The sequence below is a fragment of the Mirounga angustirostris genome, unplaced genomic scaffold (assembly GCF_029215605.1).
Source record: "Mirounga angustirostris isolate CCGP_5_RB_7025 unplaced genomic scaffold, mMirAng1.0.hap1 SCAF_1, whole genome shotgun sequence".
NCBI classification, from domain to species: domain Eukaryota; kingdom Metazoa; phylum Chordata; class Mammalia; order Carnivora; family Phocidae; genus Mirounga; species Mirounga angustirostris.
Window position 1 is genome coordinate 15,768,189 of NW_026991709.1, and position 144,179 is coordinate 15,912,367.

Consider the following 144,179-nt stretch of genomic DNA (forward strand, 5'->3'; position numbering starts at 1 on the left):
CGTGTATAAACAACACTAGATCATTCATTTAGGATGGATGGTATTTTCCACTCCTCCAGGGGGCACCATTTACATAGACTTCAATGTGAATGGCGTTCACAGAGATTATGCAGAGTGGTAGTCGTGAAAAATAGTCATACTTGCAAACCATCCTTCAGGTATCAGATACCTGGGAAAACAAAACAATCAAATAAGTTAATCAAAGTAGTGTTCATAAGGTTGATTGGTGTCCAGGGAATTAGAAGGAAAGGTAGAAACTGACCCTTTCGTCTCTTCTTCCTTCCAGATGGAAACTGTCAGATACATTTCCTACCCCATTATTTAATGTTCCTATTCTGACCATCCACCTGTGATGGACATATTCTCTTTAGAAAGTGTTAGTTTTATCATCAGGACTCATTCTCAACCTTCTCTCTATGGTGACTCTGCAGATCTCTGATTTCAGTCCCATTAATGTGGATTTTCACATCAAACTCAGCTCTCTGAATTCACCTGAATGCAGTGGAGGTTCTCCAGTGTGGTCCCCAGGTCCCAGCATCAGCATCACTTGGGAACTTGTTAAAAGAGCAAATTCTTGGGCCCCAGCCCAGACCTGAATCAGACCCTCTAGGTGTGGTGCCAGACATCTCTGTGCCTAACAAGACGTATAGGAGACTCTAATGCATGCAAAACTTTGAGTGCCAGAACCTAATGTACAGTTTCCAACCCAGATGGCACTAGAAACAACCATGGAGCTTTTTAGGTGCCCTGGATTCTCCCAGAGCCACTGCGAGAGTGGGAAGAACTTTGGAATCAAAAGGATCTGGGTTCAAATTTAGTTTTGTCACTTACCAGTTGTGTGCCTGGTTGTGACTCCATTTTCCCATCTCTACCATGAGGGTAGTAGGACCTCCCTGATAAGAAGGTGTTGGGGGTGAGATGCAGCAAATGCCTCATACACAGATTGATCCTAAATCTTCTTCCTTGGCCACCATAACAACTGGATTTGCCTCACCTGTGAGGGTGCCGTTCTCATCTTATTCCAGGATCACAAAACAAGTAAGAGTTGCTAGAAGCTGCTTTCCAAAGTTGCACAAATAGCCTAACATTTTCACAACAGTTATTGGGGTTTTGCCGTGAATCAGTGGGAACAACACAGCCCTGAGATCTCACAGAGCTATTTCAAACTCTAGATTGATGAGTAGTGGAGTTCCTGGGAAGCAATATTTACCAACTGAGAGCATTATAATTATCAAAGGAGCTCTCATGAGCCAGCTCACATTCCTGCTGACAACAGGGAGGCAAAGAATTAAAATGGTTGCCTAGAAAATTTAGTGGAAGTTCCCCAAGTTACCTGCCACACACAGGTTTATTTTTCCTTAATTATCTGGGTAACTGCTTTGGTTCCTCTATTTGCCCTCACCAAGAGATACCTGGGCAGAAGAGCGAGTGTTTATGGGGGTCGTCTGTTGAGTACGCTTCGGGCTGCTCATCCTGGGGCAGTAGCTCCTCAGCTGTAAGTGGGATGTTCCTATCAACTCTCCCTGCACTGGAACTAATGAGGCCTTTCTGATTAATCTAGGCCCCTGCTCTTCTGGAATTGCATAGATTGCTTTTAATGTATTTGAAATTATCAGCTTAAAATCAAATCAAATCATTTCATTTAAAACCTAATACTCAGGGGCGTCTGGGTGGCTCAGTCGGTTAAGTGTCTGCCTTGGACTCAGGTCATGATCCCGGAGTCCTGGGATGGAGCCCCGCATCAGGCTCCTTGCTCAGTAGGGAGTTTACTTCTCCCTCTCCTTCTGTCCCTTCCCCCTGCTTGTGTGCTCTCTCTCTCTCTCTCTCTCTCTCTCACTCACTCTTGTTCTGTCTCAAATAAATAAACAATATCTTTTTAAAAAACATAATACTCAGATTGACTTCCTAATACACAAATTTGGGGAATAGTTAAGACAGAAACCCTCAGGTTTTGTCCAGGGTACAATTGTTTTCTCAAATATAGTTCTCAATTCTGCACAAATCAAAGCAAAGTTCATCAGACAGTCTCTCTGAATTAGTTTGAGTACAGTGCTCACTAAACAGCTATCATTCGAGTCCACAGACATTATATGATGTGAAAAAATTAAGGGCAAAAGTTGAGATAGGGACTGGTGAGAAAGTTAACCAATACACCACTTAGGTAGGAGAGGAGACATTTTGGAGGAGTAAAAATATACTCCTTGGCCTGAACATGAAAGTCCAAGTACAAATCAAAGAATCAACCAAAAGGCTCATAGGTCTCCAGTCTGCAGATACCATATAATACAAATCAACACCCCCTACTGGATGGCAATAGGAGATACAGTGTTCCATATTCTACTTCCTTTGTGTTTATGAAAAATCCCAATGTGTGAGTCAGGACAGGACAAGTTTTGTTGCAGTAACAAATAATCCCAGAGTCTCACTGGCTGATAGCTACAAATGTTGACTTTTTGCCCACTATTAGTCAGGGTTCTCCAGGGAAACAGAATAACTTGTAGATAGATAGATAGATGATAAATAGATAGATGATAGATGATGATGATGATAGATAGATAGATAGATAGATAGATAGATAGATAGATAGATAGATAGATAGATAGATAGATGATAGATAGATTTGGATGAACTGGCTCAAGTGACTATGGAGTCTGAGAAGCCCCATAATCTACAAGTTAGAGACCCAGGAAAACTGGTGGTATAGTTCAGTCTGAGTCTGAAGACCTAAGTACCAGGACAGCTGATGGTATAAATCCCTGTCCAAGGAGAGGATAAGATGAGATGAGATGTCCCAACTGACACAAAAAAGAGGAGATCTTCATTCCTCTTCCTTTTGTCCCATCCAGGTCCTCAAAAGGTTGGGTGATTCCCACCCACAGTGAAGAGGGATATCTACTTTACAGAGTCCCCCAGTTCAAATGCTAATCTCATGTGGAAATACTCTCACAGACACACCCAGAAATACTGCTTAGTCAAATATCTGGGCACCTTGTGATCCACTCAAGTTGACACATAAAGTTAACCATCACACCCACACACGTCAAATGAAAGTTGGCTGTGACTTTCTTCACCTCACCTTCATTCCAGGATCCAGAGTGATGGAGCAGCGCAAGCTGGAATATTGTCAGGCCCAGGGCTGAGGGACAGGAGACGTAGAGAACCATGCACTGATTCTTAATGCTTCTGCCCAGAAATGGTCTTTCCTGAGCTCAGCAGAGTAGGAAAGTAAAATCCTTCCACAGCAAGAAGATGGAGGAAAAATAAATATTTGGCAAACAGAAACAGTCTACCATACCAATGGAATTCTTACATGGTCCACAAATTAACTCTCATTATAGACCATGCTCCAGGGACTTTTCCTCAGATCAGCACTGCCTTTCTTATCACTTTTCCATGCAAGCCAGGTTCTTCTTATATCCAAGGAGAGTTGTAAGCCCCTTCCTTAAAACCTAAAGGTATAGCAGATACCTGGATGAGCATTTAAGACAATTTCTTGAAGTCTTGAGAATAACAAGGAAATTGTAATGGAGAAAAAGAAAACAATAGTACTGGATAGGAAATTTATCACTGCTTCTTGATTTGAGTCCATTAGCCATACCAGCCCTCTAGCCTTCTTTCTTCTCAGTCTCCTCCAGCCCACCTATCACAGTGAGCCGATAGTCTCCAGAGTATACTCTCCACCCTCCCTTTCCTCACTGAAAGGACATAATCCACCACTCCTCACCCACAAGCAACACCCTCATAATCCCACAGAGATTCAATTCTGCTCACAATGATTTCAGCCTCTAATAATTTTATTGAGTTGTTTAGTATGTGTGGTTTAAGCTTTTTAATTCTAGGATAGGATCTTGATTTTGCATAAACAAAGGGCCCATTGAAGAGTAATTTTACTGAAAGATAATAAGTATCTACTATCTGAGCAAGAGAAAATTACAGGTAGATTCAAAATACAATTTGCTTCTATTGCACACCAAAAGAAAATGGGTGTGTGTGTGTGTGTGTGTGTGTGGTCTTGTGGGTGTGTGTGTGTATGTATAAAGTGGGTACTTCATGGGTGATCCGATACACATAGTGTAAATATTCATGTAAATACTATTTTACTCAATTGATAGTGATTATAAATAATTTTACCACAATATTAGGTAACATTTTAATTTGAAACTTGTGTAGTCCAGTTTAATCTGATAAACCAGTAATCTCCTGTGAAATACAGATATTAATGTTTACTTCTAACATGAAAAAAATTCATCCCCCTCCAAAAATAAACCTTAAAAACTTTGCATTGGAATAAAGAAAGCATCTTTTTTATATAAAGTCCCTCTGATACAGGAAAACAGCATATGTGGGTCATAACCCTTTGTCTGCAAGTAAGAGAAACCAAGTTTATACTAAGTTATGCAAGAAAGGGGAATTTGGGGAGCTATGGAGTAGCCCACATCACAATAAAAAAGGTTCAGACATCACCAGAGACCTTGGTAAGAACAAGAATATTATCAGGACTCTCCACCGTCCTTTCCCATCTGCTTCCATCTAGAATTTGGCTCTGTCTTCATCTACCCTAGACAGATGTCTGCACATGGAGCTCATTCCCAACCACTCCATGCCCAAAAAGGAAAGAAGTTGTGATATATTGGAGGGCCAGTCTCAATTCTTCATCCCTCCATGTATCCACACACTAGCCATGGTCCCCTAATGGGTGGTGTATACTTCTGTCCTGGCTTTGGGCTTGTCCATGGGACTTGCTTTGGCCAATAGCATATGGACAGAAGTGACAATGTGCCACTTCTAAGCCTTGGTCTATGAGATTTTGCATGTTCTAACTTGCTCTCTTATCAATCATTCCCCAGCTAGTCTGCTGGAAGGTAAGAGATATGCAACAGACATGCAAACCTGCAGTGTGGATGGAAGACACCCCAGCTGCCACAGCCTAAATCAGTCAACTCATTTCTGCCCTGAGATCAGCAGAGCCTGCCTAGCAGACCTGCAAATGTATGAGTTAATAAATGCTCACTGTTTTAAGCCACTTGGATTTTATGGTTCTCTGTTATGCAGCAATAGCTAACTGATACAGATGGCTTCTCTCTCCTGGCTCTAGTTTGAAAAGTCCCAAACAAGGATGCTCTGACCCTGCCTGTTTCGAAGGCCCACGTGTGTCACCACTGAGATACCTTAAGAACGGGGTATTGGTGTTGGTTGTCAGACAAAAATGATAACTTTCTATTCAGAGTCAAATTTCAAATATTCCAGTCATCCATCTTTTTAAACTAACATAAGAAGTGAATTTAGAGTGGATGCCTGGGTGGCTCAGTTGGTTAAGCTTCTGACTCTTGATTTCAGCTCAGGTCATGATCTCAGGGTTTGCAGGATCTAGCCCTGCATGGGGCTCCATGCTCAGCAGGGAGTCTGCTAGATTCTCTCTCTCCCTCTCTCTCTGCCCCTCCCCACTGCTCATGCTCTCATTCTCCTTCTAAATAAATAAATAAAATCTTTTTTTTAAAAAGTGAGTTTAGTTAATACAGAAAATAATAATACCATGTGTCATTTAAATCTCCATTATCACCAGAAACTAAAAAGAAAGAAAAAACAAGAATATTCAGCAAAACTCTGAGAAACAGCAATATTTCTTCAGATAAAGAATATTAAAAAGTGTATTTGCTAATAGATAAAATCTATTACTTACTTAATCTATTACTTAAAATCTAAGTAAGAGAAAAGCAGAATTTTTTAAAAAATATCATTTTACCCCAACTAAAAAATAAGAACTGTTTTTCCAGGGAAGTAGAGTATTGTCTCTCAATTCACAGGTTCAAAGGGCTGCTTTTAACATCTCCTTATTGCCATCTGGCTGCCAGCATCAGTTCCCAGCAAGAGATTAGTGCAAACTCCTGTTTGGTGCCAAATGCAGAGCCCTGGGAAGAACAGAACTAACGCGAGTAGATGGAGAAAAAAACTTTCCAGAAAAGTGAGGCAGAGGAGAAAGGAACAGGAGGCTCAGATCAGGGATTAAAACTCACAGCTAGAGAAAGTACAGAGAGGCCCCAACAGGCTAGGAACTACCACAGCAGGTAATCTTCGATGAGCAAGGCAGAATGCAACAGAGCAGAGAGCCCGAGGACACCAATGGCGGCTTCCAAGGGACTGCATCCAAAATCAGAGCAGGAAGAATGAGAGCAGGATCCATGGGAATGAAGTCTGCAGGACGGAAGGAGATGTCTGCTCCTGTCTAGGGAAAGGACACAATAGCACTTGAAACCCAAGCACGTAAGAGTCAGGCAGAAAGAAGCGAGGTCCACAGCCTCACCTCCCTGGGAAAGACCTTCTGAGGATCGATAGTTTTCATTTATGAAGCAGCCAAAAACTATTTCCAAATTTCATTATTTCCAAGGACAGTTCTATTGATATACTGCCCCAGTGGCCTTTCCTTGGACCCAGGATGAATTGAAAACAGTCGGCAGATAATTGAGCATTTAGTAGAAACAGCTGGGATGAGGCTAGAGCAACGCGAAGACTGGAGTTCAAGGGCCCTTTAGGATTCTGCTGCTGAAGACTCTAAAGATTATGTTACATCTTTATAACTATGGGCATATGTTGATCCAACTTTTGATATTTGAGAAGGAAACTGAGATAAGTGCTAGAGGTCTTCTCCCTTGCCTTACATCTTTTTAAGCATTTATGACATTTATAAAATATAAAGTTTCCCCTTGCCATGAATTAGTAAGAACAATAGGTTGTATTAGGGTTCTCCAGAGAAACAGAACCAATAGGAAGTGTGAGTGTGTGTGTGTGTGTGTGTGTAGACACACATTAGGGCCCATTTCTAGAGATGGGGTGGGATCGGTGTCACCCATAACACAGGGTTTGTGAGCACTGGCTAGAGAAGGATACCTTCCATGCTGGAAAGCTGACCCATAGAAGCCCACTATTGCCAGATGACAAAAGAAATGTCAGGGCCTTATCCACTTTCCTCATTCCCTTCTGTCAAGGTGGCAACCCCAGTTAATTACAGGGAGAAGAAATCAAAGTAATTTGGAAAACGCTTCATCCTATAACAGCATTCCATCCGGCTTTAAGGGTTAACTTGCTTCAAGCTTACGCACTCCTCGCTTGCTGACCTAAGTCTCTTGATCTGTAGCAGAACTAACTTACTTTCTTTGAGATCTGTGGACCGCTGGACTCGAAGAGTGAAGAACCGAACTCTCCCAGCAGATAAGGCCTGACTACATTTGAAAACAGCAGGTCTATTCAAGTTGATGGCCACTCGTGAAGAACCACCTGGCCACCTGCCTCTCCTCCCCCTCCCCTCTTCCCATGCTCTCCCCTCTGAAACCCTCCAGCTTTGCCTGGACAGGTAAGATGGTCTTTGAGACATTAGTCCACCATCTTCTCAGGTTGCTGGCTCCCTGAATAAAGCAACCTTTCTTTTTCTACATCACTTGTCTCTAGAGTGTTGATTTTCAAGCAGCGAGGACCAAACCTGAGCTTGGAACTGGCTTTGAGTGTTCACTATGTGCAAGTAAGATACACAAAATACTCATTCTCATCTCTGCAGTTAGTTGTGGCTTCCAAGCACTTTCTCGCTCAGCACTTGCCCACACAACAGCAGCTCCAGAGGACAGCACAGTGGACGCTGTTACCCCCACTGGGGGCCTGAAGCTAGTCAGCCTTCTCGCTCTTGTGCAGTGGAAATGCCCCACTGGCATGTAGGCCCTGGAGGAAGGTTCCAGGAGAGTCTGCTGAGAGCACCGAAGGAAGTGCAGGAAGAGGAGAAGAAAAAATTCAAGACAAGAAAGGAAAGCTACAGAGTTACGGAATAAAATCACGACTACCAAGGAAAGGAACTGGACTTATTTCCTCGAGGTGACGGTAACCAAGTACCACAAAGTGGGTGGCTTAAAACACCGAAACTAATTGCTTCACAATTCTGGAGGCTAGAAGTCCAAAATCAAGGGGACAGCAGGGTGAGTTCTTTCTGAGGGCTGTGAGGGAGAATCTGCTCCCGGCCTCTGCTCCAGCCCCTGACAGTCTCCGGCCTTCCCTGGCCTGTGAACGCATCACCCCTATCTTTGTCCTCCCTGTGTGTGTCTATCCCCACATTTTCTCCTTTGACAAGGATATCAGTTATATTGGATTGGGGTCCACCCTAATGACCTATTTTAACTTGGTTAAGACCCTATCTCCAGGTAAGGTCACATTCTGAGGTACTAGAGACTGGATCTTCAACATACCAATTTTGGAGAAATACACTTCAAACCATAGCAGATACTAAGACTTTATTTTTTTTTTTTTTTAAGATTTTGTCTATTTATTTGACAGAGAGCGAGAGCAGGAACACAAGCAGGGGGAGTGGGGGAGGGAGAAGCAGGCTTCCCGCTGAGCAGGGAGCCCGCTGAGCAGGGAGCCTGACGTGGGACTCGATCCCAGGACCCTGGGATCATGACCTGAGCCGAAGGCAGACGCTTAACGACTGAGCCACCCAGGTGCCCAGATACTAAGACTTTCTAAATGACCTGGACATTACAGTGACCACTGTCCACACACGGAAACTGAGCACTTGAAATGTGCCTAGTCTGCCCTGAGATGAGCTGTGGGTATAACATATACACCAAATTTCAAATACTTGGTGTAGAAGAAAGGAACGTACAATATCTCAGTAATCTTTATATTGATTACCTGCTAAGTATTTTTGTATGTTTTGGATTAAATAAAATATAATACAGAATTAAGAGTAATGTCACCTCTTTCTTTTCACTTTTTTCAATGTGGTTTTTAGGAAACCTAAAATGCACAATGTAATATCACAGGCAGCTCACACTTGTGCGATGCTTTGTATTTCTATTGTACAGAACTGATCTAGAACCAGAAGTTCCCCAGATCCCTGACACCTGGTCATGTCGTGAGAAGAGTTTCTGAACTTTTCACATAGTTCTCTGACAATGATGGCAAACTTAAGCATGTCACATGCAACATACCGTAGATGGTAAACATCAAACTTTGTACCTGTGCACCCTACTCTAAATGTTAAATAAGTTCTCTAATCTAAGTGGTAGACATATTTGATTGATAAGGATCACACTTCATTTTTATTACTAAAAACTCAATTGGAATAGGCCACCCAAATCATCTCGTATGAGTGGCTCCTATTTAAGGCAATCACCTTTTCATTTACCTTCTGTAAGAAAAATGAGGCTCTGGAGCAAAGGTGACTTTTATTAATGATTACATCAGAATATGGCACGGATCCTTATTAAAGATGGTTTCCACGTGAGATTCTGCGTATGCTTCCTGCAGATAAATCGTGGGTTCCATAGTGAACTTACATCAGTGTAGATGCATTTTGCTTTACGAAATGCATGAGATTATAAATACCCTGACCTTGTTTATAAAGGAAGCCAGTTAGTTCACTTAATGAAGACATTAATTTGCCATTCAGCTTGGACTGATTACTCATTAGCTGCTCTCTCCTGACCAACAGCTCTGACTTACAAACTCAGCCTGTTTATCTGATCTTAGGTTAGTGATGTGCTGCCATCTATGGCTAGGAAAAAAGAGAGAGAATGTGCAGTGAGTTCTGACAAAGCCAGAACAATCGAAAAGAGTTACAGTGGGGGCGGGCCCAGGTGGGGGGGAGGCTAGAACAAAATACATTCCAAAGTAGACACCGTGGACCTTTCCTCATGTTAAAGTCACTGTAAGACACTGATTGATTTACAAGCAAAGTAAAACCTAGATAAAGCAAACCATATAATATCACAACTGTGAAGCCTTAATCCAATTCTTTGGGGGCTGGGGGCGCAGCTGCAATAGGATCACCAATCCTGGTAAGTCAAAAGGCATAAGATTATAATCACTTCCCAAGGAAGCCACTGCTCACATTGCCCAGAGCTCATCTCAGGAATTTTTTTTTTTTTTTTTTTACTCCTCTTCCTTTCTCTCATCCAGGACACCACCACCAGTAACAGTCAACAGACATTTTGGAGATCCTCCTATGTCCCAGACATTGTCCTGGGTATTTGAGGTGCAGCGTGGATCACTCCAATCTCCTGCCCTTGAAAGCTTACATTCTGGTAGAGCGAGACAGATGATGAACCCTAGACAAAAGAAACAAGCCAAATCTCTAATATGTTAGAAGGTGACAGGTATTATGGAAAGAGAAAATTAAGAGCAGAATAGGGGCGTTGGAGGTAGGATGAGAGGATAAAGGTAGGATGCAGTCCCCTAGCTAGGGGATTCTCATCGAAAAGGCGACATTGAACAGATGTTGTCTGGAAGGGGGTTAGGGCTATCTGCAAGAAGAGCATTCCAGGATAAAGGACCACTTGAGCCAAAGCCCCATGGAGTAACAGCACCTAGCATGCTGAGAACGAAGAGTCTTATGGAACTGGGGAGCCAAGAGACGAAGAAGGCTAGGCGAGAGACCAGAGAGAAGGGGACAAAGCCCAACATGGCAAGCCTTGAAGGCCACCAACAGGATTTTGGCTTTCAGCTGAGTGCAACATAACTTCTTGCTTTTAGATTTCTGGCTGACATGCCCTTAAATTTTTCTCTTGCAGGTTTTTATTCTTTAAAATCATGTGTTGTTTTTTTTTTATATAGTTTTATTGCAGGGGTGGTTATTGTCTCTAGATTAAATGTGTACTGACAAAAGCCAATTTGAATAAATAAGAACAAATGTTCACCTTTGATGGACTTCTTTTCAATATTTTTTTTTATTTACAGGGAGAATTTAATATGCATGCTTATAGTAATACTGGACTGATGTGTCTTGCTTTTATACTTAGCATTTGCCAAGAGCATTTCTCATGTCATTCCATGTTTATCATAAACAGTTTATTGGCTGAACAAAACTCCTAAAGGAGGATAAAAATAGTATCTGCCTTTTGAGGCTATTGTGAGGATTAAGTGAAAAATGCATGAAAAGGGCTGAACATAGTGTCTGACACGAGATACGCCCTTAATAAATCTTAGCTTTGTGTCTATGTATAGGGATTTCCTTTTTTCCATTTCTAAAGGTTTATTCACAACTATTTACTAGACTTAATAACACTGTGATGAACATCTTGATACATAAAGGAATTTCTAGGATTATTCCTCAAAATAGATTCCTAGGAGTACCATTACTGGGTCAAAGGTTATGGCTAATTAAAGTGCTTTAAATAACAAATTGCTTTCCCAAAGCATGAAACGTATTTTATTTTTATTTAATTTTTTTTTATTTGGGTATAGTTGACACATAATGTTACATTAGTTTCCGGTGTACAACAGAGCGATTCAACTTCTCTCTGCTATGCTGTGCTCCCAAGTGTAGCTCCACACCACACTACCCCAATATGGTATTCCCTATGCTGTGCCTTTTATTCCCATGACTTACTCATTCCATCACTGGAAGCCGGTACCTCCCGCTTCCCTTCACCCATTTTACCCATCCCCCCTTGCCCTTCCCTCTGGCAACCATCAGGTTGTTCTCTGTATATATAGGTCTGACCTGCTTGTTGTTTGTTTATTCAATTCTTTTGTTTTTTAGATTCCACACGTGAGTGAAATCATACGGTATTTGGGTATTTGTCTTTCTCGGTGTGTTATTTCACTTAACATAATACCCTCTAGGTCCATCCATGTTGTTACAGATGGCAAGATCTCATCTTTTTTTATGGCTGTGTACTATTCCATTGTGAGTTTTATATGTGTGCATGTATAAATATAGATGTTAATTTATATATACATATATATATTCTCATGAAATCTGTTTTATTTTTTTTTAAGATTTTTTATTTATTTATTTGAGACAGAGAGAATGAGAGAGAGAGAGAGCACATGAGAGGGGGGAGGGTCAGAGGGAGAAGCAGACTCCCCGCCGAGCAGGGAGCCCGATGTGGGACTCGATCCCGGGACTCCAGGATCATGACCTGAGCCGAAGGCAGTCGCTTAACCAACTGAGCCACCCAGGCGCCCCATGAAATCTGTTTTAAATCCTCCCCCTGTGTGAGAGTGCCAATTTCACTACCCCTCATTGTTTCTATTTTTTCTAATTTAACAGACAATTTCTATCCATTGTTTTTCTACTTAACATTTTTTACATTTCAAATGAAATAACAATAATCATCATCATCTATATCACTTAAATAGTGTATGTGCCAGGGATAGTCTAAGAGCTTTACATTTATAAAATCATTTGGTACTTGAAACAACTATGTGAGGTAGATGTTATTATTAATATTGTTATTATTCGTGCCATCATCATCCCCCTTTTGCAGATGAGGAAATTGAGAAATAGAAAGATTAACTAACTTGCCCAAAGATACACAGGTAAGAAGAGGAGGTGGCAGAATTTTAACCCATGCTGCCCAGCCCCAAAGTCCTTGAATGTATGCTTGCTGAGTATCCATGTTTTCTTTTGTACCTTGCTTGTTCATGTCTATTGCCTGTTCATCTTTCAAAGTTTGGTGTTCTTTTTACTGAGTGTTGCCAAATGTTTATATAGAAAGGATATTATTAGCCCTTTGGCTTTTGCTTGGGAGACTGCTTTAAACTTGCTGCCAAACTAGTTTTCACTTTTACGCTTAATTGCCATCACCCTGCAGCTCCCTTCCTGCCCCCATCCATGAAGAAAAGGGCAGAAAAAGTGACATGACCTCAGCAGTGAGAGTCCTCCCTCTCCCCTGGGTCCAGGATAGAGCATCAGCTCATCTCCCAGGACCGGTCACTCCAGCAGGAAAGTGTAAGAAAAGAACCGAGGTGAGGCGGAGAAGTTCAAAGGGCTCACGGAGGCGGTGGGCGTGAGAAGATGGGACAGAAAAGAGTCCTAGCAACACCAACAGATGTCATAGGAGAAAACAGACCTGGTCTTTGTGAAGTGGGCTCACACCCCACCCAGGTCCTGATCTTCCGAGCCTGACACTCCACAATGTAGGTAAGACATGGTGGTCCTCAAAACAGTCTGGCAGGAGAAAATAATATATGTGATCATGCTGTTTAAAGAGCAAATTACACACACTCACACAGCCACCACGTACATATATGCAAAACACATACACACACATACCCTTGGATCCATATATATTTTACATAATCAGGAAGAAAGAGAGTCAGTAATCACATGGCATCTGGCCAATGCAAACGGAGTACCCTGACTATAAATCAAGATGTTTCCTCACATCCTGCCATGACATCTTTCATACAGGCAACAAAATTTTTGATTATTTTTTTATTTCTCCTTTTTAAATATACAGAAGTTTTGACTTTTACCTACTAAAATGTGTCTTCCATATACTTTTACTCCCATTACTTCTGAGTTTACAAAGTACTGGCATCGTCAAAGGTTGGATAAAGATTCACTTGCATTTTATCTTTCTATGATTTGATTTATTATTTAAGTATTATATATCTGGAATTTGTTTTTGATTATGATGTGAAGTAAGGAATTTTTCCTCAATTGCCATTTTTTCTAACATCATTTATCCCCCCCACACCACACACACAAATGAAAACTTCTTCTTTCCTGAGGATTTATGTGTATATTTTATACTATATAAACAGTGAAATATATATTTCATGTGTAGAGTATATGTTTATACATATGTTTATAAATATATAATATATACTTTATATATTATATTGTATTATATATAAATATTACAAACATAACATATAATTAATACACATTATATATAATATAATATATAATATATAAATATATTTATACATCTTTAAAAGTGGATATTCAGGGATAGCTATTCTGTTCTACCAAGATTCTGACCTCAGCCCATTTCTACATTTTTAATTCATGAAACTATAATATTTTCAATACATGGTGTGAATAATCTTCCCAACCTCATCCTACCCTCATTTATCTTTTTTATTCATTTGTGTTGAAGTATTTATCCTTTCAGTTGAAGGGAAGAGTAATTTTTTGAAGTTCTCCAACCCTGCCAAACACATAAAAATCTTATTAGTATTTTCATTGGAAATCCCCTGATTTGGCCAGAGTCAATATCTTCACGTTTTCCTTCTGCTTAGACTGAATTGTGTCCCCTCAAAATTCATATATTGAAACCCTAACCCCCAATGGGGCTATATTTGGACACCTGGCCTTTAGGGAGGTAATTAAGGTTAAATGAGATCCTAAGAGTGTGGCTCTAATCCCATAGGGCTGCTGTTGGCATCATATAAGAAGAAAAGACAAGAGAAATCCCATATGGGACATATGTTAGCTATACTATATGTGAACATATAGACGGAAGTCCATGCGAAGGCACAGCTAGAAGGTGGCTGTCTACAAGCCAAGGAGAGAGGCTTCCCCAGAAACCAACCCTATTGGCACCTTGGTCCAGCCCCTAGAACTTCAAGAAAATAAATTTCTGTTGTTTAAGCCATCCAGTCTGTGGTGTTTTGTTATGGAAGCCCAAGCTGACTAATACACCCTTGTCCCTGCTCAGAAATGTAATATAGTTCTCCATTTACTTAAATTTTCCATGACATCTCTCAAAAATAGCTTTTCAATGTATTTTAAGTAAGTTTCAGCAATTTCTCACCAGAATTATTTCTAGAAATGGTTATTTTGTTTTTATTGTTACATAAGGTAAACCTTTTATCTGAGCTAATTATTTCTAGCTAATTATTGCTGATAAATAGAAAAGCTGTTCATTTCACATATCTTATATCTATCTACTTTATTGAACTATTATATAAGATAAATTCACATAAAGTTACAGAGGCACTGGAAAATAAATAAATAATTTAACAGAAATCATGTTAAAAATACATTGCTTCTATAAAGTTCTATGTAGTCAGAAGTGGGCTTAGAATTTTCTGTCTTCCAAGCAGAAAAGGAAGCAAAAGAAGAGACACAATTGGTTCTAAGTTACTATAACTAGATATTATTCACTTTTCCTACTTTTAAAGTTTCCCCTACTACTGAAGAGCAATTTTCTTTTCATAGAGCCTCATAAAAAAGGACACAGCTTTCCCATAAAAGAAACTACTGTGTTTTTTTAACAGGCTATGCTTTAAACAGGTTAACCTCTCAAAAGAAAGGACTGCAGTATTTTTTAAATTTCTACTTATATTGGAATTCCAGGCAAAAAGCTAGATTCAGAATCTTATTTCAAAAGAAAGTCCCAGTATATGCACACACCACCCGGTTTTCCTGCAATAACTGGTTTTTCTGTGACTTGGACTCACAAATATTCAACTTACTCAGCTCCTACATAGGGAAGCTTCTAGAAATTTCAGCTAATTACTAAACCAGACCAAATAGTTCATTTTTCAGTTCTTTCTCCAGAGATGATGCAATTGGTAGTCATTCCATCAACTCCCCAAAACCACACCCACGTTCCCTCAATCCCCCAAAATGGAAAGTCCAATCCTATGTACATCATGGTCATTGCCTGGAACCATTCAGCAGTCTTCCTCTTCCCAATGTCATGATCTCATGATGAGGAGGTGTTTCCATGGAGACAGGGAAGCCCATCAGTGCAGCAATCTTCCTACAGAAACTTCTCCAGGTTTTCATCAGTTGTAGTGCCTAAAAGTAGACATTAATCCCTCTCTTGAAAGTATGCAGGAGTTAATAGATAAGAATACATAGTGATGAGAAACATGCATAACTTTTTCTCCTTATTTTAACTCAGTTACTCACCCTATACGGTCATTAAATTTAAGATATATTATATTATAAAACAGTATTTATATTATATAATATATATTATATATAATATATAATATATAAAAATATATATATTTAATATATATTCATTTAATTACATTCATCTGTATCCCACATTCCACTTCATAAAACCAAATTAATTTTTATTTTATGTATAATTCCCTATTAAAGACATACAAATGTTTTTGTTCTCTTTACTTGTAATGGTTAATACAATACTCTAATTTTTAAAGTAATTAATACTAGAACCACCATTATTTTAAAACCCCATTGAGAATATAGTCACTGATATTGTAATAGCCACATAATGGGACATATGTTAGCTATACTGTGGTGCACACACCATAATGTATAAACTTGTCAAATCCTAAGTTGTACACTTAAAACTAATGTAACATTGTGTGTCAGCTATACTCAAAACAAATAAACAAAATACATTGGAACAGATGAATGGATAAACAAAATGTAGAATATAGATACAGTGGAATATTATTCAGCCTTGAAGACGAAGTTCTGAGACATGCTACAATGTGGATGTCCCGTAAAAACATTATGCTAAGTGAAATAAACTACACACAAATGGATAAATATTATATGATACCCCTTATATGAGGTACTTAGAGTGGTTAAATCAGAGACAGAAAGTAAAATAGTGATTATGGTGGCTGGGAGGATGGGAGAATTGTTATTATTATTTAGTGGGTGGAAAGTTTCAGTTTGGATAATGAAAAAGTTCTGGAAATAGACAATGGTGATGGTTGCATAACATTAAATGCACTTAATGCCACCGAATTGTACACCTGAAAATGGTTAAAATTGTAAATTTTATATTATATATATTTTACCATAATAAAAAAAATAAACTGAGAAAAACAAACCCATTATATATACAGGGAGTCCCCTACCCTAAGCATTTGGCACCCTACCATTCAGTTCTAGCCACATTTCTCCAACTAAACTGTAAGATCTGGAACAATCTTGTGAATAAATCTTTGGATGTTGTCAAACCACCATTAGTTCGTTTGCACCAATTTACCTCTCAAATGATACTCATTCTTCACATACTTGTTGACATTAAGTTTTGATCATCTTTTAAATCTTTGACTGTAAAATCTTAGTTTTATTTCAGCTTCTTGTTACTGTACTTGTACTTGAAAAACTTCCCACGCATTTGCTTTTTGCTTTTCTGCCTCCCACTTATCAAGTTCCCCAGTCCCCCTAGACTTGGTCATGGCCAAGCTTAGTCTGAACACCTCATCACCATTGGAAGTGTTCAGTCCTTCCTAATACCACTTTTCTTCCTAACACCCCTCTTCCATGTTATTCTTGTCTACTGATACTCCCTCCCCTCTGGTGTTCCTTTGTAGGTTCTCAGTATTCCTTTGAGGGTCTGCCCTAGACCACCTTCTCTGCTCACTTAACACACTCCACACACATGGCTTCAAACGTGGACCATATGTTAATGGCATTAAGTGTGAAGCTTTGACACAGCTCTTACTGAGCTCAACTCCTATATGTCCACTAGCAAGTAGACATCCCGCACAAGCACACTTTGCCCTTCACGTGCTGTGCATTCATCATAAATATGCACCTGTTCCTCAAACCTCCTTTGATCTTGTATTCACCACCTTATGGAATATCATCATCTTCTACTCCATTATTCGAGAAAGAAATCTGGGACTCATTGTCCATGATTCTTCTTCTTTTACCAGTCCGTCTCCCCACCTCAAATCCATCACCTCTTTCCCAAATGTTTTTGTGAATCTGGCCATTCTTTTGCATTCCTGCTGGCACTGCCACCAAGTCCAGTCTCTCGTCTGTCACCACAGTCTATCACTGACCTCCCCAATTCCACTCTTTCATGCCGTAAGCCATTCTTCTCACTAGAACCAAAGCCAACTTCCTAAAACACAAGACTGATCAGATTGCATCTTTCAAAGTGCCCCACTGTCTTTAAGATGTATTCCAAACTTCACAGTATACTTAAGAAAATCTGGACCCTTCTGTCACTTCTCCCAGCTCATCTCATGCCACTCCTCCAACCTGGAGCTGTCATCACCCTGCCCCCCCACACCTAGCATCAACCTTACTAAACACCTTGCAGTTATACAAATAAGTCAGCAAATGAGCCCCCCTCTTGTCCCTCAGCTTTTGCACATGCAATTGCCTCTTCACACGAGAAGGCACAGAACGCTCTTCCCCAAGCCTCTTACCCTGCTTCCTGCTCATCCTTTCAATCTCCACAGGTTGGCTACTTGCAATTCCTCCTCAGCTTCTGTACCTGAGAGTCAATCTCAGCCTCTTTTCAAAGCTGCCTCGCTGCCCAGCAGAAGCCCTCTTGTAGAGGATCCCTTTGGAAATAAGCCCAGGCAAATCATCTTCCTTTGGGTTCCATACCTAGTGGCTGGACTCCTACAGCTCTGACCCACACCAGGCTCAATTCCACTTCCTTTCAAATGCAGCTCCCTATCCTGCTGCCAAAGGTGTTCCATCCACCTCTCGTCTTGTTTTCTATTTTCATGAGTTTGGCACCAGTCCTTTGTGTCCCCCAGACTCTAGGTGGCTCATGTCCAAGGCTTCCCTAGCGAGCTTCTTGTAGCACCTCTCCCTAAGCTTCAAGTTAGAGTCTCAGCCCCATGACCACTTCTGCCTAAAGTGATTATCTTTTCTAAAAAGCACCTCTCAGCCTTGTCAACCACTTTTGCAGGCTGGAGGTGAGTGGTCATCAAAGGATTCCAAACCAAGCTATTGGCCAGCTTCTTTTCAAGGGCTGCATAGAGGATGAAGGAAAACTTTGGCACATCAAAAGAATGGGGAGTACTTCTGACTGAAACAAAATAACAAGAGAGGGGAGTAATATGAAATGTAATGGGTGGGGTAGAAAGGATAGAAAGCCATCGAAAAGAGTTTCTATTTTATTTTTTTTAAAAAGGGAAACCATGAAGTGTTTTAAGCAGAAGAGAGACATGACCTGCTCCCGTGTCATAAAAGTCACTCTTTCCTTTGCATAGAACGGAATACAAAGGGGCAAGAGGAAAACCAGGAGAAGAGTTAGAAGGCATCTTAGCGGCTCAGTGGAGAGATGAGATCTTGGTTATCAGGCAAGGAGACCACTCAATGGGATTAAAGCTGTGTTTTGTGGTCAAACCAACAGGCATTGCTGGTGGATTGGATATAAAAAATAAAGTTAAGGGAGAAATGAGGGATGATTCCAAGGACTTTGCCTTGACCAAAGGTATAATGTACTGAGATGGAAATGACCAGGAGAGCAGGGTTTGGGTTAGGAAAGAATATTCGAAAGTCACCTTGGGCTATATTAAGTTTGCGGTGATGATTAGACATGCAGTTGGAGAGAAGGCAGTTGGCGTCTAGAGTCCAGATGTTCTAGGATCCCGGTTATCGATTACTACGTAACAAACCATCCTCAAAAATCAGTGGCATAACTATAATTTTTCTTTATACTCATGGATTCCATGAATCAGGGACAAGGATGGTTTATCTCTGTTCCATGATATCGGAGACCTCAGCTGGAGAGACTCAAACAGCTGGGCATGGCTTACATGACCAGGGGCTGGAATCATGTGGAGGCTTCTTTACTCACATATCTGGCACTGAGCCTGACATGACTGGAGGGCTGGGCTCAGCTGGTACTGTCAATGGGAGCGCCCACACATGGCCTTTCCCTGTGACTTGGGTTTTCTCACTGCCTGATGGCCTTGGAGTGCTTGGGCTTGTTCGTGGTGACTGAGGGGTCCAAGAGCAGGTGTTCTGGAAATTTTCTTTTTTCTAAGTGGAAACTGCAAGGCCTTTTGTGACCTAGGCCCAAAAGTCCCGTAAAACCACTTCTTTGGTGTTGTATCTATTGGTCAAAGCAGTGGCAACCAGATTCAAAGAGAGGAGAGAGAGATTCCACCTTTCAGTGGAAGGAGTGCCGAAAGAGTCTGCAGCCATACCTAGGATATGCCCAGATGCCCTGCTCGATGGTAAGCACCTAGAAGAAGAGCATAGAAGGGCACCTGACTGCAAAGTGATTTTTAGAAACCAGTTTCATGAAAGACAGGGAGAGAAAAGTCAGACCACAAGACCTTAAATAGGAAACAGAGAAGAAAATGTGCATGTTTTCCTAGCAAATGCCTCAGAGCCACAGTAGTAGATCCTGGAGCCTGAAAGAAAACTAAGCCTTGTAGTTAGAGCTGTTGCCGCCGTGTGAGATGGGCCCAACTCTGAAGACGATCCGGTAACAGTAAGGGTTTGATTTTTCTTCCACCATGTCTGGTACTCTGTCGATGTCTCTTCCCTACCCCCTGGTGGTGGCCGGCGCAAATCTCAGAACGTTACCATTGCTTTGAACTCTTAAGAACAGTTTTACTTTCAGGTACTCCAAAACCCGGGACAGAATCTGTTTGAAATGTGTATTATTTGTGAAAATCGGGTCCGTATCCCACAAAAACCCAGCAGGGTGGCTTCTTTTGAAAAGTCGCAGATCTGGGAACCCTTGGACCTGCACGCCCAGGAGCAATGTCACCGATGGAAAAGGTGAAAAGGTGAGCAGCCTGGGTCCCACAGCCCGGCTCCTCCTCTTCCGTGCACTGGCGGGTCTCAGGCTCTGGGACCCGCCCCAGGTGGACAGCACATTGCCTCTTCCTTCACGGCCAGGCTCTGCATCCCGCCTCCTCAGCTGCTCCTGTTTAGAGTTCTTGCTTTGCTGTTGACCCTTTCGTCAAGGCAGATGGCCAACCAGCGGACCTATCCGTGGGCTCCTCAGAGATCCTCCACAGGGACATGGGTGAGGCTCCTTCCAACTGTCGTCTGACAATGACCGCTCCGCCCAGTCACTTGCCCTGCACAGTATGTGGACTTTGTCCCTTGTCATAAAGGCTGTCCCTTATATGGCTGTAGCCTCCCCCCCCCCCCCCCCCGCCCCATGACACACACCTGGCCCCACTGTGGGCTCCTGTGCGGTGGCCACGGGTAACAGGACGGGCTATTCCCTAGCTGCTGTCTCTCCTTAGCCTGTTCCCACAGGCAGCTCAGCCACACTTCCCACCAGCAGACTTCTGCATTGAAAGGAGCGGGTGCTCTCCTCCCTTCACACAGACCCCCTCTCAAATTCCTAAGAACACACCTCAAATTCACCCAAGAACTCTCTCTTAGCTTGCTTCTGAGAGTAGCAGAGAGGGAACATAAAAGTTTCTGCAGACTAGATGCATCCAACCAGGAGTGAGAGGTCAGCCTCCCCTTCCAGCAGACAACCCCATCTCTATGTTAGGTGCTCTTGGTGCCCCTTCTCTTGACTTTAGAACAGAAGCTCCCCCTCTGCTCCCCACAGCACTCTCTACTCTCGTGAACTCACCTGAAAGAATCTAATCTCTCAATGAATCATAAATTTTCTCTTATCTAAGCTGGAAGCCAGAGGTGGTCTGGTTAAAGGGCAGATTTGGCAACCTTTAGTAAATCCTGTAGTAAATGTGTCCTTGCTGATGTCTCTCTAGTATGTGGGTGCATTTTTCTCCTATTGTCCTCAGTCTAGAGGTTTGAGCTGAAATTCTAAGACAACAAAGTCCCATTACACTCCTGTTATATTTTCTTTGATTTATTAACATTAGACATTCTATTTAACACTATCCAATAGAACTTTCTACAATGATGGAAATGTTCTATCTGCGCTGTGCAAAATGGCAGCCACTAGCCACATGCGGCTATTGAGAACTTGAAATGTGGTTAGTGAGACAGAGAAACTGAATTTTTAATATTATTTTATTTTATTTTATATTATTATTATGTTATGTTAATCACCATACATTACATCATTAGTTTTTGATGTAGTGTTCCATGATGCGTTGTTTGCGTATAACACCCAGTGCTCCATGCAGAATGTGCCCTCCTCAATACCCATCGCCAGGCTAACCCATCCTCCCACCCCCGCCCCTCTAGAACCCTCAGTTTGTTTTTCAGAGTCCACAGTCTCTCATGGTTCGTCTCCCCCTCCGATTTCCCCCCTTTCATCTTCCCTTCCTGCTATCTTCTTCTTCTTCTTCTTTTAACATATAATGTATTATTTGTTTCAGAGGTACAGATCTGTGATTCAACAGTCTTGCACAATTCACAGCGCTCACCATAGCACATACCCTCCCCAGTGTCTATCACCCAGCCACCCCAACCCTCCCACCCCCCATTAGTTTAAGTAATGTAAGTTAAAATCGCCTCCTGTGGCTAGAAGGCACTGTATTGAATGGCACCATTCTATATAATAAGAAGACTAAAACTTAACTACACACTAGCTATATACTAACTGGTCTTCTGATAGCAAATTTCCCATACATTGTTTCATTTGATCCTACAACCATACAAGACTGGTACTTTCTCCATTTCTGCTTATAGCTTAAGCCAGGAATAATTCACAACTTGCTTCACCTCCTTTAGTTCTTTATTCAAATATCCTTTTCCTCAGATGGCTTTCCATTGTCATCCTACTTAACACTTCCATCCCCTATCCTCCCATGCTTATTTCTCTTGTGTCTTTTTTCACCATCGAATATACTAGATGCTTTATAATTTTATTGTCCATTTACCCTAACTAGAACATAAACTCAGTGAGGGCAGAGATTTTGGTCCCTCTCTTTCTCTAATGGATCCCTGGAACCCAGAACAGTGTTTAGCGGTTACTCCTAGAGCTTAGTTTTGTTGAATGAAAGGATGAGTGGCCTTCTAGATGGGCCAGGTCCTTCTCCATGAATGCCCTCTGTTCTGCTGAGCCCTTGCATGAGTTTATAAGTGAAGACGGTCAAAAGCCATCCTCAGAGGCTGAGACTGGGGTCAACTGAACTGCTCCACAAGTTCGAGAGAGAAGAATGTGTGTCCCTCAGACAACTAAGGAGTAGAAGGGAAGAAAGGAGCCAGTGGGATGGCATGAGGCTGAGACACAACATGAGTTTGGGCAGCCTATGAAAATTCCCCAGCGGAGCAGGAGATGTTAAGACAGGGCTAATAGTGTTTTCTTTGCAGCCATTTGCATTGCTGTTATATAAATATAATATTTCCCAAATTTTAATTAAAGCCAACTCTATTCATAAAAGTCTAGAGCTGTAGGTATATTAATTAATTATTCACTTCGGTGTAACTAAAGGAAGTCATTGAGTTTAATGGCTCCATCAACAAGGTATCAAACCCAGCACACAACTGATAATCTGAACTAATTTGATAGAAGTAGGCACCTCAGACAGAGTGAACATGAGACTGACTCTAAGCCAGTCCTACCACTAATCCCCACACTCACACTCCAGAAATCCAGCTCCCTCCCCAACTTAAGGACAGCATTTAATAAGCGTGTGTTGGAGCGTTAATTTGGATTTCCACAGAGTGTGAATGGAAGTTCAGGTCAATCTTACTTTGATCTCAAGGGCCAGAAGACCCAATATGGAAGACATACAGATAAGAAACTATGTCCAGGAGAAATCAATTTCTATGGTTCTACAGTGATTAAGCATCAAAGCCAGGCTTCCAAACTAGATCTGTCTTAACTCCAGGTCTGTGCTCTTTCTATTCGTCCCCACAGCACTTTGTGAAAGGACCTGGATTTGTGCCCTGAGTCATTGCCTACATTTGTGCAATTCCTTTAGTCCTTAAGTACATACTTCATCTTTACCCTATTTAAAGTATGTTTGCAGCTGTCTGCTCTCCCAGACCCTAGTGAACACAAGGTCAATCTATTAAGTGCTTATATGAGCCAAATTCTCCTACCTTATCTTAGCAACTTGATCTCCGTAATTTATATGTGCTCCACTCCTCATTCTTATAAATTCCAAACCCCATCCTTGATTCCACATTAAGCTGCCCTCCCAGATGCTAACTCATTTATCTGTCCAGCTGAAACAGAGCTGTTTGAGCAGATACCCAAAGTTCTAGGAATGATATGGAAGACTTTTTGGAAGATTAGATTTTCCACAATGGACCCCTCAAATGTCAGATGCAGAACGCTGTAGGTGAGGTCTTCTAAAAACCAGATAAGAAGCTCAAAAAGGCCCAAACAGGGCATTTAAAAATATTTTCTTCAGAAAAAAATTTAAACGTACTGGTAGTGGTCCTGTTCATTAAGGTTATCATTTAAATCAAAGCAACCAAACATATGTATAGTTATTTTACAAAGGACAATTCTTGGTGATTAACAGTCCAAAGCAAAAAGACAGTAAGTTTCCAGAGTGGACCAAAGAGGTATTACTTTAGAAAGATTACATTACCGTGGATATTTCCATATTTACTAGTGCTCTGGGTATTAATGGGATCTCCTTGCAAGAGATTAATATCACATCAGAAACCTGCATATCGAGATGGTATCTAGAAAATTATTTAGGTGCAGTGTCCTGAAAGAAGGAAATTGGCTCTTTAGGAAACAGCTAGCTTTCAGGACAGTGATTAAGTGTGAACCCAGAGGGGAGGAGGAAGACCATGTCTGCTGAAAAGACAGCTGTGTTTAAAGGATAAAGGAATGTGCTGTGCTCAATTTTTAAAATCTTTTCCATTATCTTTTCATTTATACTTTAAGAGCAGGGTAGAAAACAGAGGTGAGGGAGAGGAACAAGAAGTGTTTGGGGTTAAGCACCAGGTCACACTTTGTTTGTAAACCTGAACCTAGGTCCCCACAGGGCCCGAATGGGAGGGTGGGATGACGGATGGCGGGTCCCAGACGTTCAGTGGGGCTGGCTTCTCTGTCTGGGTATCTTGCCACTTCTCTGCTTGTAAACTTTTCAAAGTCCCCAGCATCAGGTTTCCACACGATTCCCCTCCCCCACCCCCTTCCTTCCCTTAAGCACCGATTTCTGGGAGAAGATCGACCCTTAACCTTGTTTCGCATCCCCTCCCTGGAGAGGTGGTGACCTAAGCTGGTTGATAAATATGGGAAGAATAACTGGTTGTCCTCTGCTTGGCATGGTCATTCTTCTCAAAACCACAGTGGTTGCCTTCTGCCCCCCCCCCACACACACACACCTCTATGCTGATGAGTGAGGAAGTCTATCTGGGTGGTGCAGTGCTGCTCAGAGGAAAATCTGTTCCTGGGAACCAGGAGCGGGGGAAGGTTAATTCTTGCTAATAACAGGAGACAGACTGGCCTCATTCTGGACTTCCCATTAGGCTCACACTCTAAGCTGTTCCTTCAACTCTTCTTGATCATTACACTGAGGTTTTATTTTGGTTTTCCATCCACCATCCCTTCATTTTATCTCCCTAATTGTTCATAATTCAGGAAGAGAATAAGAAATGCTCCTCTGGAAGCCTGTGGGCCACGGCACTAGACACATGGAGAAATCAACATCAGAATAGAATTTTGTGATCCGAAATCATGTGGACCCCTGCTGTAACGTGGAGGCCAGGGAATTTTAACTTTGGTGGCCGGTGGAGGCTTATATTGGCCAGGTGGATGTTCACAGTAGACCAAGTGGCCTGGGTGAGAGGTTTTAGACCAGCCCATGAGCATTCTGGATCTGGAGGGTCATGGAACTTATGGTGCCTTATTCACCAAATGTGATTTTCTGTGGAGTCCCAACTGCCCTTCTTGGGCCTTTGAAAAGGCTGAGTGAGCCTTTAAGCAAAAAAAAAGTAGAGGTGTGGGTCACGCCTCACAGAAAGTGTCATTCCTTCAGGGACTCAGACGTTGTACTGGCCCAATGCCAAGAGTCTAAAGTGACTCAGAGTTAATAATGAGACACACAAGATTACCACAACATTTGCACCACCTGTTTTGAAAGTCAGCCAATCTCCAGCCATTAGAGCAGTTTCCCCAGGGAAAGTTCTATTCCCAGGACACGGTACGTAGCATGCCCAAAGGCTGGGGTCCACACTCAGTGGTTTCTGAGGTATGGAAAGCAGATGAAGAGATTCCTTGTTATCGGTGTCCCCCCCAGCGCTGGGCTGTCAATGCCCACTTTCTAAAATCTACTCCCTGTGAACTTAAATTCAATTGGCAGGAATATCCCCGCTAAGGGCCCCTTCGGTGGACTGAGAAGCCTTAGAAAGCGAGGGCAATGTGGCATCAATTAAATGAAGTTGCCGGCAGCAGGCCCGTGGATGCCCCAACACCAGCGGCAGCCTCCAAGCACCACTACTGCAGTTCCCAGGGGGAAAATACTCTTCCCGGGGCTTTCAGGCAAACCTGCTGCTTTCCAGATGTTTCAAAGCAGCTGGATTCCAACGCACCGGAGCGCTAGCAAGGTCCTGGCTCTTAACCAGTCCCGGCCGGCCAGTGTCCCCAGCACACACCCGCTGCCCCAGCGCCATTCGGTGTCCAGGCCCAAGGAGGGAACGGTGGAGGGACTAGTGTTGGGCGCAGAGGCTCGTCTAGTCGGCGCTGCATAGCTTAAGTCCACGTAAAGGAGAAACCATCCCTCAGAGGCAGCTCTCTCAGGCCTCAACATTGCGAGTTTGCTTTTAGCAAATTCACTGGGCAAATCAGCTATAAAGCTGTGTCTTACAGCCCGGCCTCCATCAGCAATGTGGACGTCACCTACCATCTTCTTATTTCGCAAATGGTCCAGACCACGCTCGGGACCGCCAAGAGCTCCGAGCAACTGCTCAAAGCTCGATTACAAGGCCTGATGAGAGGCTGAATGGAACCTAGTCAAGGTGACTCAGCAGATAAATCTTTAAAAATTAAGAGGAGGGGCACCTGGGTGCCTCGGTTGGTTAAGCATCTGACTCTTGGTCTCAGCTCGGGTCTCGAGCTCAGGTTCAGGAGTTCAAGCCCCACACTGGGACAGATGCTGGGCTTCCAAATAAATAATAATAATAAATAAATAAATAATAATAATAAATATAAATAAATAAAATTAAGGACTAATATAGTATCCCCTTAGAAGCCCTAACACCTCCTTAAAAAAACTCTACATCTCTATCTGAAGATGGAGATTAAGTAAATCAGCAGTTAGGCTAAAATCTGCGCCTCCTTAACTATCTGAGTGCTGGGAATATTTTTTTTTCAGGCATATATAAACAATGAAAGAATCTCTCATACAAATTCCAGGGGTAAGCCTAAAATTAGTAAATTCACATGAAAGGTGAGAAAATGGAAATGGAATGTACAACTCTATTCAATTAGAGGCAATTTTAGATAATTTTATTTATCTGTCAATTTACCACCAGTATCTAACATTAATGGTTTTGCTACATTTGGATAAGCACATGAGAAAGAATGTAAATTAAATACCATGAAAGTTGCCTTTTAATGAGTCATGATCTTAACAGGATATGGATATATAATTTTAGTGGTTTTATTGTATTAAAAAATTATATAAAAGATACAAAAAATCAATAGATGTTATTATTTCTGTTTATTTCACCACCAGTATGCCAACTTTTACCATTATGGCTTTAAATTTTCAAACTGCCCAATAGATTTCAAGGAATAGTTTATTACATGCCTACTAAAACACTTAAAATATTTACAGATTCAAAATAGATGTTCCAAAACTGAAAAAAGTTCACCTGAGAATTCATTATAGCATTGACATTTGTTTGATTTTTTTTCCCCAAGTTGTTAATGTGGCCAAGTGTCCACATGCAACCTGTATCGTCTACTGCATCAAATATATTTAACTCCTTATTTAAAATTGGTTAAGCAATAAGCTATAGGAAATTATGTTATTAAATTTACAGATGGAGAACCAAGATTTAATTTATAACCACATTTGTTCTGGATGTAACAATTTAACAACAGATTATTTGCTATAGCTGTAGAATTCAAACAACGAAAGCAATTTTAAGGTAACGTTACTTTACTGAGTTAGACATAACTGTCTTTCAAAAATCATCAAGCACTGAGGAGGACAATTAATAAAATAAGGAACAATGATCACGTAAATATGCCATATACAAACTGAAAACAACCTTTCCAAAATTCTGCATGAAGGAAAAGATATACACTGTATATACATAATCCTGTCATTTGTCCTCTTCGGCAGCCTTAAAAAAAAAAAAAATCAAAACAAACCTTCTTAGAAAAAACTTCTTTAGAAGTTAATGTTAAAATAGGCATAAATGTGTAATACTATGCAATATATAGAAAACTTCCCCACCTTATGGCCGAAAAACAAAGATAAAATCTTTTCTCTCTCTGTCCCTCTGTATTACAATTTGAAAATCATGTAGGTATGAGGTAGTGTAGTTACTTGTATTACATGCTGGCTATTAAAAGTAATGCTATGTTTTACAAAATATTACACTTGGCCAATAATCAGAATATCATTAAAATAAACCCTTAATGCTAAACTGTTTATATGTAGAGAGAAACTTAAACCAAGTGTCTTAAAAATCATATTTAAATTCTGGAGACAACTAGGTTGTATCATAAAATATTAAGTAACTTTCAAAGCAGTTATTTACAGTAGCAATTAAAGCAAAAGGTTATGTGACATTTGCACATACACAAACTGATATGACAAACAGCTGAGTGTACACTGAGGTAGGAAATCCAGGATTCCATTGGTTTGTATAAGATTTTACATTTTGTAAACCAGAGAAGTTTTTATATTATATTTTGAAGTTAAAATTTAAAATTACAAGTATCAAAGAAATAGCTACATGGTGATATTATATAGATAGGGTATACACACACACGTCTTTTGTAGTATGGGATGCATATCATAGAATTACTCTCCCTGACAAGTTCGTAAGTGTACTTATAAAAGCCTCTAGAAAATAAGCAAGCCAAACTAGTTTTCTCTTACAACTAAGTCGGTAATAGAGATAACATACAACCGCGGAAAATATACTAGCAGTACCTCCCCCAACCACCCGCCTCCCCATTGACAAGGGTAACATTTGACAAAATTACTCTGAAATATTAAGTCTGGTCCCCATATGCTGTCAGGGCAAAGGTCTACTTGCTTCAGACTCACTGCTGCAGGAGGGATGCTTGTCTCCCATGTTAGCTACCCATGTCCTTCACTAGACTCAGGATGTAAGCGATAAGTCTCTCAGGTATCTGATCTTGGTGAAATTCAGTACTTTCCAATCCAACATGATAAATTATTCCTGTGTACCCTTTAAATGAGGTAAACCTGCAAATGTTTCTGCCAATGTGAATATATGCAATTTTTAGAAAAAATTGTTGAGAAGGTTCATAATCTATAGGTTTGACTTTCAAACAAGGCTGTAACATCAGAATGGCTAAGAACCACTGCAAAACGTTATGGGTAGGTGCTGAGATTATAAAAGCTTTATTTTAAAACAGGACTGAATGAACACAGAGACCGATTACAAAATGCCCAAGTCAAAATGATTGGTGTGCCCTTATATACCAGATTTGGGGAAGAGAGAAAGATTAAATCTGGTTTCCAAATTCAAACCTACAATGGAACAAGATTGAATTTCATCCTATTTCACAAACCTGTATGGTTGTTTGTAGATATATTTTTATCTACAATAATGCTTTTTACAAGTAAACCACAGGACTTCAAAAATAGGTTGAAAAATGAACTGCCACTCCTGGTAAACGTAAGCAATTTTCTTTCCCCATGGTGGAAAGACGTCTGGTTTTCTTGCATGAAGTGACCTGCAGTGGGAAGGCCAACAGCCTTGGATTTTGGTAAGCTCTCCAGGAGTCTAGGGAGGCTACAACAAGGCTGCCAACGCGTCCCCTTCAGCCACTGTATCCCCGGTCCTATTTCTTCCAAAAGGATAAGAATGTCAGGAAACAGAGATCATGATGGACCCAGATGTGGTAGAGACTGCAGAGAAAAGAGGGAAAACGACACTTATCTATCGTTTACAGAGCCAGAATTTCTGAAGTCGACACTGAAGGGGAGCAGGAACCTCTGCCGTAGGCTGTCTCCTACCTACTCCCAACGAAGCTTAGGAGTCGTGCTGCAGGCCAACCAATCCTTGGTTTTAGTGGGAGAAGAGCAAAGCTCCAGGATTCAGGCAAGACACCGTCTTTCTCACACTGCCATTCTACCCGTTCTTCTCCCTCCGTTGACTTCAAGGCAGAACTGAGCCCCATCAGCATTACTTGGGGAGGCATCTTCGTTTAAACCAGTGCAGTGCAGAAAGGTCCGATGAGGAAACTTTTGCGGGCTACTTCTTCAGTAGGAACTCTGCAGATGTTTCAGGCGGTTACACTGTTGTTTGATATGCTGCTTGCATTCTCAAATTTATTTTGCATACTGGGAAGAGTTATTACCCACAGTCATTATTCTTTAAAACATGAGCTTTGAAAGCCTTACTGCATTTTTACAGGTGGCTTTTCGGGATCCAGGAGGCATGTAATTTCTGCATCTCGTGGAAATCAAGGAAAAATCAGGACTGACTGCAGAGGAATTCCCTTAACAGCAAACTACCAGGGGCAAAAAACAGTATCATTAAGAGATAGAAGCTATAATACACTTTTAAGACGTCGCAACTGCAGTAGAAAATGAATGGTGTGAAGGACACGAATGCAAGTTTACTCATCAGTAGTACATTTATCAGTCATCTGCTGGCAGAAATCAGAGATGCCTCCCCCCTGCCGGCCCGGTTCCCCAAGCCCGGCTTGCTCAGGCGAAGCACTGACAGCCGGCCGGGCCTCCTGGCCGGGCGCACAGCCCGCCGACCCGCCGCTCTGCGCACCGGGATGGCAAGAGCTTGGCTCGCAGGCGGGCGGCCCTGCTGGGGGCCCCTCGGGTAAACTCAAAAGGGACGGTAACACACGTTCACCATCAGGAGTACTTTTTTCTTTTTCAGAAATTAAAAATGAGAGTGGGCAATCTGAAGCTGAGTACTTGGCGAGTATCTGGATCTGCTCTTGACTTAGAGCTGCCTCTTTACAGACTTGCTGGCACAGTCCAGTGAGGTTCTGCTTCGTCTCACCCAGAGTTGACAAAATGTGATCTCTCTCTTTCAACAAGCTCTCCTTTTCATTTTGCTGGGAGGTGGGAAAGAGAATACAACGACTTGTGTTTAGTAGCTCAGTCAACATTTCTAAGGTAACCAAACATTCGTTATCTACTGTTGTCTTCTCACTAAATAAGAGCACATGGAATTTTTACTTTCAACTCAATTCAAAAATCTTTTAAGTACCTCAGAGGCCCATGATCCCTCAAAACTCTGAGGCCTAGATGTATCTCGGGATTCAGAATTTTTCAGATTTTAGGAAGACAATGCGGATGCACATTTAACCCCTCTAGCAGGGTTTGGGGCAGTACCCCACTGTCAAACATCTCCACATTTCTAAATAAAACACATTAAAATATCAAATTACGCACAAAGTGCGAGAAAGAAGGACATAGCCTGATGTCAGTCTATATCAGTTTTCTGGTCAAAATAGTTTATGACAAACTTGCCAAGTTTTCAGACCTTTCTGGATTTGCAGATTGTAAACAAATGTGAACCTGATATATGAGATGGAATACAACCAAAAAAATACAAGTGCACTCATCATAACTACTGCAACTCAAATCGTTGCAGGACCATTTGTTGAACATTTACTTCATGCCAGATATTGCGCTAAATGCTTTCAGATGTGCAGTCTCAACTATGTCATTCACACAATGACTCTGTTGATTTAAGTACTAATGAACCCATTTCATAGATGGGACTCAGAGTTTAACATGCCCAGAGTCAGAAAGGTAGTAAGAGAGTTACTAAAGTGTGAAGAATTTGGGGAGGAATTTTGTGTTTCTTAATTATTATTTTTGGTGCTGTTATTATTACTATTTTTTTATCCCTACAGGAAAGTCGACCACAGAATGTTGTCAAAAGTTTTCCTGGCTTCTGCCTTCCTGTCCACCATCACTTGTGGCTGCTACGTCTCTTTCCATCACTGTCCCACCTTGTCCTTCCTATTCTACCACTGTATTGCTTCCTACCTAGTGTGAGCTAGGAAACCAAATCAAAAAGCTATTTATAAATTAAGAGTAAATAAATGTTGATAGAAGGTCAAAGGTTTCTCCTGTGCAATTTATGACAACTCTCTTGGCTTTCTGCTCACTGGCAGGCTCTGGAGAGCAGAAGAGGTTGCAAGCTAACATTTAGATGGTTTATTTCAGAGTGATAATCCACAATGACCATCTTTTAAATAGATTCTTTTCTGGAATAAAAATAGCTAGAAGGGTAAAAAGATATTTACTTTACACAAAAGTACTGCTACTGTTTTACGTAAAAGTTTTTCTAAAAAAATTATACGTGAATCCCAATTACTGATAGTTTTTAAATATTTCAAGGCCATCTAATATTTTGAGAAAATGTGCAGTGAATATAAAGTACTAAATTTTTAATTTATTTTATTTACTTACTAGACAGCATGAGCACAGGCAGAGGGAGAGAGACAGCCGACTCCCCACTGAGCAGACAGCCTGATGTAGGGCTTGATCCCAGGACCCTGAGATCACGACCTAAGCCAAAGTCAGATGCTTAACCAACTAAGCCACCTGGTGGTGCCCCAAAGTACTGAATTTTATATTGTCAACTATTCTCCAATTTGTTCAGATTTTTATACAATTGTTCTATTCTGAAAAGATAGGTATAGGTCAAGAATATATATATTTTTATATATATAAATGAATAAATAAATAAAACCAAGATCAATGTTCAAAAGTATATTTTTGGTTACAGAAAGTTTGTCAGTTGTAGGTTTCTGATAAAATGATCCACAGGTGCCTAGAGGGCAAGAACAGAGCCTACCACTACCTGCCCAAAAAGGAACATATTTTTTTTTTAAGATTTTATTTATTTATTTGAGAGAGGGAGACAGAAAGCACAAGTGGGGTGAGGGGCAGAGGGAGAAGCAGGCTCTCCACTGAGCAGGGAGCCTGATGTGGGGCTTAATCCCAGGATCCCGGAATCATGACCTAAGCAGAAGGCAGATGCTTAACTGAGTGAGGCACTCAGGCGCCCCCAAGAGATGAAATGTTAACTGCTGACTGGTCTTTTAAATTAAACATGGCTAAGCAAATTAATGAATGTTCAAGCTTTCTCCCAGAAATCAGAACTGCTACTAAACCTACAGATACTACAAAGATGACAAATATTTTATAACTTCTGTATCTTTAGATAAACACCGATATGACCTTAAATATTCTCCCTACTCCTATCCCACTAAATAAAGGGTGACATGACTATACTCTTTGTGTGTCCCCAACAGGATGGCTTGCTTCTTTACAACTAATACCAACAGGTACAACCCTGGAATTCTACCATGATTAGTTCTATAAATTAAATGCTCCCAGCTGTTCCTCTGAACTTGAACTCCTACATGAATAAGTTTCCAGGCAGTTAGCTGATTTTTCCATTTCACTCTAATTTTAAAACACAAATATACTTTGATAATATTCATTAAATAAAAGTAATTCAACTTAATCACTTCATGATATCTTATTAAAGATACCTCCTAAACATACTCACTACCAGCATCTACAATATTTTTTGCCGATTCTACCTATTTCTACAATGTATTTTAATTTTCCTGTATACACCTGTTCTACAATATGTTTCTATTTGTACAATATACCTATTTCTAAAATATATTTTACCTAATTCTACTATATATTTTAATTTTTCTACCTATTTCTATTGTATATTTTAATTGTCCTATAATACAACCGTATAAAGCACAAATTTGAGGTACTGTGGCTTTAACCACAGATGTATAAGAAAAATAAAACTGGTGTTCTGGTGCCATTCTGCATTTTATGACAACAAATTTACATCCAAATCCACATTTTCAATAGCTAGTATGCAATATTCACTCAAACATAAGTTTAAAAAATACATTTTATTGTTTTAATTTTATTATGTTAGTCACCATACATCATTAGTTTTTGATGTAGTGACCCACGATTTTAAAAATAACTCATTCCTGGGGTGCCTGGGTGGCTCAGTCGGTTGAGCGACTGCCTTCGGCTCAGGTCATGATCCCGGAGTCCTGGGATCAAGCCCCGCATCGGGCTCCCGGCTCGGCGGGGAGCCTGCTTCTCCCTCTGACCCTCCCCCCTCTCATGCTGTTTCTCTCTCTCTCGCTCTCTAATAAATAAATAAATAAAATCTTTAAAGTTTAAAAAAAAAATAAAAATTAAAAAAAGATAACTCATCCAGTGAATGAAGGAATGAAAGAATCTGGCACCAAAAGGGCTAGCTGACAGTGACAATTTTTTAGTTTAAAGAGTACTCACTACTAGGAAATGGTGATTAATGGTTCCTTATGATGTAAACCGTCTAAATAGACAGTTCGGAGAATACACAAGTGGCCTTTAAAAGCATAAATACAAATGCTCAATTTCACTCATAAGAGAATCAAAAATAGAAGTCACCATGAGATACCAACTGTCACTATCAGACTGGGAAAAAACCCAAAGCTGACAACAAACTCCTCGCTGAGGCTGTGGGCAGACAGACACACAGATGCAGCTGTGGGAAGGCAAAATGCTACCACCTCTACTAAGCAGCATTTATTCGTATCTAACAAAATTACATATGCATTTACCCTTGATCCAACAATCCCACTTCTAGGAATCTATCCTAAAGACACATCTCCTTAAACACGAAAAAAAAAAATGTACAAAGCTATTCACTGCAGTGTCCCAAATGTCCACCAATAAGAAACTGGTATGGATACTGTGCTACAGTCACAGCTGAAAATATGGGGCTGTAAAACGAATGACAACCTCGGGGTGCCTGGGGGGCTCAGGTTGTTGGGTGTCCGACTCTTGACTTTGGCTCAGGCCATGATCTCAGGGTCATGGGATCGAGCCCCACAGCAGGCTCTGAGCTCAGTACAGAGTCTGCTTGAGATTCTCTCTCTCCCTCTCCCTCCACCCCTTCCCCATCACACTCTAAATGAATGAATGAATGCATGAATGAATGAATGACAACCTTTTTGAACTAGGGAAAATATTTCCTGGAAATCACTTCTCCTCCTCCCAGAAATCACTTCTTAAGTGAACAGAGTGAAATACAGAAAAGTATATATAGAATGTTTATGTAGCAGAAAGGGTACTAAGAATAAACATAAAGTACTAACCTGTTTTTAGAAAAGAAACACAAGGAAAAAATTCAGAGACTAATAAAAAGTCACCCATAGGAAACAGCTATAAATAGGGTATAGGGAGAGAATGGGATCAAGACTTTGGAGTATAGCTTTTTTTAAACATAGTTTTAACTTCTGAATCATATCAATGTTTTATATGTGCAAAAATTATACAAAAGATGTGAAAAGTAAATGGTAGTAATAAATACAAACAGAAACATTAATTTCATCGTATATCAAATTGCTAGCATAGACAAAAAATTACTTCAAACAATTTTTAAACTTTAAACTTCAATACTATGGAATATATTTAAAGACAAAAAAGGGCAAGCAAATCTTAAGTTTTACTCCATCTGCTTACTGTTAATAGTAATATTGATGCTGTAATTCTGTGACTATTACATATTTACTATTTGCTTTATACCAATACATATAATTATATTTACTATTACTTTAACAACAGATTTACTGTTTGCTTTATACTTACATAAATGTAGTCATTAGATTATAAATATATGTTTGCACAAAGCAAACAGAAAATATATTAAATATAACTTGGGAGCCAAGATTTTCCCTGTAATGGAAAGAAAATAAAATACAAACAGAGGCAAAGAGAAAAGCTCTATACTGCTAAATTTTTATTGAAAATATCTACATGAACTCGTGATTTCTATTATACTTTTTACTTTTATTTATCAAAGCATGATATACATGCTGAATGTACGCATGATTTCACACACAAACACACACACACACACGTATTTCCCAGCTCTGTCCCCTGAAGGAGCTGTGAAGGAACAACACTCCAGCAGTAAGCATGCTTTCTTTTTTTTTTTTTTTAAAGATTTTATTTATTTATTTGAGAGAGAGAGACTGAGAGAGAGAGAGCACATGAGAGGGGGGAGGGTCAGAGGGAGAAGCAGACTCCCTGCCGAGCAGGGAGCCCGATGCGGGACTCGATCCAGGGACTCCGGGATCATGACCTGAGCCGAAGGCAGTTGCTTAACCAACTGAGCCACCCAGGTGCCCAGTAAGCATGCTTTCTTAAGTTGAATACCTGTTAAAAGAACTCAGGGAATTTTGGAGAAAGAAATGATTCCACATCTTGGGACATGGGAGGTCCCAGGTGAGCCGTCCTGTTACTCCAGGTGACACAGAACCACTAATGGGGTCACACAGCAGCTGGCTTGAGGGGGCTCTCTCTGGCCAAATTTGAAAAAATATCAACATCAAAAAGACTAATGACTATTATGGATTGGAAGAAATTAAATTAGGAAAAAATTAATCCCCAAGCCCATAGTGACACTAAAGGGAGTGTGATAGGAGGGAGGGAAAACAGGAAAAAAGAAAAGTTCTTTTGAAAAGAAGAATACCGGGACGCCTGGGTGGCTCAGTTGGTTAAGCGTCTGCCTTCGGCTCAGGTCATGATCCCAGGGTCCTGGGATCGAGCCCTGCATCGGCTCCCTTCTCCACAGGGAGCCTGCTTCTCCCTCTGCCTCTGTGCTCTCTCTCTCGCTCGCTCTCTCTCAAATAAATAAAAATCTTTAAAAAAATTTAAAAATCTAAAAAAATAAAAGAGGAATACCAAATAAATAAATAATAAAAATAATTAAGCATGAGTGTACATGGGACAATAGACAGAATGAGAGAAGTCACTATTTTGCAACATCCACTATAAAGGCCCCCAACATACACTAGAAAACAAAAAAATGTAGGCGTAGTGGGGAACAGGATGCTCCTAAAGGACCCAAGTAACACTCCACAGATTACTGAACAATTACAGAGGCAAACAACATAACCTGGAAAATGATCGGTCAATTCCCATCTGCTCAGGTGGGACACCCTGACAGCACGTGACCCACCATGCAATGCAATAAAAGGACACAGCACCAATTCACGTTTCATTTCAACTCAACGACTTAAACTTTCGCAGTTTGTGTGAAATGGAGGAATGAGTTAAAACCAAGGGAAACAATGAGACAATTACTAAAAGTGGGACATTTTAGAGAAATCTGACCTGGACTTCTTAAAAAGTTATTGTGATTTTTAAAAGGGAGTGGGTGGGGGGGGGTTCTAGACTGAGAAACGAAAAAGGCATAACCAAATGTGTTCTGTGATGATTGGACCCTAGTTTGGGAAAAAAAGTGTATATATGAAATATATTTGGGGAACAATGAGTAATTTGAATAGGGAGTATATACAATATTGAGGATTTATTAATTTTCTCAGGTGTGATAAATATATTGGCAAAGATATGTAAGAATGTCTATTTTTTAGGAGACATATGTTTCAGCATTTAGGGGTGAAATGTCATAATGTGTTAGCTTTTAAATGATTCAGAAAATAAAAGAAGAGCAATAGAGACCATGAGAGAAAAGACAGTGAGACCAAGATCAACCAACTGTGGTTAGAGACCAAAACAGACTGACAGGAAGAGAGACAGACCGACCAAACAACCAGAGCAGGGACACACATCTGCCCAGAGAAGCAAATGTGACAAAATGTGAATAACTGTTGAATCGACATGAGGTTATTACACTATTCATTTCACTTTTCCGAAAGCTTGAAATTTTCAGAACGCAAGGGAGGAAAACAAATCTCAAGAAAACATGAGCACACACAAACCTGGCTCCCTGTGAGAATATAAGCATTTTATTGGCAAGGACTCCCTCTCCTTTATCTTTGATTTCCTGGTACCCAGCACAACATTTAATATGCTTGACAGATGCTCAGAGAAAGATGAGAGAACTGCTTTTATTTAAAAATACAACTACTAAGATTTACTGAGCCCTGAACACGTACTGAGCAATACAAAAAGCTTCCCATTCCTGATGGCATGTGATCTTTGCCGCAATCCTGAGGGAGATGCTATCCTTATCCCCGTATCACCAGTGAGGGAATGTGGGTTTCAGAGGTAAAATAATTTCCCCAGGCCACAAAGCTACCAAGTAGCCAGGCAGAATGTCCAGCTGTTTGACCCCACAGCCTCCATCTGAACTCTGTGTCCCAGTGCAGAAGGCTCTCAAATTTTAACGTGCATGAAGATTTTCCCTGGAAACATTTATAAAATGCACGCTTCTGGTACCCTCCCACAGGTCTGGGGTGGGACTGAGGGAACGTGCGTTTTATTTTCCTATTATTTTTTTAGGAAAGTGCATTTTTAAAGGGACATCTCCAGATAACTCTGATGCCAATGGTCCACAGACCACATTTCAAGATGTGCTGCTTAAAGGTACCACAGAAGGGCAAATGGGCAAATTCCAGAAGGGCCCAGTCGGTGTCTGGAGACGGCAGTGTGCATGCGGGCAGAGCAGCGAGTAGCATGTTATTATTAACCCGGGTTAGAACAGGTTTGTTTTTAATAAAATAATGCAACCCTCCTCACAAGATGCACAACACTAAGGACAGATGAGGTCTCTGTATGCCTATATCATCACAAAAGACAAGGGCAATGAAACAAAGTGATGTCTGAACACCTCAACGCTGAATTCAAGTGCTTTTGTCAAGATTCTGATTTCTGATCACTTGTAAGTTGCTATCAATCAATATTTGATGCCATCTAAGAGAAAAACACTTTGGTAATTTTTTTCTTTAAAGGCAAAGTTCCTTTCATTTCAGGGTTACCTTTCCTTGAGGTCAAAATGGTGTAGAAACATACTATTTCCTAATTTCTGAATTAATGTTCCAGGAAAAAAGAAACATGGACCTTGTAAAGAATCCCATAAAGATAAGAGCTTTGTAAGCCAAACACATAACAGAAGTTGAATGATTCTTGAACTTTGTTTATCGGTTAAAAAAAAAAAAAGCCAGGTTATTGGTTTGTAGATTATACATATTCAAAATCCTTATAGTAAATGCAATGCCAAATCAATACCTAACCTTTAAAAGACTATCAAATTTTAAATGTTAGAAGTAATTACCATCAATTTATCAAATTATTACCAAATAAATACACAGCTTTCTTTTTCTTCAAAGGTTCTAGTTAGATTCTGACAGGACTTCTTATTGAGAAATACAACTCACTGATTTACTGAATTCAAATTAACATCACCCTTTGGCTTTCCCAGCACATTAAGACTATTAAAGTGTTTTTTTATACATGATCACTATTCTATGGACCCACATTGAGGACATTTTAGAATCACTATTCTTACTGTAATCAAAACACTTTTTTTCATGTGTTGATCCATCCAGTCTATTATGCTATTACTCTTAGGACAAACTGCAAAAAGTTTATAGCCAACAGCCAAAGACTAAAACTTACTAAAATATGGGACCCTTCACCTGAATATTACCAGACCAGGGCAATATTTACTGTGCATTTATTTATATGTTAACCTAATCAGTTACTGGCTATATTAACATGGGCTGTTCGGTTACGAAACAAGTAATTTCCCTTAAATAGGTTTGCTAAAATACCACCCAAACTACAAATATTGGGAAATACTGCTTGTCTACTGCCATGTTTCCAGAGTGTCCTCTTAATTAAAAAAAAAAAAAAAAAAAAAAAAATCTGTCACAGTCCTCCATATTCTCAACTCCCCATATACTAAGTGCAAACTTGTGATAGAAGTGTAGCTGTAACTACCGTTGGTCTTTCTCTCTTTACAAAAGACAAGACCCATAACATCGCCCAATAACCAGGGTCAAAATTCCAAGTAAACTTCTTAATATAATGAAATACCTTAAGGCTCAAATTCTTTTACTTCTAGGAAAAGGGCCAGCTTTCTTATTCCTATAAGCTAGTAAGTAGCACATTCTCTGCTTATTTTCACCTAAGAGAGACATCTGTGGCAAGACTGAACTTTACAAGTGCCCCTTACCCTTTGCAACTGGAGTGAACCCATATAAATCACTAGAACTGTGAGCAGTATGAAGGACTAGGCAGAGTTCAAGGAAGCTAAAACACAAGGCAAGTCACTCTGCTTTTAAAAAAAAAAGCTAGCATGTCTTCTCAGGCGATACTGGGGAAAGGATGGGGACTCGGCTGAGCTCGGACTGGTGCACATCTGGGTGAGCAGATCCCTGGCAGGCTACTGGCTCTGTCTGCCTGGAGGTGGGCTCTCGGCAGCCACGTTGCTGCTGTTTGTCCCTGCTCTCTCGTCACAGAAGAGGCACCTGAGCCGAAATAAGCCACTTAGATGTTCACCTCCTTGGGAATTTAGAACTAAAACTGTCGTCTCCGTCTGCACTAGACCCTGGAGGAGAGCGAAACTGTTTAGGAGCCATACTGCAGCCACTCTTCCCAAGTGCACTTAGTGGTACACAGAGCCACCGTGTGGAGTTCCACGTGAGCAGGTGCAGACGGACGGGCTAAGAGAGAAGATTCTCTGAGTTCCTGGCAGTCTTCCACTTCCTTGTTCTATGCTACTTACAAGGCCTGCTCCATTCTTTGGCTTCTATGAGACACACCTGTATCCTTACAACAAACGCATTCATTAAGTCATTCATTCATGCTTCAGATGGTTTCTTTAACAGCCGCTGTCCAAATTAATGTAACAGGTAAACAGGGTACTGACCACAATATATGAGCAAGTTTTTATTTATCCACTTTCCTGAAGGTATATAAAGGCACAGATTGTTTTTTTATTTTTGCTTTTGTTTTTCTGTGATGAGGGCAAAGATGGATTCAATAGAGGAAATCACAACATTATCATAACAACCAGGTACAGCATAAAATAAGGATGCATCTCCTGGACAGGTTGTTTCTTTTTACTAAAATGTTGCTGTACGCTTGTTATTCATAGCTAGAATGTTTGTGCTTGAAGACTTGCTACAATTATAATTTTAAACTTTCACCAATAATTAACAAAGACTCAAAACCAAATATTCAAAGAATGTTTTTACTATTTCTAGGTGCTGGTTCCCTGCTGTCTCTAACCACAGCTGTCTTGTTTCAGACAATGCTTCCTTCCACCAACCACTAGGAAATAGAGAAACCTGGGTGCAAATTAGTCCATTTTTCAATTAATTTGTTTTGATGCTGGAATAAATAACAAGATTCAATAAAGTAAGCATTCTTCTCACTTAGAGTCTCATTAGACCTTAAATTTTCTATTTATACCAGCATTATGAGTTTTTACCCTTAGATGAAAGATCCAAGTTGTTTTATTTGTTCTCGTGTCAACCAAAACAAGTTATTCAAGTCTACAGTTCATTTAAACGAACGAATAACATTAGCTTTTATAGACACCAAACACCACACAACGAGATTAAAGTGTTTCACCATTTCTTTAATCTTTACTCAACCACTAAGAATTAGGTAGACAGTGGGGCACCTGGGTGGCTCAGTTGGTTAAGCATCTGCCTTCGGCTCAGGTCGTGATCCCAGAGTCCTGGGATCAAGCCCCACATTGTCGGGCTCCCTGATCGGGGGTGGGGCACCTGCTTCTCCCTCTCCCTCTGTGGACCCCCCCCTCGTGCTATCTTGTGCTCATTCACGCACTCTCTCTAAAATAAATAAATAAATAAAATCTTAAAAGAAAAAAGAATTAGGTAGACAGTAAAATTATCCTTAATTTGTATATCATTAAAAAACAGCGCCCACAAATAGTTCTCAATTTACATATTATAGCATATCACACCAAACACATAGAATACTCACATAAGTAAAATAGTCTATGAAAACTCTCATTTTCTCATTTCTTAAGCTTTCTAAAAATGTCATATATTTTCTCAAAATTGGTAAATTCTGAGCATTACATCTGACTCAGGAATTGAAATGGCGATTTCCGCTATAAAAAAGAATGAATGAATGTGGTGGAATCTAAGTAAGAAACTTGTATACTTACCAGTTTCTCAATTTCTGATTCAAGATTCTGTATGCAGTCAAGTTTTCTCTTGCGACAGCGTTGTGCAGCAATTCTGTTTTTACTTCTTCTTCGAATATCATGGATACAATCCAGTTGTTCTGGAGTCAGCTTGTGCATTTTCAACAAGGATTGAAAGTCATTTCGAGAGAGTGAAATTATTCGTTGTGCATTAAATGGCAGTTTTACCTAGAATGTAAAATAAACATTAGTAATTGTTGCCGTACTATGGAGTTATACTTAAATCTAGGAAGAGGAAGATACACACCTATATTTTCCAGAGAACTTCATTTAGACTTAAAAAAAAAATAGACCTCTATTTCAGATTTCTATATAATCCCTTATAATAAAGAATGATAATTTGATATTTCTAGACTATTTTAGAGAGTTCAGAAGACAAGCAAATTGAGAGCACATTTTTTTAGCAAATCAAAAATATTAACACAAATATTCATGCATTTAAAATAAAAAAAGAGAACTTAAGTTCTTTTACTAGAGTATGTTAATACCCCACAGATATCTTTAAGCCTCTTTCTAAGGTGTTTCTAACGTGTTTAACCAAACAAAAAAAAAATCTATTTTGTACTTTGATTTATTTTACTGTCTAGCACTCATTTAACACTGGTATAATTACACTAGTAATTTCTAAAGCATTGCAGAAAATTAAGTTTTCTGTCAAGGGAATAGTTTCACGTAACTCAACTTAAAAATCTACACATTTCACTTTCCAATATAGAAATGGTTAGAAAAGCCTTATGAATATTTTAAAGTCATTTTCAACATACTTAAATTGAGAAAAAGGAGAAGATAATTTTTTTTAAATAAAGAGTCACTATGTGACAATTATATTAATTATCAAAAATGCTTATAAAACATTGATCAAGTTTCTCTGGCAACCTACTTAATTTGTCTTTCAAACTAGAGAAACTAGTTATACAAAATGTTTTACAATTCCTTAAATGTCTTATTTTTTAACATTCTTTTCATAGTCCCAAACACTGGATTTACAAATGCCATAAACAAATCTCCAGCTATAACTCATGACTTCATATTACTTCTTAAATTAAATCACCAATAACCTCCTTCCAAAGCCAAGGGGGGTAAAAAAAAAAAAAAAAAAAAGAACCTCTCTCCCCCTTTTTAAACTCACGTCATCCAACAGCTAGAAAACTAAAGAAAATGATAAAGAACCAACAAACCTTTATTATTACTGGAATTATGGTAATGTTTTACAAAAAAAAAAGCAGCTATCAAATATGAACATTTGTACACAAAGTACACAGATCATGCTTGGTAAGGTTAATACCATACCAGCTACATGTAACTCATACCAAATTATTAAGACATTAAATTAATGGCTGAAATGGCTAAGGGAAAATAAGAAAAAAATTAATGGCTCTGAAAAACTAAGGCAAAGAAAACTCTGCATTAGAAGGCACATTCCTACACCTAGTCACTGCTAAATCACTGTTAAGTGACTAGTCCAGAGATCCTGTGGCAATGAATAAGATCGGAATATATGTTGCATTTTTCCAGGAGTTACCATGTAACAATCACAGAATCACTATTTTTTTTCCTCTTGGGACATGGTATTTGATTTAAACAGTTAAACAGCCAATGTGTGAATCCACTCCAGGGCAAACATAAATATACTTGCTTGAAATATATGAACACAGAAGTCCTTCAAACTTTGCCACACTCTTTGGGTACTGTTCACACAGTTTTATAACTGTCTGTGGGTTTCATCCCCCCTCCCTGAGCCTGCTCCTATGTCCCTAGTGGTGCAACAGGAGCTGACACAGAGTGAATCCCCATTAACAGTGGTAAAACAAGGACTTAGCAACACACACATTTTCCCCTCACCTCACATTCTTGTTCTCTGGCTGAACAGGGTTCGCTGTCACCTTCAGTATCGGTCTCAGAGTCATCTCCCAAGCTAATCACACAAGCATATGGGCAAGGTTCCTGCTGGGGTTCTGAAACATACTCATCATTTCCAATTTCCAAATTGCTTGAACAGCCTTCGGTACTCAGAGTACTTATAAAAGGGCAGTTGACGGAACTCAACGTTGTAAAAGTCCTCTGACCTGGCTCTGGGCTCTCGCTAATCCTGATACCTAACCAGGGACACTCAGACCGCTTCTGTGAGTAGATCTGTTCTGAACCATCTTTGGCCACAGCAGGTGATAACTGCATTTGGCAAGAAGAGTCTGTGCTGCAAATGTCACTCCAGAAGCCTTTTGCTAGGTGTTCTGCCACTTCTCGTTCCACACTACTCCGATCGCTGGAGGCAAGGCTACTGTCTTCCCTGGGGCCAGAGTCAGATTTCAAATGTAAATCCTGACTTTCACCAAATGTTTTCTCCTCTGGAACCTCTGTACCTGACAAAGGCTTTTCTGTTAACACTGCCGTGTTTTGCATTCCAGCAAAATTCAAGTCACCATATTGGTCATATGTGTGTAAAAGAGACAGAGAATAGAGCCCATGAGGGTCTGCAGAAGAATTGTGGGGGAAAGGAGTCACTTCTGATTTTTCTGATGGGCACTGAGAAGCAGGATCTTTCTTCCTGGTTTCTTCATGTTCTGTTGCTAATTTACTTTCTTCACATTTCAGAATCACCTGCAGATCTGCACAGTCCTGGATTCTTCCCAGACACTCATTTTCAGATGTCTCATTTGGCTGAACAGAAGCAGCATGAACGTCTTTGACACTGGATTCCACAGTACGGACTCTGTCAGTTCCAAAAGCTTTTTGGAATTTTCTGTATTTGGGGCATAAAGATGGCAAAGCCAGAGCAGCATCCTTTTCTAAGCACATGGATTCACAGGTTTGACTGGCACTGTCTTGCAGAGGAGATGATACTTTTGCATTTGCCTGATATCTATGCAGTTTCCACTGAGGAGTCTGGACATTTTTATTTTCCAAAAATTCCTCCACTTCGTCAATTTCTAAATCCCTCTGGTCCAAAAGTGAAAATTTAAGGTCTGCTTTTTGACAGTGTGACGGGATACATTTTTTTCTTAGGCATTCTTGCTGGTCAGCAGTGGAGTCCAAAAACTTAAATTTGAGAAACTGAAAGCAGGATTCCTCAATGTCACGTACACCTAAAAATTCCACACACTTGCACACTTCATCCACATTGTCCTTACTCAAAATCAGTTTGGCAGTGTAGGCAAACTGAATTAAAGGTTCAAATCCTTTAACTGTCACCTGTTAATATACAAAATAAAAACAAATGCATCACTTAAAGTGGTCTAGTAGATAAATAAAAGTAGAAGGGGAATAGAGAGATGAAGAACTTCTTTGTGATCATTATAAAAACAGGTCTTTTAATTTGGTAAGTAAAAATATTCTTCTAGAAAATGTAAAGCTAATTAGGAGTCTGGAAAAGCATGTTTAACAGACCCCATTCATTAGAACCATACCCTCCACTTTATAGATTCCACTTTTAAAGACACATGAATTACGGTTTTATTCACATGAGGTAAAGACATTAAACACTGCCATTAAGATATGTGTTGTTACTTTTTAAAAACAATGGCTAACCTATAGTTGGCCTTTATCATTTTCTTGGTATTGCCTTATTCACTGACCTCTGCCACAGAAGTGACAGTCTGTTGATTCCCCAAACTGTACAAACAATTTCATGGAAGCATGGGTGACCACCATAAGCTAAACTGTAGGCTTAGTATCCATCACAGAGTAGCCAGCACAGGCCTGTCTGAAACAAAAAAGTTCTACATACTTCCTCCAAACTCCTCTTAACAACCGCTACTTTGTGTCCCAATGCCACAAGGCTCAACACTCTTCTAGTTACAGTTACTCACTAAATTAAAGCAAGCTGTTCTATTAAGAGTAAGTGTGACCAGCACTTCCCCGACCTGAGAGGTCTCTTGGAGGCAAGACATAACAAGGACGGAAACATTTAGGTGCTTGAGCTCCACAACATGCTGGTGGGAAAGACATGTGTAAAACCAAGCTCTATAATTACGACACAAAATCATCTTTTGTTTACCAATGCACAGAAACAATATCAAGAAAGAAGAAAGGGGCAATAGAACACTTATGGAGTACCTACTTTCCATGAGCCGGTGTCTTAGAAAAATGGATGATTTTTAGAACCCTAAACCCACTCAGTTTCCCCTCAAAGGGAGAGAATGTGACATACTATAGCCATGACTCTGAGCATGACTTCTCCCAATGTCTACGATCCACTGGCTGTGCCCTGCTTTGGTCATTTATCAGAAAGTAACAGAGGGCCGCCTGGGTGGCTCAATCAGTTAAGCGACCGACTCTTCATTTCAGCTCAGGTCATGATCTCAGGATCCTGAGATCAATCCCCACCTTGGGCTCCACTCTGGGCATGGAGCCTGCTTAAGATTCTCTTTCTCCCTCTCCCTTTGCTCCTCCCCTATGCACATGCTCTCTCTCTTTAAAAAAAAAAAAAAGGGGGGGGTAATATAACAGTGGGTCAAGTTATTCAACTGCTCAATAACTATTGTTAACTAACATCCCAAACTAACAATTCTACATGTAAAATGTCATAATTTCCATGAAAAAAGTTAAAGAAATGAGTTGTTGCAGAACCTGGGAATTGCTCCTCAGCCTCATGACAAGAAGGACACAGTTTTATTTTCAACTTTATAAACCATAAAGAGATTTAATTAGGTTCAATTAAATTAAAAGCAGGGTGACTTCCAGAACCATGGACCTCTCTCCCACCTCTTCTGGTAGAGTAATGTTAAGCTCTGCATCGGCCTGGCCTACGATTCTCGAGTAGAGGTAACTGCTGCATGCCGCCAACACAGACCGGTGGGCGCGGAACCGCTGGCCCTCCACGAGGACAGTGACGTCACACAGCACGTCCTTCTTCCGCTGGTCGTTGAGGCTGAGCAAGACATTGGTGCTGTGTACCGAAGATTCATAGGCAAAAACCGCGTTCTCACTCAGAGACATTCTGTGTAACAAATGGTGTCGGGAAGTTCAGTGAAAGCATGCTTCTAGTCGTCATCAAACCTGCAAAAACACATGCAAGATTTCACTTGGATAAAGTCTTGTTAAAAATATATATATTTTTTTTTAAGATTTTATTTATTTATTTGAGACAGAGAAAATGAGAGAGACAGAGACCACAAGAGAGGGGGGAGGGTCAGAGGGAGAAGCAGGCTCCCCGCCAAGCAGGGAGCCCGATGCGGGACTCGATCCCGGGACTCCAGGATCATGACCCGAGCCGAAGGCAGTCGCTTAACCAACTGAGCCACCCAGGCGCCCCTAAAAATATTTTTTAAAACGACAGTGTCAAATATAACTTAAAATATTCATCACAAAAACAAAAATGAAAACAAAAGTCTCTAGAGAACCTAGACACATTTATTAATTTATTTCATTTAAAATAGGTTCTTGGGGCACCTGGGTGGCTCAGTCGTTAAGCGTCTGCCTTCGGCTCAGGTCATGATCCCAGGGTCCTGGGATCGAGCCCCGCATCAGGCTCCCTGCTCAGCGGGAAGCCTGCTTCTCCCTCTCCCACTCCCCCTGCTTGTGTTCCCTCTCTCGCTGTGTCTCTGTCAAATAAATAAAATCTTTAAAAAAATAAAATAAAATAAGATAAAATAGGTTCTTCACAGCCATTTTTAGTTAGGTTTCCTAATTTTAGGAAAAAGGATCTCGGGATGAGGGAGACAAGAACTTTAAACCAAGGATTTCATAGCTCTCTGAAAGTTAAGACATTTCACCCTGAGAAAACACCTCCAATGAGTGAACAGACTGGGTCAGGGAAATTTCTGGGTGGCATCCTAACCCTGTTGCTTCATGACATTAATGGGCATGTGTGCATAGTTCCCCAGAGGTCACCCTTGGGCGGGGACTGACACTAGAACAGGCAGATGGCATTCCACCATTCTCCATGCCCCCTTCCCCAACATTTGACAGCTGGTAGGAGGCTTTGGTCCTTTGTAGTAAGGGACACATTCTACATAAGGAAAGGTCCTCCAACATAAGGAAGAAAATGACTTGAGAAAAAGACTCAAATCTGTCAAGCCAGATCTTAACAAGTCTTTTTATAGAACAAGTCTTGCTTTACACTACAAAACAGAGGCAACAAGTACAACTATTTCATCATTAAGAAAATGCTTTACCATACACAGAAACTCTTAGTTTTCTCAAAATGTTTAAATATATCAAAAATGTGTATATATTTTTAAATATACCATATCTTAAATGTTTTAAATATTATGACATATAATAAATGCCATTTTCGATCATATATAAACGACTAGCAAGAAGGGTAGCCACAATATATGTATGTCTACATATTTCAATCGTGTACTATTCTTATATATTACATATTATAAAACACACAGAGACCAGGAAATTAAAAGAGAAGTTCTAGTATTTTCTTTCAGAGCACAATGGCCAGTGGTGAGCACCCCCAAGGAGTGTGTGCGTACCCCTCTGTAGCATGATGATCAGGCTGAGAAACTCCTCACAGGTATCATCCCTGTCATTCACTTCTGTTCTTCTGAACTAACTCACTGCCTGAAACAGGAAGGTCCTCAAAAGTTCAGTGACTAAATAAATGTTATTGTTTCCAGATTTGTTACACTCCAAACAAAAATGAAAGGAGACAAGAGGACTACTAAAGTTCAGGCACACCAGGCCCAGATCACGGGTGACTTCTGCCTCAAAGACAGGCTGTTTTAGTCACAAACACATGAAATGCATTTATAAATTCTATCCTACTTAGGTGTTTATCTTTGAAGTGCTCAATACAGCTAAAATGTTAAGTTCCTCAGAAGGAGTCAATGAAAATAAAATGTCTCATTATGTGGCTAAACTCTACCCTAGGTTAAGGCTCACAACCTATCATTCACTGATTCAGCACACCACATAAAATCATGGCAACTTCAAAATTAGGTACTAGAACTGAATTAACTTTTGGGTTGTGCCCACTCGAAAGAGTAAATTCCCTTTAGCAATCTGTCTTAATATTTCAGTTACCAACACAAGGAATTAACGTTAGGAATAGTAAGAAACCATCATTCAAAGAGATCATGTACCCTCTCTATGGGGTACCACACACCACTCTGCCCTCCACTTTTCTCTAAGACTATGTGCACCTTCCCCAGCCAAGCCAGACTCAAAAGCTTACCTTTCTCTGTCCCTGCACCCAAGTCCTCAGTCTCTTTATTCTTCTCTGGCATCTGCCTTGCAAACCCTTAAAACTAGACTAATCTTACTCTAACATCTCTTCGTTCTGCCAAACACCGCATAGCCAGGCAAAACTATAAACACACACAGGCTGGTGTCACTATAAATTCATGGTCTCAGCACTGTTCATCAGTTCTTTTGTGTGCCCTGATAGCCTGTTCTCCACAACAGCCTTCCGAGTAGCCCACTTTTCTCACAAGTTATCCAATCTCAGAAAATATTACCCCCCGCCACACACACACCACCTCCACAGGTTCCCTCTCCTATTGAAAACAGTCCTCAATGTCTGCTCTTGACCTTATACCATCCTTGCTTCTCTGGAATCCAGGACCTTCTCTTAACACTCTCTTCTCACGTATGTCCAAACTTTCTATGCTGGCTTCTTCCCATTAGACTTTGCTCATAAATATGCTTAAGTCTCTCGAGAAACTACCCTAAAAAACACTAACAACTAACAGCAAATATTCACTAAGCTATTATTCTGTATGAGGCACTGGCCTGAGGTGCTGACACAGCTTATCTTACCTACTCTTCACCATAGCCCCATGACATGGATGCTCTTATATCATCCCAACCTTACAGATAAGGAAACTGAGGCTCAGTAAGAAGTATCTTGGCCGTGGTCAAAAACCCAGTAAGACGAAGAATGAGGATTTGCACCAAGCACCTGACTACTCCATATCTGTCTCCAGTTAGTAGCTGCTGAACACACAGTATAGGAAGTCACTGCAGTAGTGTGGGGAGCCAGGTATTACTAAAAGGTTGTGCATGAAAATAGGGAAATGGGCTTCCCAGGTCACCAGGAGCAAATGAACTGGACCTGAACTTCAAAAAGAGGACTCTGGACTCTTCAACACTGCAACCTAAAAGTACTCTGATTCTCAAGGAAACTACAGCAAAAACAGTTCCCATACCTTCACTTTAGAGCTGCCGTCAGCCCACATGTGTATCCTCACTACTCATCTCGAATTCCAGAATTTATTCTTGGCTCAGCCCTCCAGTTTAGGCACTTGGGGTGACAGACCGTAAGTTCACAGCCAGCTTACAGATTTGCTGTGAGATACAGATTTGGGTGACAGGCCAACCTCAAGCCCCAGCTGCAGCTGAGAGAAGCCAGAGACCCAGGTAGTACAACAAACAGCCACTCAAGAGGACCCAAGAAGTGTCTCACTCAAGTGGACTGAGCATATGGATGCCATGACTCATCTTGCTCCCCGCACCGGAACCCTGGGACCCATCACGACACCTCCTTCAGCCGCTGCATGCAATCTCTCATTGGGACCTACTACCTCTGCCTCTACACACGGTGACCCACTTCTCTCCGTCTGCCCTGCCACAATTCTGGTCTAAGACGTCACTGGCTCTTGTCTAGGCAAATGCTGCTCAGCCTTTTGTAATGGCTTCTAAGCATACCCATGTACAAACATATTAAATAAAAAGTGAAACTAGGTTTCACATATCAATATTCTATCCTTACTAGTGCAAAGTATTCTAATTTCTACTCTGTTCTATTTGGGTTTTTTTTAAGATTTTTTATTTATTTGCGAGAGAGAGAATGAGAGAGAGCATGAGAAGGAGGAGGGTCAGAGGGAGAAGCAGACTCCCTGCTGAGCAGGGAGCCCGACGTGGGACTTGATCCCGAGACTCCAGGATCATGACCTGAGCCGAAGGCAGTCGCTTAACCAACTGAGCCACCCAGGCGCCCTCTACTCTGTTCTATTTAAAAAAAAAAAAAAAATTCCAGTTGTGATTCACTCAATTTCAAGAGCCACCAATGGACCATCACCTCACGCATGGAAAACAGCCCAGTGGCTAACACACAGGGTCTGGAATCACACACTATCCTAGGTTCAAATCCCAGCTCTGCCATTACCTAGCTATATGACCTTTGGGCAAGCTGCTTAACCTTGCCAGGTCTTGGTTTCCTCACCTATAAAATAAGGGTAACAACAGCACCTCACTGGATTGTCATGAGGTATATATGGACAATGAGGGTAAATGGGTTAGAATAGTGCCTGGCCTATAGCAAACAAACAGGAAAATATCAGCTGCTCTTAATAATTTTAATAATAACAAAAGCTTCATCCCCCTCAAGCCCCTCTAGATCCCCTCCAAATTATTCTCCCACATCGAAGTGATTTCTCCCTTGCCGAAACCCAACATTGTCTTCCAAATTTCTTATGATCAATTCTAAATCTTTAGCCTATCCTCCAGACCTGCATTAATCCAGCCTTGAGCTTCTGTCTCCCTCTCTTGCTATTCTCTAGCCTCACCATGCTTTCTTCCTGCCCCAGGGAACCAAGCTCCTCTCGACCTCAGGGATTTTGAACACACTGTGCCTGGTAACTGTACTTCTACTCCTCAGCTGACTAACTACTCACCTTTTAGGTCTCAGCTTAAATGTCAAAATGTCATCTGACTTGTTTTCTGCCATAACTCAAGCACGTAACATAACCGTACCTGACTCAATGCAGGAACTTGCTTCTGAATGAATGACTTCACATATTTACTACAAATCCAAAATGTAGATCATCTACATTTTCTTCCAAACAGTGCAATCAGCTATTCTGGTATATATAGGAACAATGCCACTAAGCCAAGCACTCAGAGGAAAAGTCTTTGGATAGCTTTCCCAGAGTCAGGAGCAGCAAAGGGAGCCTACCTCTGAGAGCCAAAAACGTATCTGCAAGACAACTGGCCAAAGAAGAACAAGACTTGGCAACTATAAACAAAGCCAGTACAACTGACTTGCATGAACAAAGACACCATGACCTTGGCCTCATCAGCATGGGGTACTACCGAAAGTTAATGTGAAAATCAATTTTCCTAATTCTGAAAACCATCTAAGTGGTCACTTATCCATTTTCACCCAATAACATAATGACTAAAGACTGGCACACATCCTTCTAACATCTTGTCAGTGACCTTCTAACATTTCTCAAACCTAAAAGGTAAAATACACCACTACCAAAGGAACCTTCCAGATTTAAAATTCTCTTAATTTATCAACACCAAATTTAGATTCCTACATTACACCTGAATTTTTCTATATTCTTGGAAATATATGCCTTTGTTGTAATTCAAAATAAAGGTTTGCTGACCTTTGTAACTTGCTGATTCATTCAGTAATGCTGATAAAGGATGAACAAGCATTTTAAAGCTTCCTGTACTTCGATTTGGAAATAACTTCTGTTCTCTACTCAACATATACAATTTAGTTTTCATAGTTACCAGTTGATGTTTTTGCTTTCAAAACAATAAAGAAAATAAACAAGATGCTATGGCTTCATCACATTTTCATAACTTAAAGGATAATTTACTTTAAAAAAAGAAACTTTTAAGAGCCTAAGATGAATATCTGATCATGGGCCAAGTACAATGCTTCATAATAAAAATTCAGAAAGTAACTATGAGGATGAAGTTCCACACATACAAGAGCTGGAATTTTGTTTCCCTCAAGTCTCACAGAACTTTGGCTTGTTTTAATTATCAATGTAGAAGGGCACACAAAATAACCTAACACCAAGGAATCACTTAAAAGAAAAAAAACTATCATCCAAACATTCTTTATCTTCACCGAACAATGACAAATGTCCTTTCTACAAGTGTATACCTGAGCTACCCAACAGATTTAGTGCATGAAAACAGAAAAGACAGTCCCTACATTCAAGAACATAATCTATAGATGTTCAAAATGAAAATGATGCCTTGGGACAAAAGAGATGACAATGATCATTATAATCAATTTACAAAGGAATGTGAACATTCCTAAATGTATTTATTTGCAATAAGTCTTCAAACAAAAACTACTTCCTGTCAATTCTCATTTAACTGTAATATTCAATTAATGAAAACAATGATTTCCAAAATAGTTCTGTTAGCCAAGGGGGTGTGTATGTGTGTGTGCGTGCATCCACGCGCATGTGTCTATGTGTGTAGATGGGCATAAGTTGGACGTCCAATATGGCACAAAAGCAATACTCTCCATCTGCAGCCTGAAAGAATTCCTTAGAACTCCCTTCCCCTTCTCTCTAGTGGCCATTCGGTATGTCTACCTTTTCCTCCTTATTGCTTCTGCCCACCACCAACTCCATCACCCTGTCAATTACTTTGCCTCACTCAGTTTCAGGTCAGGGTCTTTAATGGCTCAGAAGACAGGAAAATTCCTCATAGCACACCATCCTTCTCGGCTCCCTCCTAAGCTTCAAGCTCCCCTAAGCCAGTTTCTGTTACAATTTACCCAAGATACCCAGAGTTTGAGTGTTCTTCTGAAGTTAGGTGCACCTTATCTTCTACTGTTCAAGTAGATGGCAAAGACCCAACAATATCGTTGTGTGTACACCTTTCTTTGTCTTTCCTTTCTGAGTCTGTATATATATTTATATAAAAGCATAAATAAATACATAAGTAAGTTTGTTTTTAATATAAGGTAGAGATGCTCATGGAAAAGTGTCTTTTTAAAAAGGGCTTATTTGCAACGACGTGGATGGAATTGGAGGGTACTATGCTGAGCAAAATAAGCAATCAGAGAAAGACATGTATCATATGACCTCACTGATATGAGGAATTCTTAATCTCAGGAAACAAACTGAGGGTTGCTGGAGTGGTGGGGGGTGGGAGGGATGGGAGGGATGGGGTGTCTGGGTGAAAGACATTGGGGAGGGTATGTGCTATGGTGAGCGCTGTGAATTGTGTAAGAAGGTTGAATCACAGACCTGTACCTCTGAAACAAATAATACATTATATGTTGGAAAAAAGAAGATAGTAGGAAGGGAAAACGAAGGGGGGAAATCGGAGGGGGAGACGAACCATGAGAGACTATGGACTATGAGAAACAAACTGAGGGTTCTAGAGGGGAGGGGGGTGGGGGGATGGGTTAGCCTGGTGATGGGTATTAGGGAGGCACGTTCTGCATGGAGCACTGGATGTTATATGCAAACAATGAATCACGAAACAGTACATCAAAAACTAATTATGTAATGTATGGTGATTAAATAAATTAATTAAATAAATAAAATAAAATAAAAAGAAGGGGTTTTTTTTTAAAGATTTTATTTATTTATTTGACAGAGAGAGACATAGTGAGAGCAGGAACACAAGCAGGGGGAGTGGGAGAGGGAGAAGCAGGCCTCTCGCAGAGCAGGGAGCCTGACGTGGGGCTCAATCCCAGGACCCTGGGATTATGACCTGAGCCGAAGGCAGACGCTTAACAACTGAGCCACCCAGGCGCCCCAAGAAGGGCTTTTCTTGCTACTATTGCCAATCTGGAAAGAACCTTAACATCAAAAAGTCTGTGGGAATTTAAATCAGAGACAATAATTTAAGTCTACATTCTTCCCTATATTCTCAGACCTGAATCACCTGCCAGGAAGAGCCAGGAAGAATAACTCAGTGACCAAGATTTGCTATTTTCTTTAAGTTTCTGCAGATCTTAAATATCATACTTGTTTAAACATCATATCTGAGGGTGCCTGGGTGGCTCAGTCGTTAAGTGTCTGCCTTCGGCTCAGGTCATGATCCCAGAGTTCTGGGATCAAACCCCACATCGGGCTCCCTGCTCAGCAGGAAGCCTGCTTCTCCCTCTCTCACTCCCCCTGCTTGTGTTCCCTCTCTCGCTGTCTCTGTCAAATAAATAAATATTTTTTAAAAAAATCTGAGAATCACATTTTCTAAATCCATTCCTCTTATGAAAAAATCCTAAGTATGACTAGATGAGGTACATAAATGTATAGATCAAAAAAGCTGAGTGAAAATAGATAACAAAACAAAAATATAAATTAAGTAGCAGAAGACCTTACAAAAGCACCAAAAACAAGGACATTGTTTTTAGAGGACTTTTACAACAACATATGGGAATGTGACTTGGAAATCTATGTTAAAACTATGTGACGAAAAATGCCACATCTTTCTTAAAATGAGATGTGGAGAATGGAGAAGGTAAGCAAATCATTACAATTTTTGCAGCTCATGGTTCATTCCCTGCTTCCATACAGGGAAAGTTGGACTTTTTTCCACTTATTCTTCCTCATATTAAAAATTATGCATTTAGGGGCGCCTGGGTGGCTCAGTCGTTAAGCGTCTGCCTTCGGCTCAGGTCATGATCCCAGGGTCCTGGGATCGAGCCCCGCATCGGGCTCCCTGCTCGGCGGGAAGCCTGCTTCTCCCTCTTCCACCCCCTCTGCTTGTGTTCCCTCTCTTGCTGTGTCTCTCTCTCTCTCAAATAAATAAAATCTTTAAAAAAAAAAATTATGCACTTAATCATGGATCTTTTATTATATTTACTTGGTCTAATTCCATATCTGAAATGATAAAGCTAAACATAGAGGGGAGAAGTCTGAATGGTTAGAGAAGTTTGAAGACCTTATTTACAGACTCACCAACTAAGAGGTCAGAAACAAAAGGTTTTTTACTTCCCAAGTCAACAAATCCAGCTTTGATAATTCTGGGTACCACGTTTAAGATAGCCTGGAAGGGAATAAAGGACGAAAAAAAAGAAGGAACATAGGAAACCCGAGCTCAAGAACCAAAACAAGAATAATGGATTCCACCATTATACCTTCTCAACTGAAAAGAATTTAAGAAACAAAGGAGTCTTTTATTTGCTTAACATATTTGGCAGCTACTTGATCCTTAATAGGATTGTTCTATCTCAACTGAATTAGATGTTATAAAATATGAACTAGCAACTAGAATTGGCCCACACCAATAAAACTAATTTACTGAATACATATTTTTTATCATGCACTTGTCAGTCACTACTTTCTGTATCAACACTGAGGTATGACTTACACAGAACTGCACTATTTAAAGTACACAATTCAATGAGTTTTGACACTTGCATACTGTGCATGAAGCCAAGATCAAGATACAGAAATTTTTTAAAAAGATGTAGAAATTTCATGACTCAAAATTCCACATCTCCTTTTTTGTCTCTCCTTCCCTGTTGCCCTAGCTCCAGGTAACCAATGCTTTGCTTGATGTCACTGTAAATTAGCATGCATTTTCTATGATTTTTATATAAATGGAATCATGCATTATGTCCTCTAGCTTCAGGCTTCTTTCATTCAGCTTAATGACATTCATACTGCATACATCAGATGTTCTCTATTGCTGAATAATATTCCCTCGTATCACTCTATCACTATTTGTGTATCCATTTAACTACTGATGGACTATTCTAACAAAGATGGGCACAACTGCATTGCTTCCAGTTTGGGATTACTGTCATAAAGCTTCTGTGAACATCCAGATGGACATTTACTTTGTTTCTCTTGGGTAAATAAATACCTAGGGGTAGAAGAGCTGAGTGATATGGTAGGTTTATGTTTAACTTTTCAGAAATTACTGAAGAGTTTTCCAAAGCAACTGTATCATTTTGGACTGCTACGAGCAGTGTATAACAAGTCCAGCTGCTCCACATTCTCAGCAATCCTTGGTATTCAGTCTTTTAATCTTAGCTACCCTAATAGAGGTACCGTGCTATCCCAGTATGGTTTTAATTTGCATTTCCTGAGGGCCACTGATGTTGAGCATTTTTTTATGTGCTTATTGGCCATTTGGATATCTTCTTTTGTGAAATATCTGTCCAATTTTTCTGCTCATGTTTACTGGGCTGCTTTCTTATTGAGTTGTAAAAGCCAGTAGAATTTTTATTAGGATTGCAGTGACCCTATATACCCATTTGGGGAGAACCAAAATCTAAATTGAGTCTTCTCATGCACCAACATGGCAAATCTTCCCATTTACTCAGATCTTCTTTCAGCATTATTCCGGTATTTTTAGTAAAGAGGTCTTGCATATCTTTTGTTAAATTTATTCCTAACTAGTTTATGGGGGGTTTTTTTGTAGTTACTATAAGTGAATTTGTTTGTTAAACTTCATTTTCTGGTTTTCTGCTGCTACAATGTAAACATAAAATCAATTTTTTTAAATACTGAAATATTAACCTTGAATTCTGCAATCTTACTTATTAATTCACTTATTAGGTCTTATAGTTGCTTTGCAGATTCCTTAGGATTCTCCAGGTACATAATCATGTCATCTGCAAACAGAGACAGTTTTACTTCTTTCTCATCTTTACACTTACTTCTCTTTCTTGCCTTATTGCAATAACTGAATAGTGACAGTGGTGAGAGCCGGCATTCTTGCCTTATTCCCTTATAAGGTAAGTTTTTGATATTTCACCAATTAAATATTATGTTAACTGTAGGTTTTCTAAGATGAGCAATTGATGGGCAGAAAAGGAGGTGTAGTTACTACCCCAGTTAACTTAGGGCTCATATAAGAAATTCAAAGGGAGAAAAAGCAGAGTGAAAATTCCCCAAAATTCCTCAAAGAGTGAAACTCCCAAACTCACTCAGCCTCCTCCAAGGGCACGCTTCATTCCTACACCACTTTCTAAGTATTCACCCAAGACATCCTAGGATCCCAAAACCAGGGGCTGTAGATAAGAAGGGCATAGAGTAGTTATCAGAGGCCACTGTCAGAACCACACAAACATAGCGCCTATGTGCTCTAGAGATCACTAGGGTGGACAGCACAGAAGAGCATTTTATAGTTTGATGACAAACCCTGCCAGCGAAGCAAGGTACTTTATATCTCTCTGACATTTCCTTTATTTTTTGGTAAAGTAGGGACAAGAATACTACTTTCTGTTAGGAGGATCAAATGAAAACATAATGTTTTCAGAACCGTGCCTGGCACATAATGAATGCTCAATAATTAATTGTTAGCTATTATTTGAATCTGATGCTAGAAAGGTTTGAGTGGCATAAGGCGACACTGAAACTCTAGTTAAAGAAGTGTAATAGCACACTACTTAGCTTTCCAAGGCCCAGTATTGACACAGGTATAATAATATGGACACTGTTAATTGGTTTCAACTTTCAGAATAGACAAATAATGGAAGACTTAATTACAGCTATAAAATGGGATATAGACATTATTAATCTCGACAAAATGAAAGTAAAATGAACAGGCTGGGAAATGGAATCAGAGAGAACTGAAAGGAAAACTGGTATTTCTATCTGACTTATAATGTTGACTCAAAAGATACCTCAAAAAAAAAGAGGTACTTCCTTAGATTAATGAGGTCAAATTCAAAAAATAAAATAAATTTGGGGGCTGTGGAGGTGATCAAGAACAGAAATGAAATAACAGATTATAAATACAGGTGGGTATAAATACAGGTGATGATAGAAGCAACAAAATCAATATCCATAGTAAAAGGAAGTCAACAATGTCTTAGGTTCATAAATAAACTGAAGTCTAAACATCTTAGAGATACACAGGTAACTACCAAAAAATTAAATAGCAGAAATAAAGATGAATATTATCTATGAAGCAGAATTAGGGGTGTGATGGGGTGAAAAGATGGGATGGCTTCATGATAAATCTTTCTGTATTTTTTAAATCAAAAACAAGTATTACTTTGACTAAGTACATAAACTTAAAAGAGATTTAAATAGTAAACAAAAATATTAAAATTTAGTTAAGTCTAAATTGTTGATGACTTGGTTGTGAGCCTTGTATTTTTTGAAGATTTTCCAAATAGAAAAGAAATTTGATAAAGAGGAAAATCAACCTTTAACTAACATTTTACATTATTTTGACAAAACTAGGAGAAGGGAGGGTAAAGAAATATAGTAAGATTTCTTATTTGGGATCAATGTTATACATACGATTTAATATTTTATACTGATAGCGATACCAATTGATATAGATTCTTTAAAAAAATTGAGGGTATCTTTTAAAGAAACGAACTGTTGAATGGCCAAACCACTAGAACCTTACAAAATCTGATGAAATTTATTTTATTTCCACCAGGAAAACTACTCACATAATAAAATTTTGCATTTGCTTTTGGTAGAATTGATAAGTGAAACCATGAGCCGATGCTTTGAGAAGACCAGCAAAATTGACAAATTTCTGCAGTCTCACCAAGGAAAAAAAAAAAAAAATGAATACACAGCATTTGCATTATCACACAAAACATACTCTAATGGCTCTTCTCCCAATACCCTTCTATCTACAATAAAATTCTCTGCTCCCCTTCATAGAACTCCCCTAAAGAGCCATTTACATCCATACTATTTTCACTTCCCTCTCTTCCCAATTTCACTTGGGCCCACTAAAACCAGGCCTTTCCCCCTCCATTCTATGGAAACCACTGCTAAATGGCAAATTTTCAGTCTTCTTATATAGCACCTCAGCAACATTCAACAGGTTGATCATTCTCTCCCTGAAATCCTTTCTTCACTTGGCCTCCAGGATACCATAATCCTGATTTCCTACCTTATTGACAGCCATCTGTCAATTTTCTTTGATGAATTATCCTCCTCTTCTAAATCTCTAAATGCTGGAGAGCCCAGGGCTTAGTCCTCAGATCTCTCCTCTTCTCTGCACACATTTCCTAGATGAACTCATTCAGACCCAAAGCAAGGATAGGATCACTCATGGACCTACTGTACACTCTCTTAATTATATTTGGTCTAATATCAACAACTCTCTTGAACTTCATATTCACATTTAACAAGTCCAAAAGAAACCTTGGTTCCCCCATCTCTAGTTAGAATGTATGTCAAAATATTAACAGTGGTTACATCCAGGTAATTTGTTTCTGCATTCAAATTCTTAACTATAAATACATATTACTTTATAATCAGAAAATGAATGGATAAAGAAGATGTGGTTCATATATATAATGGAGTATTACTCAGCCATCAGAAAAGATGAATATCTACCATTTACACTGACATAGCTAGAACTGGAGGGTACTATGCTAAGTGAATTAAGACAATCAGAGAAAGACAGTTATCATATGGTTTCACTCATATGTGGAACATAAGGAATAGTGCAGAGGGCAATAGAGGAAGGGAGGGAAAACTGAAGGGGAAGAAAGGAGGGAGGGAGACAAACTATATGAGACTTTTGACTCCAGGAAACAAACAGCACTGCGGAAAGGGAGATGGGGGAGGGGAGGGGAGATGGGGTAACTGAGTGATGGGCAATAAGGAGGGCATGTGATGTGATGAGCACTAGGTGTTATACGCAACTAATAAATCATTGAACATTATATCAAAAACTAACGATGTACTATACGTTGGCTAATTGAATTTAAATTTAAAAAAGAAAAATGTTAAAATAGACAACAACTATAAATGAGACAACGTGTTTTCATTAAAAATGCAGTTGACATTTCAACTATCTTGAAGGCTCCCAAAGAGTCAATTCCAAAGAATGCCAAATACTTTTTCCTCTTTTATAATGGATATTTCCTCCAGTCATCAGTGGCACTGGTTTGTCACTTCGTGTGAAGTTCATGGGCAACTCTATAACACAGTAGCCTCCACTGATATCTTCACAGTAATCACGAAAGAATAAAAAAAACTGTACAGGACTCTAAAATAAAGGATGATTTAATGTGGAAAAAGAGAACTCTGTTACTGGAAAATAAGGGTGAAGGATCCATCAAGTCAGGTCTAGCTATTTAAACAAGGGCAAATGTGCATCCATTAGACTTAAGTAGGTAGGCTCCTAACCTAAACCTATTTTGTCTCCAAAGGACTTTAAAGGGGGTAAAGAGCTAAACAAACACACAGAATTATGAAATGCAAAAGAAAAGCCAGTTTAGGTTATTTTAACACTACCAGCAGAATTATATTGGAAAGAACAGCAGTACTAGGATACAATTAGAGCTTCGCCAGTATTACCAGGTGTGTGATCTGTAAGCTACCTGACTTCATGCTTCAGGTTTCCCACAAGAAAAACAGCAACACTTACTCTAAGGAGCGGATGGTTTGGTGCATTTAACAGCACAGTGTTTGGCACAAGATCATTAAGATTTTATCATTATTATTGCCAGCATTATGCAAATGACCAATAGAAAACTATTTTAAAAGGTTCTACACACCCAAGAATTAAGTTACAAAATGCAGAGACTCCTAAATCTTGGAAGAATAAAAATTTAGTAAACCTAAGATCTCAACAAGGTAAAAAGAAAACATTAAAACTGGAAAGTCTGCTCAAGATAATTGCTAGTTGCACAGAACGAAAGCATTTCTAATTAAAAGAACACATTCATCCCATATGACCCGCTCCCCGACTTCTGTTACAGATGCAGAAACTGAAACCCTGAGGGGGATCAGTAACTTAAAGGCTGGAGAGGTCTTCTGCCCCCTAATCCGAATAGTACACTTCAGCTCACATGCATGACTGACCTCAGTGGCACGTGTGTGTGTGTGGTTTTCTGGGCGGGGGTGGGGGGCGGGGGGGTGAAGGTGAAAAGAGATGGAAGAATAAGGAATAGAGGGGAATGCCTCAAGTACCCTGTGTGTGATGAGAACAGTGTTAGACTAAAAGGGCATTCAGGAATAGCAAATTTCCTTCTATTATTCAATATTGGTTAATTAATTTCTGATTAACACTTCTTGGATTACATAAACAGTCTCATATATCATTAAAAGGAGTCTAACATTAAACCATGCTGAACTAAAGTCAAAGTCTGTAGTTATACTCGACTATCTGTGGAAAATTCAAGGACAGAATGCTATGAGGTATTTCACTAAAACTTATTTTCAATACAGAGTATTGAGTGTTCATGTCCTACATTCAAATGCAATACTATAAATTCTTCATATGTCATTTTGTTTTCAAACTATAAAAAGTATAACCATGATCCAAATTATTTATTTCTGATTGCCTAGAGGAAACGAAAGTCCTAAAACTAGATCAAGGTCAAAATGACTCTGTAGGTCTAACAGTTAACACATATAATATGCAAAGTAACTGAGGGGGGAGGGGGAGACAAACAACAACAACAAAGTGCCTTCAAATTCCCAACCTTAAACATCATCTTGCTCCAACTCATAATAAATTTGAGTTAAAAAAAAAAAAGGATTAAAAAAGTTAAGTAATAATTTTAATTAAATAAGGCAGCAATTATAGGGGAGCAATTAGAATATTGCATGAATCACAAATCTGAAATTTTTTAAAGTAGGGTATGAAACTGTAATGCTTTATTTAAAAACAACCTGATCCACTAATCCCTGACAGCCACCACAGTGCTACAGTATCTCAATATACACAGGCAAACTAAAATGTTTAAATCCCTTTCTTGTTATTTTATTAAGTTAACTTGGAAGTCAAAATTACCATTTCTAAATGGGGATATCCAAGCTGTAGACCTTCCACCTAAGCCCTCATAGCCACTTTCCCAAAGATAATAATTACAAGACTTTGTCAAATAAGTAAATATGAGGTCTATTTAAAAAAAAAAAGCTGAAATACTTCTCAGTACAAATATTATTTAAGGAACACTAAGTAGGTAAAAACTATTGCTTTTTACCTGAGGCAATTATTTTGGCAGTATAGTCTTTCTAAATTCTATCCAAAAAATTAATACCATTTTAAAACCCTACCCTAACTATCTATATCACAGCCTCTTAGTTATTATTAAATAGGAAAAACTATTAGCAATTAATTTTTACTTTGTGAATTTACAACACTGTTTATGTACTTATTTATTTGCCTTTCACATAGCATGAAGAACGCTATTTAAACTTTAAGTGGCCTTATTCTTGAAGTCCGAAAAGAGTAACAAACTGACCACGGGACCACTTTCCTTCCTACTAGGGGAATGTGTGTGTAGAGAAAGCGAGATGCTCCTGTAATTCAAGAGTTTGGTTTCCAAAGAATCCTGCCCATCCAAGCAGGCATTCTATCGAATCAACCATTCTATTCAAGCCAAGCTAGCCTCACCACTCAGAAGAGCCACAGATATCAAAGGTGGACATGCCCTGCAGATTAAGAGAGAGAGGGATTCTCTTGGTATAGATACAATCAGAAGCTACAAAATATAATTATATATTCTCTTTCCCTGAAAATATTAAGAAATGACAGAGAACTTTAGAACTGTTAGAGTACTGAAAGAAATATATTCCTTCATAGTTTTTTGGTAAAATGGGCATTTTAAAATTTTTAAATATTTTTAAATAAAATATTTAATCTGAGTGTAAAGGTTAAGACTTGATCATGGTAGGAAATATAGTAAGATAAAGGGGGGGGGAGTCACCTAAAATCCCAAATCCAAAGACAACCACATTTCTTTTTCTACTCAGAAGTATGTGTCTGTGTGTAGAGATGGCTTAAGTAGTAGGCAAGGATGATACTGATCACTCAACACCATTCATCATCTCATTTTCTAACCAAACCCTGACTGCGTTCACAAATCTACTTTCTACCTGAGGCCCTGTGTTTCTGGGGAAGCAGATCCCAGTCCCAACTAACATGAATAATGACCCATTTAAGCTAATCACAATGGTCTCATTTTCCTTGATATTGACTCATTTGGGCATGGTAAGCCCATGAACAGAGAGGAGAGGGTCAGGATGGCATGTATTATGAGGCTTTTGGGAAAGGTTTTACTTAAGAGACATCCCGGGGGGGGGGAAAGGTCTTCTTCCAAGGAACTTCGTCACTGACTTCTGACATTTGAACTTGTAGCAGCCATCTTGCAACCATAATAGGAACTAGCCAAGAACAAAAGACACATCCTGCATCTTCAACCTTTTCCCACTGACATTTTTTTTAAATACACATATACACAAACACACACCCTTCCTGACCCAACTTCCCCCTACTAAAATCCCTCTTCTCTACTCTTCTTCAATGCTAAGCTTCTCCGAAGAGATGTCAAAACAAGCTGTTTCCTCTGCATTCATCACTGACATTCCTAAGGCCTTCCTGATTTCCTAAAACTTCGGTTTCTTACATTCTGTGGTTCCCAGGCACATTTTACATGTTGCTATTAAAGCAAGTAACACACGCTATAGCAATGGTTTGTCTGTTAGGAACTTGTAAAAAGTTCTATACTGCCAATATCTACAGAAGTTCCTGGCATATAAAGGCATAAATATTTGTTTCGTAAATCAAATGTAAACCCAATACCTAATACAAAGGCATACCACAAATGCTGAAATGAATTTACCAACCCTACTATCTATACACACCGAAAGCTGATTATGTGTTCGTGTTTAAGTTTGAGGAGAGGAGCAAATGCACAGGAAGATAAGAGACCAAAGCGCCTTGAAACTTAAAAACACAATTATGCTTTACTCTCCGGAGATAAGACAGCTGCTCAAAGTTAACTCAGTGGAGGGACAGGGCAAGGGCCTGAGAAGCAAAGGCAGGTAATGCTAGTCTCTGAGTTCTTCTGCCACGGTGTGCACGGCCACCAACCTGCTCCAGGGAGGAAAAGGTGTCCCAACTCTCCTGGGGTGGGGAAGAGACAACAAACCAGGCCAATGACAACAGACATGCCAGGAGAGGCCAAACACATTTTTTAAAAACCCAAAGAAATATATCTAGAGTTTAAACAGCACTTGTGACAGTCCCTTACCACAAAGAGACCATTAAATAGGCCAAGTTATAGTAGCTACAGACTCATCCCTGTCTATCATTTCCTTTGATTTCTCTGGATAAAGGTTGGGAATGAAAGCATGTAACCCTATGCGGCTGGGCAAAATGCTTTCTACTTCAAAAGTCTTTTACTAATGTGGAAAAATGATTTAAGAAGTCAATGGATATTTTTCTTCTCCTAATTAAGTGATAAATCCTATCTGTAGGAAAACCCTGAGCCATGCTGGGAATACTCCTCAGAAAAATAGAGTAAATAAGGAAATGTTAGGTTCTTTGAAAATGAAAAGTGTCTTGGGCCAAGACTTGATAACCACTTTACATTTTTGAAAAATAATATTTAAGTGCAAAATACACACTAATAAAATTACTGATCTTACTGAAAACTACTTACTCCAAAATGACAACCTAATAATTATAACCTCATAAATCTATTCAAAGACTAATAAATCTTTTATAGACATATTTTATAACAAACTCTCTAATGGATAATTTCCTTCATTGATTTAGCTGACTTCCAAAAGATGCTGGCACACTTTAAAGGAGGAATAAGGCATTAAGCATATGAAGATACCAGTAAATAGGAAGTTGAGTGGGTGCATATCCCCATTTCTTCAACAGGACCCTAAGAGTTCACCTCTTAGGCCAAAAACACTTCCCCCTTAGAATCCTGAAAGCAGACAAGTCAGTAAAAAGATCAATGGGGAAAAAAGGCAATAGAGAGGGGCAAAATATTTCCCTCACCACACTATTTAGTCTATTACCATGCAGGTAGGATATTGTTGATGTCCAGGCTACAAAGAAATTGAAAAATGAGTCCATTATATAAAAGACTTTTTAGTGTAGGGCGCCTGGGTGGCTCAATTGGTTAAGCGACTGCTTTCGGCTCAGGTCATAATCCTGGAGTCCCTGGATCGAGTCCCGCATCCCGCTCCCTGCTCGGCAGGGAGCCTGCTTCTCCCTCTGACCCTCCCCCCTCTCATGTGCTCTCTCTCTCTCATTCTCTCTGTCTCAAATAAATAAATAAAATCTTTAAAAAAAAAAAAAGACTTTTTTTAATGGGGGATGGGGAAATGGAGTATAACTGTCCACTATGACTGTGACCCAATCTAAGAAATAACAAAAAAAGTGGAAATAACTTCATCAGATAGAAGCTGGGAATAATAACTTTACTACAAAAATATTCTTTTGAATGAGTTTCCTAAGGCATTAAGAAAATTATTTACTTTTAAAAGAACATGATTTACATACAGGTTCAACTGCATTAAGGTAACATTTTCTAAATTGTGCCAGTACTGAGAAAGGAACCATCAGCCTGCCAACTTCACAGCATGCCCACTGTGCTCCTACAACAATCATTAACAACGAAGATTCTGGCAACTCCTATTTCTTCCTTATGTTTGCTTTGGGGCGATTTTTATTACCCTATTAATATTCTCTAAACTGTCCCTGATCCTAAATACAACAAAGGATCTGTTCTAGAGGAGTGAGGATATGAAGGAAAAGTATTAGATACATAGGAGGTCTAACATCTGGACAATCCAAATTACATTTCGCTCAATTCAATTCTAAGTCAATTACAAGGTGAAAAAGAAGTCACAAGACAAATTTTCTATTTCAGGAGATGAACTAAAAGAATGACTAAATCCAGCTGCTTCCTCAATACTCATACCAATAATGAAAACAGAAAGAATTTTAAATGATCAAAAGTTTCAACTTACACATTTAATGTAACTTAAGAGGTACAGCAAATAATGTTCTCTCCTTCACTCCTTTCAAAAATTCCCAAGTTTGAAAACCACAGAACTAAAATGAATCCATACCATATCCACCAGTGCAGCAACCGAAAGTTTGCAGAACACAGCCAAGGCACATTCAGTGTTCCATGGGAGATAAAACAGAAGATATGTTATCTTCATCATCAAGAAACTCACACTCTGGAGAGCCTGGCTGGCTCAGTCGGAAGAGCACCTGACTCTTGATTTCACGTTGTGAGTTCGAGCCCCACATTGGGTGTTGAGATTATATACATACATAAATACATAAACAAATTAAAAGAAACTCACACTCCAGCCTAAAGGATGGTCAGAATGTTTGACACAACCTTTCTGAATGACCTAGAGGTACAAGGAGCCATGTGATAAACATACCCATTGTTTACTATGGCTAATTTTTCTATCTTGGCGTAGGCATGTCATTTAAAGAAAATATAATACTTAAAAGTAACTGGCAGGTATATTTACCTTCCAAATGTTCCCCAAACACTGCTTGGGAGTGAGAACTAAGAAATGAGTCTGCCCTGATATTAATAAGCAAGGACAGAGTGCACAGGTTACTAAACCTGCCAGACCAGAGTCCTCAACTATCACATACAGAATAGACCAGATGCAGAATGGAAAGTGTTTTTATTTCTTCAAAAGCCAATTTCAATTAACTGGTGATGAGCACCTCCAGGCCTTTGCTGAGATGGTTAGATCCTTTTAGTAAAAAGCCATATTCTGTGTTCCTTGCCCCCAGAACTTGGGTGTTTGAGTTGCTCTTACTAACATCAGAATGTTCACTGGAGTCGGGCACCTGGGTGGCTCAGATGGTTAAGCGTCTGCCTTCGGCTCAGGTCATGATCCCAGGGTCCTGGGATCGAGTCCCGCATTGGGCTCCCTGCTCCTTGGGAGCCTGCTTCTCCCTCTGCCTCTCTCTCTCTCTCTCTCTGTCTCTCATGAATAAATAAAATAAAATCTTTAAAAAAAAAAAAAATGTTCACTGGAGTCGTTTTTCCAGCAGCAGCAACGTGTTGCACATCCACATGCTCTCTTCAGTCTTCTTTGTGATCAATGGTTGCAATTCAGTTCAAAGAAGCTACAAAGTGTGGCTGTGTAACTGAGCACTTCCCTGATTGTGAACAGATAGTAACACCTAACATGTATTAATGTTTAAGATGGAGCCAACACTTAACACGTATTAATGCATTTAATGTCCAAATAGTCTCTAGGATATACATTCCATCATCATCATCCCCATTTTGCAGATGAGAAAAGGAGACACACCTAGGTGAAGCAACTTGCCCAAGGCTTTAAAGTGGGTAAGTAATAGAGCCACAACTTGACCAGAGGCAGTCTGGCTCCAGATCTCCCACTCTGAACCACTTTGCTGACTGCTGCTCTGTAAGCTGCACATTGACCAAACCTACAACTTCAGTTCTGTTAATGCTTTCCACGGAGAAAGCCAGAAGTCCAGGTTTCATGGTGGTGTAAGTCTATATTTTATCTGCAGTTCTGAAATGCTTACTCTCTTCAAGGGGCCTGGATTCTGGTAAAGAGTACTCAATTTACCCATACCTTGGGCTTTGGTAGATTATTGGGCGTATTTTTTTAAATCGAAAATTTCCTAAGTCATGTATTCCACCACATAAAATACACCCTCCATTTAACAGAACCCTCATGAAATGCAAGTTTTCAGGTTAAAGCAATGTTCCCATTAACAGAACATTAGTCAGAAAATTGGAAGAAGCTGATTCCTAAAACAAGTCTTGGAGACATCTATACTGTGAAGAGAATTTCTGACTAGTCATTTTACAGAACTTTGCAATCATTATTCTAAACATCATTTCTCACAATACAGGAATGTAGAAGGCATATGGCCTATGAGTTTAACTGAATCTTAGCATACTTAGAAGTTGATTTTCTACATACACACATTCTAAGGGGGGAAAAACCACTTCCCAAGTGATTTGCTGAATATGTAGTCTTTATTAATCCTTACTAAAGCAGATGTAAACTTGCCCCCCCAAAAAAATGACTTCAAGGAGTAAGAGAACAAAATAACTTTTAAAAGAATTTGTTATATACAAGTCATACTCCAATGTGTAAATTATCTTCAGGTGCTCCCAGTGCACCCTTTTCCATATTACTACACTTCAGATCATATACATTAAACAAACCAACCACCTGGCTTGTCTCCAAATTCAAAATATATGGTATCCTATGTAAAGAGCAGCTCTGTATTTTTTAATTTCCATTCCTGATATCAACAATGTAATAAATTTACATTCAAGTTTCGAATCTTTAAAGTACAGCATAAAAAGAATAGAACTACATATGCAATAAAAATTAAATGAATATTAAGAACATTTTGAAAGAATGCTAGCTCTTAAGAGGAAATCAGAAGTTTAAAAAAATACTCCAGTTGCTGAAAAAATGTTACTGGCTGTGGTTTAAATTCTTTATGTTCCCCAACAGGAAAAGAGGAGCAGGTACCCACATTATATAACATGTATGTACTACTATTCATCTGTATCTTGAAGCTTTCTTATTTTACATAAAATTAAAATTTTAAAAACCAAAGTTTTAATATTTTCTTCCAAATGAATCATCTGGCACCCCACCTCAGAGACCCTAATACCTATAAAAAATTCATGATTTCTAATCTCCGATAGTCCCACACTTAGAGGAACAAAATTAACCACTTTTCCATTTATAAATTGTTTTAAGTGAATTACCATCAATAAGAATTAGTCATTCTTTGACCACAGGTTAAGGGCCAGTCCCCACCCCACCACTTCCACATTTTCCATTCCTAACTTTGTTAACAATGGGAGCTGGCTGGTGAGCTTGGGTCATTTTTAAAGCAAGAAGTAGTGATCTAAGATGTAAATACACTCTAGCACCATAATTAAGAGAATGAAACGTGTATATATATATGGTTTACCTTTCATTAGACAGCTCTTTCTAGACTTGACCCACTGTGACCTGCCAATTCTCCTTACCCTTGCCTCTGCCATCAGAAACTACTACTGTATGCATGAAAAGCCAAGGGCCATGAAAACCAAGAGGAAGTCTCCCGTGTTCTCACAAAAGAAGTTTTTATGAAGAACAAATTAAGTTCACTTTTTGAAATGTATAAACCACATAACAACAAAACCACAAGAGGGAAACAAAAAACTAAGTACGGTAAAGGTAGTAAATATTTTTATGACAATCCTGTTACTACATTACTCCTAGCTGTAAATTTCTTCCTCGGTTTTAGCTCTCTCCAGCACAAACTTATTCTCAGGCAGTGGGTCATGAGGCCACTCTGTGTTTAAACACAACCTCAGCACCACTTGGCCACTTCCTAAGACTGCTCTTGCACTTCATCCACTCATTACCTGTATCAAAACAGACAACCCTTCAGCCCTCTGAAGCAACCCCTCTTGAGCGCTCCTTGGCCTTGTATGGTGGAGGCATGTGATAAGCATATCTGCACCAGCTGTTCTTAATTACCTCTCAGGCTGGGTGAATGACTCAGCAAACCAACTTTTTTAAGGAGTCACCCTACCTTGTTATCCAACCAACATATTGAACAATGGTAAACCACTAGACCCAGCCGTGTTAAACAACAATAACACACCATGCGATGCAATCACTAAACCAAAGCCATCCCACTCCAAGCTGACTCACCAAGAGTCCTTTTCTCCCCAGCTTCTTTAGCCAAAGACAGAAGTGGCAAGTGCCTTCAAGCCCAACCCAGCCCAGCCCTTGCACCACCACCCAAGACCAGGAAGAAGCCAGCCTACCTCTTCCCATTTCTCTGCTTGACCATGTGAAGAGCTCAAGTGCTCGGTCACCAACACGTCCGGTGCCCCCGCTCCCCGATCTTTCTGGACTGCTCTAAATGCAAAGCCTCCGGATATAAAGAGCGTTAAAGTATATGAACAAAGCCCCAGGAGTGGCATCCACCATGGGTAACAGTCCCAACACTGATACAGTTCTCCAAATAGATAAGCATCCCTACAAAACAGCCTTTGTTCCTTCAAGCATCGCACAGTAGCTTGCTTTTCCCACACACGTCTTCCACGATTACTACTACACTATACCTTAATCAGCCCAAGTTTAACGCAGAAGGCTCACTGCACAAAGGCATTCCGCACAATGCTACTCAGTGACATAAAACCGCCGCGCAAGAATGAGAAAGCAGTGGCACTCGGACTCCATTAGACCAGCACAAAGCTGGTGTCTCGGTCATCAGCGCCCACCCTCACCACACTGTGGGAGTCTTAATTACAACGCGTGGGCAAAACTCCAACAAAGGGAGCTCCGGGATGTCCGCTCCTCCAAACCAATCCTGGCTCAACCCGGCCCCGCAAGGTGGCACTTCTGCTCCAGCCACGACCTCGGCCATTCTTAACGTGACTCCACGCGCCGCAGACACCAGGCCAGGCAGACCGGAGGCAAGCAGCTCGCGGGACGCGGCGGCTGCCGAGAGTGGTAGGAGGGGGCGGGAGGACGATACGGAGCCCGGGCCGGCCGCGCGGGCGGTGCTGATGTGTCAGTCCGGGCGGGCCGCCGCTAGGAGGGCCGCCCCGCGGCCCCGGGCGCTTCCCCGCCCCCCGCCCCCCCGCGCCCCCCGCGCCGGCCCCGGGGGAAAGTGCAGCGCGGGCCGGTAAACAACAGCGGGGCCGCGCGCCAGCAGCCCTGGGCGCGGGCAGGTCGCCCCTTCCGGCGGCCGAGGCCACTTCCAGGAAGAGGGGCCGCCGCCGCCCCCCGCCCACAAGGCCGCCGCCCGCCTCCCCGCCCCCCCGGGTCTGCCCGCGGGCGGCCCCTCGCAGGCGGGCAGCCCGGACCGCGTGCCGCCGCGCCGACCCTGCCGGGAAGGACGCGACGGACGCCGAGCCACTCACCAGAGCCGAGGCGCCGCGCGGCCCGACTGACGGCAGCGAGCGAGCCCGGCGGGCGGCGCGGGCAGCGGTCAGGTGACTCACTCCCTCCCCGCGGCCGTCCGCCCCCTTTCCTCCCCTCCCTCCCCTCGCTTCTCCTCCCTCCTCACCCCCCTCCGCCGCCGCGGCGGCTGCCGCCACCTCCCCGCGCCGAAACTCCGCCCGCCGGAGGCCCCGCCCGCCCGCGGCCCTAAGCCCCGCCCCCACGGAGGCCCCGCCCCCGCCCGAGGCCTCAGACGGCGGGTTGGGGCCGGCCTAAGCCCCGCCCCCGCGGAGACCCCGCCCCCGCCCGAGGCCTCAGACGGCGGGTTGGGGCCGGCCTAAGCCCCGCCCCCGCGGAGACCCCGCCCCCGCCCGAGGCCTCAGACGGCGGGTTGGGGCCGGCCTAAGCCCCGCCCCCACGGAGGCCCCGCCCCCACCCGAGGCCTCAGACGGCGGGTTGGGGCCGGCCTAAGCCCCGCCCCCGCGGAGACCCCGCCCCCGCCCGAGGCCTCAGACGGCGGGTTGGGGCCGGCCTAAGCCCCGCCCCCGCCCGAGGCCTCAGACGGCGGGTTGGGGCCGGCCTAAGCCCCGCCCCCACGGAGGCCCCGCCCCCACCCGAGGCCTCAGACGGCGGGTTGGGGCCGGCCTAAGCCCCGCCCCCGCGGAGACCCCGCCCCCGCCCGAGGCCTCAGACGGCGGGTTGGGGCCGGCCTAAGCCCCGCCCCCGCCCGAGGCCCCGCCCCCGCCCGAGGCCCCGCCCCCGCCCGAGGCCTCAGACGGCGGGTTGGGGCCGGCCCGGATCCCGGTGGCAGTGGCGGCTGCAGGGGCTGTCCTCGCCCGAGGCCCACGGGAGAGGTCGTGAGCGGGGACCGCGCCGGCCCGGAGCAGACTCCGGGGGGTGGCGACGGCGGGGTCCGCGCACGGCTCCCCTTTTCGAGCACACCGGCCGCCTGAACGGAAAGGCCACCGAGGACCACCTCCTCCTCCTTCCCAAGTGTGGGCAGAAAGGAAAAGGCTGACAGCCTCCTGGCCCCAAGTGTTGCCAGGACGCTCGGAATTGAACGAACCTGCCCATAGCCCAGAGTCTGGCGGACAACAGGGGGTCCCTTCCCAGACCCCTCCCCTGCCATCCCTTAAGGGTGGCTGGGCGCCCAGGTCCGCAAGGTGGTTTGAGCTTGATGGTAGGATGTATCGAGTGCATCCAGGATTTTGTGGAAAGCATCTGGCAGCCCTACTTCTTTCTGACAAAGAAAATGAGGGCGTCCGGCTAACAGGTGTTTCCCTTTAGGCTGTGGCTGCCAGGAAACTTGGAGCCAGGTTCAGCGCCTAGTGGTGTCAGCCGGCCCCGCTCGAGCCCTGGTCGGGCTTTCCTCCTCCGGTGCTTGTTCCAATTGTCAATTTTAAAATTATGTTCCCAAGCCATTTAGCACCTCTGGAGTGCAAAGCACTGTCGTCTTCGAAAAGATACACACGGGGCAAAGCCCAAGCTTATCAATCTAGAGAGAAAACTGAGACTGTGCCAGGCAACCTGATTGGAGTTCCGATGGTCTGTGTGAAGGGATTTTGCTGTCGGCTTTGAGTTCAAGTGGAGAGAGAAGAGGCGATGGAGAGAAATTGGTGGCTGGACAGCCGCAGCACCAGGGTGTGTGGACTCATTCTTGGACACAGGAAGACAGCCCTGGAGCTCCCAGGGCAAAAAAAAGGTTACCAAGATAATAAAGTCAGGTATTATCACTAACGTGACTGCGTGTGTACTTACAGGTTAGGGACAGTTGAGTTTTATCCGGAATACATGAGAAAGTGACAAGTGCAAGGAGTGAAGTGATTCACTATGACTTCAAATCAGGGCAGGAGGCGACACTGCATTGGGTCTTAACTGGGAAGAATGGGGCTCTGCAGTATACAACATGCTCTTAGTCCACAGGTAGGAGGCAGATGGCATTCCAGACTGCCAGAGTTCAGGTATATTTGGGGTACAAATGTACGCTGAGAAATGAGGAAAGAACACAGACCATGAAAGGCTTTGGGTTATTCCACATGCGAGAGTTTTTAAGGCTTCACTCTCCTTCCACCCTAAGCCAATGAAATTATATTCATCTTTCCTCCCACACTTTTACAGTTTCTTCTAGATAACAGATCCTCCCCTTTGGGAGGAACTCTTCCTTCTTTAGATGATTGTGGTGATATTTTCTAGCACAACCTCTGATATGCTTCGTTATTTGAAAAGTCTTACAGATGTGTTGAGGAGACCAAGACAGCTAAGAATGACTCTCCAGTTTTAATGTGAGAATCTCCGGGGTGCTTGTTAAAAATACAAATTCCTGGGCCCTGCCCCAAAGATTCTGATTTCATAGGTCTAATTAGTACCCAAGGATCTGCATTTTTAATAGTGACACTGTTGGTCTTCAAACCACACTTGAGAAGTACTGAGTTAGAGCTTATGGTGTGTAGTAGGGACAGGGTAAAAATTAAATTAGAGAATGAACTAAAACCAAGTCAGAATGGGCCTCATACACTGTTCCTAGAGTTTGGCCTTTATGCCATGGGCTGAAGGGAGTATGTAGAGGTCTCTAAGTCATATGCTTGTTTTTAGAAGCTAATTCCAGAGAACTTCATTCACTCCATTTCTGTTGCTTTAGCTCCTTTTGTCTTTAAAAATTCATGTGCTATCCAGTCAACAAAATTTGGGGGGGGGGTCAAAAAATAGGCTTTAATCTGTGGGTGATTACCAAGATAAATAAACATCGGTCTCACCAACTTGAAAAACTTCCAGTTGACACTTCTTCCCTCCAAAGGGTATGTGATTGAAACCATACCTCCCCTGACCCTGGTTGGGAGATTTTTGTTGAAAATGGACATGTTTTATTAGAAAACAATGAGGACATCCTGGAGCAGCATGGACGAACATGCCCTAGTGTTTAACTGACATCTGAAACAAAGGGGAAGGGGATTTAACCTCCAGCTTGAGATGTGCATAGAGTCTAAGATCAAAACAACGAAAAAAGGCAGATAAAGGAGAAAAAAGAAGACCGTATTGGAGAAGAGCTCAATGGAACAAGGGCCAAACTGGTGACAGTGGTGCTGCCCAGGCACCAGATTTAATGACAACTGAAGTGGTTCGATGGAGAATCCCAGCATGGAAAAATTCTTGTGCCTCCAAAAACCAATCGGACGCCAGAGTGGACTAACGATGGCTGTGAAATTTGTGTCACCCTCCTCGTCAAGAAGGGGAGTTTCTTTTTCATCCCCTAAATTTGTAAGAAGAATCACAACCCCAATGATTAGGGCTTAGAGGGAAGTTCAGATCGATAAGGCAAAATATATAGAAGAGACTTTCATTTTAAGCCTGTGTCAAGCTCTCTGATCTGACACTTAAAATTTCCCACAATTACTGATGGTGCCCCATATTTCCCTCACTCCATGGGATATATTTATATAATGAAGTAGAGAAAGTGTTATTGTCTCAGAAGGTCATGCTGGACATTGTACGTATTATGTAATTAATAAATGAATGAATAAACAAATAAAATTACTGAAGTTACTAAACGTTTGATGCAAGTGCCTTCCTGTGGAGCCAGTGACATTTGTGCTTGTTGCTGAGTCAGAAACAGCACATACAGAGCCTTCAGCCAAGGTCACATGTCTGCAAAGAACAGAGAAAAATCCAGCCTGATGGCTTTGTTATATGTATTTGTTGATGTTGACATCAAGGATTATAGAGCCTGCAGCTCTTGATCTTTTACCTTTAAAATTCATGCAAGTATTAAATTCTACTCCATAATATATTTGTTTTAATAAAAATGTCCTCAAAACTATGTACATATAATATATATAAATGTACTATATATATACTTAGGAAAAGTGATACAGTCGGTAGACGGGCTATATTTTTTTTTATTCTTATGTTAATCCCCATACATTACATCATTAGTTTTAGATGAAGTGTTCCATGATTCATTGTTTGTGCATAACACCCAGTGCTCCATGCAGAACGTGCCCTCCTCAATACCCATCACCAGGCTAACCCATCCTCCCACCCCCCTCCCCTCTAGAACCCTCAGTTTGTTTTTCAGAGTCCATCGTCTCTCATGGTTCGTCTCACGAGGGGCTATATTTTAACTCACCTCTGGCCTATACCATTTTATTCACCTAGAGCAGTGGTCTCAACAGAGGCCAATTTTGCCACCCAGGAAATATTGGTGTTGATAAGGAGGGGCGGGGACGCTACTGATATCTAGTGGAGAGAGGTCAGAGATGCTGTTAAACATCCTACAGTGCACAAGACAGTCCCCATGGATTAAAAAACCTTGTGAATAAGCACACTTTATTCCCCATTCCCAGCAAAGAATTCTCTGGCCCCAAGTGTCAGGAATGCCGAGGTTCGGAAGCCCTGAGCTAGATGTACTCGTGCTCCAATACGAGAAATGTGTATATATCCTTGATAGAGATGAGCTACCGAACTTTCTGTAGCTTCCTAACAGCCAGGTAAAAAGGAAACCTGATCAGTCAGGACTGAGCTAACTGGGGGTTGGGCTGAAGTGACCGCAGTGAGAGAAAGAAGTACTGAAGGCCTAGGGAAGAGAAAATGAGCCCAGGCTGTGAGGACCCTGCCCACCCCCTACACCACCCCACCACACCCATCACAACAACCTGTTCCCCCAGACTGGGCTGCTGTAGGTAGGAAGCACTTTGGAAATGGAGTAGAATTATGGCTGAACTCTGAGATTTAAAAGCTATAAAAGGAGACCTATTGGATCAGAGGACAGATGGGCATATTGCCACAAAGAGATAGAACTGTCACTTGGGGTCGCTGGATTTTCACTATTGGCCACTCCAGACTCCCTCTCTAGTCTTCTCCACCCTGCTCTGTGCTGCAGGATGAAGATCTCTATTCACAAAAACCATGGGTTCCCCTGCTCGCTCGCTTCTGGTTGTATTTGGATAATGGGAGGCATCAACAGGAACATAGCTGTTTCTCTGCCAGGCAATAGATTGGCTGTAGCCATATTCTTCTACCAAAGACCTCAGTTCTTGTCAGGCAACCTTCACCTAGAGCTATAGCCAAAGCAGCATCATTCTAGGAATGAGTGTTATACCTCCCCACTTTGGTGAGAGCCCCGGGATGCACCACTGTCCCTTGGCGGGTTACCTGTCCTCACTCTTGTAAGTGGTCCCATATGTTTCTTGCCAGTTTCCTGACTGATTCACCAGGCCCAGACTTGGGGGTAGCTAGAATGAATATATGAACACATATCAGGAGAGTCAAAAAGGGGAGTTCCTCAAAATGTGAAGCCAAGAAAAGGGAGGACCAGAGGCATAAACACAGGCACACATCCCTTGTGCTGCCCAGGGGGGGAGGGTGCATTGGCCAAGGATACAGTATTTTCTTCCTGAGTACTATTTTATTCCTGAGTACATCGGGAGGAGAGGAGCCGCAGGCTACTGTGGTTTGGTTCCACTAGATTAGCCATCAAGGTCGCCCTACTCACATCCCTCTTTGGTCTCCTTCTAATGATTTGGCTTCACATACATTTGCCTGAGATTGTTTGGTTGGTGAACATTTGGTACACTTGCTGGCAACATTCTCATTGTGAACTAATAAATTATCTTTGTGATCTTCTTCCTGCTCTGCAGCTTTGGGTGAGTGTGCATCCGAAAGACAAACTGACACCAATTATCAGCAGCTCAGGTTCCTGCATCTGCAAGGTCAGAATGTGGGAAGTTTCACAAGGCAAAGCCCAACGTGGCTTGGTCCAGGTGCTAGCTACTTCACAGAAACACTCTGTATGTTCATCATTAGTGACTTCTGGACTGACCTTTAGACCAGGGACACTTTAGTCCCATTCACTTCCCTTTTCCTAAATCCTTTTGGCAGACCTTGCTAGTTGTCTCCCCAATCCCCCTTCTTCCTTTCTAACATGATTCTAATTGTGCTCAAAAACACTTAAAAACACCACCTCAGACTCCATTAGCCATGTGACCTAGCTCTGTTCAACCAGATATAAGCAAACATGCACTTTATGGAAATTCCAGGAAAGCTCTTACTTTCCTGATAACAGAAGAGCAAATCAGCTGGTATGCACTTTTTTACCCTCTGCCCTCCCAGTCAAAAGACTGGAGATGGAGCTCTTTTCTTTCATCCTTGAGGATGAAAACCACAGACTCAGGCTAGCTGAGCAGGAAGCTAAAAGGAAGCTAAAAGGAAGCTCCGATCCTTGATGGCTGCCCTGAGCTGCTGACCAGCCCTTGTTGTGGGGTTCACTTTCTAATCGTCCAAGAGAAAGAAAACCCTATTTGGTTAAGCTTCAGGAGTTCAGTTTCTATTACATGAAGCCAAATACAGTCTCAACTGATACCCCTTCTTCATCTCAAGGCTTTGACAGTTCCCCCCATATCATTCTCTTTAAATGCATGCGCTGAGAACCTCTGCAGGCATGCATCCTAGGTTATGTGGGAATAAATGGATTGTTATGAGCATATGCAACCTGCACACATGACCTTGGAAGCTAGCAAATGAATGGCAGTCAGTAGCAGCATAATAGTGTTGAGAGTAGAAGGGCAAAAAAATAGATCTTATTTATGAAATTATGAAGACTAATATTATTGACTTCAGGACTGCCACCTCCTCTTAGATATAACTAGGTCACAAATAAGAAAACAGAGATGCAGAGAAGCGAGTAAAAATACTCTGATAAAATTCCAGGAAGTGGCTCTTTGAAACATCGGACAGCTGCCAAAAGGGGCGGAAAAAAAAGTTAAAATCTTTCAAAACAATTTCATGGATTTAAGCTCTGCAAAAACACTGGGAGGGCATAAGAAATTACATGGAATTATTCTGATCATTTAAATTCTTCCTCTGTTATTATGCATTTTATAACTGAATAACTAATCAAAAATCTGCATATAATTAATAGATTACATGAATTGAAAGAGGCAAATCCACTTAAAGCAGCCAAATAAAGAAATATATGTTAAATCCACATCTATGCAGTGAAGCAATAGGGGTGAAGAGATGTTGAATCCCATTTAGTAAAAAGAAATATCCTCTTTGTACTAATAATTTGAAAATTTTACCTAAATAAAAGGTGGCTTTAGAATTAATATTAAGCTTAGAATTCTAAAAGCATCAATTTAAATTGATTGGAACACTAGAAAATTGCCTCCTGGCTAAAAAGATTTCCAGAAGAAATACCATCGGGAATGTTTTTTTGTTTTTTGTGTTTTTTTTAATATCCCTCAGGATAAATAAGAAAAGGAAACCGAAGGCATATCTCTAATTAGCTACATGTGCCCCTTGGGTTTCTGAAAACAAGCTCGAACATAATTTGATTCTTTGTCCTTAGCAATGAGAAGTCAAGCATAAAGCTCAACTCCCTCAACTCCCTCTCATCTGTGCAAGCACCACATGATGTGCCATAGAAAGGAACAAAAATAATCATAGACATTTCCATCAGTCTGTCTATTTAATAGACAAAAGTCCATGTTTCTGTTACAAGATCCAGACAAATCAGGCTTTGCCTTTCTTACTTCTCTACTTGGTGCCTGAAATCCCTTCGAGATTAATTTTGCAGGATAAAAGTTTTGCATGTTCAGAAGTCCTCTGTTAAAGTTCTTTCAAAGGGCAAATACATTAAGTCACGTTCAAGGACAATCACAATCACTCTAGAGAGAATAAGTGTATAAAAAAACTCATGGCAGATAAGGTCCAAATATGTTTTCATGGGAAAATGGAAGAGAGTATCTAGAATAGCAAGCTATACCTGAGAACCATGAAGTCTTTTAAGACTTTAAGGGTCTTAAGATGGGGCTGGGGAGGGCTATAGAAGGGCAGGGGCTGCTAAGCAGTAAGACACCAACAGAGACTAATTTGGAATTATTCTAAGAGCTAGCACAGCTTTTGGAAAGTGTTATCTATTCATTAAAATTTTTATTAAAAACCCATCTTTAAGTATGATATTGAAAATAAGATCCTCACTGGAATGCCTGGGTGGCTCAGTCTGTTAAGCCTCTGACTGTGGCTCAGGTCATGATCTCCTGGTCCTGGGATCCAGCACCCCCCACCCCCAGTGGAGCTCCACCTGAGGCTCTGCACTCGGTAGGGAGTCTATACCCATCCCTCCCCACTCCTACTCACACATGCACACTCTCTATCTCTATCTCTCTCTCAAATAAATAAAATCTATGTTAAAAAAAGAAAAGATCCTCAGAAATTATAAACTCATAGGTATTAGTAGAAAAATAAAGACAGCAAATATAAAAGTACAAGCAGTGGGAAAGATTCAGACACATCTATCATAACCATGGTCAATATGCTAAACATATGTGTGTATTTAATACTTGATAATTTATGAACCATTTTCATAGATTTTGTTTCATTTGATGTACTACCCTCTAAGGTAGATAAAACACATTATCCCATTTTTTAGATGAGGAAGCTGAATTTTGGGTCCAAAAGCTGGCAAAGGTTGCCACACGGCTCCTTGGGCTCCTTAACCAAAAGTCCTTTCCTCTACCTGAAACAGTTTCCCTGAGGATCCCACAAATAAATAAAGATAAATAAACCTGAATCCATGGATCTCAATATTGTCCGATCACACTGAATTATAAGCATGTTGAAGGCTTTATACCACACAATGTGCAGTGATACCCTTTATTTTTTATTAAGCATGATTTTTGATACTTAATCACAAATTGCTACAAAATTGGTCTCTCAACTCCCTCTTACAGTATGATTTGTAAGTGATATTTTTTTAAATCACTTTTACCTCTAATGGTCAAACATGGCAAAATCCTGGCCTCTCTGGAGTCCTGCTGGGAGGGACTATGGGACAAGCCCGGGATGGCCTAGATTAGAAACTGCTATCTGAATCACCAGGTCCAGAGACTAAGTGTTTCTATTAGTCTTGAGTACGTATTAGTCCAATTCAAGTTGACAGGGAGTCATTGATAAGACAGTGGATGGAACACAAATTAACATAGGCTGCTTTGGGAGGGAATTTTATCCTCTTAGAGAGGCATTTCAGCATAGTGGGGACAAGAATGGGCTCTAGAGCCAGACTATTTGAATCCCAGTTCTACTACTTTACCATTTTGGCTTGTTTCTTCAACCATAAATGGGGGTTATGCTAATATACATTACTAGCATCGTTGTAAACATTACATGAGTTAATATACAGACAATATTTAGAACAACACATAGTATAAGTTATATAAGTATTAGCTTTATTATTATGGAAACCAAGAATATTTTAGACAGGTAGCTAGATTAAAAGCAATGGAAAAGCAGAGATCAGGTCCTGCCCAGCTCCAACTTGCTGATTCTGAGAAGGGAATAGAGAGCATGAAGAAGAAGTTTTGCACTTAATGTAATGGGAATACTAATCATTTATCTGTGTGAAACTACCCAAAAGCTCTTTACCTTAATTTAAATTTAAATTTAAATCTTAGTTATTAACTAGCATAATGCTAGGTTTCAGAAGAGAGAATGTATGTGTGCTTTGAGATGAGCATCTTCTAAAGTGAAACAAAACCATGGGAACGGCTTGACAGGGAGTAAGTTGGGGTATAATGGACAATGTCGGTAATCCACTCTGGCCCTTCAGACCTTGGGCTCCTTTGACCAAAAATTTTTGTGCCCCTCTCTAGCTTTCATGTGCTTTTGCTCCCCATGACTAGCACCTGAAGCCCTTCTCTAGAAGACTTCGTTAGGTCTACTCATCCAGAAATGTCTGTGAATCGACCTGCCCCAGGTGGTAGTTAGTTGATGGGCATAGAAGTATAAAAGCCAACTCCCTTGCTATTCTTCAAGTTCCCCCGTGGGATCACGCTGAGCCTACCTTCTATAGAGCCTTGTTTGGTTCCCCCCACCCCCTGCCCACCTTCCCTATCCTTCTTCCTCCATTTCCTTCCTGGCTTCTCCAAGGAAGAAATAGTAAATAATAAGTAAATCATGTGTACATATGAAACCTTGTCTCAAAGTCCGCTTCTGGGGAGCCTGACTTAAGACAGAACTAAGGATACTTTTTGTCTTATTTTATAATGAATGATTGGTAATTAGGGCAGGCTCTGGGGATAGAAGATCTGACTTCAAATCTTGTCTTGCCACTTAGCTGTGCCAACTTCTCTGTGCCTCCTTCTCATCTGTGAATGTTTTAATGTAATTCTTCTTGACACAACTAAGAGCTATCTTAGATTCTGAGTCACCTAGGTAGAGGAACAAACCAACATTTGATGAATGCTGGGCACAGGGCTAGATATCATCAATATTATCTCATGTAATCTTTACAACGACAAAAAGGGGCATGTATGCCCATCCCTATTTCATGATGAGGAATTTTGGAGGCAGAGAAGTTATTTGCCTAATACTACACAAAATGAGTCTTTAAATTCATGGAAGCTAATATAGAATGTACAATTATAAGAAGGAATCCCCCAAAAAGGTAAATTCCACTATGCATAAGGTCCTTAGTTGTATAAAGATACCCTCCTTTATGGTCTATAAAAGATATCTGCATGCACATCCTCCATAGTAAGACTGCAATAGGTATTGAGACAGTGCAAAGATATGTGAAACAGACCCTACTGAACAATATTGTTGAGAGACGGCAATTCGAGGTTTCCAGGAGAAGGGAGACAAAAGGGGGCAGATGAAGACTGGCCTACTAAACATCCCTGGCAGGAAGGAAATCAGAGAAGGGACAGAGAAATCAAATGAAGTCAAAAAGGAACCACTGGAGAAATGGAAACAGAGACTTCTGAGAGCAGTGGTAATCATCATTTCCCCCAAGATTGGCACCAGGAAGAACTCTCTGCAAGTTGTGATTAGCATAATTACCAGTGAAAACCAAATAAGAACTCAAATGTGTTAGTCCAGGTCCTTCAGAAAGCAGACACCAAGACGAGATTAAACATTTGATTAGGAGGAGTCCCTATATGAAAGGAAGGAGGGAGGGAGCCTGAAAAGACTCGCAGAACCGTAGGACTCCATCACAAGTCTGACCTCAAGCAAAGGCAAGAGGGGGAGAAGGTTGCATGGAAGTGCCCTAGGAATGGGGTGCAGGCTAATGAAGGGTCAGCAAAACCATCAGGAAGTCCTTCAGTCTACTCTGACACTGGTAGGAGTCCTGTGGCTATGTGAATGGGTCTGCCTTAGTATCCCCCACTGCACTCCATCACTAATAGGGAGCAACCCACATGAGGCATGGGCTTGAACAAAGATATCATTGAATTTCAAAATTTAGTGGCTCTGACCCTCAGTCAATTACAATTACACCTTGCAGTAGAAGGTCTGGGAGATGCATTCTCATGACTGCTTTATCAAGTTCCCAAAAGTGTCTGAATGCTATAAAGCTACATCCTTTTTATTCTATTATCCGTGTTTCTCAGAAAAATCATGCAAATAGTCACCTTTTTTTGAGCACTTATGTGCAGCAATCCCTATGCTGAATGCCTCATGTATTTCTTCTCTTGTAGTCCTCACAGTAACCCTATGAGGGAAATACTATTACTCCTCTCCAGAGATGAAGAATCCAAGGCTTGGAGAAGTTGAAGAATTTACCCATTAATACGAAGTTATTTAGGGGTAATGCCAAGATTCAACTCAGGCATTCTGACTTCCGGTGCTGATAGTCATACTATAAATTATAACAATAGTACCAACTTTGGTATTAGATAAGGTTGTCCTGAGAATTTAGTGAGCCAGTACATGTAAAGACCCTTAACACAGTATCTGGCCAGGTAGGAAGAGCTAAAGGAATGTTGTTATTTAGTAGTTGAGCCAGGACTCACATCCAACTCTGATCGATGTTCACATCTGTACTCTTGGTCACTGGTGCCGAACAGTCATCCATGTAAATTCACTGTTTTGATCAGATAGCGTTAGGAATAGCCAAAAAGGCATTTTTTAAAAAAAGAAAAAAGAAAAAAAAAGAAAAGAAAAAAGACGGCTATAACTAAACTTTCCTTCAAGAAACAGTATCAGTCACACAGATAGAATTCAATGATAGGAGATACTAGAAATGTAAGTCATGCTTCCTTTGGTTCCCTAGGGAAGAAAGTCACACAGGTGTGGCCTGTTTACTGCCTGTTCATAAATAGAAATAGGTAATATTTATAAGACTGCCAATGGGAAAAGGTTGAGACAAGTTACTCTCTACATTCTTTTAGAAGAAAGCAGGAAGGGGAGGAAACGTTTGCAGGAAAAGACATCTGGACTTCTGCTTATGACCAAGATGGAGTAAGAGGGACAAGATTTACCCTCCCACCAGAAACAGCCAAAAAATCAGAAAACAATGTGAAACAATGGCTTGTAGACATTGGATTCTGACAGTAGTGCTCCCTGAAAGAAAGGAAATACACAAGCTGTGTCCTATGAGTGCTCCAGACTACCGCCTGGAGCAAGGGAACCCAGGTGGAGCCTGGTAGTCAACCCGAGTTGAGGAGATGGAGAGAGAGTAGACGCTGTTCATCCAGAGAACCCAAGGCAGCTGGAATTCACAGAGCAGAACGCTGAAGAGAAGGAGCTATATAAAGAGAGAACTCTAGCAATCTGCAGAGGGTCCCCTTTAGGTCCTCAGTTTAATAATGATCATTGCACATCTGTGAGGAAAATGCTGGAGGACGGGGAAAGAACCACCCAAAAGGAGAAGAGGGAGCAAATACTGGAGCTTATGAAGGCTGGGAATATTTCAGGCCAGAACAGAAAAAAATCTCATCATCCATGGGGTATTGGGTGGAATACTCAGAAGGTTATTACTTCAGTAGTGTGACAAAATTAGTCCTAAACTAAACACTGCTCTGGTCTCCCTTAACAAAGCTTAAAAGCAAGCCTTGAAACAATCAGACTGTTTTCATAGCTGCATCTCAATAAAACTCAAGAATATTTATGAGAATAAAAAATATCCAGCACTCTAAGAGGTAAAACTCATAGTGAATTACATTCAATCAAATATTACCAGATATACAGGGGGCGCCTGGGTGGCTCAGTTGGTTAAGCGACTCCCTGCAGCTCAGGTCATGATCCTGGAGTCCTGGGATCGAGTCCCGCATCGGGCTCCCTGCTCTGCAGGGAGTCTGCTCCTCCCTCTGACCCTCCTCCCTCTCATGTGCTCTCTGTCGCTCTCATTCTCTCTGTCTCAAATAAATAAATAAAAAAAATCTTTATAAAAAAAATTACCAGATATACAAAGAAGCAGGAAAATATGACAACCCATAATGAAAAGAGAAACCAATCAAAAGAAAAATATCCAGAACTGATAGGGATACAAATGATAGAATTAGTATAAAAGGACATTAAAACTGATATTATAACTATATTCCATATGTCCAAGTAGATAGAGGAAAAATTAGACGTTTTAAATAGAGATGTGGCTTATTAATATGACCCAAATCCAACTTTTAGGAAAAAAAAAAAAACACATGATGCCTTAATGAAAATTCCATCAGTGGGATGGAATTAACATTAGACTGGATATTGTAGAAAAAACAAGTAGTTAATTTGAGGACACAACAACAGAAGCAATCCAAAATGAAATGGAATAAACAACTGGGAAAAGAAATAAACAGAACATCAGTTAACTGAGGGACAACCTCAGCAGCCTAAGATCCATGTAATTGGAGATCCCAAAGCAAAGGAAGGGAAAGAAAAACAATTAAAGATATAATGGCTGGAAATTTTCCAAATTTGATGAAAACCATAAACATACACATCCAAGAAACTCAAAATATCTCAAGCACAGAAAAAGGCATTTTAACTATACAAGCCAAACAAATTTAGAATGGACTGATTGCACAACCATAAATGTTGTCAAGATAATGAGACAATACCTAAAATTCGCTCAGCATCAGGGAAATCCAAATCAAAACAGCAATGAGATACCACCTCACACCAGTCAGAATGGCTAAAATTAACAAATCAGGAAACAACATGTGTTGGCGGGGATGTGGAGAAAGGGGAACCCTCCTCCACTGTTGGTGGGAATGCAAGCTGGTGCAGCCACTCTGGAAAACAGTATGGATGTTCCTCAAAAAGTTGAAAATAGAGCTACCCTATGACCCAGCAATTGCACTACTAGGTATTTACCCCAAAGATACAAATGTAGGGATCCGAAGGGGTACGTGCACCCTGATGTTTATAGCAGCAATGTCCATAATAGCCAAACTATGGAAAGAGCCAAGATGTCCATCGACAGATGAATGGATAAAGAAGAGGTGGTATATATATACAATGGAATATTATGCAGCCATCAAAAGGAATGAAATCTTGCCATTTGTAACGATGTGGATGGAACTAGAGGGTATTATGCTGAGTGAAATAAGTCAGTCAGAGAAAGACATGTATCATATGACCTCACTGATATGAGGAATTCTTAATCTCAGGAAACAAACTGAGAGTTGCTGGAGTGGTGGGGGTGGGAGGGATGGGGTGACTGGGTAATGGACATTGGGGAGGGTAGGTGCTATGGTGAGCACTATGAATTGTGTAAAACTGATGAATCACAGACCTGTACCTCTGAAACAAATAATACATTGTGTGTTTAAAAGATAAAGAAGATAGCAGGAAGGGAAAAATACAGGGGGAGAAATTGGAGGGGGAGACGAACCATGAGAGACTCTGAGAAACAAACTGAGGGTTCTAGAGGGGAGGAGGGTGGGGGGATGGGTTAGCCTGGTGATGGGTATTAAAGAGGGCACATTCTGCATGGAGCACTGGGTGTTATACGCAAACAACAAATCATGGAACACTACATCAAAAACTAATGATGTAATGTATGGTGATTAACATAACATAATAAAAAATAAATAAATAAATAATAAAAAAACTAAGAGTGAGATTGGTAGGTCAGAGGGTATGCAGAGGTTCAGCATTAATAGATACTACCCAACAACTTTCCAAAATGGTTATTGAGTTTACCTTCCTGCTATTGGTACATGAGAGTTCCCATTGTTTCATGTCTACCAAAGCACTTGGTGTCATGAATTTTTAAAGTTTTTCCATTCTGGTAATGTGTAATATTTCCTTGTGGTTTTAACTTGCATTTCCATATTGTTAAACCCCATTTCATAAATATATCAATTGTTTCAAAATTCTGATATGTGAGGTCTTGTTTGAGTCTTTTGCCACTTTCTATTGGATTGTCTGTATTTCCTTAATGAGTTCTAGGAAGATTTTTAAAAATATATATTCAGGACACATGTCCTCATCAGTTTTCTCTCATCCTGTGGCTTGCCTTTTCAATCTCTCAGTTGGGTTTGGTTTCATTTAATCAACTTTCTAGTGATATAATTTATATACAATTAACTGCACAGATTTTAAGTGTATAGTTCTGTGAGTTGTGACAAATGTATACACGTGTATTCCAATTACAATCATTTGAGGAATTGGATATCTTAACAATCTTGAATCTTCCAGTGCACAAACAGGATCTAGTTCATCATTTACTTAGATGTATTTCACTTTTTCTCTGCAATGTTTTTGTAATTTACAATATACTGGAGGTAATAGCCAGTTCAATGGGACAAGAAAAATAAATAAAAGGAATGACAAATGGATAGAACCAAAACTTTATATTAACAGTCGATATGTTTTTTATGCAGAAAATTGTAAGAAAAAATTTAACTTACAAGAATTAGTAAATGAATTTAATGAGGTCACAGAATACAAGATTAAGATACAAAAATCAACTGTCTTGCTCACATCTTGTTACATTTATTCTTACTATATTATGATAGCTGATGGCTATTATAAATATTATTGTTTTTAAATTTTATTTTCTAGTTATCTGTTACTAGTATAGAGAAAATCAACTCCTTGTTTTTCTACCTGCTACCTACTTACCCTCAAGAGCATCATGCCCAAAACCATCTATTTACCTCTTCTTTGCTGATTACTTACTTTTAAGACCCAGTTCAAAAATCATCTCCTGATTGGAACTTTCCTCAACCTTTCCAGGAAAAATAAATGGCTCTGTGCTACATGCTTCAGAGATCATCCAACATGAAAAATAAATTTTTAAAAAATTAGGAGATTTTTGTTAAAATGATGTTAACAGTCTCAATCTTTAGAAATTATATTATGATTGTTAGACAATTATGACATTCAACATAGAGTTATAGCTTTTTTAAAAACAGAAGCATTCAACTGAGAAAATATAAATGATTAAGAGCAATAAAATAGTACTTTAAATTTTAGAAGGTAGATTCATCTTTTATGATTCTTTTTTTATTTTCTTTTATTTTCTTCTTTTTATTTTCATGATAAAGTTGTTCACTCATGAACTTAGCATTAATTACCAAACTCCAATTTTATTATCTCCTATGCTAAAAAATCTTAAGCTTCCACTCTATATTTAAAAATATTAACATTATAAAGATAATTTTTCCAAACTTAAACTACAAATTACTTATTAAGGTGAAATATATTTTAAGTTTAATGGGCTGCCAGCTAAGTGACAAAATGTTTTAAGTGTTTCAAAAAGAAAAATGAAATATAAAATAAAAAGAAATATTTTAACGAAGCAGTATGAACGCTCTTCAAAGAACCATCAAGAAGAAGGAAGACATAAGTAATGTCATTTTATATTTCTCTCTTTTTTGTTTGTTTGTTTTTGGTCCTGCTTTCTGGATAAAATGTATTGCTGGTGATTGCCCTGTACAGGATCTGTAGGTCTAGCTCTTCTAATTCTTCTAACTTAAATGAAGGGATAAATATAAAGTTCTCAGCATAATCTTTACCCTGGTAAGTGCTCAAAAAATGGCAGCTATTATTCATTATATAAATAATTTCTAGAAATTCAGGCTTCCAGTAAGACACAGCCATGAATAATTTAGAGGTTTTAGCTAAAACAATCAATTCATAAAAATGAGAATTAGAAAAACCTTTAGAAGTAGGGTGCCTGGGTGGTACAGTCAGTTAAGCATCCGACTCTTGCCTTCAGCTCAGGTTGTGCAGGGTGGTGGGATTGAGCCCCAAGTCTGGCTCCAGGCTCAGCGAGGAGTCTGCTTAAGACTCTCTCTCCCTCTCTCTCTGCCCCTCTCCCCTGCTCTCTCTCTCTAAAATAAATAAAATAAATCTTTTTTAAAAAACCTTTAGAAGTAGTCACTAAAAATATAAATTCAATAATTTATAGTTATCCTAAATTTAAGTCTTTTGTTATTTTTTTAATAACAGTTTAAATATGCCTAAAGGAAAGCTACTTGTGGTTTAGTTAGATGTTTAATCTAAACCCTGTCATTTACATTATCTGGCATACGAAAACTGCAAAACTCTTTGTCATATTGAGATATTTGAACAATGTATCATACAAACAGTGAAACATAACAGAGCAAAGAGTTACTTTGAAACAATTTATTATCAACATGTTAACATTAAAGTGCTTGGTATGAAGAAAATAGCCACTAGAAGCATGGCTTTAAAGAACAATAACCAATTAACTTTGAATTAAGTATCTATTGCTATATAAAAAATTCCTTTAAACAATAGCAGCTCAAAATAACAATAAGCACTTGGGGCCCCTGGGTGGCTCAGATGGTTAAGCTTCTGCCTTCAGCTCAGGTCCTGATCTCCCAGTCCTCGGATAGAGCCCCAGGATGAGCCCCACGTCGAGCCCCACTTCGAGCCCCACATTGGGCTCCTGGCTCAGTGCGGAGTCTGCTTCTCCCTCTGCCTCTCCCCCCGCTCCTGCTCTCTCTCTCTCTGTCTCTCTCTCAAATGAATAAATAAAATCTTTGGGGAAAAAAAACCAATAATCACTTATTATCTTAAAGTTGCTTTGGTCAGAACATATCTGTTTTGTGTCAATCCATTCCTCTTAGTATATCCCCAAGTATGTGAATTTTAAGAAGCACAATTTAAGAAGCACAGTTACAAGCGGTGGGTATACCTTAGATTTACTTGCACAATCTCAATATCCATTTTTGGAACAAAATAATTTCACATTGGAAGTATTTTTAAATAACTGTTTCAAAAGGCTTTTTATATACCACAAGTTTCTTTTGAAAAATAGGTGCTTTGTTATTGTTGAAATGTTATATTTACTTTGAAGAGACAAAATAAGTGTGTTTGTCAAAAATATGTGCTACATAGCATGGTTCTAATAGCCATTTATCTTCCCAAGAAAAGTGAGCAAATTTGTCTTGTTTGTATTATGCATGCTATCTTTTAATTACTTTGGCTGAAATTAAGCCAGGAACTTCTCTGCATTACAAAATATTTTCATGATTTAACAGTTCCACCTCTGTGATTGCTTCCTAAGTAGACATAAATTCTGCCCATCCCTGCAATGTGATTTTGCAGAATTTCCCATTAAATTTTGAAGCTGGGCTTGGCCATGTGACTTGCTTTGGCCAATGGGAGATTAGCAAAGATGATGCAAGCGAAGGCTTAAAAAGTGCTTGTGCACTGGGCTTCCTCTATCTTTCCTGCTCTTTGCTCTTCCCTGATTACCAATGTAGAAACCCAGACTAATCTGCCAGAGGAGAGAGACCATGTGAAGCAGAGATGGATCATCCCAGCTGAGCTGCCCCACTCCCCAGCCTGCCAGCTTGTAAGTGAAGGTATCCTAAACCATGCAACTCCATATGAGTCAGCTCAGACCAGATGAACCCCTCAGCCTACCCACAGAATCATGAGAAAGAATAACGGTTGCTGTTTTAAACCACTAAGTCTTGAAGTGGCTTGTTATATAACAAAAGCTGCTTAATGCACTCCATCTCAAATACGAAGTGTTACACATTCTATATTTGAAGGTCTTATTTCTATAAATAGACACAAAAATGACTTCCCATAGCATGTAACTGATACTATGTCCCCAAATTCTCAAAAATAGACCAATGGTGGAAGGAACCACTGTTGACCCTTCTTCCCTTCAGAAAGCACACACTCTCAGACTTACTGACCCATTGAAGACACTGGGATTGAGCTATATATTACACATCAGTAAAGCCTAGTTTATATTTTTACGTTTTTTTATTTTTCAGTTTAGTAAAATTAAATAAAAATAGAAACTCTATTATTTTCTGTATTTACCTCCATTTTAGAGCTCAGTGGTCTAGTGAATAGTGAAAGTTATGTCTATTTTTCTGCTTTCTTTTCTTCTCCTTATCTCATAATATTGAGAAAGGCAAGAAGGGTATGGTAATTTCTATTTTTCCTTTCACCAAATACCTGTCCCATTCATCTGATGCTATTGAATTAACATTTGATGCTGTTCGATGTTCAGTTTTAACCATCTTTTGGAGTTTTCATTGAAAGTAGCAAAATAAAGTGCAATATTGTGCTCACAATTTTGTGATAATTAGGTTGAAACTCATTTTTTCACCTTCATCTTTAGTGACCTAGAGTGACCAACCCTTACAGTTTTCTAGGGACTGTGGGGGTTCTTGGCATTTGAGACTTTCAGAGCTAAGCCAGGGAAAGTTTCAGGCAAACTGGGAAGAGCTGGTCACCCTCACTGATGACTGTTTAGCTGGCTTTCAAAGGACTTGAGTACTTTGGTACTTCCTTTGCCCAGTGACTTCTGTTTGAGCTTCTCTGTGCAAGAGCTCTCAGGAAACTGAGAAGGGCAGTGCAAAGTAGGGAAATGTTGGGTAGATTTCAGTTTTCTAAGTGATTTTAGTAAGAAACATGCCGTAACCTTTTACTGAAATAATACCTCAGTATTCTGAACAGTAATTTCTTAAAGCTGTAAAGTAATTGGGATGATTCTGAATGTTACTTGTAGTGGGGAACTTTCCTCAGAGAGAAAGGTTGTACAAGCATAAATAAAATCAGATGGTTTCTTAAAGTGACTGCCTGGACAATTATGAATCTTCCCTCCAAAATGCAAAGACAATTATTTAATTAAATATTTAAATAATACTTGTAACTGCCATACTAATTTAGAGCAAATTTACATTGAAGTTATATTTTTATATACTATATATATTTTTGCAGCAAGTTAAGTTTCCTCACATAATTAACTTTACAGTATATTTCTATTTGTTTTATTGGAGTTGAAGCATTAAATTGCCTATTTCAAAATGGGACATAGAATTTTACTTATAGCTTTTCTTTTATAATGTTTTGGTCAGAGCTATGAATCATTTCATGGTGAATCAGCAATATAACCCCCAATTATATCATTAGTCCTATGAGAAAATACTGTTTTTAAATGATGAAGTTTCCGAGAAAACGTTGCAAATAAAAGTGGGAATGTTTTTATATTATGATATTTCAAAATTCAAAGTCCATATTTTCCATTTATATTCATATACTCAGTGTGTGTGTGAGAGAGAGAGAGACACAGAGAGAGAGAGAGAGAGAATGGGAGGGAGAGAAAGAGTGAATCCGGCCACTAGCAATAGAAACTTGGTCTCTGCTGTTCACTGCTTCTCAAACTTTTATGTGTACATGAATCACCTAGGGAGCTTGATAAAGTACAGGTTCTGATTATGGGGTAGGTTTGGGATAGTTCCTGAGATTCTGCCTTCCTAATCAACTCTCAAATGACACTGATGTTCCTAGGCTACTGACAACATTTTGAGCAGCGAGTTCTAGTACGTGTATTTGAAGCAGAATGTACCTCCCCACAGCCACCTGTGGTTTTATCCTGCTGTACGTTCTTTTTTTTAAGATTTATTTGTTTGTTTGTTTGTTTATTTTAGAGAGAGAGAGCATGAGCAGGGGGAGGGGCAGAGGCAGAGGGAAAAAGAGAGAATCCACAAGCAGACTCCCCACTGAGCACGGACCCATGTGGGGCTTGATCCCAGGACCCTGAGATCAAGACCTGAGCTGAAGCCAAGAGTCAGCCACTTAACTGTAGCCATCCAGGCACCTCATCTTGTGGGACATTCTTAATAATATCATTCCCTACCTGAATCATCTTATTTTTTTTTTAAGATTTTACTTATTTATTTGACAGAGAGACACAGCGAGAGAGGGAACACAAGCAGGGGGAGTAGGAGAGGGAGAAACAGGCCTCCCGTGGAGCAGGGAGCCCAATGTGGGGTTCATTGTGGGGCTCGATCCCAGGACCCTGGGATCATGACCTGAGCCGAAGGCAGACGCTTAACAACTGAGCCACCCAGGCACCCCATCCTATTTCTTTATTTGGTGTATTGTCTGTCTCTCAACCGGAGTCCATGAAGGCAGGAACACCTTTTGTCTTACTCACTCCTGTTTCTCCAATGTCTACAACATGATGAGCTACTGCTTCTAAAGCTCTATTGGTTAAATAACGTATTTGCATGAAGACAAGGTATACGCGCGGTGTTGATTACTGAATACACCACGTATATATCAAGCAGGGTATCGAAGGTGAAGAGCATGGCTCATAAGAGCCCTGCCCAGCTGTGTGACACTGGCAAGTGACATAATATCTCCTGCTTCTCTGTCATCATCCATAAAATAAGGGTAATAATAGCCACACTTACAGCACTGTTTTGGGGGAAAGTGCCTGGCATGTAATAAACATTACATAAATTTGAGCTCATGAGCTATAATGTTTTCCCGTGGATAGGTATTTGTATTTACAAAATTGAGGAGCTTCTGGAAGGCAGCCGGCATGTCCTATGTTCTATTTGAAAGAGATCAAGACTGGATGGATGATTTTCAAAGTCTGCAGGAAACAGTCTTCTGCTTCTCAGAGAGACGAGGGGTCTGTGTAAATCTCCAAAGGCTATCCCTGAGGGGTGGGTAGATTGAAAGGCACACAGAACCCAGCACTCAGCGTTCTGCACCCCCCCTTACCAACATCACTTAAGCAAAGCAGCTTCAACCTCTCTTATTACACACTGACATTTCAAATAGGCTTCCCAAATAAAGGGATGTGTTGCTTTAAAAAAAAAAAAAAAAGGGCACCTGGGTGGCTCAGTCGGTTAAGCATCTGCCTTTGGCTCAGGTCATGATCCCAGAGTCCTGGGATCGAGTCCCGCGCCGGGATTCCTGCTCAGCTGGGAGCCTGCTTCTCCCTCTGCCTGCCGCTCCCCCAGCTTGTGCTCTCTCTCTCTGTCAAATAAATAAATAAATAAAACCTTTAGGGCGCCTGGGTGGCTCAGATGGTTAAGCATCTGCCTTCGGCTCAGGTCATGATCCCAGGGTCCTGGGATCGAGTCCCGCATCGGGCTTCCCGCTCCTTGGGAGCCTGCTTCTCCCTCTGTTTCTCTCTGTCTCTCATGAATAAATAAATAAAATATTAAAAAAAAAAAAAAAAAAACTAACTTGAGGGACGCCTGGGTGGCTCAGTCAGTTAAGCATCTGCCTTAGGCTCAGGTCATGATCCCAGGGTCCTGGGATGGAGTCCCACATCTGGCTCCTTGCTCAGCAGGGAGCCTGCTTCTCCCTTTCCCTCTGCTCCTCCCCCCCACTCATGTGCGCTCTCTCTGTCTCTCAGACAAATAAATAAAATCTTTAAAAAAGATAAAATTAAGTAAAATTAAAAAACTAACTTGAGAAGCACAGCACAAGGGAAACTCCGTATGTTTATTCGGCTCTATAATCTTATCAATTCCTAAATATCAATTCTTAAGTAGCACTGCTTATGATTCACAGCATTGTTGGGGAGGTCTTCAGGGCAATCTCCAATCTATTAAGATTTTTATATATTATGCATTGATTAGATTATGTTATTATATTATTATATAATGTATTATGTATTGATTATATATTAATATATATGAAATGAATTACTGATTGAGGCTCAGTAAGACCAGTTTCAGGAAGGTGGAGACCATGACTGCTGACTTCAGGTAGATTGAGAATGAGGAAACAGCTTCTACTCTTCAGACAAGTGGCTCTGAGGCAAGGAGTTGGCCTCTCAAGTGGGTTCAAGTTCAAAGCAAGATTCTTTTAGTGGAAGCTGGACAAATGTGGACATTGACTTTTTTTTAAGCCCTGTGTACTTAATTCATTTCAGCAAGTATTCATTGTCCTGTTCAATTGGGTGTTCCTGCATTTTCTTTAGACCAAAATCTCAGCCATGGCTCCCTAATAGAATCACCTGGGGAAGTTTTCAAACAATACTAATTCTCTGACCAATTGACACTCAGCCCTTGGGAGGGAATCCCGGGCAAGGGGCACTGAAACACACTATATATACTGCCTCAAGCAAGGGCATGATCTCCTACTTGTCCATTCACATAGCTGGTGTTACTGGAAATACTGGCTCCCTCTGCAAAAAGCTGTTTCCTACAGAAAGAAACAATTAAGTCCAAGAATATATAATACAATATTATTTTCATTTCATTAATGTTTTTCTTAAAATAACAAGGTACATTTTTAAGGTCACATGCAAACACCCAATATCATCTATATTATTACCTAGGTATAGTTCTCTCAGTAACTAACCTCTAGCATTTCTGAATTGCTGCTTATTCTAATCCTGGTTTTCCCTCTGGTCTAAGTAACTTGAATTCATGCTGAAACTCCTAATTTGGAGGTTAAGTTTCCCAGAGCTTTTCTGGCTTCTCAGCACCTTTGTGTTCAAAGACCCGGCAAGCACTTTTGACTACATTTGATCTCCTTTAAAAGTGTGATTTATAGCCAGACTCTATGATTTATGATGAAAAATATTCCTTCCAAGTTTCAAGTTTCTCAGCCTCCCTCCCTCTCCCTCCCCTTTTCCCTCTACATCCCTTTCTCCCTCTCTCCCCCTCCTCCCCTCTCTGACTTGTCTATCATTTCTGGACCCAGTAAAATGAGAAATATTAACCAACACCAACACTGTTGACTTTAGTGAAACATGATCTTCCTCCAAGTTATGAGCTTCCTGACAGCTTTCTTCGAAGTTTTCATCAGTGTTTTCTATTGGAAAAATTCTGTACCTTTATCTATCCAATTTCTGAACAATGTCTCAAACATAATTCTCAGAGCAAGACCTTTAATATAGATTCCTTTCTGTCACCAAGACAGAAAATTCAGCCTACAATAGATTCTAATTCCTTAAAACCTATTTACTCAGGACACAGTAAACCTTAAGCAAAGATGTGAGCTATATGCTCCATAATTATAATATTAAATTTTAATATAGAATACCTATATCATATGTTACAGCCAAAATCATTTGCAGCATTATTGTAGAAATCCAGCATTTTATAAATCAGTTCTTGTGAATTTTCTTAAGGAACAGAGTAGACAATTGCTAGTAGACCATAGCAAATGCTACGCCTTCTACTTTGGCTACTAAGTGGCCGGATAAAACTTGAGGCATAATGAATATAAATAATTATTTTTTTATAATTTTCATTATAATTTTAACTTTATAATAATTATGAAAGCTAACATGAAATGAAACTGTGTCATGTGCATATGTCTTTCTAACTGTTCGCATCTATTAACATTTAATCATTACAATAATCTAAACAGATGTCTGCTATTTATTATCTCCACATCACTGATTAAGAAATTGAAGTGAAATAACTTGCTGGAGGTCACACACCTAGCTCAGGGTGGAGCCAGGCACCAGGCCCTGGCCATCAGACTCCAGCTTCCTTCCCCACTGGGCCACACTGCCTCAAGGAAGTGCCTTCCTTCACTCATTCATTAAACAAATCATTAGTGAGAGCTACCTCCGAAGTCAGGGCCTCTGCTCTGATGGACAGTCATGTAATTAGAAAAGAGTATAGTAACATGATATGTACAACAAACAGGACTGATAGAGGAGCATACAACCCAGTCTCAAGGACATTACAGGCCCCCGGTGAGAAAGGATGTCTAAATTGGGTCCTAAGTAACTAGTGGGATGAAGTAGGCAAAAAGAGGCTGTGGGGTGAGGATGCGCTTCCAAGGCAGAGAGTAACATGCAGAGGGAAGGAGGAGCTGGAGAAAGAGTTTTAGATAACTCTTAACTCAGCAGTGTGACCGGGACATGGGGTGGGGGTAAAAGCAGAGGAGAGGGGCCAGAAGGACAGGCAGGGGCCAGATCGTGCCACCCAGATCTGATGGTGCCCTTGCAAGATGTGAAGCAGGCATGATCAGATTTGCTCTTTAGGAAAAGATGGCTCGGGCTTCAGTGTGTAAGAAGACTAGAAATTGAGGGCCCAGGAGACCAGACCGGAGGCTGATCTGGTTGCTGGAGCAAGAGATTTTAATAGTCTGAACCAAGCTCACGGTGGCTGAAGTAGCCACATATTGCAGATCATTATTTTATAATATAAAGTCATGATGCACAAAATAATAAAGCACAAATGCTAGATGTATGATGAATGATACATAATACACACACACACAAACACACACACACGCTGCTGATATTTTAAAAAATAATTATTCAAAAGTACCCAAGAGAAAAACAGCCAAAGACCAAGGAACTATATTTAAGAATGAACAAAAAAGAGGATAAATCAGGAAGAAATCCTTGAGAATTCTTTAAATTGTAGTTATTGTAAATAACCATGTCCCACAGGAAATCTCCAGGGACAAGTTTTTCCTGCCAGTGATAAAGCGAAGGAAATCTGAACAAAAATAAACAAGAAAAGATTGCACAATTTGCTACAATTTTAAAAAAGGGGAGATGATTGATTTGAGATATGCAACAGGCAAAATCACGTAGGCATAGCCTCTGGAAATTGGAAGATACAGACTAAACACATGCCAGGAGGCTGCACCCACATTCCACCGCCTCTTTTTACATGAATTTTCTTCCACCTTGCCTCGGCTCATTCCGGCAGAGAGCAGGATTCCTGCAATCAGTCATGGGTCCTTGGTTCATCCCACCCTCTACCACCCATGTCTCTTCATGCCCCTTTTCTCCTAATCTTTGGAATTGTTCTTTTCAATACCAACTAAATCATATTGATTGGGGGGAGTCCCATGTTTGTGAATACCACTGCACAACATCACTTTACGTATAAATGGTCAGATTCCCTCAAAAGAGGACTATGTCTTAGCCCCTTTCCTATGTGATCCATGCTCAGCCTTGCTGGAGTGTCTCAGTGCTGGTGAAATAATTACAGCTACAAAAAAAAACGGCAACGCCAAACATGTACTGAACATCTCCAACACGCTAGGCTCCAAGACAGATGTTCTTCCTATGTTATCTTACTGTTTCTATCATCAAATCCCACCAAAGAGTTGGTATTATCTCCATTTTACTGTTAAGGCACTGTTCCCAAAAGTACTCAGATCTTTAGTTGCGAAGTCAGGTTTAGAGCCTTGGTCTGATACCAAAGTCTACACTCTTCCTACTACATCACATTCTAAAGTCCTCTGGTCTAAAATCCTTGGGAAAAAAAAGAATGATATTTTTTTCCTTCATCCTTCCTATGAACATCACAAGGATGAAAGAGAAACTGAAAAGAAACCAACCCCAAGAAAAATGGCAAGATAGAAAACATTTTATGAAGGTCACCTCCTTTGGAAAAATGCTTTTTGTCCATGCGGCCATTTAAGTAAAAAGGTATGTTTTAAACTTTTATTATGAATGTATTCAGGTTTCTAAAAAACCATAACACAGATGCAAGAGTGTTGCTATTCTTGAACAGAGGTGGTGGTGGAGAAAAGTGGCAAAGGGCTCCACAGACAGAATGCCTGCAACCCTGACTTGGCAACTCATGAACTACATAGCTTTGGGCCACTCATTCAACCTCCCAGACCATCCATGTCACCTGCTATTTTATGACCTCACCTCAGAGATCATATATGGCATGACTTCTGTGGGGTTTTGATGATTAAAGCAGTCCCAAGTTCCCCCAGGTTCAAGGAGAGTGAACAAAAAACACAACTCTCAATGGTAAAAGAGTCTCAGAGCATTTTCAAATATCGACATAGGTCTGACCTACTACCTAGCATGACAGGAAGTTAGGGACTCCAGCCAAAATGCCAGGAAGAGACAAGATGCCCAGCAGGAAAGGAGCTGGTTAATATAGTGCAACTGGGGAGGAAGAAGTTACTGAAACCAAAATTCTGTGTTTATGCTATATAACATTGAGAATCCTCAATAAACAACTTACAACAATTCTCCATATGCAAGAAGAAACCAGAAACTGAACACTTGCGTGAAGGCCAAGACAAAGAAATCTATCATTTTTTTTTAAGAGCTTATTTATTTGACAGAGAGATAGAGCACAAGTAGGCAGAGTGGCAGGCAGAGGCAGAGGGAGAAACAGACTCCCCGCTGAGCAGGAAGCCCAACTCGGGACTGGATCCCAGGACCCTGGGATCATGATCTGAGGCAAAGGCAGACGCTTAACTGACTGAGCCACCCAGGCACCCAGAAATCTATCATTTAAACATGACCTGTTGTCACACGCTTGCCTTCCTCAGACTCAGTTTCTTTTGAAACATTTAATAAGTAAGAATATTTTTGACCTGAGTATCTTTTCAAAGTTAAAATGGAAGGAATATATATCTAGTGAGAATTTTCATTTATAAATAGCTTTATAAATTTTGTTAGTACATAACCCTGCCAAATGCACTGTAATACACGAGGATAATTTACCCCTTCTCAACAATGTTTAAATATGAGCTCTACTGAGATAGATGTCTCACACAAGATCACAAAATAAACTTAATGCGAGCCTCATATTTTAGCATATGGCCCAACGTTCCCAGGGCAGATGCTATCTAGAGAGCAATGGAAACTTCCTGAAAGAATATATCCTGTTAAAATACACTTTGAACAGACCTTTACAACTAAAATAGACATGGAAATCAAGTGATGGCATGCCCTCCCCTACAGCTGGTAGCCTCAATCTGCTGCACTCTTTTTCCTAGAGAGAGAATGACTGTGAATCCTATCAGCTCCTGCTCTGAGAACAGTCCACAGACCCTGGGAGCAGATGGGCTTTTTGGCAGCCAACACCTATTTCCTGTCAACCTCAGGTGAGTAGTAGACTACCTTTTTAAATAAGCCACACCTGTTAATTCAAGGACTAGCAGGTTACAAACGTGATAGCCAACTCGTGACAGCTGCTATATATATATATTTAAAGAAGGTGGATGGTCTTTGGGCTTTACTTAAAGGAGTTTACACATTTGAAAAGAGTAGCTGATCCATATATCCAAAATCAGGCCAGTTTTCATAACTGTGTACTATCTAGAAAGCAAACAGTGAACCTTTCAGGTAGGCAAACATTACAAATGAGAAGATAAGATTTTCAACTATGGTGGTAGCAGAAAACAGTGTGCTGGGACGCCTGGGTGGCTCAGTCAGTTAAGCGTCTGCCTTTGGCTCAGGTCATGATCCTGGGGTCCTGAGATCAAGTCCTGCATCGGGCTCCCTGTTCAGCGGGGAGCATGCCTCTCCCTCTGCCTGCCACTCCCCCTGCTTGTGTGCTCACTCTCTCTCTCTCTGACAAATAAATAAATAAAATATTAAAAAAAAAAAAAAAACAGGTGCTGCAATGCAACAAAGTGGGGAATTGAGAACATGAGAAAACATGGAGCAGAAAGAAAAATAAACCACCAACCAATGCCAAGTGTGTGGGAAGAACTACAACCCACACACAAAGAGACACAGATTCTCCTAAAACATCCAAATCCCAATCAGGGATCAAGTAGACAATTCAAACTACACCCGTGGGGTGTGTGCGCATAGCAGGTTGAAGACAAAGATGGGAGAGAGAAGGAAGAGGAATCATTACATGTGGGACACACCACCCCTAGCTTAAGAGACTTCTGGAGGATGAGGGGGAAATGGAATAGTCGCACACCCTGGCAGGAATGTAACATGGTTTGGACATTTTAGAGAAACAGTCTTGTAGTTTCTTAAAAAGTTAAGCATATACTTACCATAGGCTTAGTAATTCCACTCGAAGTACTTACCCAAGAGAAAGTAATACTTTTTTATAAGCATTTTATTTATTTGTCAGAGGGAAAGAGAGCACAAGCAGGGGGAGTGGAGGCAGAGGGAGAAGTAGACTCCCCATGGAGCAAGGAGCCCAATGGAGGACTCAATCCCAGGACCCTGGGATCACAACCCAAGCCAAAGGCAGATGCTTAACTGACTGAGCCACCCAGGCGTCCAGAGAAACAAATACATTTTTAGTGAATGTTCATGGAAGAATTACTCATAATAGTCAAAAACTGGAAATAACCTAAATGTTCTTTGGGTAGCAAATGGATAAACAAAATTTGGTATGTTCTTATAATGGAATACTACTCAGCAACAAAAGGAATGAACTACTGATATCTGAAAAACATTTGAAGAAAACTCAAAAATATTGTACTAAGTAAAAGAAGTTAGGCACGGGGCACCTGGGTGGCTCAGTGGGTGAAGCATCTGCCTTCAGCTCAGGTCATGATCTCAAGATCCTGTTTCAAGCCCCATGTCAGGCTCCCTGCTCAGTGGGGAGTCTGCTTCTCCCTCTACCCTCCCCCGCCCCTGCCCCCACTTGTTCGTGCCCCCCCTCAAGTAAATAAATAAAAAATCTAAAAAAAAAAGACATAAATGACTATATATTATATGATTCAATTTATATGAAATTTCTAGGGAAGACAACAGAGAGAGACAGAAAATGGGCCAGTGGTTGCCTGGAGCCAGAAGTAGAAGAAAGAAATTATTATAAATGGGCAGCTGTGAAATTTTGTTGCTTGAGAAAAATGTTAAGTATCCAGGTTTTAATCAAAAATTACTAGTCATACCCAGAACCAAAAGACCTCAAACTGACTTAAAAAGGCCATCAATAAAACACTAACACAGAGTCTGAAGGAGTTACTTTAAAACTTCAGTAATAACATACAATTTTATAGGAGAAATTTGATAGAATGGTGGTTTGTTGGATTTAGAAATTAATCAATCACTTTGGATATATAGCTCATTAACATCAAGCTTCTTCTACTGTAGCTTAATCAAGACAGTGTAGTATTGAGGCGCCTGGGTGGCTCAGTCATTAAGCGTCTGCCTTCGGCTCAGCTCATGGTCCCAGGGTCCTGGGATCGAGCCCCACATTGGGCTCCCTGCTCCGCGGGAAGCCTGCTTCTCCCTCTCCCACTCCCCCTGCTTGTGTTCCCTCTCTTGCTGTGTCTCTCTCTGTCAAATAAATAAAATAAAATCTTACCAAAAAAAAAGACAGTGTAGTATTGATATAAGGAAAGACATATTTTATGCTTTCTTATTTACCCACGAGAAGTAAAAACACATATCCACAAATTACCTGTATGCAAATGCTCATAGCAGCTTTATTTGTAACACCCAAAAACTAGAAACCACCTAAATGTCCATGAAGAGGTGAACAAGTAAACAAATTATGATGAATCCATATAATAGGATGCTACTTATAATAAAAAGGAACAAACTAATAAATGCAACAATGTGAATGAATCTGGAAAACATTATGCTGAGCAAGAGAAGCCAGACATTAAAAAAAAATGCACAGGAGGTATCAGTGGTTGCCTGGGGCCATGTGGGATGGGGGATGATTGCACAGAAGCTGGAAGACACTTTTTTTCTTCTTTATTAAAATTCAGTTAGCAAACTTATAGTACGTCATTAGTTTCAGATGTAGTGTTCAATAATTTATCAATTTTGTATAACACCCAGTGCTCATTACATCACATGTCCTCCTAATGCCCATCACCCAATTACCCCATCCTCCCATCCACTTCCCCTCCAGCAACACACAGTTTGACTCTTAGAATTAAGAGTCTCTCCTGGTTTTTCTCCCTCTGATGATTTCCCATTCTGTTTTCCCTCCCTTCCCCTATGGTCCTCTGCCCTGCTTCTTAGATTCCACATATGAGTAAAACCATATGATAATTGTCTTTTTCTGATTGACTTATCTCACTCGGCATAATATCCTCCAGTTCCATCCACATTGATGTAAATGGTAAGTGTTCATCCTTTCTGAAAGCTGCATAATATTCGATTGTATATATATACCACATCTTCTTTATCCATTCCTCTGTTGATGGACATCTCGGCTCTTTCCAGTTTGTCTATTGACATTGCTGCTATAAACATTGGGGTGCAGGTGCCCCTTTGAATCACTACATTTGTATCTTTGGGGTAAATATCTAGTAGTGCAATTACTGAGTTATAGGGTAGCTCTGTTTTTAACTTCTTGAGGAACCTCTATACTGTTTTCCAGAGTGGCTGCACCAGCTTGCATTCCCACCAACAGTGTAAAAAGGTTCTCCTTTCTCCACATCCTCGCCAACATTTGTTGTTTCCTGTCTTGTTAATTTTAGCCATTCTGACCAGTGTGGTGTGGTATCTCATTGTGGTTTGATTTGTATTTCCCTGATGACAAGTGTTGTGGAACATCTTTTCATGTGTCTATTGGCCATTTGTATGTCTTCTTTAGAGAAATGTCTGTTCATGTTTTCTGCCCATTTCTCAACTGGATTATTTGTTTTTTGGGTGTTGAGTTTCATAGGTTCTTTATAGATCTTGGATACTAGGCCTTTATCTGATATGTGGAAGACATTTTTTGATATGATGGAAATGTTCTGTATCTGACTGTGATGGTGGCCATTACCTAGTTTGTGCATAGGCCCAGTGGGTCTGCTTTGCATCTAGGCTCCATCACTTACTTAGCCAGGTTATTTTTAACCTTCCTGGGCCTCAGCTCCCTCATCTGTGAGAGGGGTATTATAATAATATTAATACCTATTTCCTAAGGTTGTTGTAATTGTTTTAAAAAAATGAGTTAATAGGGGCCCCTGGGTGGCTCAGTCAGCTGAGTATCTGACTCTTGATTTTGGCTCAGATCCTGATCTCAGGGTTGTGAGATTGAGTCCCACAGAGGGCTCCGCACTGGGTGTGAAGCCTGCTTGAGATTCTCACTCTCTCTGTTTCTAAAATAAATAAATAAGTCTTTTAAAAAATGAATTAATAAATATGAAGATGTAAGAGAGGCTGAGAGATAGGAGTTTCTGTATGTGTGACCCATTATTATTGTTAGCAAAAGACAAAGTTACAAATGTGAGGATGTTTGTTAAAGAGGTGATTATAAAAGCAAAAACTGGCTTGCATAGAAGGGGAAGCTACAAGGCCTTCACCTGATGGAATATTCATTCTGTCATCATTAATGGCATTGTTGAATCTTAGAAAATCTATGAGTATAACCTCTGGTATTAATAATTCACATGAAAAAAATCAGGTAAACATCACAATCAATGCAGAAATGACATAAAATCCAACAATGAAGCAAAAGAGATCGATTAATCACATCAAAAGCCAGCATCAAATTTGATGGTAAAACTTTCAATTTTCTACCCAAATTTTTTTAAAAATGGTGTTGTTCACTACTGCTATAATTCATTGTTCTAGATGTAAAATCCAATGTAATCAAATAAGAAAAATAAATAAGGAGTCTACATATTGGAAAGGAAGATGCATAACTGTCATTATTTGGAGATTGTATGACTGTATAAAAGGATTAAATAAAGTAGCTAGTTAAAAAATATCATTTATGAAACTGAATAATTTTCCTACATACAAACATAACAAAGGAGAAAATAAACAAAATCTTACAATAGCAAAACAAAACAATTAGGAAACATCTTAATGGTGAATGTGTAGAACAAATATGAATAAAATATCCCAACTTTACTAAAGACACATAAAAGGAGAGTTAACTAAATGTTCCTATATAGAAAAAATCAAAACTACAAATTTATCAATTCAACATTCAAAAAAATCAATTAAAAAAAGAATAAAACTTTGCAAGGTATTTGACAAAACTATATTAAGTTCATCTGGAAGATCAAATATACTAGAATAGCCAGGGGAAAAAAATCCAGAGAAAATAAAATGAGGAAGGACTTTTTTAATCAAATATTAAACCACATAAAACTACAGGAACTAAAACATTTTATCACAGGACTAGTGTATTCATTATCTACTATTGTATAACAAGTTTTCCCAAAACATTGGCTTAAACAAAACAGGCATTTTACCTCATAGCTTTTTAGAGTCAGGTCTCTGGGTATGGCTTAGCTGGGTTTTCTGACTCTGGATATCTCCCAAGGCTACAGTCAAAGTACCAGCTAGGGCTAGAGTCATCCCAAGTTTCAACCAGGTAGGACCTGCTTCCAAGCTCAAGTATTTGGTTGTTGGAAAGATTCAGTTCCTCACAGGTTGAAATTTAGGATCTCTCTCTTTCCTTGGCACAGCCCCTCTTCATAGGGCAGCTCAAAACACTGCAGCTCACAGCAAAGCAAACAAATGAGAGAAAAAGAGAGACAGACAGAAAGAGAGAGAAAGACAGTGAGAGAGAGAGAGAGTCCTAATAAGAAGTAAGTCTAGAAGTCATAGACTTTGTGATCTAATTGTTGACGTGACATCCCATCACTTTTGCAGCAAGTCACTAAGTCTGGCCCACACTCAAGAGGAGGGTATAACAAAAAGGCACGAACACCAGGATCAATGGGGGCCATCTTACAAATCTTCTTAGTATAACTAAAAAGACAAACAATTGGAAAAACGTAAAGAATATAAAAATAGGCTAAATTCCTTTGAGAGTTTAGTATATCATAAAGATGGCATTCCATATTAATGGTAAATGGTAAAGAGCTCTATTGATTATAATGTCTTTGCCAAATCAAATCATCTCCAAATCAATTTTCAAATAACTAGCTAGTCACCAGGAAAAAAAAATCGGGACACCTATCTCTTCCACACAGAAGTTAATTCCTATTGGGTCAAAATAGTATATGTAAAAAGAATAATAAGTACTAAAAGTAGACATAGGATTTTAACAATTATTATCTTGGAATAAGAAAAACATTTCTTGACCTGACACAAAATCCAGAAGCTTTGAAAAAAAAATCTGATATCATTTGCCTATATAAAAACTTTTAGGGGCACCTGGGTGGCTCAGTTGTTAAGCGTCTGCCTTCGGCTCAGGTCATGATCCCAGGGCCCTGGGATCGAGCCCCGCATCGGGCTCTCTGCTCCACAGGAAGCCTGCTTCTCCCTCCCACTCCCCCTGCTTGTGTTCCCTCTCTCGCTGTGTCTCTCTGTCAAATAAAATCTTTAAAAAAAAAAAAAAAAAAAAAAGAAGGAAAAGAAAAAACTTTTAAACATCAATATGGAATGAAAAATTGGAAAAAAAATATTTCCTACACATCTGACAAAGAGCTTATTTTCTTAATATAAAAATAGTACTTTTAAATAAGTTAGGAAAATATTTATTTATTTGAGAGAGAGAGCATGAGTGAGTATGGGAAGGGGCAGAGGGAGAGGGAGAGAGAATCTTGAGCAGACTCCCTGCTGAGTGCAAAACCCCATGTGGGGCTCAATCTCACGACCTTGAAATCATGACCTGAGCCGAAACCAAGAGATGGGCACTCAACCAACTGAGGCACCGAGGAACCCTGTAAGTAAGGAAAATACTAACCCAGTAGACATGGGATTTTAGACATAGAAAGATGCCCACCTGAACTCATAAAGACATCTAATGTCAAAGAGAAAATGAAATACAATTTTTACCTATAAAAATGGCAAAAATTTTAAAGTTTTACAACCAACAGTTGGCAAAAGTCCAGAGAGAATGCAAATTCAGGCTGTCTTTGGGATAACCATTTGGCAAATTCTTTCAAAGTTAAAAGGTGTGTATGACCTTTGACCCAACAACTCTACTGCTAATAATCTATCCTGTGGAATTCATGAAAGCACACAAAGATAACACACACACAAAACCATCATTTGGATAGCAATCAAGGCTGCCAGGTCTTGTCTGGGTTGTCCCCTACACTGGGCACCCTGACAAAGTAGCAGGGAGTCGGGGAGTGGGAGGTGGAGGGTAGTAATCACCTGCTCCAATCAACAAACCAAACATTCTGTTTTGGGGCTGTATCTGTTGAGAGAAGTGTATCAGTTAGCGTCCTAGTAGGAAATGGGTGGCGCAGTCCATTTGGGTAATTTGAGCTCTACCTACTTACAAAGGTAGAGCACAGTGTAGAGAAGTTAGTATCCCAGGACTAGAAAGACAAGAGCAGCTCTCAGAGGAGGGAAGTAGGAGCTTGAGAAAGAAAGTTTAAGAGAGGAAGCCAGCCCTCAGCAGGCAGGCAGGAAAGAATCTAGGGAGAAAATACCCCAAACTCTCCTTACTTTCCCCTTCCAATTGCTTGCAGCTGCTCCCTTTGGCTGAACCCACACAAAAGGAGAAGAGTATATAGATAGGATCCATATGCAGATCAGCTTCCCAGGGAACAGAGCAAGGCAGGAAATGGTGGAGAGTGAAACTGGAAGGATTCATAGAACACGTCCTTCATAGAAGAGTGTCATTTTCTAATCCATACGAAGGCATCATGGAGTTGCCCGTTACCACGTTTTATCATTGCACAAAGACAAAATAATCTAAATGTTCATTACTAGAAGACCATGTACCAAATTAATGTACATGATGCAATAGAATGTTATTGAGCTTTTTAAAAAATGAGGAAAGGGGCACCTGAGTGCCTCAGTTGTTAAGCGTCTGCCTTCGGCTCAGGTCATGATCCCAGGGTCCTGGGATTGAGCCCCACATCGGGCTCCCCGCTCAGTGGGAAGCCTGCTTCTCCCTCTCCCACTCCCCCTGCTTGTGTTCCTTCTCTCGCTGTGTCTCTCTCTGTCAAATAAATAAATAAAATCTTTAAAAAAATAAAAATAAAAAATGAGGAAAATGTATAGGGACTAGTCTGAAAAAGAAAGCACTAAGACATTTTATTAGGTTAAAGTATGAATGATTCTCTCAGATTACATGTAATGTAGAAAATGTTACATTAAATAAGAATATACTTTTATATGCCTGAAAATTTCTGGACAGATAGTTGAGACTCTTAAAAGTGGTTCCCTAAAGGGGAAGGGCAGGTAGTAGAAGGACCAGTTAAGAAACTTTAGGATCAGTTAGGAGACTTTATATGTTCATTTTATATTAGTCTTATAACAAAATAAAAATAATTTAAAGGTTACTTTGGCAAAGACTATTTTTAACATTCTCTACTGGAGATAAATAATACCATGGAAAATACATATGATATAACATTAAGACAGGGAAAATTTGCATATACAATATGATTTTTTTTAAGATTTTATTTATTTATCTGACAGAGAGAGAGCACAAGTAGGGAGGACAGCAGGCAGAGGGAGAGGGAGAAGCAGGCTCTCCACTGAGCAGGGAGCCCAACTCTGGGCTCTATCCCAGGATCCTGGGATTATGACCTGAGCCAAAGATAGACGCTTAACCAACTGAGCCACCCAGGTGCCCCTTGCATATATAATATGATCATAAAAATATTTGGAAAATATATATAGGAAGAAAACTAAAAAAAAAAAAAAAAAGGAAGCACCAGACATTATCAATGGTTGTGTATAGGTGGAATTTTTGGCATGTTTTAACACTCTTATATTTCCTAAATATTTTTAATGAGAGTATGGTACTTTTTTAATGGAAAAAGGAAATATTCTGAAGTGATCGCTCCAAACTTTTAAAGAAGTAGAAATCATTTTCAAATAAATTCTTATGCAGAACCCCAATCATAAAGAAGACGTTTAAATATTTTTTGGATGAATTTTGAATGTTTAAAGTTAAAAATAGTTAGGAATACCAAATATAATAAGATATTAAAACATCTTCAATCTCATTACATAAAAACTACAGAAAAGTGGATATTGTTGTCAGTCATCACTGATTTTTTTTAAAGGGGGAGGGGGACAGAGGGAGAGGGAGAGAAAGAATCCCAAGCAGGCTACATGCCCAGCATGGAGCCCAATGCAGGGCTTGATCTCACAACCCTGAGAGTTGTGAGTCCGATGTTCAACCATCTGAGCCACCCAGACACCCCTACTAATTTTTTTAAATGTACATACACATTATTAGCACTGTCTTAAACCAAGTTCTGATTCCTTAGTTTTGTCCTTCTTTGGACAAAGAATCAGATTATAGGAAAAATTTGAAAGCTGGAAATGTTGACTTTAACCATAAAAATAGAAATTTTAGTCCTAACTCAAGCAGAAGAGGGAGTTTAGTTCTAAAAATCTCTCCATATAGCCTTCTTATCAGAAGAGGAGAAACAGACATAAATTATAGGATTTCAAGAGCTCGGATGGAACCCTGGATTTCTAGAATCTGTAATAGGAGAAAGACAAAGGAGCGTTTGTCTTTTTCTTTAGTGATGCTGATTCCCACCCACTGTGCTCACCACACAGAAGGAAAGTCATGTTGTAAAAATTCTGTTTCTCATTTGTGACCAAATGAAATATTGGAACACCTTCTATACAATATAACTTTTAAGGAAGGTTAGCCAATTTTCTTCTTGGAAGAAGAAATGAAATCATCCAAAAAAACCACTTTGGGAACTATGAAGGAAATGGGGAAATAAGCCCTTCCTCTTGTGAATAAAGACTCAGTGTTACTGTATCTAATAGCAAATAAACTGAAAATAGAAAATTTTAATAGAGATCTTAATGTCTGTTAAAATAAGAAAGAAAAGTCAAACAAAAATTGCTGACTACTCAGATTAGAAGTTCATGTGACCAAAAGATAAAACTTCTACTGGACAAAAAGCAACCATTCAAAAATATGCATCCTGCTTTTTGCTGAGTAGTTACTCCATGTAACAAGAATCATTATATAGCAAAGGGAAATGGCTGCATGAAATAACACTGGATATTTTTTATATTTAATTAACTCAAGAATGTAGAATTATAAGGAATTGAGATGTTGAGCATAAACCCAAGTTTTTCCACTGGAAAATGGTAAAACCCATATTCTTACTAGGGGTTAAATCAAAGTTCATTGCCTACATATGCTCACTTTCTTTATGTTAGGATTTTTTAAAAGATTTATTTATGTATTTTAGAGTGGGAGAGAGAGAGAGAGATGGGGGAGGGGCAGAGAGAATCTCAAGCAGACTCCCCACAGAGCACAGACCCCGATGCAGGGCTCAATCCCATGACCCCTAGATCATGACCTGAGCTGAAATCAAGAGTCAGACGCTTAACTGACTGATGCTTAGCCACCCAGGCGCCCCTGTTAGGATTTTAAAGTATGAGAAATCTTCACGTGTACATTCTTGAGACAGATGAAAAAAATGTTTCCCATTTTTCATCTTGTACAACCAATTTAAAAGGTAAATTTTAAATGTAAAATATGAATTGACTATGATTTCCAGTGTTATTTCTTTTTTTTAATTATTTTTAATAGACCTCATTTTTTTAAAAACAGTTTTAGGTTCGTAGCCATTGAGAGACAGGTGCAGAGATTTCCCATATACTCCCTGCCCCAACTCATGCATAGTCTTCCCCATTATCAACATCCCCCATCAGAGTGCTACATTTGTTACAATTAATGAACCTATAATTGATACATCATCACTCAAAGTCCATAGTTCACAATAGGGTTCACTCTTGGTTTTGCATATTTCATGGGTTTGGACAAATGTATAATGACATGTATTCATCATTAGAATATCATACAGAATAGTTTCATTGTCCTCAACATCCTCTGTGCTCCATCTTTTCATCTCCCCCAATCCTGGACAACCACTGATACTTCCACTGTCTCCATAGTTTTGCCTTTTCCAGAATGTCACACCATTGGAATGATATAATATATAACCTTTCAGGTTTTTTTTTTTTCACTTAGTAATAGGCATTTAAGTTTCTTCCATATGTTTTCATGGCTCGATAACTTTTTTAAATGCTGAATAATATTTCATTGTCTGGATGTACCACAGTTTATCCATTCGCCTACTGAAGGACATCTTTGTTGCTTCCAGATTTTGACAATTATGAATAAAGCTGCTATAAGCATTTATGTGAAGGTTTTGGAATGGACAAGTTTTTATTTTCCTTGGGTAAATACCAAAGAACACAACTGCTGGATTGTGTGGTAAGAGTATGTTTAGTTTTGTAAGAAATCATCAAACTGTCTTCCAAGTGACTCTGCCATTTTACAGCCCCACTGGCCATGAACAAGACTTCCTTTTGTTCCACATCCTCACCAGCATTTGATGTTGTCCGTGTTCTGGATTTTGGCCATTCTAGTAAGTACGTAGTAGTATTTTGTTGCTGTTTTAATTAGCATTTCCCTGATGACATATGATGTGAAGTATCTTTTCATCTTATTTGCCATCTATATGTCTTTTTTGGTGAGGTGTTCAGCATTATTTCTTGATGGGAAAAAATACTTCTGGAAAGGCATAGCCTTGAAAGCAGCCAACCTCAAGTTAATATCCCTACATAAATTTTGGCAAAGCTGCCAGGTGAAGGAAATTTTTTTCCTTTGGAAGAGAACCAGCAAATGGCTCGAAATAAGAAAATCTGAGTTTCAGACTCTGCTCACTCTTAGAAGCTTTGGACAATTGCTTCATCTGTAAAACATCAACAGGTCCCAGATGGTGCTAACACCCTATGATTCCCACTGGGCAACATTGCGTACTTATTCTTACAAGTCCAAGTTCAAGTGAAGATTGCCTTACACCCTAGCTGTGTTTTCTTTCAAGATCTTTCCTGTCAAGATCACTTATTTAAACATTTTAGCTCATTCAAGATAATATCCTTTAATAAACCTATAAGATAATCACTTCTTTCCTAAGCAAGCATTCTATTGAATGGATACCCTTTAGCTAACAAAGTGGCCAGCACAGTCAGCTCTTATATTTGCTGAAATATATTAAAAGAGTATAGTCTACACATTCTTCTCATCCATTTTTCTCTTCATAATTATTTAAAAGCATCAAATAAAATTGTGTGGTACATTTTCCCTTCCTGAAGCCATTTCTCATGAATACAAACTCTGAATCAGGTAGAAATAACAAATTGTAGGCATATTCATGGAACATTTCTCAAAATCATTTGCAAGACATCATTATGTCTTTATAACATGCAATCACTCAGATGTAGTAACACAATGTAACCATTCAGAGTAGTATTCTTACCATAAAACTTAAGGAAATTAGTATCTACAAAAAAGGTCAAAACCTCAGGTTGAAAAGAAAACATTTACAGAAATATATTTTTGTGCTTGGTTTTACATTTGATTGCCACTGTATGGAATGAAAGAGTAAAGAATTCATGGCCCTGTCACTGAGCTGTAACTTTGGGCTATTGATTTTTACCCTGGCTTGCTTTCTACAAAATGATCACCATTTTAAAATGGTCCCCACAGTTTGGTGTGCAGAGAGTAGACAAACACACACAACTCCCACTTAACAACTCAGCTGTTGGTGCAGATGACACAAGAAGTTGGTTCGTTTGTTCCAATTAGCTTGATGGCTCTGAGAAAGAGCTGAGGAATGGCACTCAACCACCGAAATTCATTTTGTTGTAATGGTGGGGAGGTAGTTGTTGTTTCGGGAGTTGTCTGCAGAGAGCTAAAAATTATCTGACCAAGATCTGCTATAAGGTGAAAGTATGTAGCTTCTCAAGTTGCAAAAGTGAAACAATTTACAGCTACCACATAGCTGGGTCAGGTCTATGCTTAGAAGAGTGGATCTTTCTGTTGTTGGCAGAAACATATGCCCAAAATGAGTTCACCTTCTTCCGCCTGCCAGAATTAATGCTCCCGTGGAGCAGGTCTGAGCTGTTTTTAGGAGCAGGGCTCGGGCAAGCTGTTGAGAAACGTGGCCGAGTGCTCATTGGTTTCCCGACATAGGTAATTAGAGCTGATGGTCCAGTTTCCAGAACTATCCAAAATTACAGAGGAGGCTTGTGTGGGGTCTGGGCTTGCCCGGCTCTGTCATCATTGTTTCCTGTCTCTCCAGTAAAGGCCTGAGGAGACATTTGCCAAGAAGCTCACATGGACAGACCAACTTACCCTGGTACTTGGCGGATCAGAAACAGAAACTCAGTTGCCTAAGTTTTAATCTAGTGTATTTCCCAACCACACTAGGGGAGAGTAAATAAACCATTACTATTTGAATCATCTGACTATGAAAATAACATTTCAGCCTTCCTCCTGGATAGAGGAATGCATGGAAACAGCATCCTTTGCCATATGTTCTGGTTTGTGTACAGATTGGTCACAGACTTCTTTTGGGGGCTAATTTATCTTATTTTGATTTACAGGACACCCACGTGAAGGTTCCTGAGGAAAAGTGTGTCAAAATATTTGAAATATCTTAGGCCTCCTCTTCCTCATCTTTAATTCACCATCTTCAACAAAATTGAGCTATATTTTTCAAACAAGAAAATATAAGAACTCAATGTGGTTGAATTCTGGAAACCATCGTTCCTGAAAGTCCTTTCTTTTTCTCAAGTTTTTACTTAAATTCCACTGAGGTAACATACAGTGTAATACTAGTTTCAGGTGGAGAATTTAGTGATTCCTCACTTACATACAACACCCAGTGTTCATCACAAGTGCCCTCCTTAATCCCATTATCCATTTAATCCTTCCCCCGCCCACCACCCCTCCAGTGACCCTCAATTTATTCTTTATAGTTAAGAGTCTGTTTTATGGTTTGCTTCTTTCTCTCTTTTTCCTCCATATGTTCATCTCATATTTCTTAAATTCCACATATGAGTGAAATCATATGATAACTGTCTTTCTCTGATTGACTTATAGTTCCATCCATGTCATTGCAAATGGCAAGATTTCATTTCTTTTGATGGCTGGTAATATTCCATTGTACAAATGTACCACATCTTCTTTATTCATTCATCAATCGATGGACATTTGGGCTCTTTCCATAATGTGGCTATTGTTGATAGTGATGCTATAAACATCGTGGAGCATGTATCCCTTCAAATCAGTATTTTTGTATCCTTTGGGTAAATAAACCTAGTTGTAAAATTGCTGGGTGGTAGGGTAGTTCTATTTTTAACTTTGTGAGGAACCTCCATACTATTCTCCAGAGTGGCTGCACCAGCTTGCATTCCCACCAACAGTGTAAGAGGATTCCCCTTTCTCCACATCCTCAACCACTTTCTTACACCATACACAAAAGTAAATTCAAAATGGATGAAAGACCCAAATGTGAGACAGAAATCCATCAATATCCTAGAGGAGAACACAGGCAGAAACCTCTTAATTCAGCTGTAGCAACTTCTTACTAGACACATCTCCAGAGGCAGGGGAAACAATTAAGCAAAAATAAATGATTGGGACTTCTTCAAGATAAAAAGCTTCTGCACAGCAAAAGAAACAATCACAAAACTAAAAAGCAACCTTCAGAATGGGAGAAGGTATTTGTAAATGACATATCTGTTAAAAGGTTAGGATCCAAAATACATTAAGGATTTATAAAACTCAACACTCAAAAAACAAATAATTGGGGCACCTGGGTGGCTCAGTCACTGTCTGCCTTCGGCTCACGTCATGATCCCAGGGTCCTGGGATGGAACTCCTCATCGGGTTCCCTACTCGGCGGGAAGCCTGCTTCTCCTTCTCCCACTCCCCCTGCTTGTGTTCCCTCTCTCGCTGTGTCTCTCTCTGTCAAATAAACAAACAAATAAATAAATCTTTAAAAAAAAATAAATAATCCAGTTAAAAAATGGGCAGAAAACATGATGAACATTTTTCCAAAGAAGACATACTGATGGCTAGCAGAGACATGAGAAGATGCTCAACATCACTCATCATCAGGGAAATATAAATCAAAATTACAATGAAATACCACCTCACACCTGTCAGAATGGCTAAAATTACCTTTGTGTGTGTGTACTTAAAATATTCAAAAATAATAATAAGCCATAAAATCCGACTAACAAGTAATGGGATACTGTCCTTGTTCTCCCCACAATTCGTGCATTTCTCACTCTTTCATACAATTTCTAATTGATTAAGAGAAGGGTCAATTGACATTCTAATTTTTTTATTAACAAAGCATGAAAGAATTGTCATTAATGATTAATCCAAACCGTTAAGGAGATGGTGATTATGGGCAGAGACATCCAAAAAAACGGGAAGAAATGATACCCTCCCACCTTCTCAAGGTCAGTGACACACATATGGAGTGGAAACACATCATGTTAGAACAAGAAGGGACTTAGAAAATATCTACCTCCTCCTCCTCATTTTATAGAGGAGGACGCGAGGGAAAGCAGTTTGGGCTATATCAGAAAGCCCTTGGCAACTGATGTAGAACTAGAAGATAGATTTCCTGTCTCCTTCCATCAAACCAGACCTCCATCACCTCAGTCGAGGTAAGTTAATAGTATTCTAGGAGAAAATCAGCATTCCATTCCACCTTTTTGTTACTAGCATCCAATCTTTGCTTCTGTTTCACAAGGTAGGAAGAATAAAGGGGAGATCAAACAAGGGCTATGTAGGAAGTATCAGGAAAGAGGTACTTCCTTACTGCAGTGGGTAGAAAAGTAAAACACAGACTGTCCCACCAAGTCAGGAAACACAGGATAAACTCATTTCCATCAATGTATCACTTATAATGTCAAAACACACTCAGTCTGTATTTCTTCAACTTTCAGATCCTTCTAAAAGTATCATAATTATACTACATTCCCTGCACTTCCAGAATTTTTGGTCAGTAGTGTTTTCCTAAGTTGTTTTTTTTTTTTCTTTTTCAGATTAGCAATTAGGCCCATTGCTTTCAACAGCAAATCCACCTCACATAATAAGCATGTTGAGCCTATTATTTGAAAATGTAGCTAACATATTGTTTTAATTGAAGTTTATCCTGTTCTTCCCAACCTTGCAAATACATTATAGACTGAAAGAATAACAAAAGAAATTATTTATCAAGAAATGCAGTAGATGGGGATGCCTGGGTGGCTCAGTCGGTTAAGTGTCTGCCTTGGGCTCAGGTCATGATCCCAGGATCTTGGGACTAAGCCCTGCATTGGGCTCCCTGCTCAGCCAGGAGCCCACTTCTCCCTCTCTGCCACTGCCCTTTACCCACCTCCCCATGCTCGCTCTCTCGCTCTCTCTCTCAAATAAAATCTTTAAAAAAAAAAAAAAAGAAATGTAGTAAATGAATAATGTAAGCTAACTTAGACAAGGGCCTAAAAATTTCTTTTAAAAGATGCTTAATATAGAAATTTAATACTCTGATCCTTTTGAACTATTTAAGCCTTAAAAACCACCAAGCACATTTTTCAGAATGTGTTGTTTTAACACCTAATGCTGGAGTATAACCTCCCCAAGAGGAGGGGAACACATCAGTTTCATTCCTGGGAGTCCCCAACACTTGGAAATGTGTCTGGCACATAGAAAGCATCGATAAATATTTTTTAAATAAATGCTGCCACGGATGGATAGAGGATTAACCTGATTTGGCTACCTAAGCAATCAACAACTCATCTGAACATTGAGTGGTTGAGCAAAATCCCTAGTGTCTCTTTTTTTTTTTTTTAAAGATTTTTTTTATTTTTATTTATTTGAGACAGAGAGAATGAGAGACAGAGAGCATGAGAGGGAGGAGGGTCAGAGGGAGAAGCAGACTCCCTGCCGAGCAGGGAGCCCGATGCGGGACTCGATCCCGGGACTCCAGGATCATGACCTGAGCCGAAGGCAGTTGCTTAACCAACTGAGCCACCCAGGCGCCCATCCCTAGTGTCTCTTGCTCAAGGATGGGTTGCATAATGAGAATCTCTCTGACCATGTAAGTTATCTGGGACCGATATCAAATATGTTAGCCTAACAAAGACACCTCAGTGAGTTATCTTGGGGATTCATAGTCTTTTGCACATCTGAGGAAATACAGCACATTTTGACAGAGAGGCACAATTCATGATTTCATGATATAATTGACATAATTGCAGCACTTAAAATAAATTTTCCTTGCTTTTGGATAGATCTTGCCAAACTCTAACACACAGTGTATTTTTTTTTTTCAAAAAGAGGATATAAACACTGAAGAACAAATACATCATAATTACACAAAGTGTGTTAGCATAATTTTTAGAGGAAAACTTCCTCATTATAAGTGTGTCATTATCAATAAATTTGTATAACCCTAATTCTAAGAGACTACTCCTTTGGTTGGTAAGGTGGAAGAAAGGCACTAAGGGACATGATGATTCATAGAGAAACTGAGAAAATGGAAAATGCTGGGAATTCAGAGGAGACAGACCAATCAAGCTGTAGGTTTCAACGCTATCCATAACCACTGCTCTGCAGCTGGAGATGGAAACTCCACCTGCCTGTCACACTTTCTGGAAAAGCTTAGGTTGAGGAGGGGTGGGAGGTATATGGTCAGGGGCACCAGAAAAAAAAATACAAAGTAAAAGAACTGTGTTCATTTTGAAACAAAATGTTTCAAATGTAGATGGTAGAAGAGCTAGAGCTAGAAGCATGGGCATGGAACCCAAGCAACTTGACTGCCAAAATGCCAACCCATCAAGTGTCCCCAAGGCAACTCACTGACTCTTAAGAAAGGGAATTTTGATCTGTACCTCTGAAACAAATAATGCAATATATGTTAAGAAAAAAAGAAGAAGAAGAAGGTAGCAGGAGGGGAAGAATGAAGGGGGGGAAATCGGAGGGGTAGTCGAACCATGAGAGACGACGGACTCTGAAAAACAAACTGAGGGTTCTAGAGGGGAGGGGGGTGGGAGGATGGGTTAGCCTGGTGATGGGTATTGAGGAGGGCACATTCTGCATGGAGCACTGGGTGTTATGCACAAACAATGAATCATGGAACACTACATCTAAAACTAATGATGTGATGTAGGGGATTAACATAAGAATAAAAAATAAATAAATAAATAAATAAAAGAAAGGGAATTTTGTGCTCAATCAATTTCTTTGGTGCATTAAGTAGAATCATTTTATTTAACAATATCTTCTTTACAAACATGAGCTATACAATCAGATAACCATTGTTCTCATTTGAGTTTCACCACAGGCCAACTGTGGGGCATTGGGCAAGTAGTAACTCTCTCTAAGCCTCAGCCCCACATCTGCAACATGGACAGCATAGTCCCACTTCTTGTGCCTGCTGAGGCCTTGGCACAGGGGCTGGCATACAGGAAAATATCAGTAAGAGGCAGCTATTATTTTTCATATTTTGCTTGCAGGGTTATGAAAATTGCTTTTCATTTTCCTTCATTTCTTCCCTTGGTATTTTTTCTCTTTTTTTCTTTTCTTTTCTTTTTTCTTTCCTTTTTTTTTAAGTAGACTCATGGAGCCCAACGCTGGGCCCAACGCAGCCCCAAACCAAGACCCTGAGATCAAGACCCAAGCTGAGATCAAGAGTTGGATACTTAACCAACTGAACCACCCAGGCACCCCTTCCCTTGGTATTTTAATAATTAACCAGTCAACCAGGGTGCCTGAATGGCTGAGTCAGTTAAAGTGTCTGCTTTCGGCTCAGGTCATGATCCCAGGGTCCTGGGATCGAGCCCCACATTGGGCTCCCAGTGCCACGGGAAGCCTGCTTCTCCCCCTCCCTCTGCCTGTGCTCACTCTCTCTCTGTCAAATAAATAAATAAAATCTTTTTAAAAATTAACCAATCAACCAATCAGTTAAAATAGAGGAATTGATGCATTTGTTTCTATGTCTCACTCTTCTGTCATCTTCTACTTCTCGAATCCGTCTCAGAGCTAAGATGCTCTGGTCTCTGCCTATGCTGATTCTTGCATCTTCTGGCCTAGCTCCCAATCACAGTGATTTTGCAGCTGCAAGAGCACTATTTCAGAGTCAGCCCAAAGAAGAGCAAAGCAGACTTTTACTAACACCAAAGGCACCAAATGAAATCAAAAGATGAAATCAAACCAACGGAAGCAACTCACAGGAAAGGAGATACAGTCTACGGTAGGGATCAGTGAACCTCGAAGGAGTGAGATCAAAGCCATACTTCATCTCACAAAAGGAACATTGGTATAAGGCTTCCCAAGTGTGAAAATCAAAGAGATCTTCTGTCTCCTTCATATGAGAGCATTCAAGGATAGGAAAGGTAGATTTATGGGTCTGAGACTTCTGCTGAAAGCCTTGCCTTTCTCATGAAGTTACATGTATGGCATGTCAGCCCAATATGATGGATTATGTTATTGTTCCCCACGTTGGCTCTCTTCCCTGTAAGGTGATTGCACATCCCAGCCCATTTCTAGGGGACTTGTAGTGCTTCTCTATGGGTGGAGTACACTGCTTTACCACATTACCAGGTTTGGCTGTGTGACTTTTGTCTGAGCAAATGAAATGCAAGCAGAGGCCATGGTGTCCCAGTTCCAAGCAAACACTTAGAAGAACCACAGTTTTTAGCCAATTCTTTGTTTTCTCTCTGCCACAAAAATAGCATATCTCAACTAAGGGCTGCTCTTTTGCTGATCCCTGAACAGAGGAGACATATGGAGCAGAATCGTAGCAACCGATTCACAGCTACCACCATACCATGCAAGTGGGAAATGAAAATTTGTTGGCGTGAGCCCCTGAGATTTGGAGACTGTGTGTTACTACAGCTAAGCTGACTAATACATCCGATACCACAAAGTAGTAGCACAACTGCACTGGGATAAGCATCCCATCTCTAAGGGTATTCCATTGCTTAAGGGGTTTGGATTTTAACCTAAACATGAGCCAGAGATTAGCTAGGATTGGTTCAAGATCTATGTTATCTGTAATCAGATGTACCAGGGATAAAGAGCAATTGTTGTGCCATCCTGGAAGAGCTGGGCTGCTACAAGCCATCATTATCCTAGGGAGTCATAATTAACCATTTTACAACTCTGGGAGTGCCCATAACATAGCTCAGCCTTGAAGGAGTTGGGCAAGCATGGGTTTATATCTGTCTCACCACAACCTATTTCTTGAAATCCAAAGCAAGTTAACTTGTCCTCCCTTCTTGGAGTCTGTGGAATTAAGACACACAAGCAGGGCTATTAGACAGAAACTGTTTCTTTGGGCTTCCAGTTCAGCAACTGCCTTCATGGTTCCACCTCTCCCTTTTAAGTTGTTTATTTATGGGCTGTTTGACAACTCCACTGATCAGCCAGTGGCCTTGGGGTGCAATTACAAATACTTTAAAACTCAACGTTAGCATGTTTTTCAAATCAATTAAAAGCATTTAAAAATATTTAGGGAAGAAGCCAAGAGCAACCAAAGTCCTAACCACCTGGACAGGCCCACAGGGACTTGCAGGGCCTGACAAACTCAGTCTTGCCAGGACTGGCAGGGAGGAAACAACAGTGAGATTCAGAAAATGAGTTGGATGGCAGGAAAGCAGGCTGAGCAGAGGGCATGTGTTCCTAGAATGCTGCTGCCTCATCCAGCAAGGACAGACAGGGCTGGGAAGCAGACCTCAAGCATAGCTGTGGGAACTACGCCCCAATCCTTGGCAAGCTTAGCTTGGTGGTGGGGCCCAGGCCTCATAAAGACAGCCAGCAGCAAGCTGATTGGTGCAATCACAGATGATGTCTGCTGTCCCTGGAATGGATTATTCTTCAGATGATTAGCAGCAAAGAAGATTCACTCTTTGGCTAGACCAACTGGAGGGGATGAGTCACCCTCTAGGACTTAGGAGTCTGGGAAAAAGGATGAGCAGAAGGAACTCATGAAAGGCAAAGCTCAACGGGACCCAAACAATGATTGTCCAAGGATGTGTTACCACAGAGCAGCCATAGCTGGAAAGGATGTTAGAACCAGATTCCCCTATCAGTCCAGAGGAACTTATCTTTTATAGATAAGGAAACTAAGTCCAGAGAGGTTAAATGACCCATCTGAGCCAGTGAGCACATGGCAGAGGCAGGGCAGGACTGGGGGCTGAATTTTCCATCTGCTGGTGAGAGCCCTTCCTTAGTCTCTACGCTGGCCTGTTCCAAAATAAATGTAAGGTCCTGGCAGGAACCCCTAATGTCCAGTCCAGGTCAGCAGACAGAAGGTGTGACTACAACAGCAAGGCCTTCTGAATCTTGATACAATTAGCAAGTGATCAGCCCAGGACATTTCTGCTCAAGGTTTCCATACAGAATAGAGGTATAAGATACTGTTCTGTAGATATTATCTGCCTGTGGGAGGGGAAAATCAAACCACATGATCTCCCAAACCATCGAAACTTCATCTTTGAGAATTCCACAAGTCAACCTTATTGTCGGTGGTAAGGAGCCTCCCTAATGAGAATTGCATAAAGCATGAGTAAGATGCATCACTCTCCCTTTGGGACTGGGGATTAGGAAGGCAGGTGGGTGGAGTGGAAGGGAATCAGAAGAGGAAGGAAGATGAGGGAAGTGCTTAACAAAAACACTTTCTGACAAATAATGAAAACAAAGAACTTGGCCCGGTGGGTACAGCTAACTTAGGTTTTTATATGAGAAAAAGAGTAAAGGACTCATTTAAAAGGCTTGTAGGTAGACTGGACATTGTTTCAAAACACTAGATTGACATAAAGATCTTAGAAATACACAGAAAAGGCAAATTTCTGTAGATTTCCTTCCCCCTTGCCAGTTGTCATACTTTCATTTCCTCCCAAAGAAGATCCTAAATACCTACTCAGCAAAATAGAATACATGACTTCGTCAACAGATAGCTTCAACCATCAGAAGAGCATTCTGCAAGTATTATCAAGCTCCAATGGAAGATAGTCTTTCCATGATCACTCCGTTGCCCTTGGGCTTCACAAAGTGATGAACTTCTCAGGAGGAAATGCTTCTCCAGCACTTGGTAGATTCGCTTTGTCTCTTCTGACAGCACCCGTTTTTGCCACTTGGAGCAGACTATGGCCAGAGTTTCTCTTTGCATAAACCACACAATAACCATGACCTCGTCAGAACAGCTTTCAGGGCTGACTAAGCTGAGACACAACTCAAACAACCATGTGAGTTAAAGGTTTCAAAGAATCATCGAGATGAACTGAACCCTACAGAAAATGATTCTATCACCAGGAATTAACAGGAATTAAAACCTGTCTGAAAATCAAAACAGACAGGAGTTAGATGGGCAATGGGATTCCATGTAACTTGGGCTCTTCCTCTGCAAAGTAAGCCAAAGCAGACACAAGAGGGCACTTGAGCCCATACTCATGTGAGAAGCAAACTTCTTGTGACTCCCTCCAGCCTCCTACTCCCTTGGATCCCCACCCAAGACCACAAACCTGATCTGTAAAGGAGCTAAACTCCACCTACAAAAGGGAAAATATTAAGTGGATTGATTTTTAAGCTTCGCACAATAATGCATGATGTATCAGATATTGGTGTAGAGATTGCTATCAGAAAGGAAATTTGGTCTTTGCCCAGAGCAGTAAATTTACAGCCATCTCCTGATCACCCAGCATGGTAAGGGTCACAGAAAGAGGATGACTCACACAATCCAAAAGCCTTTCTAGTCCGTAGTTTCAAAATCACCCTTCCTCAAGAAGAGTGAGCAAAGCTGGTGTCAGAGAAACCAAATAGGCCAGCTTGAGTTTCATTTCCCTCCACTCAGAAGTAACGATGAAACACCACAAAAGTAACTGCTTTAAAAACCACCTAGATTCCCCAGGTTATTTTAGATTACTTCATGGGAAATAGTAGAGCAGACAAATTTAAAACTCTACTTATTTTTTCACCCATTAAGGCCTCAGGTAGGTATATGCTGTGGGCTGAATTGTGTCTCCCCACCCCCATCCCCAAAACTTATATGCTGAGGCCCTTATCCCCAGTACTTCAGAATGTGATTGTTTGGGGGAGATAAGGCTTCTAAAAAGGTGATTAAGATAAAATGAGATAATTAAGTAGGTCTTAATCCAATATGACTGGTGTCCTTATAAGAAAAGATTAGGACACAGATACACTCAGATGGAAGACAACGTGAGAACACAGGGAGATAACCATCTACAAGCCAGAGAGAGAGGCCTGAAGAAAAAACCAACCCTTGCATCTCAACTTCTGGTCCCCAGAACTGTGAGGACATAAATATCTATTGTTTAAACCACCCAGTCTTTTGTACTTTTGTTATAGCAGCCCTGACAAACTAATACAGTATATTAATTTTTCCATACTTTAATATATTCACATATCTCAGTGAATATATTAAGTATATTAAAAAATTACCACTAGGGAGTCACTTAAAAACTAAACATAATGTTTTATGTTTAGTGTTTAATGTTTTGTTGATATCCACATTGCATCGGAGACATGTCTGAATAACCAAAATAATGACCTGGTCGACCTAGAAGTTTGGGCTCTCAAATCCTTAATAGTTAAAAAGGAAATATCTTAATATTGAGTTTACAGCTATCTCCCCACAAGATCAATCAAATTCTTCCCTTGGGACAGGATAAAATGAATCTGGACCAAAATAATTAGCTTGTCTCTCATTAATCATCTCTTCTGCACATCTCTAATTTTTCCATTGGCTGTCCAAGAATGTCGTTTTCAGACCCACTCTGTTGAACCATCATTATTTATGTGCACTCCAGCTTAACAACTGACCCTTAAAATGTGACAGTGAAATTTCAATACAGTACTCCAGCTAAGTCTTGACTATCATAGCTATTATTAAACAATCATTGAGTATCTATTAAGCGCAAGACACAGGGGATACAAAGGGGCATAAAACATGGTGTTTAGAACCCAGATTTTATGGGCAATATCTGAAGTATAAGACTGTGTTAAGTTTTTGGTAGCCATGTAGTATTTTGGTTTCACTGAAAATTCATAGTTAATAGATTTGTTCATGTTTTATTTTCATTGTTACAAAAACTGCTGTCAGAAAGTTTTGTATGTTACATCTTATCATTGTAAAATTGACCTTTTGAAGTTGACAATAGGGACTCACATATTTCATGTAATTTCATAGCCAGTGGTCCATCTGGAGAGATCCTTCATCCTTTCATCTTTTACCCCCAGCTTTATAAACTATAAGCTGGTAAGTGTGATAAACATGGCTTTTATGTTTATGCCCAAGTCACTGATAAAAATTTTCACAGGAGGGGTACCTGGGTGGCTCAGTAAGTTAAGTGTCCAACTCTTGGTCTCAGCTCAAGTCTTGATCTCAGGGTCCTGAGTTCAAGCAAGCCTCCATGGTGGGTGTGGAGCTTACTAAAAAAAAAAAAAAAAAAAAAAAATTCACAGGAAAACTCCAAGAACAAAGAACTGTGTGTGGCATGCTTGGATGCCTGGAGAAATTTCTTTCCAGGTTGACCTTCCTTGGTTTATATCCTTTCATGTGATTGTCCAACTACCTGAAAAGTCTTCTGTTTGTAGTATCAGCCATCCCACATGAGTCTATCTTAATCAAAAGATTATCTAGGCTTTATCCAAGGCAAGACAATAATAAAGACTGAAGGGGGGGTGGTTATTTGTGCTATTTATAGTTACTACTATAGAAAAAAAAAAAGAACTGCAAATAGCTAACTGATAAAAAAAAAAAAATGCCAGAGGAACCAATCACAAAAACAACAGCAGAAACTGTCTAGAAAGAAACCACAGGGCTCCAAAGAGGGGGCACACTACCAAATCATATGCCAATGGTCATGAGAATGCAGAAATCCTTATCCCCTCAGAAAACTCGCATATTTCTAGGAAATATGGCTCTTCACTCCCCTAGGAATATTGTGGAATAATCTAGGATGTGTGAAAAGAGGACACTGTAGAAGTTTATTATAGGATGCAATCAACACAATGATCACAGACGGGGAGGACCCCTGCCTGGGTCATGGAAGATTAAATCTTTGTGGACTTGACTTGAGATTTGGTAATTCTTCTTCTAGGTAATATTAAGCTAGTCCTTATTGGTTATACAAGTTAGTTTTAATTTGGAGTTATTTCTTACTTTATCTTCTCCCATGTGGATTTTGGTCCAAAGATGACAACTGGGGGTCCCAGAGCCAATAAGATATATGCTTTGTCTGCTATTCTATGGTGATCATGCAATGTAGGAAATCTATGATCAAAGAAAATGAGAGTTTATTTTGACCTTTTCTTAGTAAATGTATATCAGTCCCTATTGATTACCATCTTCTGTTCCAAGTGTTCATCAGCCATCTATCTAATAAAGGATTCTAGAATTTCTTAAATCTATTTTTTAAGTATTTAAATATTTCTTAAATCTATTCTTTCACCTCTCCAATTCTCTAATGTCTCTGACAACAAATCTAGAAGACTTTTACACTCTGAGAAGTAATTTATCTAATCCTGAAGCCATGACCACACTTAAGATCTCTTGAGCCTCTCTTACTCTCTTTTTCCAAATCCCATGCTTGGTGATAAAGTGGAAAGAATAACTTTGGATTCAGAAATCTATTTATCAAACTTATTCACTGTGTAACTTTGGGCAAATTACCAATGCTCTCAATCCTCATTATGTTCCTCTATAAATTGGGGATACCTCTTAATTCACAAGGTTACTATAAGAATTAAATGAAAATATACAAGTAAACCAAAAAAATAACAAAATATTAACATTTAAAATCGAGTAATATAAAAAATAATTATACAATATGACCAAGTGGGGTTTATCCTGGAAATGAAAATCTGGGCCAATCAGTGCAATCCATCAGATTAAGTGCTGACAGAAGAAAAACCACATGATCATACCAACTGATGTAGAAAGGCATTTGACAAAATTCAACATCCATTCCTGACTGAAAACAAGAACAAAACTCTCTGAAAACTGAGAATAGAAACAAACTTCCTAAACCTGATAAAGGGAATCAACAAAAAACCTTCAGATAACTTTCATACTTAATGGCAAGAGACTGAGTTTTTCGCCCCTAAGATTAGGAACAAACCAAGGATATCCACTCGCACCACTCCTACTCACCATCATACCAGAAGTCTGACCCAGTACAACAAGGCAAGAAACAGAAATAAAAGGCATACAGGTTAGAAACAAATAAATAAAAGTGTCCCTATTTGCAGTATGATTATCTACATAGAAAAACCCAAGGTTTCTACAAAAAAAGAAAGAAAAACAAAAATTAAAAACCTCCCAGTATCATAGTCACATGATACAAGGTCATCACACAAAAATCAATTGTATGTCTACCTGCTAACAATAAACAATTAAAAACCAAAATTAAGGGCGCCTGGGTGGCTCAGTCAGTTGAGTGTATGACTCTTGATTTTGGCTCAGGTCATGATCTTGGGATCAAAGGATCCAACCCTGTGTCAGGCTCCATGCTCTAAGCCTGAAGCCTGCTTGAGATTCTTTTTCTCCCTCTGCCCCTCCCACCCCACTCACACTCTCTCGGGGAAAAGAAAAAAAAAGAAAAAAATTAAAATCATAATACCACTTACAATAGCTCTAAAAATATAAAGCACTTAAGTATAGATCTAACAAAACATACAGGATCTATATGCTGAAAACTATAAAATATTGATGAAAGTAATCAAAGACCTAAATAAATAGAAAGACATACAACATGTATGGATTGAAAGACTTAATACTGTGAGGAAGTAAATTCTCCCTAACTGATCAACAGGTCCAATAAAATCTCAAAATCCAGCAAGATTTTTGTAAATATACACAAACTGATTTTAAAATTGATATGGGATGCCAAAGGAACTGGGATAGTCAACACAATTTTGAAAAAGAAGAATAAAGTTGGAAGAGTCATACTATCTTTTTCAAGAATTTACTATAAAGTTACAGTAATCAAGACAATGTGGTACTAGTGAAAGTTTAGACATAACAATGGGTGGATTTGAATAGAGGGTCCAAAATCAGACCTACACAAATATGACTGATTACTTTTGACAACATTCCAAAGAAAATTAAATGAAAAAGGTAGTCTTTTCAAAGAATGGCATTGGAATAATTAGACATTCATATGCAAAAAAATGAACATCTTGCAATGACATGGATGGAACTGGGGGTATTATGCTAAGCAAAATAAGTCAATCAGAGAAAGGCAATTATTATATGATCTCACTCATATGTGGAATTTAAGAAACAAAACAGAGGGGGCGCCTGGGTGACTCAGTTGGTTAAGCAACTGCCTTTGGCTCAGGTCATGATCCTGGAGTTCCGGGATCGAGTCCCACATCAGGCTCCCTGCTGAGCAGGGAGTCTGCTTCTCCCTCTGACCCTCTTTCCTCTCGTGCTCTCTCTCTCATTCTCTCTCTCTCAAATAAATAAATAAAATCTAAAAAAAAAAAAAAGAAAATTATTTAAAAAATAAAAATAAATAAATAAATAAAAAAGAAACAAAACAGAGGATCATAGGGAAACAGAGGGAAAAACAAAACAAGATGAAATCAGAGAGGGAGACAAAACATAAGAGACTTATTCATAGGAAACAAAGTGAGGGTTGCTGGAGGAGGGCAGAGGGAATGAGGTAACTGGGTGATGGACATTAAGGAAGGCACTTGGTGTAATGAGCACTGGGTATTATTTAAGACTGATGAATCATGGAACCCTACCACTGAAACTAATAATACACTATATGTTAATTAATTGAGTTTAAATTAAAGGATGAAAAAAACAAAGCAACTATGATATAAAAAATAAAAATAAATGTAAAACATATAGCTATAGAACTTTTATATGAAAACATAAGAGAAAATCTTCAGTATCAAGAATAGACAGTGTTCTTAGACATGGCAACAAAAGCACATCATTAGAGAAAAAAATAATAAATTGGACTACATCAAAATTAAAACCTTTTACTCTGTGGAAGATACCATTAAAAGAATGAAAAGATAAGCTATTGACTGAGACAAAATACTTGAAAATCATATATTGGACATCATACTTGGATCCAGAATATATAAGAATCTCTCAAAATTCAACAGTAGTAAATCAAGCAACTCAATTTAAAAATAGACAAAAGACTTACACATCTCATCAAAGAGGTAAGAGGATGTCAAGTAAACACATGAAAAGAAGTTCAAAATTATTTTCCATTAGAGAAATGCAAATTAAAACCAGGCTTAAAACACACCAATTAGAATGGCTAGAATAAAAAATACTGACAATACCAAGTCCTGGCTTGGATGCAGAGCACCTGGAACTTTCACATCTCTGGTGGAACACAAAATATAGACACTGTGGAAAACAGTTTGACAGTTTTTTTCTAAAATGAAACATACATTTGCCATATGACCTGGCAATCCCTTTCCTAGGTATTTGCCCCACAGAAATGAGAAGTTATGTTCACTTAAAAATCCTTACACGGATGTTTTGAGCTGCTGTATCCTTATTTACCCCAAACCAGAAAGAACCCAAATGTTCTTCAATGGTGAATGGTTAATCAAACTATGCTTGAACAAACACAAAAAGACAAAGCACTGAGCAATCAATACATTCAACAACTTGGATGAATGTCAAAGGCAGTATATACCGAGTAAAAAAGGCCAGTCCCAAAAGGTTACATAGTGTAAGATTCTATTTATCAGAAAGATTATACTGTCACCACAGAGAAGAGATTTGTGGTTGTCAGACATTAGGAGAGTGGGGGCAGGTTGTAGCTGCAAAAGCATAGCATGAAGAAATGTTAAGGGGTAAGAGAACTGTTCTGTATCCTTACTGTAGTGGTTTCCTGAATCTACATCAGCATGAAAACTCATAGAACTGTACATCAAAAGATAAAAGTCAATTTTACCATATCCTAATTTAAAATGTCTTGGTTTTGATGGGTCTTAAGGAGGGCACGTATTGCATGGAGCACTGGGTGTTATAGGAAAACAATGAATCATGGAACACTACCTCAAAAACTAATGATGTACTGTATGGTGACTAACATAACATAATAAAATTAAATTAAATTAAAAAAATAAAATGTCTTGGTGCTAAAATAAAAAGAGACACTCCAAGACACTTCATTTCTGCTTCCTTGTCTGTAAAATAGAAGTTTTAAACATACTTTATAGGACACAATAAAATAACTGACAGAAATGTTTACCAATATGGTTTCTGAATTGAGTAGCCAAGGATCCTCAGGCATAAAGTATGAAACAGAGATAAGAAGGGCATGTGTTTATTTTATGAATTTCATTAAAGATGCAGGCCCCCATGAGAACTGGCTTTGATTGAACCCCCTTCTTTAAAAGGAGTCACTTTCCTGGACTGACTACCAGAATCTTATTCCTAAACACCTATTGGGTCTACATCAGGTGATTTTCTTCTGCTTTTATCTGGATTCTATATTACCCTTTGATTCCTTCAGGGTCAAATCCCAAGTCACAATGGACAATCATGCACTGATTTACAAATTTTAGAGGGTTTTTTCCACTAAAATATTAGTCAATTTTTCCCCATTGTCAATTTTACTTGAATTTTAGAGGTTTTTTTAATCTCTATTTTAAAATAGCCCAAAGTTAAGCTCTTAAAATAGAATTTGTAATATCTTCTGTCTACAGTTGCAGCAACTGCACAAATATGTACCAATGCTTGAACTTTAGAAATTACAAATCTGACAAAAGCCATACAAATTTGCTTTTCTCCTCTTCCCATTGCCTTTTGTGAGTATAGTCTTAGAGACATTCTGAGTCTCCCTGACTTTTGGAAAGAAGAATAACTTCTGAACTGGAAACTATCTCAAAAATATTCCAAAGTATTCTTGTGTTCATTCTCTCTCTCTCTCTCTCTCTCTCTCACACACACACACACAGAGATAAGCGTTTTGGGGTTTTTTGCTCTTTGGTTTTTGGTGTTTTTTTGTTTTTTCAGAAAAAGAAATTACTGTTTAAGGGAACAAATGAAGCTGCTTCACAATAACTTTCACCTAATATCTAGTAATAAATATTAACTATTTATGAAGCTACAAAGAAAAAGTTTACCAGCAGATTCCAAACAAATTAAGCAATATGACCCAGTGTCATTAACTTTAATAAACAGAATTTTAAAATGCAGATATGTCTCACAGAGAAGAGTATGGCATAGCTCCTAATTTCACTCCTACCCTTTCCCCAGAAGCCACATATATCCATTAACAAAATCCTGAGAATTCTCACTAGTATCACTCAATTTGAAAAGAAGTATAGCATATTGCTTATCTTCTTCCTCCTCTGATTGGGGAGGCAGTAAAGAAAAGCAAAAGATGTAAGCAACATAGCTGATTCTCTCTGAAGGAGATAAAGTCCCTGAGATGCTTGTAAATTGAGGACCAATGTGAATCCAAGGTCTACACATGGAATATATCCTGACTGGGTAGAGAGAATTCAGGTGCCTAACATTAGAGAGAGCCTCCAAAATGAAAGCAGAGTCCAAGCACACACACACACACACACACACACACACACACCATACCCTTAGGCTACACTATACTTCTGGCAAGCTAGTTTGTGGTAGTGATGAATGAGGTAACAAATTAAAGCTAGGCTACATACAAAGTCTATCCCAGATTTAGGTACTGGTAAGAGTCACTATTCAGACTCTGTGTAAGTTACTGTCACTTGTTTCACTATCAAATCAGCAAAAAGTGCAAAAATCAAGGTTTCAAGTGGGTAGGAATATATCCTAATGCCTCCCTTTGCTCCTCAGAGCCCTCTAACATCCAATGGTATTAGTATCTTAAAGAAAGAAAAGAATCTGCTGGTTAGAGCAGTAAAGAACCATGGCCAACAATAAAAGTGAATGAGATTTTTAAAAATAATAAATGGCATGACAACAGTGAGAAGAATCTATGGAAAAATTGGAGAAGAAAGAAAATATAATTTGTAATTAATAAAGAAACTAACTTAGATGAAAAACAAAGCAAACAAGAAACAGAAGGAAATTTTTCAGAAGAGCTTTGAGTAATAAGACAAGAGTCAACAACAACCATTTGACTTTGACAAAATAAGAACACAATAATTAGAATATAAAGAACACTATAATATGAAAAGGGAAAATACAAATTCTTAGAAAATAAAATGAGAAGCAAAACAATGTCATTAAAAATAAGCAAGTTAAGAACAATAAGAAACAAATAAGACTGAAAGAGCAAAAAACAAAACCCACTTACTTACATTTAGAAAAAGATTATGAACATCATAGTAATGAAAATAAACATGAGTGCTTAAAGAATCATAGAGAAAACACTACCAAAATAGGCCGCTAACAAATGCATAATTGGTGTCTAGAAGAAAAATAACAAATGAAATAAGAAAAGTATTACAAAGATATATTACAAGAAAATATCCTTGAAATGAAAACATTAAATCTGCACAGTGAATGAACATGAAGATTAGGTATGGAACTCTTTACATTAATATATGTCCATGTGAAGTTAGCATTTCAAGAAATAATGAAGAAACAATCATTCAAGCATCAAGAAAAGCTAATCAGGAGGAAGAGCAACATAGTGGGGGAGTAGGAGACTTAAATTTCATCTGGTCCCAGGAATTCAACTAGATAGGTATCAAACCATTCTGAACACCTATGAATTCAACAGCAGATTGAAGAAAAGAATAGCAGCAACTCTCTGAACAAAAAAGCAACCACTTTCTGGAAGGTCTCTTCTGATTTGTTTAGTGTATATTTTTCTAGGGTCGTTGTTACCCTGTTAGCATTTTGTTCTCTCATTCATCTGTTCCCCTCTGGACAAAATGACAGGACGGAAAAACTCACCTCAAAAAAAAGAACAAGAGGGCGCCTGGGTGGCTCAGTCGTTAAGCATCTGCCTTCGGCTCAGGTCATGATCCCAGGGTCCTGGGATCGAGTCCCACATCGGGCTCCCTGCTCTGCGGGAAGCCTGCTTCTCCCTCTCCCACTCCCCCTGCTTGTGTTCCTGCTCTCGCTATGTCTCTGTCAAAAAAATAAATAAAATCCTTAAAAAAAAAAAAAAGAACAAGAGGCAGTTCTGACTGCCAGGGACCTAATCAATATGGACATTAGTAAGATGTCAGAACTAGAGTTCAGAATGACGATTATAAAGATACTAGCTGGGCTTGAAAAAAGCATGGAAGATACTAGAGAAACCCTGTCTGGAGAAATAAAAGAACTAAAATTTAACCAAGTGGAAATCAAAAAGGCTATTAATGAGATGCCATAAAAAATGGAGGCTTAACTGCTAGGATAAATGAGGCAGAAGAGAAAATCAGTGATATAGAAGACCAAATGATGGAAAATAAAGAAGCTGAGAAAAAGAGGGATAAACAACTACTGGATCATGAGGGCAGAATTCAAGAGATAAGTGATAGCATAAGAAGAAACAATATTAGAATAATTGGGATCCCAGAAGAAGAAGAAAGAGAGAGAGGAGAAGAAGGTATATTAGAGCAAATTATAGCAGAGAACTTCCCTAATTCGGGGAAGGAAACAGACATCAAAATCCAGGAGGCACAGAGAACCCCCCTCAAAAAAAATAAAAATAGGTCAACACCTCGACATCTAATAGTAAAACTTACAAGTCTCAGAGACAAAGAGAAAATCCTGAGAGCAGGTCAGGACAAGAGTCTGTAACCTACAATGGTAGAAATATTAGATTGGCAACAGACCTATCCACAGAGACCTGGCAGGCCAGAAAGGACTGGCATTATATATTCAGAGCACTAAACGAGAAAAATATGCAGCCAAGAATACTATATCCAGCCAGGCTGTCATTGAAAATAGAAGGAGAGATAAAAAGTTTCCAGGACAAACAAAAACTAAGAGAATTTACAAACACAAAACCAGCCCTACAAGAAATATTGAAAGGGGTCCTCTAAGCAAAGAGAGAGCCTAAAAGTAACATAGACCAGAAAGGAATAGAGACAATATACAGTAACAGTCATCTTATAGGCAATACAATGGCACTAAATTCATATCTTTCAATAGTTAACCTAAATGTAAATGGGCTAAATGCCCCAATCAAAAGACACAGGGTATCAGATTGGATAAAAAAACAATATCCATCGATATGCTGTCTGCAAGAGACTCATTTTAGACCCAAAGACACCTCCAGATTGAAAGTGAGGGGGTAGAAAACAACTTACCATGCTAACGGACACCAAAAGAAAGCTGGGGTGGCAATCCTTGTATCAGACAAATTAGATTTTAAACCAAAGACTGTAATAAGAGATGAGGAAGGACACTATATCATACTTAAAGGGTCTATCCAACAAGATCTAACAATTGTAAATATCTATGCCCCTAACATAGGAGCAGCCTATTATATAAGCCAATTAATAACAAAATCAAAGAAACACACTGACAACAATACAATAAGAGTAGGGGATTTTAACACTCCCCTCACTGAAATGGACAGATCATCTAAGCAAAAGATCAACAAGGAAATAAAGACTTTAAATGACACACTAGACCAAATGGACTTCACAGATATATTCATAACATTCCATCCCAAAGCAACAGAATACACATTCTTCTCTAGTGCCCATGGAACATTCTCCAGAATAGATCACATCCTAGGTTACAAATCAGGTCTCAACTGGTACCAAAAGGCTGGGATCATTCCCTGCATATTTTCAGACCACAATGCTTTGAAACTAGAACTCAATCACAAGAAGAAAGTCGGAAAGAACTCAAATATATGGAGGCTAAAGAGCATCCTACTAAAGAATGAAAGGGTCACCAGGAAATTAAAGAAGAATTTAAAAAATTCACGGAAACAAATGAAAATGAAAACACAACTGTTCAAAATCTTTGGGATCCAGCAAAGGCGGTCCTAAGAGGAAAGTATTTAGCAATACAAGCCTTTCTCAAGAAACAAGAAAGGTCTCAAGTACACAACCTAACCCTACACCTAAAGGAGCTGGAGAAAGAACAGCAAATGAAGCCTAAACCCAGCAGGAGAGGAGAAATAATAAAGATCAGAGCAGAAATCAATGAACTAGAAACCAAAAGAACAGTAGAACAGATCAACGAAACTAAGAGCTGGTTCTTTGAAAGAATTAATAAGATTGATAAACCCCTGGCCAGACTTGTCAAAAAGAAAAGAGAAATGACCCAAATAAACAAAATCATGAATGAAAGAGGAGAGATCACAATCAACACCAAAGAAATACAAACAATTATAAGAACATATTATGAGCAACTCTATGCCAGCAAATTAGATAATCTGGAAGAAATGGATGCACTCCTAGAGATGTATAAACTACCAAAACTGAACCAGGGAGAAATAGAAAACCTGAACAGACCTATATTCACTAAGGAAATTGAAGCAGTCATTAAAAATCTCCCAACAAACAAGAGCCCAGGGCCAGATGGCTTCCCAGGGGAATTCTACCAAACATTTAAAGAATTAATACCTATTCTTCTGAAACTGTTCCAAAAAATAGAAATGGAAGGAAAACTTCCAAACTCATCTTATGAGGCCAGCATTACCTTGATCCCCAAATCAGACAAAGACCCCATCAAAAAGGAGAATTATAGACCAATATCCTTGATGAACATGGATGCAAAAATTCTCACCAAAATACTAGCCAATAGTATCCAACAATACATTAAAAGGATTATTCACCACAACAAAGTGGGATTTATTCCTGGGCTGCAAGGTTGGTTCAACATCTGCAAATCAATCAATGTGATACAATGCATTAATAAAAGAAAGAACAAGAATCATATGATCGTCATAGATGCAGAAAAAGCATTTGACAAAGTACAGCATCCTTTCTTGACTAAAACCCTTCAGAGTGTAGGGATAGAGGGTACATACCTCAATATCATAAAAGCCATCTATGAAAAACCCACAGCGAATATCATTCTCAATGGGGAAAAACTGAAATCTTTCCCCCTAAGGTCAGGAACACGGCAGGGATGTCCACTATCACCAGTGCTATTCAATATAGTATTAGAATTCCTAGCCACAGCAATCAGACCAAAAAGAAATAAAAGGCATCCGAATCGGCAAAGAAGAAGTCAAACTCTCATTCTTTGCAGATGATATGATACTTTATGTGGAAAACCCAAAGACTCTACCCCAAAACTGCTAGAACTCATACAGGAATTCAGTACAGTGGCAGGATATAAAATCAATGCACAGAAATCAGTGGCATTCCTATACACCAACAATAAGACAGAAGAAAGAGAAATTAAGGAGTAGATCCCATTTACAATTGCACCCAAAACCATAAGATACCTAGGAATAAATCTAACCAAAGAGGCAAAGAAACTGTACTCAGAAAACTATAGAATACTCATGAAAGAAATTGAGGAAGACACAAAGAAATGGAAAAACGTTCCATGCTCATGGATTGGAAGAACAAATATTGTGAAGATGTCAACGCTACCTAGAGCAATCTACACATTCAATGCAATCCCTATCAAAATACCATCCACTTTTTTCAAAGAAATGGAACAAATAATCCTAAAATTTGTATGGAACCAGAAAAGACCCCGAATAGCCAGAGGAATGTTGAAAAAGAAAAGCAAAGCCGGCGGCATCACAATTCTGGACTTCAAGCTCTATTACAAAGCTGTCATCATCAAGACAGTATGGTACTGGCACAAAAACAGACACATAGATTAATGGGACAGACTAGAGAGCCCAGAAATGGACCCTCAACTCTATGGTCAACTAATCTTCAACAAAGCAGGAAAGAATGTCCAATGGAAAAAAGACAGTCTCTTCAACAAATGGTGTGGGAAAATTGGACAGCCACATGCAGAAGAATAAAACTGGACCATTTCCTTACACCACACACAAAAACAGACTCAAAATGGTTGAAAGACCTATATGTGAGACAGGAGTCCATCAAAATCCTAGAGGAGAACACAGGCAGCAACCTTTTCAACCTCAGCCGCAGCAACTTCTTCCTAGAAACATTGCTGAAGGCAAGGGAAGCAAGGGCAAAAATGAACTATTGGGACTTCATCAAGTTAAAAAGCTTCTGCATAGCAAAGGAAACAGTCAACAAAACCAAAAGACAACCGACAGAATGGGAGAAGATATTTGCTAATGACATATCAGATAAAGGGCTAGTATCCAAAATCTATAAAAAACTTATCAAACTCAACATCCAAAGAACAAATAATCCAATCAAGAAATGAGCAGAAGACATGAACAGACATTTTTCCAAAGAAGACATCCAAATGGCCAACAGACACATGAAAAAGTGCTCAACATCGCTTGACATCAGGGAAATCCAAATCAAAACAGCAATGAGATACCACCTCACACCAGTCAGAATGGCTAAAATTAACAAGTCAGGAAACGACAGATGCTGGTGGGTATGAGGAGAAAGGAGAACCCTCCTACACTGTTGGTGGGAATGCAGGCTGGTGCAGCCACTCGAAAACAGTATGGAGGTTCCTCAAAAAGTTGAAAATAGAGCTACCTTATGACCCAGCAATTGCACCACTGGGTATTTACCCCAAAGATACAAATGTAGTGATCTGAAGGGGTACATGCACCCCAATGTTTATAGCAGCAATGTCCATAATAGCCAAACTATGGAAAGAGCCAAGATGTCCATCAATGTATATACACATTGGTATATATACATTGGAATATTATGCAGCTATCAAAAAGAACAAAATCTTGCCATTTGCAATGACGTGGCTGGAACTAGAGGGTATTATGCTAAGCGAAATAAGTCAGTCAGAGAAAGACATGTATCATATGACCTCACTGATATGAGGAATTCTTAATCTCAGGAAACAAACTGAGAGTTGCTGGAGTGGTGGGGGTGGGAGGGATGGGGTGACTGGGTGATGGACATTGGGGAGGGTATGTGCTATGGTGAGCACTATGAATGGTGTAAGACTGATGAATCACAGACCTGTACCTCTGAAACTAATAATACATTATATGTTTAAAAAAAGAAGAAGAAGATAGCAGGAAGGGAAAAATGAAGGGGGGGGAATCAGAGGGGGAGACAAACCATGAGAGACTATGGACTCTGAGAAACAAACTGAGGGTTCTAGAGGGGACATGGGTGGGGGGATGGGTTAGTCTAGTGATGGGTATTAAAGAGGGCACATATTGAATAGAGCACTGGGTGTTTTACACAAACAATCATGGAACACTACATCAAAAACTATTGATGTAATGTATGATTAACATAATAAAATAAAATTAAAAAAAGAAAAGCTAATCACCTCCAAGGAGAAAAACAATTATCAGACAGATCTCAGACTTCTGCAGAGCAACATTCCACGCTCAACTATAAATGAGAGTAGTATGCAATGTGCTGTCTTATATGACAGTCACTAGCTACATATGGCCTTTGAACACTTGAAACATGGCTAACTGAAACTGGGTTGTGTTGTAAGCATAAAATACATGCTGGGTTTTGATGATTTATAAAAAAAATAATTTAGGGGTGCCTGGGTTGCTCAGTTAGTTAAGTGTCAACTCTTGATTTCGGCTCAGGTCATTATCTCAGATCGAGCCCCATGTTTGGCTCCATGCTGGGCATGGAGCCTACTTAAAATTCTCTCTCTCCCTCTGCCCCTCCCTACTCGCACTCTCTCTCTTTCTCTTATAATAATAATTTTTAAATCTCATTAATAAAGTTTTAAGTTGACTACATGTTAAAAGGATATTTCAACATATTGGGTTAAATAAAATATACTATTAAAATTAATTTTATCTGTTCCATTTTTTTTTAAAGATTTTATTTATTTATTTGACACAGAGAGAGAGAGAACAAGTAGGCAGAGAGGCAGGCAGAGGGAGAGGGAGAAGCAGGCCCCCCGCTGAGCAGGGAGCCCGATGTGGCGCTCGATCCCAGGACCCTGGGATCATGACCTGAGCCGAAGGCATCTGCTTAACCGACTGAGCCACCCAGGTGCCCCTGTTCCATTTTTTAATGTGGCTACTAGGATTACAATTCTATCAGACTATTTTGATCTACATAGTTTTTTAGGAAAGAATATAATAGCTACCCAAGATGTTTTAAAGTAATTTGTAGCAGGTATATGTTGTTTAATGTAAAAAGGGAAATTCAGTTCTTAAAACCTTTTATTGAAGAAACTACTTGATGAAATCCAGAAAAGAATCAAAATAAAGAACTCAAAATTGGAGAAGTCATGGTAAAGAGGACTAGTGAAGAGCACTGTAGGCATCTAAATATACCAAAAATGTGGAACTGTGGTTGCAAAGAAGATATTATACATCTTGACAATATAAAAAGTAACAATATAACAGGGATCAATAAACTTTTCCTAAAAAGAGCAAGAGAGTAAATAATTTAGGCTTGCCAGCCCCATCGTCTCTGTCAAGACAATTTAATTTCACTGCTGTATTTCAAAAGCAGGAATAGACCATACATAAACAAAAGGATGTGCCTGTGTTAATAGGAAAACTTTATTTACCAAAACAAACAAGACCATATTGTTCCCATCAGGACTACTCCTTTCACTGCTGTAACTCAAAAGCAGGAATAAATAATACATAAACAAATGAGCACAGGTAACTGAGCAAGTTACAATAAAACTTTATCTACAAAAACAAGCAGCAGGCCAGATTTGGTTGTAGTTTCCTAACCCTATAACAGAGGGGAGGAAAATAAATGTATTATAATAAAATCCCCATCTTCTTAGTGTGTGTTTTAAAACTATCTAAAATTGAAATACACTGTTTTTAAAACACATAAAATTCCCTTTTTAAATTTGTTTAATATATTTTCCTTTAAAGAGGAGTTTTTACAGAAAAATACCTTTGAGGATTAAGAAATCAGTCTAGGAGGGCACCTGGGTGGCTCAGTTGGTTAAGCGACTCCCTGCAGCTCAGGTCATGATCCTGGAGTCCCGGGATCGAGTCCCGCATCGGGCTCCCTGCTCGGCAGGGAGTCTGCTTCTCCCTCTGACCCTCCTCCCTCTCATGCTCTCTGTCTCTCATTCTCTCTGTCTCAAATAATAAATAAAAAATCTTAAAAAAAAAAAAAATCAGTCTAGGAATATTACTCAGTCATAAAAAAGAATGAAATCCTGCCATTTGCAATGACATGGATGGAACTAGATAGTATTATTCCAAGTGAACTAAGACAGAGAAAACAAATATCATATGATTTCACTCATATGTAGAATTTAAGAAACAAAACAAATGAGCAAAGGGCGGTGGGGGGAAGGAGGCAAACCAAGAAAAGACTCTTAATTATAAAGAACAAACTGGTGGTTACCAGAGGGGAGGTGGGTGGGCGGGATGGGTTAAGTAGGTGATGGGTATTAAGGAAGGCACTTGTGATGAGCACAAGAGGATGTATGGCAGTGCTGAACCACTAAATTGTACACCTGAAACTAATAGGACACTGTATGTTAACTAACTTGAATTTACATTTAAAAACATAATTAAAAAAGGAAAATCAGTCTAAAATTCATTTATTTTCTGTTTCACCTGTTTATTTTCCCTAGCAGTTCAATTCAAATAACCTTGAAATAATTTTTTTACTTTATTTTTTTGAAAAACTTTTTTACTTTAAAAATTACTCGATTATTTTCCATGCTATAGGATTAACATATTCCATCACTGTTGCTTTTTAACTCTTTTATAACCACATACCCCAAAAAATGTGTATGACTGCGTTTCTTTAAAATGGTCACTGAAAAATACTCTTGCCCATTGATGTCACTCCGAACCGAATAACTTCAGAGTAGAAAATGACTGTGTTACCATTACGATCTGTCATGTTAGGTTCAATATTCTCCAAATCTACCAATTGGACTTCTCTGCTTTTTCCCTGAGTTACCTGCTATTTTTCTGTATAGTGTCAGCTACACTTTAAAATAGGCCTCTGTTTGAAATAAGTCAAACAGAGAAAGACATGTATCATATGACCTCACTGATATGAGGAATTCTTAATCGCAGGAAACAAACTGAGGGTTGCTGGAGTGGGGGGTGGGGTGGGAGGGATGGGGTGACTGGGTGATAGACACTGGGGAGGGTATGTGCTCTGGTAAGCGCTGTGAATTGTGCAAGACTGTTGAATCTCAGATCTGTACCTCTGAAACAAATAATGCAATATATGTTAAAAAAAAAAAAAAGAAGAAGAAGAAGAAGAAGGTAGCAGGAGGGGAAGAATGAAGGGGGGGAAATCAGAGGGGTAGACGAACCATGAGAGACGATGGACTCTGAAAAACAAACTGAGGGTTCTAGAGGGGAGAGGGGTGGGAGGATGGGTTAGCCTGGTGATGGGTATTGAGGAGGGCACATTCTGCATGGAGCACTGGGTGTTATGCACAAACAATGAATCATGGAACACTACATCTAAAACTAATGATGTAATGTATGGGGATTAACATAAGAATAAAAAAATTAAAAATAAATAAATAAATAAATAAATAAAATAGGCCTCTGTTTTTGTTTCTTCAGCTTATGTTCTTTGGTCAACTCAGGTCAACTATCCTGATACTGCGTGATACCCTCTCATATCATCTGACCCTAAAAATACATCCTTGCAAAATCAAAGAATGCGTTTTTCTTTCCGAGTCATCTTGACAGGTATCCAGTTCCCAAACTAAAGAATTATAACGAATTTCAGGAGAGCACTGGGGTGAGAAAATCCTTTCATGGAGGCCTCTGTGTCCAATCGCTGTGTACGCTCCAGTTTTTGTCCTTCAGCGAGAAAAGAGATCACCCAGTCTCTGTAGATGGAGTGCTGTCCATCAAACACAACCAAAGTCAAAAGGGACTTCCCAGTTCTCTGACAAAAGCAACAACTGGAGCTTTATAAGAAAGTGCCAGTAACTCATAAACAACTCAGATATCTTTTACAGGGAGATTATTTCTAAAACAATAAATCTTTTGCCTGATAGTTGTTCAAACATGAACTCAAACCGCCTGAACCATTTATCAGATATCGTCTTTTGGTATGATTTCTTTCTTAATCCTTGAAAAATCGTACTACAATTCTATGTGTGGCCAGAACACCTTAAACAAGATTGCCAATCATTAATTAAATGCCAGTTATTTAAATTTTAATACTTGTGATAACTTTTACCATCTATTTGAACATTCATCTAAATATAGTAGTTCAGGCCTAAAAAGAAGACAAGAAAAACTTTTCACCTGAATAATCCACATTATCTCTCACGAGTAATCTCATCTCAATAACCATCCATTTCCTGGAAATTACTGTCACTGTATTAGAAGCAGTTTCTTGAAGAAAAAAATGAAGTTCCTTGTACTGTACTGATTACATCTATTTTTCTGATCTCGTCATGGCTCTTAGACCGTGTCACCTTGGTGGCAATGTAACTTGTTGGATAATTTTTATGATAGATATATTTTACTCAAGGGCCATTCAAATATTTAAAAATAAATTTCTCTTGAAGAGAAAAATCTATTCTGGACTTCAGATAGGATAATTCTCCTGCACTCCTTAAATAGTAAGGTGCGTCATCAGAAGCAAAGCACCAAACACTTAGGGTCCCTACAGAAATATCATTTTGTTTGTTCAGCTGCACATAACCTCACATATCTCCGTCCCATGCATGCTGGGTATTTTTAGTAACTGCTCAAGTTGCTTATCTCTCTTTAGCGTATTCTTTCATAACCCTAAGAAACTTCTGCCACTCTAAAAATTTATTCCCATTTTGCTTATAGCCAGTGAGGAAGTCATCGTTTCTCCATGGCTTTCCATTAAAGGAGTTTAGATAAGAGAATGAGATCATATTAGCAATGCAGGAATCACTGCGGTCAGCAGCCACAAGGATAAACATGGTGGTAACCACTCAAAGCCAATGTGGGAGTCGGAATGGCTGGGCCAGTTGTTCTGCTGCAGGATGTCTTGATTCTGACATTGTGGTCAATGGTAAAGACAAGAGTGAGTAAGGGCCATGGTGTATTTGTATCAGTATATCCAAAATATTTAGGTGCTTTCTAGATTCAAAAAAAAAAAAGTTTATACTACTAAATAATTTTTCATCAAGCCTCAACTTTCATTCCAGGAACACAAGGAGAAGGTTGCTATATTTGTTCTTTTTTTTTTTCTCGCCTATAAGGAAAGCAGGTGTTTAAACAGCAACGTCTGAGATCTAAATTCAATTCTAGAAGGATTTTTAGACTGATCAGTTAAATATAGAGATAATTTACTGGGTGAGGTTGTAAACTTCCCAAGTAGTATGGTTTTAAGATCCTGAGCTGTCATTAGAAAACAACTATTTACTTTGGACTTAAAAATAATTGCTTTAAAAAAACTTGGATCCAGAAACTTCAACATGTCTCTTTCATTGGTATTAACAGTCTGTCTAATATTATAGTTACAAGCATGGCCTCTGGAGCCAGAATACCTGAGTGCAAATCCCAGGACTGCCATTTATGAGCTTGGCCAAGTTATTTATGAGCTGGGTCAAGTTAACCTTTCAGTGACTCAGTTTCCTGATCTGTAAAAGTATCTGCCTCAAAAAATTGTTGTAAAAATTAGGGCGCCTGGGTGGCTCAGTTGGTTAAGCGACTGCCTTCGGCTCAGGTCATGATCCTGGAGTCCCAGGATCGGGTCCCGCATCGGGCTCCTTGCTCAGCAGAGAGTCTGCTTCTCCCTCTGACCCTCCCCCCTCTCATGCTCTCTCTCTCTATCTCATTCTCTCTCAAATAAAAAAAAAAAAATCTTTAAAAAAAAAAAAAATTGTTGTAAAAATTAGATGTGTGAATTTAATGCTCCTGGCATATGGTGAGCACTAACTGTGATTGTTGCTATTAGTCTTACTGCACATCTGACATTTTACTTCTTATCAGGATAAAATGCTTTGTTTAAATTTGATTTTCTTAATGTCTTTACAGAAATAGGCTACTATAGAAACCTGGCACAGAGGCAAAGACAGATACACTATTAAATTTTGTTATTCCTTACCCACTCACTTTATGTATCCATTCATTTATTCATCTATTCATCTGGCATGTATTGAACACGTATTATGGACCTTGTATAGTGCAAGACTCTGAGGACACAAAGATAAATAAAATACAACCATCAGAGAAGAAGAGAGAGTCATATATGTTACCAAGCACATTAATGTCTCAGGTCTATGGTAGAAGAATGAAGAGCACAGTGGAGGTGTGCGTGAGGGAAAGACAAACTTCACCCTGGGGAAAGAAGGGTTAGGAAAATCTCCATTGAGGAAGGGGTGCCTGAGCTGGGTACTGAAAGAAGAGCAAAGTTCATCTGGGTCTGAGTTAGAGGGCAGAATATTACACGTAAAGAAGGACGTGAGGACAACCTCAGTGGGTAAACAGAGCCCTTCCAGCAACCTAGTGGAAAAAACTGACACAGATTTTTCCACATGCTAGATAAAATAGCATAAGAAACAATAGCCAGGCTTGAAAAAAGGAAAACAGCCCATAGTTTCAAGAAATGAAGGGGACAACCAAATGCAGAGTAGTAAATGAAACTGATATAGCAACTTCTCAGGGGTTGTTAGCCCTCCTTAGAGAGAAAGCTGAGTGTTACTATCCAGCAGGAAAAAGAGAAGAATACAGCCCATGTGAGGTAGAGAGCTGGAACTGAGATCCCTGCACTTAGCTGGGCCCATCTAGGAAAAGGGAACTAAGAAAATTCTCCCCACCAGCCTGGAGAAGTAGCAAGAAAACTTGCCATCTGCCTGGAACTCAGGGTGGGGAAAAATTGAAAACCCCACACCTAAGGCACATTTGCATATAAGGGTCCAATTTATATTTTCCCCATCAAAATCCCATGCTAAGACATTAATATAAAGCTGGTCTGAGACCCATGAAACCACTAGATAACTGGCGAAACTGGTATTTCCACCACGGAGGGCACTACTCCCATGGGGGAAAAATCAACCCCTACTGAAGATGATCTCACAATGAAATAAATTTAAATATCACACACACACATACACACACACACAGACTCTTGGAAACAATCCACCATCGTGAAAGAGAGTCCGTAAACATTACAAATGGAAAATTCACATTACAAAAACTAGATATAATAGATATTAACAAGACTATAAAATAAGTGAAGTTTAAATAATCAAGGAGATAAAAGTGGGAATAGAAACAACAGTGAAAGAACAAGATGATGATGAAAAAAAGACAAAGAACAGAGGTTAATGCAGCATGGTCCACTTACATATTACTTGGAGCTCAGAATCTCTACAGTGGCAGGTGGGGTGGGGGGCAAAGGTGTGGGGAAATATGGGGAGAGAATGGAGAAGAGACATCAAGAGATAAGTCCTGGGATGCCTGGGTGGCACAGTCGATTAAGCATTGGACACTTTTCAGCTCAGGTCATGATCTCAAGGTTGTGAGATGGAGCCCCACATCAGGCTCTGTGCTCAGCACAGAGACTGCTTAAAATTCTCTCTCCCTCTGCCCCTCCACCCTGCTATCTCTCTGTCTCTGTCTCTGTCTCTGTCTCTCTCTCAAATAAGTGAATCTTTAAAAAAGAGAGAGAGAGATAAGTCCTGGAAGGTAGACAGGATCAAGTTATGTAGGGTCCTGTGTCATCCTAAAAAGTTTAACTTTATCCCTGAGCAAGGAGAAGACATTAAAGAGTTTTAATCAAGAAAGTGATGAATAGATTTGTTTGAAGATTTCTCTTTGGCAGTACTTGGAAAATGAGTGAAAGGAGACAAGAATGGAAAATGGAGACCACTTGAGTTTTTTTTTTTTACAGTAGACCAGATGTCTTTAATTCCAAGTTGCATTTATAGGCTAAGGAACATTCAACTGCTCTGATCAGAGTTCTAAATTTTGATTGCCCTACAAACATCAGCAGAGTTCCAGAAGCTACAGGACTGCATGGAGCATATTTGCTGTCAGATGATGCAAATGTTGGGGATACAAAGGTGAACAAAACATGGGCTCTGTTTTTCTCTCCTCCAAGTGCTCATAAACTAGCAGGAGAATCAGACATGTAAATAGATAATTACACAATGTGATGTATATAAGAGAGGAATGAACAGAACGGGGGAGGCTGGGGCAGAGGAGTGTTGACAAAGGGATTACAGAGAAAGGGACATTTGAGTTGAAGCCTGAAGGAAGAGTGAGAACATTCAATGCAGGAAGAATTTTGTAACCTCAATGACTCATGAATATAATACCAATATGATGAAAATTCAGGAATCACTTTCCATAAACTTGATATCTTGATGATATTCTGACATGAGTCATCATGTGGTATAAGAGAAGAATAAAACTTGATCCTTAGAGAGCTTTTGATTTAATAGAAATTCCTTATTTTGGTATAACGGAATAATTTCACAAGCCTTACACACGTTCACTTATCCCTACAATAACTCTGCAAGGTTGGTCTTATTCTACCCACTTTGAGATGAAGAAATTTTTAATAGAAAAGTAAATAAAAACAAGACTAATTCACAAGAAATAACAAATGTTAGCAGCCAAGCAGAATGTGTAATGATGGTAGTGGGTCCACATTTGTTCCATCTCACAGGGAAATTCCCAACTATTCTGATCCATCTAGGCTAGGACACCATGGTTTTCTTTCCCACTTCCTGTTTTGACAAGTTGACTGTATGGTGGCAGAATATGCCACCCCCAAATACGTCACTCTGGCATAAAGATTATTTTGAGTTAAAGGCAAATGAGAGGAAGTAGATGTAAGAAAAGCTCTCTGCCCTCTCCTATTTGCCTAAAAGAAGGACATAAACTTACAAAGGACCTGCCTCCTCCAAGAGAACAAAAAGTTAAGATTTAATCACAAAGATGACTTTAGACCCTTATCAGCCTGGAGATGGCACCAGAGGAAACTACATCATGAACCTTGATAGAACTAACGTTATCTACCATTAGTTTCCCATTTATCTGCATTCCCACAATTTGCTGCCATGAAAATTCAAAAGTCCTTTTTCTTGTCTTGTCACTTTTCTAAAAATATATTGTTCCTTTGCTAAGAGGCTATATAAGCCCAAGTTCTAACCAAACCTTTGAGTTACTCACCTCTGAGTGCTCCCATATGTAAGCATGATGCACATGTTAATAAACT

At 39.7% G+C, this 144,179-nt stretch overlaps 1 protein-coding gene, 1 long non-coding RNA gene and 1 pseudogene across 11 annotated transcripts; 2 read left to right on the plus strand and 1 right to left on the minus strand.

Moving 5' to 3' along the window:
- Window positions 1–9,187: 9,187 nt before the first annotated feature.
- BACH1 (BTB domain and CNC homolog 1) lies at window positions 9,188–70,865 on the minus strand. Of its 10 annotated transcripts, none has more exons than XR_010407793.1 (6): window positions 47,905–47,992; window positions 46,181–46,474; window positions 43,322–44,668; window positions 41,441–41,647; window positions 12,837–15,520; window positions 9,188–10,088 (listed from the first exon to the last, which is right to left on the minus strand). XR_010407793.1 is itself a non-coding variant. In XM_064579660.1 (6 exons), exons 2-5 carry the CDS (start codon window positions 46,412–46,414, stop codon window positions 15,377–15,379), a joined length of 1,932 nt encoding a protein of 643 aa, XP_064435730.1. In that variant the 5' UTR covers window positions 46,415–46,474; window positions 47,905–47,992; the 3' UTR covers window positions 9,188–12,934; window positions 15,370–15,376. The 10 variants fall into 10 exon arrangements, 9 of the variants coding, with proteins under 9 accessions (XP_064435730.1, XP_064435722.1, XP_045758531.1 ...); XM_064579660.1 differs by having other exon boundaries at window positions 9,188–12,934; window positions 15,370–15,520; XM_045902575.3 differs by lacking the exons at window positions 9,188–10,088; window positions 12,837–15,520 and adding exons at window positions 26,970–30,551; window positions 69,630–69,923.
- LOC123834439 (uncharacterized) lies at window positions 70,671–72,489 on the plus strand. Its single transcript, XR_010407796.1, has 2 exons — window positions 70,671–70,805; window positions 72,040–72,489. It is a non-coding gene; the product is annotated as an uncharacterized LOC123834439 (long non-coding RNA).
- Window positions 72,490–139,964: 67,475 nt separating this feature from the next.
- Window positions 139,965–144,179, plus strand: part of LOC123834444 (small ribosomal subunit protein eS26-like) — a 25,070-nt pseudogene continuing 20,855 nt past the window's right edge.

Bases quoted from the DNA above. Each gene is read 5' to 3' on its own strand.
- BACH1 (XM_045902573.3), bottom strand. From the start codon at position 46,414: ATGTCTCTGAGTGAGAACGCGGTTTTTGCCTATGAATCTTCGGTACAC. The intron at 44,669-46,180 runs GTGGGAGAGAGG...GTATATTAACAG, and splicing joins ACATTACTCTACCAGAAGAG to GTGACAGTTAAAGGATTTGA. The intron at 30,552-41,440 runs GTAAGTATACAA...CCCACCTCCCAG, and splicing joins AATCAGAAATTGAGAAACTG to CAAAATGAAAAGGAGAGCTT.